The sequence below is a fragment of the Callospermophilus lateralis genome, chromosome 15 (assembly GCF_048772815.1).
Source record: "Callospermophilus lateralis isolate mCalLat2 chromosome 15, mCalLat2.hap1, whole genome shotgun sequence".
Classification (NCBI taxonomy): Eukaryota; Metazoa; Chordata; class Mammalia; order Rodentia; family Sciuridae; genus Callospermophilus; species Callospermophilus lateralis.
Genome location: NC_135319.1, coordinates 59,658,448 through 59,802,626, shown reverse-complemented (window position 1 = coordinate 59,802,626; position 144,179 = coordinate 59,658,448). Strand labels below are relative to the sequence as shown.

The following is a 144,179-nucleotide window of genomic DNA, read 5'->3' as shown; positions in this document are numbered from 1 at the left end:
CCATTTATTTACCTTGCAAATGCCATGATTTTATTTTCTTTTATTGCTGAGTAATACTCCATTGTGTATATATGCCACATTTTCTTTATCCATTCATCTATTGAAGGACATCTAGGTTGGTTTCACAGTTTAGCTATTGTGAATTGTGCTGCAATAAACATTGATGTGGCTGTGTCCCTGTAGTATGCTGTTTTTAAGTCCTTTGGGTATAGACCTAGGAGTGGGATAGCTGGATCAAAAGATGGTTTCATTCCTAGTTTTCCAAGGAATCTCCATACTGCTTTCCATATTGATGGCAAACAATTTGCAGTCCCACCAGCAGTGTATGAGTGTACCTTTCCCCCCACATCCTCACCAATACTTATTGTTGTTTGTATTCTTAATAGCTGCCATTCTGACTGGAGCAAGATGAAATCTTAGAGTAGTTTTGATTTGCATTTCTCTAATTGCTTGAGATGCTGAACATTTTTTCATATATTTGTTGATTGATTGTATATCATCTTCTGAGAAGTGTCTGTTCTAAGAACACATTAATTCTTAAATGTTAAACCCTTTGATTTGATATTACCTTTCAACTATAACACAAATAATTTCTTTAAAACCCTTTACTTTTTGTGGGCTGAGGTTGTGACTCAGCAGTAGAGCACTCGCCTAGCATGTGTGAGGCCCTGGGTTGGATCCTCAGCACCACATATAAATAAGTAAAATAATGTATTTTGTCCAACTACAACTAAAAAATAAATATTTTAAAAAAATAAAACCCTTTACTTTAAAAAAATTTAATACTTATTTTTTAAGTTTTAGGTGGACACAATATCTTTATTTTACATTTATGTGGTGCTGAGGTTCGAACCCAGTGCCTCGTGCATGCTATGCAACCACTCTACCACTGACCCACAACTGCAGCCCCAAACCCTTCACTTTTTGAAAGACATTTATAACTGATTCATAACATCTAAAAATAATCAAAAGTGAAAATGCTAACCGCTGGTTAAACAGCTAGACACCATAGTATGTTAATAAACTATGATAATATAATTTTATTAGTAGTAATATTTGTTAAGTTGTTATAAGAAACAGTAAAATGATAGGTAAAAATATAGGACTCAGAATGGTAGGAAAACAGTGTAATGGTGTAAATACTGGTTGGTTTAGAATATTGACTTCCATTTTATTTTATTTAAAGCTTAAAACATCTTTCAGTTTAACTTTTGTTTTTTTTGGATGATTAAATAAAGAAAAGAAAAAAATTTGTTAAAATTTGCAAGTTTTTTTTTTTTAACCACCACCTGCATTAGCTTGATGATAAAATAGTGAGACATCCAAATAAGATATTCCAAAAGATTTCACCCTTGCATTTGTTAACAAGGTGGATGCTTTCATGCACTTAGGTTCCAATACACTATTATAAATGATGAATTTCTTTAGGAAAAAGAAAACCTTGCATGATTATTTTTTAAAGTGGAAGCAAAATGCAAGATATGTATTTCACATCACAGGGCCGCTTCTGTCATACCGTGTGTGTGTGTGTGTGTGTGTGTGTGTGTGTGTGTGTGTGTGTGTTGGAAAATCCAGTGTGAGAGAAGTCTGGTTGGGAGGGGCATAGCAGGGGAGGCCTCTTCTGTTCCATTGATAACATGTTCATTCATAGGGAACAGGCTAAAACAGACTACGCAGTCATTCCCTCTACCCTAAGGCTCTGCCACCTCTCTCAGAACTCGGTAAGTTGAAAGTGCAGTAAAGTGCAGGTTTCAGAGAACTAATCTGAAACCATTTTGTTGATAATTTATTGAAGGGTGGAAAACGGAGGGGTAAAGGAGGAAATTATCAGTAATCATTTTGCTATCGTATTTGTATGGGGAAGAAAAATCTCAATGTATACATAGTTTCAAACAGTAAGCTGTTTCTTTCCAGGAAAGCTTTTCAGAGGGGGCCCCTCGCAACTAAGGGAACCAATTTCTAGGAAGTCTGGGGAGGGAAGTTCACAGGTGCATGTGCCTGGGCATAGGGCTGCACAGGGCTCAGTCGGTAGTGGTTTCTGCCTCCATCCGCAGATCCGGGGATGCTCCTCGCCTCGCCTCGCCTCCACTGAAGTACTCAGGGGTCCCAGAAGAGTACAGTGCGGACACCGCGGGCCATGAGTCTTCCGAGACTACAACCGTCTCTCTCGCTGCTGCTGCTGCTGCTGCTGCTGCTGGGCTGTTGCCTCCACGCTGCTGCCCGGAGGGACAAGGGGGCAGCTGGCAGCGTGGTGAAAACGTCCTCTGGCTCTATGGGTGGCTCTTCTGGTCGTTTCATGAGCCCGGAGCAGCACGTGTGCAGCTGGCAGCTCTTGCTGCCTACCCCAGGGGCCACCGCCGGCAGCGAATTGGCGCTGCACTGCCAGGGCCCGGACGGGGCGCGCCACCAGTGTGCCTACCGAGGAGAGCCAGAGCGCTGCGCCGCCTACGGGGCTCGCCGCTCCCACTACTGGAAGCAGGTGCTGGGCGGGCTACGCAAGAAACGGCGGCCCTGCCAAGACCCTGCGCCGCTCCAGCCGCGCTTGTGCGCTGGCAAGAAGGGCCACGGCGCCGAGCTGCGCCTGGTGCCCGGCGCCTACCTCCCCGCCCGCCCCACCGCCGCGGGCTTCCCCCGGGAACCCAGGCTAAGGGTCAGGAGCCGGGGGCTGCCCCGGAAGCCTGCGCCCGACCCTGCGGCGGCGGCTCCACCTCCCCCGAACTCGCTGCCCAAGGAAAAGCCCTCCGAGAGGAAGACCAGAGCAGGCAAGAGGAAGGGAACCTCGGGCCCCTTGGAGGAGCGACCCAAGGGGACCGGGACCGGCTCCGAAGGGCTGGAGGAGAACGCACAGCTCACGGAGACCTATTGCGCTGAGAAGTGGCACTCCCTCTGCAACTTCTTTGTGAATTTCTGGAACGGCTGAGGCTGGGGGTCTGGGGAGGGACGTGGGGACAGGTGTGAGGGAAGAGCATGTCAGCGCGGTTGGGGCAGGGAAGCGAAGAGCATCTTAGACCAAGGGGTACCAGGATAGAGTGTGAAGGAGTCCGGATTCTTCAATGGGGCAGGGGAGGGCTGGGAGCTTGGGGTGAGAGTGTAGCGGGGTATGGAGAATCTCTGAAGCAGCAGAAAGATTCTTTGTTGTTGTTTTGTTTTTGCTTTTGAAAAATTAAACAATTTTGAAGCGTCTCGATTTTGATTAAAAGCAGAAGAAATAGTGGAAACAGAAATAGGTGTACATTTAAATATGCAAAAACTGTAGACTGGGGAGAGGTATTCAGGGATAGGCTGGGAATAAGAGGCAGATTAGTGATTAAAGTGATGAGACTTCCTCACGAGAAGCAGAATACAATGTACCTTAACAATTTATGAAAAAATGTAACCATGACCAATAGATAATGTACACCAAGCAGAATTGTTCATTGTCTTCTTATCTAATAGCTGACGAGATGACAGAATTTTTTTCCTTTTCTGAATTGTTACAACCTTTAGTGTAGCTTAGCATCACAGACCATTTCTATGGAGACAGGTCAAAACTGTCTCCAAGAAAAGATTTTCAGGATGATTACCTTTTAAACTGATTACCTTTTAAACTAATGTTCTGAAACTTTCCCATTAACCTTCAAAATTCAGAAATGTAGAAGTTGAAAGCTCTAGAAGGTCTTTTTAAAGAAAACAAATAAGTTTGTTTATTTTGATCATCCTTTTAAAAACAGTTAAAATGTGAAGATCTCATTTTGACCATTCTCTCTTTCATGTAATTAACTGCTAATGTATTTCAGTTTTAATGTGATATAATGATTGACTTTGCACTTTTTAGGTGCACAATAAAACTGTCTGATTAGATTTAAAGAACCAGCAAGGCAATGGAAATTCTGCTGCATTTGACTACTTCCAAGCACACCTTGAATTAAGTTCTCAAACACATCTTGAATCGATCGTGTTTAAGATTACTTCTCATTTTCCCTCCTTCCCTCTTTATTCCTATTTGGATTAGTTGTCAACATTTAAAAATTATATAATTTCATATTAAAATCTAGATTTCTGGTTGTCTTGAAAAATGATCTGGCAACACTGGATTTACCTTCTCACAGGGAAACTATTGATTGACAATTGGCTCTTTTCAGATATATTTTCTAGAATTCTCCATTGTTCCTTCATCTTATGAATCAACTTTATTAATTTATATTACCAGCCTGAGATCACTGGACATTTAAATCACCCCTCAATATGAAGTTTTTACCTTTTGCTGACCTGTTCTTTTCACCCCTCCCCTTTTAAAATAGTGCAACAATTGCATCCTGATGTTTTCCCTCTCTTACCTGCCTCCAGGAAATGTGAAATATTTTATACTTATTCTATATATTCTTGTATTCACACATTTTTTAAAACATTCAGATTCAACATACTTTCAGGCCAAGCTTATGAGTTCACACTCTAACATTGACCTTTAGATAAAATTCATTATGGCCAAAAAAGGGAAACTTGGGGACCTGGAGACTACTCCCCCAAAATATGGACCAACATACACTTTCTCTAAAAAGTTAGCACAAAGCAAGTGTCCTCAGAAATGGGTATTGAAAATGAAGCCGCATTGCCTAGAACCATGGCTAGAATTGGGATGTACCTCTCCTAGCTAATTCCTCTGGGACCTTTGACAGTCTGATGACCTTTTCTCTAAGAAAACTCTGTATGCCCAAGAACACAGATGCTATTCCCTGTGCTCCTTTGCTCTTTAAGAAGAGATGTGCTATGACTCTGTCATGGGAACAAAGAAGGACTAACAGGAGCCAGCTGCTTGCAGTGGGAGGAAAATTGACAGATCTTACCATCAGCTTCCTGAATAACCATGGCTAAGTCCTAGAGTCTTCAAGACTATATATTTAGGGGATTGGATTGGGTTAAATCTGAGGTTCCTGAAGTACACTGTTACCATTCTAGAATTCCTACACATAGTTTTGCATAGAGATAACAACATAGGAATATCATATTCCTTCATGCTATAGCCCAAGAAGATCATGGACATTATCAGAGGAAGGCAGATGAATGGCCAGGGAAATACAGAAGGCTTCCACATCTGGAGCACCTAAAAACATTTGGAAGAGTATACTAGAAGGACAATCCTGCAGTTGGGAGACCTCAGGATCAAAATCTCTAAAATAACAAGGAGATAAACATGAGGAACGTGGGTATTTTCCACTAAAGGTGCCATTAGAAATAAAGGGATACTCGCCAGTGTACACCCAGGCTTACTGTCGGTACTGGGAAAAAACATCAGGATCGTAAGTAGCAAGGGACTGCAGCATGGTCTGTGGGAGGTAGAGAACTTATCACAGACATTGGATCACTTTGTTTTGGTTCTATTTTCCAAGTTACTTAGTGCAGGGGGAACTGGAATTACATTTATGTATTCCAACTCTAGTTTGCCTTTCTGAACACCTTTTTTTTTTTTTTTCTTTTTCTTTTTGGTGGTATTGGGCATCAAACACAGCCCTCACACATGCTAGGCAAGCTCTCCACTACTGAGCTTCATTCCTAGCCCGAACTTATCTTGATTAGGCAAAGTCTTTTCAACCTTCAAGTTTCCTTAAGTTCACTCTTTTTTTTAATTAAGCAATTTATTTTAATTAGGTATATATGACAGCAGAATGCATTTTGACTCATTTTACACAATTGCAGCAAAACTTTTCATTTCAGTGGTTGTACACAATGTAGCGTCACACCATATGTGCAGTCATACATGTACCTAGGGTAATGATGTCTACCTCAAAAATATGGAATGCTTCACGATTTGCATGTCATCCTTGCGCAGGGGCATGCTAATCTTCTCTGTGTCAGTCCAATTTTAGTATATGTGTTGCTGAAGTGAGCATAAGTTTCATTCTTTTGGTTTGTCCTATACACCACCAACATATTCAGTCGACCAAAACATTTTATCCAATGACTCATCTTATGACTTTAATTAAAGATGAGTGCCTTGGGAAACTACATTAGAGCCTAAGGTAAAATGAAAACCGGTAATAATGATCCTATCTTTATTTGAAAATTCAATATTTTGTTCAATATGGATTGTTTTGCATTGATTTTGATTTTTTAAAATGTTATATTAATATTGCATTTATCTTTATTACTGTGTTTTGTGGGGTTTTTTCCCCTTAGCATTTTGCACCCAAGGCTAGAGCCTTATCTTACTTCCCTCCTTCTAGTGCTAGTCCTGGGAGGCAGCTCCTGTGAGGTGGGCAAACATCAGTACTGGAGTCAGACAGAACTGGTTTGAATAGTTCTGCCTGCCACTTACTCTAGGTTACTTTAAGAAAGTTGTTAATCTGTCTGTTTTACTCTCTTCTCTTGTTAAATGAGAATAGTAGTTAACTTGCAGCATTATCATGAAGAATAAACTGTTTTATATTAATTATTGCCCAGTACCACAAATGCTTGGTCCATAAAATGTACCCAACCAATATTAAATCTTCTTTTCTTAGAGAATGGTAAGTTTAAAAATCAATTAATTAGATGATAAATAAAGGGGTTAAGGATGTAGCTCAGTGGTAGAGTGTGTGCTTAGCATGCATGAAGTTCTGTGTTCAATCCCCAGTACCACAATGCACATATACACATACACACAAAATGAGTAGTGTTTAGTATCAAGGAAGGGAGGCAGGCATATCCTGATATAGTACCTACCTTCTATAAGTTTGAATTTAAGATTATACCATAAAACCATTAGAAAACAACAAAAACAGAAATTAGGTTTCTACATGTAAGAGATTAGGGAAATGAAAGATAAATGTAGGTTTGATTATCTGGGAAGGCTGTTCAGGAATTATTTTATTGTGCACATATGCTAGTTTATCTGTAAGATGCATACATTGAATTTATGGATTAAAGGATATATGCTCTTAGGTTTTTGAAAGATATTGCTATATTGCCCCCACCCATAACATTGTACAATTGAAACTCCCATGAAGACATTTTCATTAAACATTTTTTTTAAAAATACACAAGTATAAAGAGTAAAATATAAAAATCCTTCCATATCTTCTTTGGTCTCCATACAGCCTCCATTCCACAGAAGTCACCAATAACTATTGCAACCTGGTATAAGTTTTTTTTTTTTTTAATAAAACCTTTGTATATAATAGATATTCAGATCACTTCTCTGTGGTCTATAGCTGAGGTTCTTAGGAGCTATTCAAATCTTCATCCTGTGTTCTATTTAATTGTATAAATGTATTTATGTTTATAAATATATTGGTTTATTCTTTTTGCATAAAGTCATAATTAATTTTTCACATGATAATGTAGTTTGCAACAGTTGGCTCTTATTGTTTTCATTTGTACATAATATTAAGATAAGAAATAATATTAAGATAAGAAATAATCACAAAATCAAAATTGCCTGTGCACTTCCACAAGGTTTGATTCTATTCTTATACTTCCTTAAATTATAATTATATTAGTTTCTAGGGTTGCTGAAACAACCACAAACTGGGTGGCTTAAACCACATAAATTTTTTGTCTCATAATTCTGAAAACTACAAGTTTGAGATCAAGGTGCCTGCAAGGGTTGATTCCTTCTGACAGCTGTGATAAATCTATTAGGCGTTGTTTGGCTTCTATCTTTTCCCTGTGTCTGTCTTCAAATTCCCCTCCCCCCTTTTAAGTTAAGACATGGGGTCACACTATGTTGCTCAGGCTGGTCCAGACTCCTGGGTCCAAATGATTCTCTAACCTCTTGAGTAGAGCAGTAACTTTCCCCCCTCCCCCTCCCTCCCCCTTTTTTTAGAAATAAAGACCCAAGTCCTGTTGGATTAAAGGTCCATCCTACTCCAGAATGACCTCATATTAAATAAGCACATCTGCTACAACCCTATTTCCAAATAGGGTCACATCCTGAGATACTGGGGATTAAGACTCAAATTAAATTTTCAGGGGAAACAATTCAACCCATAACAATAACAACTTCTCTGACTCCGCCTTTTGCCACAAAGAATCAGTTCTTTACTATTATACATAAGCACATTTCCCTTTCTTATGGATATTGTTTCCATTGATTTTTTTTCTTTCAATTTTACTTAACTGGTAAGGCATCTCCTCTATGAAACTAATCCAATTTGACTGTAAATTCATTTAGCAGACATGGGAAATGTCACAATGTGCTTGATATGCTGACTGTCTGCCATAAATTTCTAACCCAGAAAGCAAATCTGTATGGGAATATTATTAGGCTTATAAAATGCTAACTTTCCACCACATCGCATTGCCTGAGCATATTGTTACCTGAAAGATGTGTCTTAATTTTCCACATTCTGCTGACTGAAAGAAAATTCTAGTGGTAAACCTCCCATCTTGATATTCAACACAAAGTTCAAGGCAAAAACAAGAAACCTTGAAAAGGTCATGCTGGAAGCAAAAGGCAATCAGATTAACCTCAAAGAAAATACACAATGGAAGCTCGAGGGGAGAATCAATTTCCTTGCCCCCTTTCCAGCTTTTAGAGGCTCCATACCTTCCTTAGACCACAGTCTTCTTCCATCTTCAAAGTCAGCAATCATCTCATTTCAACTTCTATTTCCATTACCACTTGCCTCCCTCTTTTTTACTTAAAAAAATCTTTGTAAGCATATAAAGTTCAGTTAGTTAGCAATCTTAACAATTCATTTGTAACTTCAAAATTATTACCATGATTTTGCAATCATTTGTGGACATGGGCATGCATGAATGGTGAAAAATTTTAGTAATCCAACATGCTTGTTTTCAGCTGAGGTCCAACAAGACATCACACTGCCTTCTTATTTCAGTTCTTTTAAAAATATATTTTTTTAAATACCAGGGATTGAATCCAGGAGCATTCAACCACTGAGCCACATTCACACCCTGTTTTTTATATCTTATTTTGAAATAGGTCTTGCTAAGTTGCTTAGGGCCTCACTAGGTTGGTGAAGCTGGCTTTGAACTCATGATCCTCTAGCCTCAGCCTCTGGAGCCAACTGCAATTACAGGCATGTACCATCACACTCATCTTGGTTCAGTTCTTACACTGTAAATATATATCTTTTACATGATATTATTCATATCACTTTTTTTTTCCATTTTTGTGCCCTTTGTTAGTTCTTTTGCAGTTTAAAATAGCCCCCAAGTGGGTTGGGGTTGTGGTTCAGTGGTAGAGCACTTGCCTACCATGTGTGGGGCATTGGGTTCAATCCTCAGCACCAGATAAAATAAATAAAATAAAGGTATTGTGTCCATCTACAACTAAAAAGAAATTAAGAGAAAAAAATAGCCCCCAAACATAGTGCTGAAGTGCTGTCTAGTTTTCCTAAATTTGAGAAGGCTCTGATGTGCTGAACATCTGTTAATAAGCTTTTTTCAGGTACTTGGAAACTGTTTATAGTGCTATTTTTCAGGAGTTACAATGCTAATGAATCAACCATATATATCAAATAAGTGTTTTTAAGCAGAAACATAAATTATGCATCTTGTGGTTGATGAAAATGTTTTGACTAGAGGCTTACAGAAACCTAATCGTGTATATTCCCTAGGAGCAATGGTTCAGTATTTGCTAATTAAGTGTTCACACCAACTCTATAGAAGGTCACTATCACAAATAATGAAAACAAACTGTATTTCTTATTTAAGCTCCTGTATTCTGAGATTTCCCTTTACCATAACTAATGCAAGATTTTAGCAGTTTCTATTAGTCAAAAACAAATGCTGATCTGGGTGTGGTGATGTTCACCTGTAATCCAAGTTACTTGGGAGGCTGAGAAGTTCAGGGCCAGCCTCAGAAATTTAGCAAAGCCCTCAGCAACTTAGCAAGACCATGTTCAAAATAAAAATAACTGGGGGTATGCCTTAATGATAAAGTACTCCTGGGTTTAATCCCCAGTACCAAAAAAAAAAAAAAAAAAAAACAAAACAAAACAAAAAACCCAAATACTGTGTTTAAGAATACTTAGGTATACATCATATCATCATTGTCCCTGTATGAAATATACAACACAATAAGGGATATCTGAAGAATTTATTGAAGGAACTGTTTATAAAAGTGTAGAGTAAGGGGACTGTCCTTCCAAAAACCTCAAAGAGTGACCTTGTATTGAAACAGGGTATTTGTAGATGTAATCAGTTAAAATGAGATTATACTAGATTAAGGTGGTTCTCAATCCATTTTGATTGGTGTCCTTACAAGAAGAGGAGAAGAGAGAAATGCAGAGGAAGGAAGGTCAAGTGAAGAAGGAGGCAGAGACTGAAATTATGGACATACAAGCCAAGAATTGCCAGTAACCACCAGAAACTAGAAGAGGCCAGAAGAAATTTGTCCCTAGGGTCCTCATTCCAAATGAGCATGGCCTTGCTGGCACCTTGATTTGACTCCAAACCTCCAGAACTGTGAGAGAATAATTTTGGGTTAGTTTAAGCCAATGCTGATGTGATAATTTGTTAGGGCAGCTCTAGGAAACAAATATTCTATTTCTAAGAATAGCAATAATTGGAAGCTATTTTCATCCCAAAGTTCAAAGGGGCGAGGGAGGAGTGATTTCCAGAGCAGAGAAAGAGGGAATGAGATGGGGATGGGAGGAGAGTGAGCTGTAGCTGTAGGACAAGGTTGGTCAATAAGAACTATATAGTCAATAAGAACTATATAGTCTTAGTTACATAAATGCAACTGCTGTCAACTCCTGGCCTACTGGAATGAACCCAAGAAAATAAAAAAATACTTTGACTTCTCTCTCCAGTACACTTCAACCTTCTGTCTCTACTTTTCATGGACTGAACATGATCAGAAGCCAGAGACAAGGGGATCTGGAGGATGCAATGCTTAGTGGTCCAAAGCATTTGTGGAAAGGGAAGGGTGGAGAGATCTGAAGAGATAAAGACTATCTTATACACCATTGTATCTCACATTTACATCTGAAATCAGAATACATCTTATAATAGGTAACATGTCATCATTTAGTTGGCGGTATCTTTTTACTTTGTTAATGTCACATTAAAATGGCATGGATTACAATTTATTGAGCTTTAAATTCAATGAAATACAATAATTAAGGCCCAACCTGTGGGTAGCAGAATGCTAGATATTGACAGAGATATAAACTTATTAAACAGCATTCCATGTCTCCTGTTCAGGAAAGGAAACAGGTATAATAAGTGCAGATTAACAGTATAGACAAACTGACAAATGAATATTTTACCACTGATTGTGCACATGCTCAATTGGTCTGTTGAGGACTTCACTGGAGGTCATGCTCACGGCCCATACAATGAATATAAAGACACCCAAAACTAGTTTCAATGATGTTCAGTTCTGGTCAGACTACAGCATTATGTCCCATCCTAAAACAAAGAGATAAAGAAACTTTGAAGAGGATCCATAGGAAAGCAAAAAAAATGAGAACATCTTTGGGGAAAGATATAGTGGGACCTTTAAGACACATATGACAAAAATGTAAATTAGGGGTGATGGTTGTAAGGAATAAAGGAGGAGGGTACAGAAGTAGGTGGGAAGAAGCTCTGACTCATGTGCAGGTTGAGTGGGAGGAAGGAGAATTGGGTAAGAAGAGTCTCAGCTTTGTGCAGTTCTGTGAACATCTTAGCCATGCCTGTGGGGAGTCCCAGCACACAGATTGTCCATTGAAGGAGCCCCACATTGGACAGGAATGGCCTGGTTCTAGCTCCCCTGTAGGCATAGTCATTGATGGGAATGTCTCAATGAGCGCACACTCTTAGTGATAACACTGGTGGATTCTGAAGTTGCTTTTGTTGGAAATGGTCACCTAACCACACTCTTCATAGAAGGTACTTTCTTAAAGGGAGTAGGCATTCCCATGGCTGCTAAAAAAAAAGTTTAGAAAGAGAATAATGTTTCAGTTTGACAGAGGCATGATTGGGGTATTTTTCCCCTCTCTATAAAAATATGTTATGGCTAAAAGGTACTCAGAATGTATGCAATGGAGACCAACATACATGGGTTCGAATCTTGGTGTTACCATGAACAGTTGTGTAACCTTAGACAATTTTTTTTTCATCTCTCAGTGTTGGTTTTCCCATTTGTAAAATAAGAAGGATAGTAATAGCACTTTCCCATAAGGTTGTGGAGAGCATTAAATTAAATGGTCATGTATAGTACAGTGCTTGACACATTGCAAACATATAATAATATATTGTTTGGGATTCTATTTCTTTATGTATCCCAGTGCAAGCATCTAGAGGGAACTTTCAGTTGAAGGGCACTTAAACAAAATGGTGATCAGCCACTCTTCACCTCAGCTTGGAACAGCATTAAAAGAAATAGGGATGGGAAGGGATGAGGGTGTAGCTCAAGGTAGAACTTGTGCTTAGCATGTGAGAGGCTCTGGGTTCAATCTTCAGTGTGCAAACATACACCAAAAAAAAAAAAAAGAAAGAAAGAAAAGGAAGGAAGAAGTGAGCAAGAAACGTGTAGGTGTAGCAGAGAGAATTATGTGATGATAAGAGCAATATGTAGTACTCATATCCTTAATGTGGAGGCATAGGAGGTTGGAAGATCTCCTTCAATATGGAGGACTTGAAAGGAAATGAAAATGTTTCTGTCCAGGAGTTCATATGTGGTCTTGGAGTCTGGGATACCACAGCTGACCTCCCAGCTTCACAGCTTTCTTATAACTTCAAAGAAAGATTTTCTTTAGTTCCTGACCACAGCTTACAGCTGCAGGGCTTTGATGAACTTACTCAAGTTTTGTCCCTCCCATGACCTTTGGCTCATCACATTCAAACTTGTCCCCATTTCAAATTGTAAAAGCAGCCATAAAAGCAGACCAAGATCCTCCTCTCCTGTTTAAAGAAAGAAGCCTACTTTATCCATATTAAAATTATTGGGAACTGAGCTCAGTAGTAGCATGGGTGGTGCCCTGAGTTTGATCCCCAGCACAGAAAAAAAAAAAAAAAAAAAGTATTTTTTTTTATCAATATCATCAAACATAGTGGAAGATACCATTAATAACAGCAACCCATGGTAAAATACTGAAGAGTGAACTCAATGAGAAATATGGGAAAACTGTATGAAGAACATAGAAATACTTCTGAGGGCAGAAAAGAAAGACTAAAATAAGTGAAAACATATGGATTCATTAATATTATTAATTAAAAAGTTTTGACATTTAAAAAAATGTCAATTCTCCCTAGATTTATTTATATATGTATAAATAAATATATAAATGTATATGCATATACATGTATATATATATACATATATAAATTATATATTAAAATTGTATATATTACAATGAAAGTATCAATAGGATTTTGGAAAATCCTAGGCAAACTGATTCTAAAGTTCCCTTGGAAAACCAAAAGTGAATTTGGGAGGTACAAGGAGGCAAGATTGCATGTTTCAGAGAGAGAGAGAGAAAGAGAGAGAAACAAAAGAAAGATGCTTTCATTAAGGAGTACAACTTGAAATGGCTTAATACAGAGTCTCCCAAAAGAATGTTGGCAGCACAGTGCAAAACAATGTTTGTATGTTGAGGGGGGGGCGGGCGTTTCTAGGTAACCACAGGGACTTGCCTTGAAAGGCCTGAAGCTTCCAACCAGCACTTCACTTGACAGTTGCTGCCTTTGAGCTGGGTAGTCATGTGATGGTGGTGGGGGCTGAAGATCCTAAACCTTTGATCCATATGTTCTTTTGTTCCTGGGCACAATGATTTCAATGAGAACAATTTTCCAAATGGAGATAGAGATAGGGTCCTTCTGCATTGATTTTTAAAGATGTTGGGAGGGAATTAAATGGAAGACAGTTAGTATGGAATGCCAGAAGGGTGAAATGTCAAAGTTTATGCTTAACCAAATACTGTATGAATATTCCTTGGTAGTGCCATGGGATGAAATACAAGCATTTAGAGTCAGCTATTTAATCTCCTGTCTTCTTATCCCTTTCTATTATTGCCCAAAGCTCAGGAATGTACTCAATTAAACATCAACAACAAAAGCAAAGAAAATACCCTCCCCCACTCAAAGACACACACACACAGCACAGAGGCTTGGAGCATTTTGAAAACATGTCAGCAGCAGATGTTCCTAGAGGAAAGATGATGTTTAGTACAGTTCAGGCTTTAATTTCTTACCTCACATCACAGTCTCAACCACATGGGTATGCTAGTATCCAACCAATTTTTTTTTTTTTTTTGAAACAGGGTCTCCTAAGCTGCTGAGGAACTTGCAATCCTCCTGCCTCAGCCTCCTGAGTTGGTAGAATTCCTTAGATGGGTTTGGATGTTCTTGCAAAGCCCTATTAAGATCTGTAACACAAACCCTCAGGAAAATTGGAGGATAAAACCACTTTGTGGAACTGTGGCTGGCTGGCTGGCACCTACACAGATACATTTTTTTAGTGAAGCACCCCGAATGAATGATCTCTGTGTATGATTAGGGCGTAAGGCAGGGTACATATCAAAAGCAGGAGAGCTAAAGTTATTTGCTAACAGAACAATTAGCCTCATGGGACCCTCTGGTAGGATATAAGAGGAGAGGGGGGCCAGCAGGAGCATTTAGGCTGCAGCCTCAAACTTTGGCTGCTAGTCAATGGTAAATTTGTTTAAAAGAGCAGAGGGGAGCCAGAAAGGTGGTGCAGGCCTGTAATCCCAGTGGTTTCCAGGTTGAGGCAGGAGGATAGGGAATTCAAAGCCAGCCTCAGCAAAAGTTGAGGCATTAATCAACTCGGTGAGACTCTGTCTCTAAATAAAATACAAAAAAAAAAAAAAGGGCCGGGAATATGGCTTAGTGGTGCCCCTGAGTTTAATCCCTGCTACAAAAAAACAGAGAGAGAGAGAGCAGAGGAATCCTCCTCTTTTATTGCTGTGGCGGGGGGGGGGGGGGGGGGGGGGGGGGGGGGATGGGGGTGGGTCACATCTCCAGCCCTATTTGTATTTTATTAAGAGACAGGGTCTCACTGAGTTGCTTAGTGCCTTGTTTTTGCTGAGGCTGGCTTTGAACTTTCAATCCTCCTGTCTCAGCCTCCAGAGTTGCTGGGATTACAGGCCTGTGCCACCACAGCCAGTAGGAGGCTTCCTCTTTTAATGGCTGTGTAGTTTCCTTTGCCATTAAAATAATAATAATAATAACACTACTATTGTTTAATACTTAACTGATCCTGAATTTTGATCTTGCTTAGAAAATAATTTAGCTGGTAACTAGTGTATTATTTTGTTACTGTAGTCTTATAAAGTTCAATACAGCATAAAAATGCTTTGATTAATTACTATATTGTTTATCTGGAAGTTTGCTGTTATGTCCTAATTGAAATTCATAGACTTCTTGGCTAAATATTGTTAAATATTGGAAATGAGGGAAGTTTCCAAGTATCTGAATATGTAGAGGTTCCTGAAGAGGGTTGTACCTGGAAAGGGCATAGAAGCTCTGTGCCTCTTCCTAATACCTCACCCTGTGCACTTTCTCACCTGCATCCTTTACAATACACCGGTAAATGCTAGTTATACATAGTATTGTACTCTTTTGCAATGCTGGTGAGCAGAAGCTGCAATTTCCAGTCAATCATGTGATCACAAGGAGAAACAATGAATTCTCTACATGTATTTCATTTCCAGTATTTTTTTTTTTTTTTTTTGGATACAGGAATATCTGTCCCATGAACCTTGCAATGGATGAGGAAAGAAATCTTTTCTCCTCTCTACCACTTTTTTTTTTTCCTTAGCCAGAAATGTTCCTAATTTTTCAAAGAGAAAAGGAAACAGATGTGGAATTTCTTCTAAAATCATTGGCTTCAGGAGGCTAGAAAAAAGTGGGGGCTACTCCCTTCACAGCAGGGTTATGCTCTAAAAAGGTGAATCAATGAGAAGATTCATATAAAGAAAACGTTTATAATGATAAATAAATAAATCCACCATCTACTGATATTAGTTTGAAAATGCATGAGTCTTGAGAAAGTACATGTACATACACAAAGAGAAAAAATTATCACTTATTACCTCCTTTAATCATTTTGTTACAAAAGAAGATTCTTTTGTTTTGTTTTAGGTGTAATCAAGCCTCATCTCATAAGACCTGTCTTGTATATCCTGTGGACCTTCAAAAAAAATTGTTCTAGAGCTGGGGATGTAGCTCAGTGGTAGAGCGCTTGCTCAGCATGAATGAGGCCCTTGGTTCAATCCCCAGCACTTAAAAAAAAAAAAAAATTATAAAAGAAATTGTTCTTGGGGCTGGGGTCTTGGCTCAGTGGTAGAGTGCTCATCTAGCATGCATGAGGCACTGGGTTCGATCCTCAGCACCACATAAAAATAAGATAAAGATATTGTGCCCACCTAAAACTAAAAAATAAATATTAAAAAAAAAGAAAAAGAAAAAGAAATTGTTCTTTGAGAAATGAAAAATTTTTTGATCTAATTCTTCCCTTGTCTACTCTACTTGGTTCAAAATACCATAAGAAAAAAAAATTATGTTGGGGCTGGGGATGTGGCTCAAGCGGTAGCGCGCTCGCCTGGCATGCGTGCGGCCAGGGTTCGATCCTCAGCACCACATACAAACAAAGATGTTGTGTCCGCCGAAAACTAAAAAATAAATATTAAAAAATTCTCTCTCTCTCTTTAAAACAAAAAAATTATGTTGCTATTATAAACCAGCATATACACAAATTTATCCAGAGTTATAGGCTAATAAGTCTAGAATTAACCATGCAGTCAGAAAATAGGTAGACATACACAGAGACTAACAAATAAATGACAGTCTTAAATAAATAAATATTGAACATGAGAGCTCAAGTCTAAGGGTGAGAGTGTCCTTACTGAGCTCTATGACCTTAATGTTGGTACCAGCTCAGTTTTTCTTTTTCCAAGTAAATTAATAATTTCATTTCCAATTCTTCATTCCACATAGTGATGGTTTATTTGATTATTTCTTAACTGTCTTACATATTTGGCTGTTTTAGTTTTAACTTTTGAAGTCATGTTTATTAAATAAAGAAATTTCTCATTATTTCTGTAAATAATATGCTATCAGTGCCATGAAAAATGTCACAATGTATGACTAAGTATTGAACATCTATTGTTAATTTAGGACTACTACCTTAATGTTTTATATTAGCCTTTAGTTGTCATTGTGAATCTATCAATTGCTGCTTATTCAGCCTTTTTTTAAGTTCCAATAATTATATATACTATTTTTGTTTTTGCTTTTGAATGAGCAAGTGACAGTCATATACTTGTATCAGTGTACTTAAATGTTTCCTTTCACACGGTTCTTCACTGGCTAAAGGTAATCATGAATTTGGTTGTGAGATGTTAAATTAGCTACAGGGTATTTTATCTTTGTGGCTTAGCAAAGATAAAATAGCATATTTTAGCAAATTCCTCATTTGAAGGAATTTGATATAAAGTAAAATATTACAACTTAAACCAGGTTCATTCAAAGGAAAATTGGATAATCATTCTTTTGAGTCAAATTGTGTTTTGCTAGAAACTCTCTCCTGCTGCCAGAAGGATGAAATAGCCATTTTCTAGGATGCTTATCTAAAAACTTCAGTAAAGTTCTGAAGTTCTCTTCTTCCCATCCAGTTTGTCAATTTCATGGATATAATTTTTTCCACTTCCTAATAGACAGTTCAGAGTAGCATTTGAACTTTCTGAGTTGTGGTTTAATAGGGATAATTCTTTCTTAACCTCATTGATTTGTGTTATCATTATATCTCCATTTTAGAATGAGAAGGTGCAGCCAGTGCATAACTGTAATCTCAGCTACTTGGAAGACTGAGGAAAGAGGATTCCAAGTTTGAGGCCACCCTGGGGAAGTTGGTGAGACCCTGTCTTAAAATAAAATAAAATAAATGGGGATTGAACTCTGGCGTTCGTACACTGAGCTAAATTTAGCCCCCATTACTGCAAATAAATAAATAAATAAATAAATAAATATAAATAATAATACAATAATAATAATAATTTGGAGGTGCAAAACATTTCATTCACTTGTTCAAGCTGAAGATTTGATAAGAATAATTTTTTTTTAATTTTTTTTGTTATTATTTATTTATTTAGTTAGTTAGTTTTCGGTGGACACAACATCTTTGTTTGTATGTGGTGCTGAGGATGGAACCCGGGTCGCATGCATGCCAGGCGAGCGCGCTACCGCTTGAGCCACATCCCCAGCCCCCAAGAATAAATTTTTAATCCAAATTTAATTAAGCAACTAAATCATCAGTGGTAAAAAATACTTCAAATTTCCTGTTTGTACATTTTAAGATAATCATAACTGGGTGTTTTGTTTGGGTTTGTTTTGGTTTTGGTACTAGGGATTGAACCCAGGAGTGCTTAAGCACTGAGTTACATCCCTAACCTTTTAATTTTTTTTTTCAATTAATTAATTAATTAAATTTCCTTTTTATTTTTTATTTTGAGACAGGGTCTAAGTTGCTTAGGGGCTTTGATAAGTTGATGAAGCTGGCTTTAAACTCGTGATCCTTCTGGCTCAGCCTCCTTAGTGACTAGGATTATAGGCATACACCAGCCAAGATAATCATAGTTTATGGTTTGGAGTTTTAAAAAATTTAAATAAGTCACTTTAATAACTTTTTTTTCCTTCTTTTCCTTTCAGCTTTTTTTCAATTCCGAGTTTCATTTTGATACTTTCTGTAAGGGTAAAATTTCTAAACTGCTTCTAAACTGCAAGGCCTGAGTTAAAGTGTAAAAGACCGGGCATTGTAAAGCTTCAAGGCCTGGGTTAAAGAGTAAAAGACTAGGTATTGTTAAATTCCTCTGCTACCCCCAATACCTGTAATCCCTGTAGCTGTTAGGACAATACCCAAACTGCCCAGTAAATATTTCCATAGACTCCCTGTTTGCCTAATAACTTGGGACTCTGTGAAACCTGGCACGTAGGCATTGCAGGACCTAAACCAATCAGTTTGAATGTGTACCCCACTTAGGGGTGACCAATCACCCCTGCCCAATCTGTTCCCGCCAATGAATGTACTAATCATGTCTCAGAGTTGTTGTTCAATTTTCCGGTGCCTCATGATGATTTGTTCTGATGTATGCAAAGCCCCCACCCTCCCCAAAAAGTGTACTTAAGCATTGCTTGACCTCTGCTCGGGGCTCTGGGCTGCTCTCCCTTCTTGAGCAAGCCTGCCTGGAGCCTCAGCGCACTGAATCGGAACCTCAATAAACTCCCTCTTGCTTATTGTATAAAGTCAGTCTCTTGGTGGTCTCTTCCTCTGACGCTTCACCGGACCCTTACACTTTCCATTACAGTCTTTAAGAAAAAAAATTTTTTTATATAGTTATAGATGGACAGCATGCCTTTACTTTATTTATTTGGTACTAAGGATCCAACCAGTGCCTCACATATGCTAGGCAAGTGCTCTACCACTGAGCTACACCCCAGCCCCTCCATTACAGTCTTAACTAGTACTCATTCTCTCAGTGAATTACAGGGTAAAAAAATAAAATGTGAGACTGGACATGTAGGTCAGTGGTAGAGTGCTTATCTACCATAATTGAGGCCCTAGGTTTGGTTTTCAGCAATTAAAAAAATTAAAAATAAAATGTAATAACATCTGATAGGTACAAAAATTGATTATCTTTATTAAAAATATGTGAAATTTTAGTAATGAGAAAATCCAGTCATTTAAATTATTTCATAAAGGTTGTTTTCTCCTAAAATAGTAAAATTATCTACTTACTAAACTCAAAGAAAGGCTACGGGTGTATCTTACTGGTAGAGTACTTGTGAAAGGCCCTGGGTTTAGTAGCCAGCACTGTAAAAACAAAACAAAAAGTCTTTTAAATCAAAAGGAAAATATAAAACAAAAAATTTCAAAACTTTAAATCAAAATTATGTAAATAAAGCTAAAAACTTATTTTTTTTGAAATTTTATTAAGCATAAAATTATTATTAATGCTTTCATTCAATGTCTATTTCTATTTGTTGATGGAAAACACTTCTTTAGTGTTTCATGTACATAATGTTTAGACCCATAAATTTAAGAGTTATATAAATTGTTTACTAATCAAAAAAAGTTAGGCGGCACTTACATTATGAACACTGTTTTTTTAAAAAAATATTTTTTACTTGTCAATGAACTTTCTTTTATTTATTTATATGCAGTGCTGAGAATCAAACCCAGTGCCTCACACATGCCAGGCAAGTGCTCTACCACTGAGCCATGACTCCAGCCAATAAACACTGTTCTTATCCATGAATACTTTTGTAAACATAAATTGGAACATAAAAGAGAAGAAGAAAATTATCATGTAGTGCTACTGGGAAATATATAATAATAAAAAGTCACAGTGCAAGAATCTATTGCATTTCTGCTGAGAGGAAGCATTGACATGTTAATTCATCTCTTCTCACAGGGTTTCTTTGACAAACTCTTCCTCATACTCTGAGGAGACTCAGTCTCCAAGATTAGGAGCATTCATGGTTACCTTGTGTTTGGAGGACACAGGCCAAGAAATATGGAGAAGCATTTCCCTGAGGTCTAAACAGTACTGCCACAAAAGTGGATATGTAAGGTTATAGGCCAGCTGTGCTAGAACCAAGCCCTCTCAAGTGACAGAGTTACCCTTATGCTCTTTTTTTTAAAAAAAATTTTAAATAATTAATTATTTCTCAGAGTTCTGGAAGATGAAAGGTCTAATATTGAGGTGCTAGCAGATTCAGTGTCTGATAAAGGCACTAATTCTGTCTTCACTTGACAGAAGGGGAAAGGCAACTCTCTTCAACCTCTTTCCTTTTCACATTTTTTTTTTTGTGTGTGTGTGCTATACAGTTGTACATAATGATGGGATCTGTTCTCACATATTCATACATACACAGAATATAACAATATAATTTGGCCAATATCCCTCCCCAGCATTTTCTCCTCCCTTTCCTCTACTGATCACCTTTTGAGTTTCATGAGATCCCCATTCCTTACCTTTATTTTCCTTTTTCCTCTCTAGCTTGTACATATGAGAGAAAACATATGATCCTTGACCTTCTGAGTTTGACTGATTTTGCTTAACATAATGTTCTCATGTTCCACCCATTTTTCTGGAAATGACATAATGTCATTTTTCTTTATGGCGGAATAAAACTCCATTGTGTGTACATATCACATATTTTTTATTCATTCATCTGCTGATCAACACCTAGGCTGATTCCATAGTTTTGCTATTGTAAATTCTGCTTTAAACATGGACATGCATGTATCACTACATTATGATGACTAATTCTTTAGGGGAAATACTGAAGAGTGGTATAGCTGAGTCATATGGTGGTTTCTTGCCTTGTCTTTCAAGAAATCCCCATACTGATTTCCGTGGTGGTTGTACTAATTTGCAATTCCAAAAACAGTGTAAAAGTGTTCCTTTTTCTCCACATTCTCTCAAGAATTATTGTTTGTGTTCTCTATGACTGCCATTCTGACTGGTATGAGATTTGCATTTCACTAATGAGTAATGATATTGAACATTTTTTCATATATTTGATGGCCATTTGTATTTCTTCTTTTGAAATGTGTCTGTCAAGTTCATTTATCAATTTATTGGGGTTTTTTTGGTTTTCAGTTTTTTTGTGTGTGTTTTCTTTATATATTCTAGATACTAATCTTCTGTCAGCAGATGAGCTAGCAAAGATTTTCTCCCATTCTGCAGGGTTTCTCTTCACATTCTTAATTGTTTCCTCTGCCATGCAGAAGCTTTCAATTTGATGATATCTCATTTATTAACTCTTGACAATTTCCCCTGAGCTCTAGGGGTCCTATTGTGAAAGTCATTGCCTGTGCCTATATATTGGAGTGTTGATCCTATGTTTTCTTCTTGGAATTGCATAGTTTCTTGCTAATTCCTAGATTTTTCATCCATGTTTGAGTTGATTTTTGTGCAGGGGGAGAGATAAAGGTCTAGTTTCATTCTTCTATATATGAATAACCAATTTTCCCAGAACCATTTGTTAAAAAGGCTGTCTTTTCTCCAGTGTATGTTTTTGGCACCTTTGTGAAGAATCAGTTGACTGTAGATGTGTAGGTTTGTCTCTGTGTCTTCAATTTTGTACCACTGGTCTATGTGTCTGTTTTTATGTAAGTACCATGCAGTTTGTGTTACTACAGTTTTATAGTATCATTTGAAGTCAGATATTGTGACGACTCCAGTGTTGCTTCTTTGACATAGAATTGGCTATTTTGGGTCCTTTATTCTTTCAAATAAATTTTAGGACTTTTTTTTTCTAGTTCTGTGAAGAATGTCATTGGTATTTTGATGGGGATTGCATTAAATCTGTGTGTTACTTTCGTATTATATAATACTTTGGTATTATTTTAATTATTTGGTAATATTTTTAACAATATTAATTCTGCCTATCCATAAACATGAGAAATCTTTCCATCTTCCTATGTTCTCAATATTCTATAATTTTTATTGTAGAGGTCTTTCACCTCTTGGTAAGGGTTTTTTTTTTTTTTTTTTTTTTTTTTTTTTTAGGATATTGTGAATGAGATTGCTTCCTGATTTCTTTCTTAGCAGATTCATTATTGATATATAGGAAAGTAGGTTGATTTTGTAACTTGCTATTTTGCTGAGTTTGTTTATTAGCTCTAGCAATCTTTTGGTGGATATCTCTGGATCTTTTAAGTATAGGGTCATATCATCTGCAAACAGTGATAATTTGACTTCTTTCTTTTCCATTTTTATCTCCTTCTCTTACCTAATTGCTCTGGCTAGAATTCTTAGCACTATATTAAATAGGAGTGGTGAGAATGGATATCTTTGTCCTGTTCCAAATTTTAAAGAAAATGCTTTCAGTTTTCTTTCTCATTTACTATAATGTTGGCTTTGGGTTCATGTATAATGTTTATGATTTTGAGATAGTTTCCTTCTATTCCTAGCTTCTTCAGTGTTTTTTATCATAAATGGGTGCTGGATTTTGTCAAAGGCCTTCTCTGCATCTATTGAGATAGCTAAGTGATTTTTTTTTGTTGTTGTTGTTCTGAGTTCTATTTAAGTGATGAATTACATTTATTGATTTTGTATTTTAAACCATCCTTGCATCTCTGGGATAAAACCAAATCCAGGTGTTCTTTTATTTGTTTAATTATTTTTGAACTGAGGATTGTACCCAGAAGCACTAAATTGTATCTCCAGCTCTTTTTTATTTTTAACTTTGAGACAGGGTCTAAGTTGCTTAGGGACTTCCTAAATTGCTAAGGCTGTCCTTCAACTTGTGATCCTCCTGCCTCAGCCTTCCAAGTTGCTGGGATTACAGGTATGCACCACCATGCCTGGCTTAATATATATATATGAAATGTGTTTGTGCTATGCAGAGCCCTCTCCAGAGCAGGCTCAAGCAGAGAACCTCCTGACCTGGCCCTAAGTGTAGTATTGCTCCTCTTAGGAGTTTATGCTACCTGCCTGAGCTTCAGAGATGCACAATACTCAGTGACTATCCTGTTCAGTGTAAACTCTGCCTTGTATTGCAGCCTCTTCCCAAGCACCAAACCATGTATAAAGCTGGAGAGGCTGGAACTGGTACTGACTTAAGATTGAGAGGACGGTGTTCTACCTACATGCCTAAGAATGACATCTTCAATGCCACTGCTGTTCTCCATCTCATATAAAATCTAGTGTCCAAAATTGTTTCCTCCAAATTCTTGCTTCTCCAGAATGGTGTCATACATACTTTTAAAAAAATCTTTATTATAGAAAACTCATCAATAATGACTCACATAATTTGTATTTGTTGTTTTTTTTTTTTTTTAATTTGCAAAGCATTTTCTTGTATATCTCTTTATCTACCTTGTGAGATGGCATTTAAAAGGTGAGAAAATCAGGTTCAGAGATATTCAATAATTTCTCCAAGGACACAGAATAGAACTAGAAACTAGGTCTTCCCAATACCGCATACCTGTCTTATCATCAGGGCATGGACTTGGAACACATTCTACCAACCCCTCAGTCCTTCATCCTCTAGGAACAAATATTTGTGTTCAGAGTGACTTTCTATCAGTTCTACATCCACAGGCTTTGAATGCATCAGTCTTCACCCTTTACTAGAGGGGAACCACTATTTGTGATCTTGTTAGGTGGATATAACCCCATTTTATGTAGTATCTAGCATATAGCTAGTGCTTGGTACACATTTATTACAGATAAGCATGAAGAGAAAGGCAATAGAAGTATAAGAAAAGAATTCTGAGATCCTCACATGGCAAAAGAAGAGCCATAGGACTTAAGGAAACTTTAAAATGTTTTTAATGATCACTTAAAAAGAGAAAAGAGAGTGGTCCTATTTATTTATTTTTTTCCTGTGGTACTAGGGATTGAACCCAGGACTTTGTCCATGTGAGGCAAGCATTCTACCAACTAAGCCTAGTCTCCAGCCCTTAACTTGGTTTTTGATCAGAGCTTTTGTAAAACAGCAAAAAAATCATTGGGATCTAAAGGAAAACAAAGCAGGCTGGGGATATAGCTTACTGGTAGAGCTCCTGCCTAGTATGCATGAGGCCCTGAGGTTCCAGAACTGCAAAAAATAAATAAATAATGGGAGGTAAGGAAAAAACAAAAAGACTAATACAATGGTCTTTAGGAGATATTTGGCTCTGGGGGAGAAGGTCTGGGAAAGAAAACATTGTTGCTTCAGTGTTGGGTCAGTCCCCAAGCTAGGGAAGTATAGCTATCTGCACAGGAAACCCAGGATATGTACCAGAAGCTCAGCAATAAAGGATTTCACTCAAAAGCCTGGTTTACAAATGTGCCAACTAGCCCTCCAGTGAAGACAGACCTAAAATAACCTCAGCCACCAAATTCAAATGCCTGACCAAAAATATTAATAAATATTGAGTGGTGAGGGATGTAGGTCCTGCAGAGGGTTTGAGGCCATGGGTATAATCCCCAGCACAGTTAAAAAAAAAGAATAAAAGAAGGGCTGGGATTGTGGCGCAGCAGTAGAGTGCTCGCCTAGCATGTGCAAGGCCCTGGGTTTGATCCACATAAAAATACATAAATAAAATAAAGGTATTGTGTCCAACTGTAACTAAAAAAAAAGTTAATTAAAAAATTTAACAAAAGGAAAAGAAAATTACCCTAAAAAGCAAGTAACAAAATTAAATGTAATGCATGGGGCTGGGTTTGTGGCTCAGTGGTAGAGTGCTTGCCTAGCATACATGGGGGCACTGGATTTGATCCTCAGCACCACATAAATGTAAAATAAAGATATTGTGTCCACCTAAAACTTATATATATATATATATATATATATATATATATATATATATATGAAATTTCACCAATGAGTGAGCATTTAAAAAAATAAATGTAATGCATGAATCCTTATTGTACTCTGGATACTGAAAGTTTAGTTAAAAGACATATTTTGAGCTGAGTGCAGTGGCACACACTTGTAATCCAGGTGAATGGGAGGTTGAGGCAGGAGGATCTCAAGTTGAAAGTCAGCCTCAGCAACATAGAGACCCTATCTCAAAATTTTAAAAAAGGGCTGGGGAAGTGGCTCTGTAGTAAAGTGCCCCTGGGTTCAATCTCTGGTTCAAAAAAAAAAAAAAAAAGAAAAAGACACATTTTGGTAACAACTGTGAGGAGTTAAATATAACTTATATTTTAGGTTGAATCAATGATATTTAAGGTATTAATATTTATCAATGATATTGTAGTTATATGAGAAACTCCCTATACACCTAGATGATAAAGTGAACAGGAAAAAATGATAACACATGATCAATCTAGGTAAAGGATAGATAAACCAGATGTATACTGTATTATTGCACAATATTTTGAACTTTTCTGTAGAATTAAATATTCTTGAATTTAAAGTTTGGAGGAAAACTCATTGGAGACCCAACATATCTCCAATTTAGGAATATGATAAGGTAATAAAGAAATTATTACCTTATACAATTACAGTGGCTCTGAAGTCCGGTCGCACACACACACACACACACACACACACACACTCCCTGTGCATTCCCTGTGCAGTTTTAAGCGCTTGCTTAGGCACTGCCTTTCCTCTTCTGGGTACTGTGCAGTGACTTCCAGCAAGGGAAGCCAGGCATTGTACCAGTTTCCCAGACCTTATGATTACCTTAATGTCTTTTCTAAATTTTTTGAATTGTGGTGAGAGTATGTGGTTGTGGGGAACAGAATCGAGGTGATTAAGTGGTGAGATTTAAAAAGACAGCAACACCCAGAGAGCCACAGGTACATGCAGAGGAACATGAACGTGGCAAGTCGCAGCGCGCGGTTCACGAAAGGGTGCTGGGTACACAGCGTGACGCTCGTGGAGGCCCCGGGAGGGATGCTCCGGGCGCCTGGCTGCGCACCGCGGGCGCACACAGGGTTAACCGCGGGCGAGGGGCCGCACGTCCTCCGCCCGCCCACATTCCGCTGCTGAATGGAGACGGTGGTCTGATGCCGGTGGGGTGATTTCGCCGCTCAGCGTCCGACCTTCCCACTGGCCAGGCCGGCGCCCCTCCCGGGCGGTCCCCAGGCTCCTCAGTCACGTTACCTTCGCCGCCATTCACGCGGCCCGGCGGGGTTACAAAGCGCGACATTAGAAGTCTGCGGATGTCGCGGGAACTAGAAATGCTGGGCCAGGAACGTGGGGACAATTACAGTGGCTCTGAAGTCCGGTCGCCCAGCCTTGCCATCTGACCGCTTCCGCGATGTTACAGGAGACTGCTTGTGAAGCTATCTCTTTGTTTGCATTTTGGAAATGTGTGTGCCGGTCCCTGAACTCCATATTAATCAAGCAAAAAGGAAACCCTTTTAAGAATTTACCTTTTAATTTTATGAAGTATGAACTTTTTTTTTCCTGTTTGTTTTTAAAAGGAAAACCAGGTTTTAAGTCTATGGAAACTTAAATGAAATATATGTCTTCACAAATAATCCTGACCCACGTATAATCATTGAACTTATTTTGACAAACTGCATTTGGAATCTTGCTTGTATTAATAACTACAGCTGGCAAACATATCTTAAAACATGTAAAACATAAAATGGTGTAAATGCTTTCTTTCAAAAGGTAATCCAATGATTATTAAAATTACAGAAAGTATGACCAAGTGAGCAAAAACAAAACGACATTTATTTTAACCATAGAAAGTCGACTGGTGGGGCTGGGGTTGTGGCTCAGCGGGTGCCTAGCACGTAAGAGGCGCTGAGTTCTGGGTTCCATGGGCACCACATAAAAATAATCAAATAAAATAAAGGTACAACTATAATTATTATTTTTTTTAATTTTTTTTTGAGAGAGAGAGAATTTTAATATTTATTTTTTAGTTTTCGGGGGACACAACATCTTTGTTTATATGTGGTGCTGAGGATCCAACCAGGGCCACAGCAAGCCAGGCAAGCCTGCTACCGCTTGAGCCACATCCCCAGCCCTACAACTATAATTAAAAAAAAAAAAAAAAGAAAAAAAGAAAGTTAACTGAGTAAAATGATATGTCCAAATAGAAATTTTTAAAAAATATTTATTTATGTATCTTTAGTTTTAAGTGGACACATTAGTTTGTTTTTATGTGGTGCCGAGGATTAAACCCAGTGCCTCATTCATGCTAGGCAACCGCTCTATCACTGAGCCACCACCCCAACCCCTCCAAATAGAAAATTATTTCACTCCTTCAATTAGTACTCAGAGAGCCCATGGTGGTGTAGGAATTCAATGATGCCTGGGGACATGGTCTTGCCTTTAGGGATCTCTGAGTACTCCTGAGGAGTGCAGAATAAAGAGGCCAAAGGATAAATTACAGGTGCTGCAGGAGACACACCCCACAGAGTCAAGGTCATGGGTGCTTGGAGCTGGTGAAAGAGGAAAAAGCCACCTGCAGATATCCTGAAGATACATTAGACATTAAGCCAGAGGTTCTCCAACTTTGCTGGACATCAAAATCACTTCAGGAACTGTTAAAACTCCTCATGGCCCAGGCCACACAGCAATTAAATCAGAATGCCAGAGGATGAGAGTCTGGTATCCATATTTTAAAAAAAGATTCCAAGTGATTCCAATGTACAGCAAAATTTGGGGGAATTATTACTAAAGCAGAGAAAGGAAACGTGATGTTTTTAAATTTTTCTGAAGAAAAGTATCTGGCCAGTAGGTATGTAGTAGGTGCTAGTAATTATTCATTTATTCCTCCTTTTCCTCTGCACTGTCTTGCTTTTTAGTAACCACTCAGGACATTATTATTGGAGTTAGAGCAAAAACTAATTTTAAAATAGCTGGGTACGGTGGCACATGTATGTAATCTCAGCTACTTAGGAGGCTGAGGCAGGAGGATGAAGTTCAGGGTGCCTCAGGAATGTAACAAGGCCCTATTTCAACATTTAAAATAAATAAATAAATGCCTGGGGATATAGTTCAGCGGCAGAGCACTTACTGAGCATGTGTGAGACCCTGGGTTTAATCCTAGGGGCTCAGGGTTTAGCTGAGTGGCAGAATATTTGCATGGTATGCTTGAGGCCCTAGGTTGGATCCCCAGCACTGCCAAACCAAACAACAACAAAAAACAACCAGATTCTATAGTTTGGATGTTGAATTCCTCCAAAAGCCCATGCATGGTCTCCAGCTGGTGTTATTGGGAAGTGGTGGAACTTTTAAGAGGTAGGGCTTAAGGAGAGGTTTTAAGGTCACTGAGGGTATGCCTGAATGGGGGAAGATTCTTTTTTTCTCTTTTGCTTCTCAGTCATGAGGTTAGTGATTGTGCTTTGCCACATCCTCCTGCCACGATGTGCTACAACAACACCAACCCACCATGGACTGAGACCTCTGAAACTGTAAGCTGAAATGAACCTTTTCTCTTTATATCATTTCAGGTATTTGTTATAGGACTGGAAAGCAGACTAGCATACTAGGCCTTCCTAAAGAATGCCCTTTAGCACTAATTAGAGTCTAAATTTTACAATGGTGAATTCTCACCTAAGGAGAACGTAAAATGCAACATTTTGACAGTTGGAAGAAAAAGTCACTCCTCTCAATTCATCTGCTCCATCTTCAGGTGTGTGCTATAATCATAACTATATAGGCCACGGTCCAAATAGCTTTGTTTCTATTCTTAAGTGATTTCTCCCTCTTTACTAAAAAAGCCCAAAGCTTGCCAAAATTTTGGGTGTGTTAATCATGATAAATTAAGAATAGCCAAAGGAAGAGGCCACAGAAGAAAGACTATTCCTTCCTGTTACTTGAGACAAGCCATTGGGGCTGGAAGCTAACTAAGGCTCTCTCCACTCATCAGTTGCTTTGTATCCCTGCAGCTCTCAGAAGAGAATGATTGGCCACCACTTTCTTGCCAAGCATTCTTGGGGGTTCTGCTTTGTAACTGCTCCGGCATGAAATGGCCTCTTGCAATTTATCTCCTGTTTTGAATGGTAGTTCCATCAGTTAAAAGGGAGACAGGGAACAAAACAAAACTCTTTTAATCCAGACTGAGTCAGACTGCATTTTCATTAGATCACAGACCACAGGGTTTGAACTCCCTTTTTAGGGGAAAGATGGTGGGGGCCTCTAGTGTCTGACATTCTAAGAGACCTAGGAAGCTCTGACTAAAGAACATGCCATTAATACCATGCATCTTATCCGATCATAATGGAATGAAATTGAAAATTAACGATAAAAGAAGTAAGGAAAAATCATGCATCACTTGGAGAATGAACAATAGGTTACTGAATGATCAATGGGTTATAGAAGACATCAAGGAGGAAATTAAAAAATTCTTAGAGATAAATGAAAACACAGACACAACATATCGGAATCTATGGGACACATTGAAAGCAGTTCTAAGAGGAAAATTTATTGCTTGGAGTTCATTCCTTAAAAAAAGAAAAAACCAACAAATAAATGATCTAATACTTCAACTCAAAATCCTAGAAAAAGAAGAGCAAAACAACAGCAAAAGAAGTAGAAGACAAGAAATAATTAAAATCAGAGCTGAAATTAATGAAATCGAAACGAAAGAAACAATTGAAAAAATTGACAAAACTAAAAGTTGGTTCTTTGAAAAAATAAATAAAATCGACAGACCCTTAGCCACGCTAACAAAGAGAAGAAGAGAGAGAACTCAAATTACCAGCATACAGGATGAAAAAGGCAATATCACAACAGACACTTCAGAAATACAGAAGATTATCAGAAATTATTTTGAATCCTTATACTCCAATAAAATAGAAGATAGTGAAGGCATCGATAAATTTCTTAAGTCATATGATTTGCCCAGATTGAGTCAGGAGGATATTGACAACCTAAACAGACCAATATCAATTGAGGAAATAGAAGATACCATCAAAAGACTACCAACTAAGAAAAGCCCAGGACCGGATGGGTATACAGCAGAGTTTTTCAAAACCTTTAAAGAGGAACTAATACCAATACTTTTCAAGCTATTTCAGGAAATAGAAAAAGAGGGAGAACTTCCAAATTCATTCTATGAGGCCAACATCACCCTGATTCCTAAACCAGACAAAGACACTTCAAAGAAAGAAAACTACAGACCAATATCTCTAATGAACCTAGATGCAAAAATCCTCAATAAACTTCTGGCGAACCGGATACAAAAACATATCAAAAAAATTGTGCACCATGATCAGGTAGGATTTATCCCTGGGATGCAAGGTTGGTTCAATATACGGAAATCAATAAATGTTATTCACCACATCAACAGGCTTAAAAATAAGAACCATATGGTCATCTCGATAGATGTGGAAAAAGCATTCGACAAAGTACAGCATCCCTTTATGTTCAAAACTCTAGAAAAACTAGGGATAACAGGAACATACCTCAACATTGTAAAAGCAATCTATGCTAAGCCTCAGGCTAGCATCATTCTGAATGGAGAAAAACTGAAGGCATTCCCTCTAAAATCTGGAACAAGACAGGGATGCCCTCTCTCACCACTTCTGTTCAACATAGTTCTCGAATCACTGGCCAGAGCAATTAGACAGACGAAAGAAATTAAAGGCATAAAAATAGGAAAAGAAGAACTCAAATTATCACTATTTGCAGATGACATGATTCTATACCTAGCAGACCCAAAAGGGTCTACAAAGAAACTATTAGAGCTAATAAATGAATTCAGCAAAGTGGCAGGCTATAAAATCAACACGCATAAATCAAAGGCATTCCTGTATATCAGCGACAAATCCTCTGAAATGGAAATGAGGACAACCACCCCATTCACAATATCCTCAAAGAAAATAAAATACTTGGGAATCAACTTAACAAAAGAGGTGAAAGACTTATACAATGAAAACTACAGAACCCTAAAGAGAGAAATAGAAGAAGATCTTAGAAGATGGAAAAATATACCCTGTTCATGGATAGGTAGAAGTAACATCATCAAAATGGCGATATTACCAAAAGTTCTCTATAGGTTTAATGCAATGCCAATCAAAATCCCAACGGCATTTCTTGTAGAAATAGAGAAAGCAATCATGAAATTCATATGGAAAAATAAAAGACCCAGAATAGCAAAAACAATTCTAAGCAGGAAATGTGAATCAGGCGGTATAGCTATACCAGACTTCAAACTATACTACAGAGCAATAGTAACAAAAACAGCATGGTACTGGTACCAAAACAGGCAGGTGGACCAATGGTACAGAATAGAGGACACAGAAACCAATCCACAAAACTACAACTATCTTATATTTGATAAAGGGGCTAAAAGCATGCAATGGAAGAAGGATAGCATCTTCAACAAATGGTGTTGGGAAAACTGGAAATCCATATGCAACAAAATGAAACTGAATCCCTTTCTCTCGCCATGCACAAAAGTTAACTCAAAGTGGATCAAGGAACTTGATATCAAATCAGAGACATGGCGTCTGATAGAAGAAAAAGTTGGCTATGATCTACATACTGTGGGGTCGGGCTCCAAATTCCTCAATAGGACACCCATAGCACAACAGTTAATAACTAGAATCAATAAATGGGGCTTCTTACTCAAACTAAAAAGTTTTTTCTCAGCAAAAGAAACAATAAGAGAGGTAAATAGGGAGCCTACGTCCTGGGAACAAATCTTTACTCCTCACACTTCAGACAGAGCCCTAATATCCAGAATATACAAAGAACTAAAAAAATTAAACAATGAGATAACGAATAACCCAATCAACAAATGGGCCAAGGACCTGAACAGAAATTTCTCAGAGGAGGACATACAATCAATCAACAAGTATATGAAAAAATGCTCACCATCTCTAGCAGTCAGAGAAATGCAAATCAAAACCACCCTAAGATACCATCTCACTCCAGTAAGATTGGCAGCCATTAGGAAGTCAAACAGCAACAAGTGCTGGCGAGGATGTGGGGAAAAGGGTACTCTTGTACATTGCTGGTGGGACTGCAAATTGGTGCGGCCAATTTGGAAAGCAGTATGGAGATTTCTTGGAAAGCTCGGAATGGAACCACCATTTGATCCAGCTATTCCCCTTCTCGGTCTATTCCCTAAAGACCTAAAAAGAGCACACTATAGGGACACTGCTACATCCATGTTCATAGCAGCACAATTCACAATAGCAAGACTGTGGAACCAACCTAGATGCCCTTCAATAGACGAATGGATTAAAAAAAATGTGGCATTTATACACAATGGAGTATTACTCTGCATTAAGAAATGACAAAATCATAGAATTTGGAGGGAAATGGATGGCATTAGAGCAGAATATGCTAAGTGAAGCTAGCCAATCCCTTAAAAACAAATGCCAAATGTCTTCTTTGATATAAGGAGAGTAACTAAGAACAGAGTAGGGAAGAAGAGCATGAGATGAAGATTAACATTAAACAGGGATGAGAGGTGGGAGGGAAAGGGAGAGAGAAGGGAAATTGCATGTAAATGGAAGGAGACCCTCAGGGGTATACAAAATTACATACAAGAGGAAGTGAGGGGAAAGGAGGGAAAATATAAGGGGGAGAAATGAATTACAGTAGAGGGGGTAGAGAGAGAAGAGGGGAGGGGAGGGGGGAGGGGGGATAGTAGAGGATAGGAAAGGCAGCAGAATACAGCAGACTCCAGAATGGCAATATGTAAATCAATGGTTGTGCAACTGAAGTGATTCTGCAATCTGTATATGGGGTAAAAATGGGAGCTCATATCCCACTTGAATCAAAGTGTGAAATATGATATATCAAGAACTATGTAATGTTTTGAACAACCTACAATAAAAATTAATTAAAAAAAAAAAAAAAAAAAAAGAACATGCCATATCACTCAGGGCTGAGGATGTACCTCAGTGGTACAGAGCTTGCCTGAGTTCAATCTCCAGTACCACCAAAAGAGAAAAAAAAAAAAAAAAAATCTACACTTAAATTCCTATTAAACACACTTTCCATCCTTGTCAATGGGCTTTACTTGTGACTCACCTCATTTTAGGCCAGCTTCTGCTTTTCAATGCTTTGTGCTTATCTCAACTTGTTAGTTTCAAAGGCACAGCTACTTTATTGCCTCTGCTAGGGGACTAATGAAAAAGGTTTCCTTTCAGACCCATTCTTGGCCCTGGCCAGGATTTGGGAAAGCCTTTGTGACATGAATCTAAGTCACAAAACTGCCCTTGTAAATCTCATGGGGTCACAGTTGAAGATTGTGCTTCAAGGGAAGACCAATGAGACCAAATAAATGCCTTGTATTTGCCTTCCTGCTTTCTTACAAAGAGATGCAAAAGTTCCTAGAGGTTAATAAAACTGCATCATAGTAGTAGAGTGCTTGCCTACTATGCACAAAGCCCTATGTTGGATCCCCAGCTCTGGAAATAACAACAACAATAATAAAGCTAATTAATATAGGAATTTAACTCCCCGAGGCTCCCCATGAGTGGACTTTATTTGACAAAAAGAGTGTTTTGTTCTGATTCACAGTTCCTGCAAGCTCTTGGATCTAACGTTTCCTTTCCTTGAACCAAGCTGACCTTGTTTCTGCTGGGGAGGACAGATGTCTACCTGCTGCCTCCTTCCCCTAACACTCTCCTAGTGATTCTTCCAGAATGTTAGATGCTCTCTCTTTAAGCAATTCTTTGGTTTCAGATAGTGACATGCACAGAAGTCATCTGAAGGGGCTGGGGATATAGCTCAGTGGAAGAGCACTTGCTTAGCATGTGTGAGGTGCTAGGTTCCATCCCCATCACTTTAAGAAAAAAATAAAACCTTCTGATAATTGTCAATTTAAGACACCAGTAGTCCTAAGAAGGTGGAGCACTGGTTGGGCCAACTTGAGTGGACTAGGATCCTGGCATGAGAAGAGCAGGATATAGGCATTACTTGGGAGATTTTGTTTCTTTCCAGTTGGATGAACTTGTACAAGTCACTCAACTTCTCAGGGCCTCAAAAACTTCTTATGAAATCCAAGGGAGTATAACAGGTGCAAATCCTTTAACAAAATCCTTATGCTGAACCCCAATGTGTAAAATGAATGAAAGCTGAATGGGGTAGGAGACCTGCAGGTGCCTGATATGACAGATTCCAGGAATCCACAAAGACTTAGCAAATTACAGAATGAATATGTGAGGTTTTATTTAAAATTTTTCTTTTCCCTCTCCTCCTCCTCCTCTTCCTCCTCCTCCTTCGCCTCCTCCTTCTTCCTCTTCTTTTCTCTCTCTCTCTCTCTCTCTCTCTCTCTCTTTCCTTGCAGTGCTGGGAACCAAACCCAGGGACTTGTGCATGCTAGGCACACACCAAATTCCTTAATTTTATTTTTTTGGTGGTACTCTGATTGGATCCAGGGGCACTTTATTACAGAGCTCCTTCCCCACTCTTTTTTATTTATTTTTTTTGAGACAGGGTAATTGCTAAGTTGTCCAGGCTGGCCTTACATTTGTAATCCTTCTTCAGCCTCCTGAGTTGCTGGGATTATAGGTGTGCACCACATACCTGGCTAAAAATTCTCCTTTAGACTGAGGCAACATTATATTGACAAGGAAGTGTCTTGGGCTATATAGTCAAGAGAAAAAAAGCAAAGGTCTTATATGACAGAAAGGAAGATTTACAAAACCCTTGGGGAAAAGGGAGCTCAGGAATATGACCTGTCGCAATCTCCTTTATCTACCCCAATCCCCCTGCCTGTTGAAAGTAAGCCTGCCAAAAGTAACTGACCAACTCTTCCCATGACATGGCCCTGCTAAACCCCATAAAACTCAGACTCTTGTTGTAGCCAGCTGCCATTTTCCTCTTAAAATTGTGCCTCTCCCTTGCTTAATAAAGCATCACCGATCCATTGAGGTCTGTCTCCTTTTCTTTCTTTTTCTTTTTTCTTTTTTTTATTCTCTCTTATTTGCTTTCATTACATACTACTATTTGTGTTTAAAAGAAAGAAAAAATGATTATATATGATTAAGCATAGATTTTTCTGAGAAAATACATAGGAAACTGATAATGATTATTGCTTCTATGAGGGAAATGAGTAGTAGGGGAGGGAAAAGGAGGGAAACTTGCTTTCTACCCTATATCCTTTATACCTCTGAATTTTGTGCTATGTGCGTTTTTCTTTTTAAAATTGTGCTTTGAGGGATGGTAGTTTAACTTAGTAATAGAGCACTTGCGTAGTATGTGTAAGGCCCTGGGTTCAATCCCCAGTGCCAAAAAGAAATATATGTCTATACACATCACATACCTTCATAATACCTATTCAAAATTAATATATAACAAATATATAAAAATTACACTTTGGCTTCTCCTTCCTTTAGACCAAGCACTGCCATTATAATTTTGCTTCAGGGCAAGAACAAAACACTATTCGCCCTTCTGCCTCCCTTCATCATTTCAGTGACTTGCAGAAAATCCAATTCAACATCTCTTCTCTTTGGCTTCTTAGTGTTCGGAACTGTTCCATGTCAGCTTTTTGTCCTTCTCCCCACCGCCCCGCCACTTACTAATTCTCATCAATCTTCGCTGGGACACCCCTCTGAACACTGCTGAAGCTACCAGAGCTCTGATTTATAGCACAACTTCGTGCTTAGAATGATAGGATCGCAGAAACACAGCTGTGAACATGGGTGTCTCAACAGCTCCTTGGGCTATGCCAACTCCCTTCTATTCCAAGTTCTTGACTGGCCCCACCTCTCACTTTCCTCCCACAGTTCCTAGGTTCTTTGGGGGTGGGGGTGGAGGTATAATTGCTTTCATAAGGAATCTGTTTTCTCATATCCAAGGCCAACTGAGCCTGCCCCTGCCTCTTGCTAAAATCCCAGCATAACCTGGTTGCTTATGTAAAGGTTCATCTTTACCTGCTTCCTTTGTTACCTCCGAAGAATTTGGCTCAAACCAGTTCTCAGAACCTCCAATTCCCCAAAGACTGAGTGGTGGGTCTAAACAGGTTGTCACTCAGGTCTTAAATCAATGAACTTTAAGAAGGGCATCAATACAAATGTCCCCTGCTTGGGCTGGATGCTGGGAATAGTCACAACCAAGATTGACATGGCCCCTCCTTGTCTTGGTGGAGCAAGCAGACTTGTTGGGAAGGTGATTTTTATTGGTAATTAAATATGGAAGAGCTCAATTCCTGTTGTTAATTAGAATTTCCTGAGATATTCTAAATCCATGTTTGACCAATTGAATTAGAATCTTTAGGACCAAGGCCCAAGAATTAGTATCTTTTAAATTCCCCAGGTGATTCTAACCACAGCCAGCATTGAGAATCCCTTTCCCAATACAACAGATTTATAAACAACCTTCTATTTAATAATATAATCTAAATGATTTTTCAATGGTAGTCCTTAATTAAATCACAAAAATGAAATTTTCCATAGGTACAAGGTTAGGTACTAGGGTTTGAGAGTATTGAAAACCCATTTCAAACCATAAACAACAATTTAACCCTGAAAATAAAGGTAAGAAAAACAAATACATATGCTAAGAAATACCCAATGGCTCCTGGTTGGAGTACAGTATTACAACTTGCCATAGATTTATCTAAGCTGATATATGAGATAGGATGGAGAATCAGGAAGTTATTTTCTAACTTTTTTAAACATTAGGTTTTGGCTTCACTCCATTCTTCAGTGGTTTCATGAAATTTCAACTATATATATAACTTTCTGCCACTCTAGTCATCTCTTGCCTCTACACTCAGTGTTACTGTCACCAGGCTCAAGTATGTGATGTGATGATGTGATTATTCTGTCAGTGGACCTCACAGTACAAAAAAGATGGCAGTAACATGGCATAAGGCTTGGGATACAATATTAAAAGAAAAAGATTCAGAATAAATATGATCTGGCTTAGTTGAAAACAACATGTTGGGAGTATAGCTCAGTGGTAGAGGGAATATGCAAGGCTCTGGATCCCCAACACCAAACCAAACCAAACACCAGATCACCTGTCTATATGCATAGAAAACAGCTTGGAAAGACATAAAAATGTTACTGGTAAATAATTTGTAAGTAATAAGATATATGGATAATTTTTAAATTTTGCTGTATTTACAGCATTTTCCAAAGTTTCTACCTTGAATATGCCTAACTGTTAAAATCAGAACAATCAGTTACTAGTTTGATTTCAATGGTTGTTTTACGACCAATCCCCAGTACTCCTTGGGGCCGTTGGAGGAGTTCATCCTACCCCAGAAAAGAGGCTGGTTCTTTCTCTCTCTGGGAATCCAGCCCTGAAAAGGGATGCATTTGCCTCTTCAGTTCAGTCCTTTTGATTGGGAGATGCGGCCATTAGAAGATGTTAAATGCCATATAACATAATCTGGAATTGCATGGTGACCATTTGTATAGCCAGCTGGGAGAGGGGTGTGTGGCATCACCTCTTACTTGCCCTCTCCAAACCCCACCCAGGAGGGCTGGGAAGATACAAAGATGGTGTGGTATGTCAGGGTGGTATGCAAATGCAGGCCTCTAATCCTATCAGGAATGCTTAGGGTGTTAATTTGACTATCTTTCACAGCTCATAAATCTACTTGGGGGCAAAGCCAAGCTGCCAGACACCATCAAGCCAAACTCCTTCAGAGACTGGCAGTTTGAGTAAAGCAGCTGGGATCATGCCTCAATAAAGTCCAATAAAGAGCTTTGTATGTGGAGGACTGAAGAGCAGCTTCTCACATTTGGATACAATAGAACAAAACAGTGGGAAATGTGAATGTCTGATTATTCAGACTGGTGGTCTCCCCTGTGCCCTGCCTGCCTACTGAGCCATGGATGCTCCTTCATTCACAATTCTTTGCACGCAGATGGATCTATCTTGCTCCCAAACAATTGCCTGCACAGACTCCTGTTGGATTAGTTTGTTTAATCCCTGTGTATAAATACAAATAGACTATATTCACTTCCACTGGAATCTGCTAGCCTTTTTATATTAAAAATCTATTAAACTCGAGTCAGGTCATTTCTGCCTAGATTCATTCTCATTTTATTCAGTGGTCAAAACAGAAATATTCTTTTTCTTTTTGGAACAGAACATCCTCTCCCACTACCTCCCTCCCCTCACGAATTAACATCATTCACAAATACGTGGGGGTTGAAACAGCCAACAGAAATCAGTTTCAACCTCTGGGTTACAGCTTCATCCAGAATCCATCTGTTCCGGGAACTGGTCAGTTTAAAAAATCAGCAGATTCAGGATTCTAAGTAAAAACATCCTTTGTGTCATCTGTTTCAAGGGGGAAGAAACACAGGCACAGACTTCCATCTACTTCCTCCTTGGGCCAAACCTTTTGGAAGGCAGGTTGATTTGAAGAATGTAAAGCTCCTCCAACAAATCTGCAGTCTGGTAGGGGTGGGGAGAGAGTGGGGGTTGCAGCAGAGACACAGCAGTTATTACCCATAATCTCAGACAGCAAGTACCAGAAACATTGCAGATACCTACCCATTTTGTATCCTTATGGGGCACAAGCAACGAATGACAAGCCCACAGATCACTGAGGATTACTTCCAACCCTTCGGGACTGATTTACTCAATACCAGGAGCATAGTGACTTGGGTCTTGAGTAAATTTCTTTATTTTTAAAATTTTTTTTTAAGAGAGAGAGAGAGAGAGAGAGAATTTTTTAATATTTATATTTTTTAATATTTATTTTTTAGTTTTCGCTGGACACAACATCTTTGTTTGTATGTGGTGCTGAGGATTGAACCCGGGCTGCACACATGCCAGGCGAGCTCGCTACCCCTTGAGCTACATCCCCAGCCCCAGTAAATTTCTTTAAATCTTGAGCCCTGGTGCCCTCATCTGGAAGACAGATTTAATATCGTCCTTGTGAACTATCTGACTCTTAGTATACTGTTTGCTACATGGTAATTGGATTGCTACATGGTGACTGATCCACTGGTAGTGGATTTGAGAAACAATTGTGATTATTGATATTACTCATGGTAAATTTTAAAAATAAATGATTATTGACGTTGTTATTGCTGACTTGGTAAGTGACTGTTGTACCATTATTAGCTATTGCTTTCTCCATATAATGGTGAGTAGACGACAAAAAGAGCTGAATGGGGATCATTAACATAAGTCCATTCATTCACTTAGTGTTTATTCCATATCATCTATATGCCAGGCACTGTTCTAAGCACTGAAGCTACATCAGTGGAATACATCTTTTTTTTTTTTTTTGTACCTGGGATTGAACTCAGAAGATGTGACCACTGAGCCATATCCCCAGCTCTATTTTTTGTATTTTATTTAGAGACAGGGTCTCACTGAGTTGCTTAGCGCCTCACCATTGCTGAGGCTGGCTTTGAACTTGCCTTCCTCCTGTCTCAGCCTTCCGAGCTGCTGGGATGACAGGCGTGAGCCACCATGCCTGGCTGAAAACATCTTTCTGAAGTTCACATTTTAGTGTGTGTAGGAGACTGATGATAAATATAATAAATACATAAATTCTATAGGATTATTGGTTTTGGTGCTGCTGAAGATTGAACCCTGGGCTTTGTACACTCTAGGCAAGTGTACCACAGAGCTACACCTCTAGCCTCTTTATTGAATTTATGATGTAATTAGAGTTATAGAAAAAGAGAGTGCAGGGTAAGGATAGGGAGTGATTTTTGGGGAGGAAATGATACAATGGGATTTAAAACAAGGGGTCCAGCCAGGTGAGGTGGAACACACCTGTAATCCCAGAAACTTGGAGGTAGAGGCAGGAGGACCCCAAGTTCAAGACCAGTCTCAGCAATTTAGTGAGACCCATAGCAATTGAGTGAAACCCTGTCTTAAAAATAAAAAGGATTGAGCTGGGGTTGTGGTTCAGTGGTGGAGCATTTGCCTAACATGTGTGAGGCACTGGGTTCGAATCTCAGCACCACATACAAACAAACAAACAAATAAATAAATAAATAAAAGTCCACCAACAACTAAAAAATATTAAAAAAAAAAAAAAAAGGATTGAGGATGTAGAAATGGTGTTATCCCCAGCAACCCCTCTACAATACAATACAATACAATACAATACGGGGATCCAGAAAACATTCCAACAACTGTGAAGGCGGTGGGGCTTAAGTCACAGGAAATGCTGAGGAAAAAGCACTCTAGGTACAGAAAGAGCAATTGCAAAGACATCTGGGGAGAATGTCTGTGTTCTGGAGAAGGCTGGAGAAGCCACAGCAGAGTGATCCATTGGTAGAATGGGAAATGGTGTCACTGGATACAGAGGTAGACCATACAGGATCAAGCCTACATTTTAAGACTTTAGCTTTTTACTTTAAGCAAATGGGAGACACTGCAGCGTTCTTTTTTTTTTTTTTTTTTTTAAGAGTGAAAGAGGGGGGGGGGAGAGAGAGAGAGAGAGAGAGAGAGAGAGAGAGAGAGAGAGAGAATTTTTCAATATTTATTTTGTAGTTTTCGGCGGACACAACATCTTCATTTGTATGTGGTGCTGAGGATCGAACCTGGGCCGCACGCAGGCGAGCGTGCTACCGCTTCAGCCACATCCCCAGCCCACTGCAGCATTCTGAGCCAATTAAGTGGCATGGGTGAACAAGATCACTTTGGAACTTTAGTTGAAAACAGACTGTGGGAGCTGGGGAGATGGGAGTGGTGGAGGACAAGGGTAGAGAAACCAGTGGACTGTATGTGAGATGTTAGGGAAAAACAGTATGACAACTTTGTTTTAAACAACTGGAAGGTCAGAGAGCCATCAAGAAGGGGAAGACTGAAAGTACAGCAGGTTTGGGGGAGATTTGTTTGAATTTTGGTCCCATTTCTTAAGACTTACAGCTTAAAACTGTGTGTGTGTGTGTGTGTGTGTGTGTGTATTTTAATTTTATTTTTTTCTGGTGGTGATGAGGATTGAACCCAGGGGCCTTGTGCATGCAAGGCAAGCACTCTACCAACTGAGCTATATCCCCAGCCCCAAGCCCTTAGATATTAATTAATTCATGGAATGAACTCAAGGGTGCTCAACAGCTGAGCTCCATCACCAGCCTATTTTATTTTTTATGAGGGTCTGCCATTGGGCTACCCCTCAGCCTACATTTTGCTTCTAGAAATTGTTTCCCAATAATGCAGAATAAGTATTCTTTCCCCCTTGGCCTTCCTACTACATATAAGAAGCAGTTGTAGCTGTATACCCAGCAGTGAGGCTGTGATGGTTAAGACATCAGCACACTTCTATTGCCTCTGGTAATTAGCTGCTGCCCCAAGCCCAAGGGTGTTAGAGGTTCCGGTTGCCCAAACCAAATGAAGAATTAACACCTGGCAGAAGAGGGCACCTTGAATCTGTTCTGACTGGATAGTGCCTGGGTAGTAAATATTTTGAATATCACTCTTATTATTTCTTACATACATAATAGTGGAGTGCATTACATTCATATTTTTTTTTGCATTGCAATTCTTAATACACCTTTATACCACAATTTATCAAATCTCTGTTTGTATAGAAGGTATGTTGACACCAAATTCACATCTTCATACATGAATTTTGTATAAGGATGACCGTCTCCTTCCACTATCTTTGCTATTCCCCTTCTCCCTCCCTTTCCCTCCCACCCCTATTCCCTATCTAGAGGTAATTTTCCATCCATGCTCTCCCTCCCTACCCCACTTTGAGTCACCCTGCTTATATTAGAGAAAACATCAGGCATTTGTTTTTTTGGGATTGGCTAACTTCACTTAGCATAATCTTCTCTAATGCCATCCATTTCCCTGCAAATGCCATGATCTTATTCTTTTTTAGTGCAGAGTAATATTCCATTGTGTATAAATGCCATATATTTTTTTTATCCATTCATCCACTGAAGGACATCTAGGTTGGCTCCACAGTTTAGCTATTGTGAATTGTGCTGCTATAAACATTGACGTGGCTGTGTCCCTGTAGTATGCTGTTTTTAGGTCCTTTGGGTATAGTCCGAGAAGAGGAATAGCTGGGTCAAATGGTGGTTCCATTCCCAGCTTACCAAGCAATCTCCATACTTTTTTCCATATTGGCTGCACTAATTTTCAGTCCCACCAGCAGTGTATGAGTGTACCTTTTTCCCCCGCATCCTTGCCAGCACCTGTTGTTGTTTGTCTTCATAATGGCTGCCATTCTTACTGGGGTGAGATGGTATCTTTCTCTGATTGCTAGAGAGGATGACCATTTTTTTTTTTTTTTTTGTATATTTGTTGATTGATTGTATATCCTCTTTTTAAAATTTTAATGTTTATTTTTTAGTTTTTTCGGTGGACACAACATCTTTGTATGTGGTGCTGAGGATTGAACCCCGGCCGCACGCATGCCAGGCGGGCACGCTACCACCTGAGCCAATCCCCAGCCCAATTGTATATCCTCTTCTGAGAATCTGTTCAGGTCCTTGGCCCATTTATTGATTTGATTATTTGTTTTTTTTTTTTGGAACTTATCTTGTTGAGCTCTTTATATACCCTAGAGATTAGAGCTCTATCTGATGTGTGAGGGGTAAAAATTTATTCCCAGGATGTAGGCTCTCTATTCACCTCACAGATTATTTCTTTTGCTAAGAAACTTTTTAGTTTGAATCCATCCCATTTGTTGATTCTTGGTTTTAATTCTTGCACTATAGGAGTCTTATTAAGGAAGTTGGGGCCTAATCCCACATGATGAAGATTAGGGCCTACTTTTTCTCCTATTAGATGCAGAGTCTCTGGTCTAATTCCTAGGTCCTTAATCCATTTTGAGTTAACTTTTGTGCATGGTGAGAGATAGGGATTCAGTTTCATTTTGTTGCATATGGATTTCCAGTTTTCCCAGCACCCTTTGTTGAAGATACTATCCTTTCTCCAGTACATGCTTTTGGCATATAAGATACTTGTAATTTTGTGGGTTAGCCTCTGTGTCCTCTATTGTGTACCACTGGTCTATCAACCTGATTTGGTACCAGGGATTGAACCCAGGGGCGCTTAACCATAGAACCACATCCCCAGCCCTTTTTATGTTTTATTTTGAGACAGGTCTCACTAAATTGCTGAGGCTGGCTTTGAACTCATAATCTTCCTGCCTCAGCTTACTGAGTTGCTGGGGTTATAGGTATGCACCATTGAACACAAGTATTTAAAAAAAAAATAATGAAAAACTGTGGGAACACCAAAAATATTCATAAGATGGGTGAGTATAAAGTTAATTAAAAAATGATTTATGTTTGGCCTTCTTAAGATTTCATTAGAACAAAAGGACTACTGGTTAAAAGTTTTAAAATTCCTGACAACTGGGAAAACTGAAGCCTAGTCCTGAGTGTTCAGTGAAATGTTAAGTATGATAAATAGTTAACTGCCAAGTACAGTAGCCTTCCTACTTACAAATAAGAAGCAGTTGTAAGGGTTGGAGATGTAACTCTATGACAGAGTGTTTACCTTATCAAGCAGGAAGTCCTAGGTTCAATCTCCAGTACCACAAAAACAAATTTAAAAAGAGGCTTAACACTTCCATCATTTCCCAATTCTATTATGCTCATTAGTGGTTTCTCTTCCTGCTGTTGTTGTTTTTTTAAGGTTCTACTAGATTTTGTTTGCAGGTATTTTAAAGAATTGTGCATTTACAGCCATTCTTTTAGTATTACCCTATTGCTGTACTTTAAAAATTGGAGGCTTGTGGCTCAGGAGGCTGAGGCAGGAGGATCGCAAGTTCAAAGCCAGCCTCAGCAAAAGCAAGGTGCTAAATAACTCAGTGAGAGCCTATCTCTAAATAAAATAGGAAAGAAGGCTGGGGCTGTGCTCAATGGTTGAGTGCTCTGAGTTCAATCCCCAGTACCCTCACCCTGCCAAAATTGGAAGTCGTTTTTTTTCCACTCTAGAACAGTTGAACATTGAAACTATCTGCTCATTACTTAATGGGCTGTCAGAATTTACTTATATAACTCTTCCAGGAATTGTTTGAGACCATTTTTTGATAGCATCTCTGTTTCTTCCTTGGCATCTGGTTTATTTTGCTCTTCTCTGGAGTTAGTTCTGATAATTTATGCTTTACTAAAATACTACCCTAGAATTTATCTAAGGTACATTTCCAAATTTATTGGTACAGAGCAGAGCAAAATCCTTCAAAGTTCTTTAAAATTTTCTCTATACTTGTGGTTACAGAGATAGGGTCTTGCTAGATTTCCTAAACTGGTGCTGAACCTGTGATCCTCCTGCCCCAGCCTCTCAAGCCATTGGGATTACAGGAGTGTGCCACAAAGCCCAACCCATTTTAATATTTTACATTGTAAAGTTATTTTTCTTGATTATCTATTTTATTTCCTTAAAATGCCATTTTTGTGTTCATTGTTTCTACTTGTTTTTCTTTTTTCCCTTGTGGTGCTGGGGATTAAACACAGAGGTGCTTTACCACTGAGCTACATCCCTTTTAATTTTTTGAGACAAGGTCTTATTTAGTCATCCAGGCTGTCCTTAAATTTGCAGTACTCCTGCCTCAGTCTCTCAAGTAGCTGGAATTACAGGTGTTTGCCACCATACCTGGTCTAATGGTTCCTATTCCTTCTTTTACCCTGGCCCACCATCACTTAAAAACATTACTATTCTGGGACTGGAGTTGTAGCTCAGCAGTGGAGCGCTTATCTAGCACATACGAGGTGCTGGACTCAATCCTCAGCACCACATATAAATAAAATGAATGTATTGTGTCCACCTACAACAACAAAATATTTTTAAAAATTATTATTCCATAGTTATTATGCTACTTTGTGGGATGCCAATCTTCCAATATTGTGTCTATTGACGTGTTCCAAATGAACTGCTGTGAATTTTGGATGACAGTGTCTGTGGGGCTTGTTTTTACTCTAGGAAGACATGCAGCTTGGGTTTGGGTATGTTTTCCTTGTCCAACCAGGTTGTCAGGTTCTCAGCAACTAGGGATTTATATTTGGCCCTCTTAAGATTTCATTAGAACAAAGGGACTAGTGGTTAAAAGTTTTAAAATTCCTGACAACTGGGAAAACTGAAGCCTAGTCCTGAGTGTTCAGTGAAATGTTAAGTATGATAAATAGTTAATTGCCAAGTACAAAGCTTAGTGGTATATATGAATGATCATTTAGTTCTTGAAATAACCCTGAGGTAATAAGCACAATCAAACTTATAAAGATTATGTAATTTATTTGAGATCAAGATTGCACAGTTGGCAAGGAGTAGGAATTCAAATTCAGATCCATCTAACCAACCAATCACTTGATCACTATTTGTTCACTCGCTCAACAAAAAATTTATTGAGGTACTATATGCCAGGCTGCTAGGTGTTAGTTCCATTGATATACAAAACAGATAGCGTTGTGAAACCTTTCAAATGATTTGCGAAGAATTTTTTTCTTAATTTCTTATCTGCTACAGACCAATATTTTTGTAAATATTAAATAAATATATTGCAGGAACATCAAGTTGTTTAAAAAGTTTATTTCCTCCCCGCTTTTTTTGTGATGTTGAGGATCAAACTCAGAGCTTTCATTGTGTACTACACTGAGCTACACCCCAGCCCTGTCCTTACTTTTTATATTCGTCTCTCTCCAAGGGCAGGTAATAAAGAGTTTGCAGACCCATACCCATCGGCAGACCACACTTTTGTATAGCAATGTTCAACATTATTATGTTGGCTATTTTGGGAGCTGGGTATATCTGTGTCATGGGGAGGATGACTGTGAGTGGATGACGAAGTGAATGAGTGACAAAGACATTTCTAATAATGGTGTCTTATACTGTGAACAAAAAAACTTCTTAAGTAGAGTATAATTATTTTAGGCCACAGCCTGCCTGTTCTAGGAAGCATAATGTGGTGTAGTGGGACTCAGAAGACAGAAAAAGGCCATGTTACAATCTAACTTTATAGAAATCTGACAATTCTCCTAGTTGCTTAGTACTATTTCTCCTACTTGCTTCCTCTGTCACTCTAGTCCTCTAATAGGACAGGACAGTAGGTAAAGGCACAGTCAGGAGTACTAATCATAAGAGCTTTGGGAAATTTATTTGCATGTTTTCTTGCTTCATTAACCTGCAAACAATTGGATCACATCATACATTGGCATGCATGCTTAGGAAATAGTAAACATTTCAATATTATCTTAAATGAAGCAGGAAGATAAAAGATAAAGCTGCTGAAATGTATTTCAAAGCCAGACTTAAGAATTATTTGCACCATCATTCTCTTATTATGGACAGCAAAGAATTGATCACACACACGGTCACTTAGCATATTGAAATATAAAATACATAACACTATTATACTTTCTTTTAAGAGAAAAAAATACCACTAACTTTGAGATTTAGAAGCTTACCAGTAATGTTTTTATATGGCATAGAAAACAAAAATATATTCCTTTTTATAAGTTAAAAAGACTGATTTCCAGGAATAAGTTTTAAGGTTTAACTGAAAGTTGTGTTGGATGGTCTAAATGTCTAAAAGCATCTTACAGCTAATTTTTTTTTCTTTTTTCCGGGTGGTCTTCCGCATTAAACTCAGGGTCTTGCACATGCTAGGCAAGTGCTCTACCAATGAGCTATACCCCAGCCCATAGCTATTTTAATCTTAATGTCTCTGAGTACACATGGCCACAACATTCAATATTTAAGACTTTAAACTGTACTGTTCATCACTATTACTTAGAACTACACATTGCCTTCTATTTGTGGTTGTTATAATCTCAATCCATTTTCTCAAAGACCATTCAACACGTTTATACTACACCAGTAATTAACATGCTACCCAGTAAAACAAGTGAACAGTTTATTAAGAATTAAATGAGGGGGTATGGAATGTGATACAGTACAAGACACTCAAGATGGGTATAATATTACTACTCACACAAAAAAATTAAATCTCACTTAAAAAAAATCACAAGAAAAAAGAGAAAGCAATTCCATCATTTAAAAAGTAAGATATTTCATGCAAAGCACTAAAAAATTCCCCCCAAATCCCAATCTCCCAATAAACAAAAAGCTACCTGAAAATATTGCCATGCTAACATATTAACCACAATATAATCATTCATGGAAAAACACACTAAGAAATCAATGGATTAGATGAAATAACACAGTTCACAATATTGTAAACTTATAGACCACAATGGTTTACATGACACACAAATCCAAAATTACTCAAAGGGTGAGTGATATGGGCTAAATGTTGATAACAAGATATGTAAATATAAATCCATTAATTCATCTCATTATTCTCTAATTATAAAACCTAGAGGCCTAGAGAACCTGAAAAATGTGTATAAAATTTGGCATACTCCATTTGTATTCTCAGAAATGACTTTAGGATCATATTTGCAATTAGTAGAGAGCTGTATAAAAGCATTTCAAGGTCAAGATTTGACTTCTTAACTAATAATCACAATTTATATCATAGAGACAACTCCACAAATGCATTTACTCTGACTCTAATTCAGAACAAGAAACATGACTTTCTAGCACTTTATATACAGGTTACTGCAAAGGCCAGTTAATTTAGAGACTGAATAAAATGTAAAACAAAGGTGAATTGACACAGAGAGTGAAGTGGAACGTCCTCATTGATAAGGACTTAGGTGGATAAAAATCTTTCCTTGACTTCTGAGGGAGTTAGAACAGGTAAAATAGAATGCCAAACCATTATGCATGTTTCTATACCAGGATGCCCAAGTATGCTTTGTAGAAAAGATAGTTTCACTTCTGAAAATAGGAATGGCATTTTATGGAACAGCAGTTCCCTCCACAGCTGCCAAACTGGACACAAGTTTGGTCACCACGTGGTGCACAAATGAAAGCATATTTCCAATTAAGCACTGTGTTATGTAGAGGCAACCCAGGATCAGAAAGTACCTGTCTCAATGCACTTGCCCATTCAGGGGCCAAGGAAAGACAGAGACATTTACATTCATGGTTCTGGGTTCAGTTTACCCATGATGTATAGATTGGCTATAAATATAACAATAAGATTAAAAAAAAAGAGCATAAACAAACAACACTTAGGATAAAAAAATTACCCACTCCTATTTGCTATCCTCCTCCCTTTAGATTTAAGGTAATTAGAACCAATCAGGCAATTATCCAGGATTACTTTTTTCCAACTCTGAAATTTAATTTCCTATTTACATTCCATGAAAAGAATACCATAATTGTTCAAAAGTTAGGATTTAACCTCTCTACAAAAACAGAAGCATTTGCTCTAATTGTCACAGAATGACACTGGAAAAATTTCCTAAGTAAAACCTAGAGTTTGAGGCCAGAAAAGAAGCTTCTTTAATAACCAGGACCTATCATAGTTAAGAGCTCTTTGGAATGTGTGTCTAATACATACAAAGGCATCACAAATTAAATCCCCAGAGTATTCATAATGTTCTTAAATGCGAAAGATTTCTAATGAGAGAGAAATGCTTTCATCAGTAAATTAAATCTGATAAATTAATTTTTGCCAACTAAGTTTCTACTAACAACTCAACATAGCCTCTGGAATCAAACATAAAGATCACTCAATCAGTATAATGCAAGATGAAGTACAGATGAGCAATACATATGAAAAATTTTGTAAACCGCTGTAGTTCTAAAACAGTAGATTTATATTACAAAGCAATGTAAATAAATATTGGGCTAGTACAAAAGCTCTTATTTACAGTTTTACAAATGAAATTGTATTCAGTGTAAATGCTGTGTTTTAAAGAACACAGTACTGTATTAGTAAAATGAGTTCTGTTGAGGGCATTACAGTTTCTGTTAGAATCAATGCATAACGTATAAAAGGTTCAAGTTAACTGTTTATAATTCGGTACAGACAAACCCAGTTTAAACTGGAATGGCATCTGTTAAAGTGCTGAAAAACAGGAAATATTTAGAAAACACTGTACATTATTAAAGCTTTATCAAGTCAGAATGTTAAACTTCTTTCACATTTTTTATCCTTTTGCCATAGGCCTGGAAGCAAGATGAATTTTTCCAGCAAAGGAGAAAAACTTAGAGGCCACCAGCTGCTTCGGTGATTTTAGGTTTAGGTGAATTAGTTTCCTTCCTCAAACAACTATTTTATCCATCGACCATACCTTCAGGCCTCACAATCTGGTAGGTAATTAAATATTCAGGATAAGCCTAGAAGAGAAAGATTAATTCAAATATAGATAAACAAAACTTTTTGAAAGATAAAGAGAACTTCCTTAAGGATTCCTAATCTTTAGGGAGGAGGTCCTAAATTATCCTTACAGATCAGAATCATCTAGGGCCCTTTCTCAAAAAACATCCTAACCTTAACTCCAGTTAATCATTCCTTAAATTCTCAATCAACAGGTCTAAGTTAATATTAACTACATGCTTGTTTTTATTAACTGAAGTGATTCCAATACCTATCCCCTACTGAGAATGCTGTTCTAGTACAAGTTTTCACTCAGAGCAGGAAAAAAATTATATACTTCTGAGCTACAGATAGATTTTTTCTTTTTTTTTTTTGTGGGTCTGGGGATTGAATCCAGGGCCTTGTGCATACAAGGTAATCAATTAAGCTATATCTCCAGCCCTAGATTTAACTTATTGAAAGCAGAATTTTGGTTAGAAAGAAAAAATACAGTAGTTAGTTCTTATCTGCAACTTCTCAAGCCTGTAATTATTCCCAAATAAAAATTTCAAAAGAATCTAGTTCTCAAAGAAGTATGTTTTGTCAATATAAGAGATGGTAAGATTAAGAGATTAGTAAAAAATTGAAAAGTCACACTTTTGAAGATGAACAAATAAAATGGAATTACCTGTTCTCCTCTATAAATGACATATTCAGCTAATGCTAGGCCATTTACACTGGGCCGACCAGTGACTGAGTGATGACCTGGAGGAGAATGTGCCATCTTCATTGCACTGAACTGCAGAAAAGACTTTCCCAAGGTTACCCGACAAAAGAGCAGCTGCCTATAACATAAAAAGGAAAAGATCAGTCTGGAGACAAAATTCATACACCAACATAACAATTTTTTTTTGTATGTGTGTCTATACTAAAAAAAATACATATAAACACAACTGTTTGCTTTGCTCTGCTATGGATAGAACTCAGGTCCTTGAGACAGGTAGGCAAGAGTTTTACCACTGAGCTACATCCCAACTGCTAAATACCTGTTTTTATCATTTTATTTTCAAAAGAATTTTGTAAAATTATCTTCTATTACTCTTTTTCCTTTTTTTTTTTTTGGTACTGGGTATTGAACCCAGAGGCACCTGAACACTGAACTACATCCCCAGCCCATTTAAGTTTTTATTTTGAGACAGAAATTCACTAAGTTGGTTAGGGCTTCATTAAGTTGCTGCTTCAGCCTCCTGAGATGCTGGGATTACAGGTGTGTGCCACTGTCCCAACTTCTACTGCTCTTACTAGTGAAAGAAATCTGTCCATTTAGTTAATTCTTATTTTAACTACAAGACTGAAAAATGGAGTAACTACCATTTTATCTTTATTCCAGTAAAAACACAAATTTTTTATTTTGAGACACGGTCCTGCTAAGTTGCAGGCACGTGCCACTGTGCCCAGCTTGTGTACTGCTTTTCTTACTCAACTTATAGTTTTTTTTGAGTTTTGGCCACAAATCTAGTTTATTATACACTTTATTGCTTTTGGGATACATTTATTTCCAGACAATCAAACATTTTAAATGGTGATGTACTTACTACAACATTGCTTACTACTAGTAATCAGAACTATTTAGCCTCCAGACTATATATAACAAGTAAAAACTGCATTCAGCTTATAGGATCCTGGGAAATTACAAGTTTCCTAAACAGTCCAATTTATGATCTAAAATAGAAGGGGTGGGAGGTCATGAACATGAATGCCTCTGTACATTTAGGGGGAAAATAACAACAAGAATAAAACAAATATACTACCACTAGCTTGTTTCTCTCCAGGACTGCAGCTTTTCACCTTGGTGTAATTTTACATTACTGGGGTTTGAATCAAGGGCACCCTACCACCGAGTGACATCCCCATCCCTTATTATTTTTTAATTTTGAAATATGGTCTTGCTAAATTACCCAGGCTGGCCTCAAATCTGTGACTGTCCTGCCTCAGCCTCCCAAATGGCTGGGATTACAAAGTGTGTATGGTGAAATTCAAGTGAGTTTTAATTATATCTTTTCCAGTAGCAATATTATTAACTGGGGATCCAGGATCATATTATAGTAGAAAGGAGACTCCTCAAGCATTACAAAAAATTATTGAACTTTCCAAGTAATGCCATCTAACATGTGAATATTAGATTATTATTTGCAGTGCTGGGAATCAAACCAAGGGCCTGTGCATGCTAGGCAAGAGCTCTACCACTAAGCTACATCCTAGCCCCCACTACTAAATTTTTAGAGTCCAAAGTCTGTAATAAAAAATAAATATATAGGACTGGGGTTGTAGCTCAGTGGTAGAGTGTGCCTGGCACATGTGAGGCACTGGGTTTGATCCTTAGCACCATATAAAAATAAATTTTTTAAAATGTGCACATAGGTGTGTGTGTGTGTGTGTGTGTGTATATATATATATATATATATAGTCTCTTTCATACCCAAAGTTCTTTTTATTTTTTAGTACTGGGATTGAATCCAGGTCCTTGAACATACTAAATAAGTACTCTACCACTAAGTTACATCCCCAACCCTTTTTAACAATCTTATTTTGAGACAGGGTCTAAGTTGCTTAGACTAGTCCCAAACTTGTGATCTTCCTGTCTCAGTCTCCCAATATTATTTTCTACTCAGTATTCTTTTAAGCATCAGGTGTTCTAATGAGTAAATGAGTTAAACGGGTCAACTGCTTAGAATCATGCTTGGCCTGTACAGGTCATTTAGTAATATCAATTATTATAATTGGTGAGAGGGCCAAAACAATGTAAAATACGTCTCGTGTAGATACATAAAGTTGTCAGACATAATGCCTTGTCCCCTAAACTTTCCAAATATGTAATCAGTTCTTATCTGATTCTTATCAAAATAAATGACAACAAGTGAGTCTCTTACCTGTGGCAAATGTAACAAGATCTATCTTTATGAACTGGACACCCAGTACCTCCTCCAATTCCATATACATACTGATTGCTTTTGGAAGAGTTTTCAGCAAAATAAATCCCAGCTCCAAACATACCACCTATATACGCATGCCTTTCATCAAAGCCTTTATGGATAATTGCATTCACAAAGGGAGACCCTGAAATACATATAAATTGGTAACAACAATTTGAAAATTTATCTTAGAAAAAGCTAAGGCCTCTTAGAAGTTTCTAATTAATTAATTAATTAATTAATTATTATTTTTTGGTGCCAGGGCCTTACACATACTAGCCAAGTGCTCTGCCTCTAAGCCATACATACACATAGCCCTAGAAAGTAGATCCTTAAACATGTAACGACACAGTACTAGCACAATAAAGCTAAAACAAAAAGGAGTAAAAAGTTAACTGTCAGCTGTTTCAATCAAACCAGTGATTAATCAAAATCAGTGTCCCTTGTTTGTCAAGGGACAAAGAAACACACTGAATTTCACATAACAGAAATATAGATAAATTACTCAGAATAGGTTGTGTACATTTTTTTATAGGTGATTTCCAGGCTTTTATTTTAGAATAAAGAAATCCTAATGTCAATTAATGTTTTCAATAGGGTGGATGGTTAAGATGCCAAAGGACAGATTTACTAGAAAAACAGATTACCTGAAATATCAATGCAAGAGTTATTAGATTCCAGTTCCCAAATTAAATAAAGCCTGGAATGCAAATCCAGAATGAAGTCTCATAATTCATCTAGTATAGCAAGCTGAATGCAAAAAGTTTTACAATGTTGCCTACTATCTGCATTTTTTCTAGATATCAAAAGTGGCCTAAGGAATCTGTGTCATATTCTCTTCTTTACACCTCTTGTCCTCTGTGTTGCATTATCTGCTACACAAGATTTATATTCATCTATAAACACAGCACTTTTTCCTTTGATGTCAAGAAAAGGGCTGCAGCCAGAGGAAGTTGTAGGAACCAGGCCAGGGAGTGGAGGGAGGATGGGGGTGGGAAAACCTAAACTAACAGAGGTAAGTGATTAATCAAAATCAATATCCCTTTTTATCAAGGGACAGTAAAATATGTTAAATTCCACTTGACAGAAATACAGACAAATTAACTCAGAGAGGATGCAGCACACGTTATTTACAGGTGATTCCAGGCTTTATTTTAATTCCATCAAGTAGTTAAAAGCATAAAATATATTCCCAGTGTGATATTAGGCAAAACTCATTACATAAAGGGGGAAAAAATTAAAAAAACACCCATGAATAGTTGACATTCCTATTTCTGTTTTTCCATCATGTAATCTTATTTATAAACAATCCATTATAAAATATACCAATTCAAAACAATTTGATATAAATGTAAGCATAAAAGTTAGAGAAATATTGGGTGTATTTATAAAAATGACAGGAAGAATATAGATGCCCCCAAAATTGTTTTAAAAATGCATCTATTTTGTATCTGACAAAACCTATACTAATGTAGAGGAGCACTGTAGTAGGGTTGGGGGTAAAGTAATCTTACCATGAAATAGCATTCTTTCATTTGCATGATTGTGGTTTTCTTCAGAAACTTCTTTTCTCCGGTGAGTGTATCGTTCCCACAGTTTCTTATTACAAACTTTCTGAATCTATAAAAAATAAACCAGAAAAATAAAATCTTTAGGTCTTATTAACTACCTACTTCTTCATCTTTTTGTTTTTTAATATTTATTCTTAAGTTTTTTTTTTTTTTAGGTGGATACAACATCTTTATTTTACATTTATGTGGTGCTGAGGATCGAACCCAGTGCCTTGTGCATGCTAGGCGAGCACTCTACCTCTGAGCCACAACCCCAAGCCCCTACTTCTTCATCTTAACCAAAAGTTGGGCCACATATTAAGCCAAAAGGGAGGCACAACTTCTTTCTAAAATGTAATATATATATATATTAGTCAACTAAAATTATTATGTCTTAACCATAAAGCTGGGAGTATACTTATACATTGCTGGTGGGACTGCAAAATGGTGAGGCCAATATGGAAAGCAGTATGGAGATTCCTGGGAAAGCTGGGAATGGAACCACCATTTGACCCAGCTATTGCCCTTCTCGGACTATTCCCTGAAGACCTCAAAAGAGCGTACTACAGGGATACTGCCACATCGATGTTCATAGCAGCACAATTCACAATAGCTAGACTGTGGAACCAACCCCGATGCCCCTCAATAGATGAATGGATAAAAAAAATGTGGCATTTATACACAATGGAGTACTACGCAGCACTAAGAAATGACAAAATCATGGAATTTGCAGGGAAATGGATGGCACTAGAGCAGATTATGCTAAGTGAAGCTAGCCAATCCCTAAAAAACAAATGCCAAATGTCTTCTTTGATATCATGAGAGCAACCAAGAACAGAGCAGGGAGGAAGAGCAGGAGGAAAAGATTAACATTAAGCAGAGTCATGAAGTGGGAGGAAAAGGGAGAGAAAAGGGAAATTGCTTGGAAATGGAAGGAGACCCTCATTGTTATACAAAATTACATATAAGAGTTTGTGAGGTGAATGGGAAAAAATAAGGAGAGAAATGAATTACAGTAGATGGGGTAGAGAGAGAAGATGGGAGGGGAGGGGAGGGGGGATAGTAGAGGATAGAAAAGGTAGCAGAATACAACAGTTACTATTATGGTATTATGTAAAAATGTGGATGTATAACCGATGTGATTCTGCAATCTTTGTAATGTTTTGAATAACCAATAAAAAAAAAAATAAAGCTGGGAGTATAGCTTTATTTTAAAAATCAACAACTTCAAAGAGAAAAAGGCTACATACACATGGCCATATATGAAGGGATCAAGAATACTGTTAACTGATTAAAATATTCCAATTTTGGGTTGGGGCTGTGGCTCAGTGGTGGAGCACTTACCTCATGCATATGAGGCACTGGGTTCAATCCTAAGCATCACAATAAACAAACAAACAAACAAATAAATAAAAGGTATTGTGTCCATCTACAACTAAAGCATAAAATATTTAAAAAAACTTCAATTTTAAAATTACCTAAATTTCAAATTATTGCTAAAATAAAAAATAATTACCAAATATTTTTAAAAATTTTTTTTTGTTGTTGTCAATGGACCTTTATTTATTTACATGTGGTGCTTAGAATTGAACCCAGTGCTTCACACATGCTAGGGAAGCATTGTACCACTGAGCCACAACCCCAGCCCCCAAAATTGTTTTAAAAACGCATCTAAATCAAACATGCTGAATTCTGTAATGTATTAGGAAGAGAACAGTGATCTTTTTTCCCCCTACTGTATGTGGCTCAAAGTGCCCACTAAGTCTGTTTTTAGTAAAAAAAATATTTGAAATAGTCACACAAAAAACATTCTTAAAATGCATATACACACTCCTATTCCTCCTTTTATCTTCCAATTTAAAAAAAATTTTTGTCTGGAAAAGATTTAAAGATGAATGCAGATCTCAATAGGAGTATTTGTTGGTCAAAACTCACAATCCTAGTGTTGTTGTTTTAGCTGTTTTAAAGATGATACAACCCCCTTGTGGTCCCTAGAGCATACCCGGGAGCTGATGAGTTCTAGTTTGGCTCAACACAATTCAAAATATTGCCACAGCCATAATCAAGGCTGGCAAAGCCAGATCTCATTTATGTATAAAAAAGGAATAAAAATAAACCATTTTATCACCGAAAAAAATTTAAGTATTTTACTAAAATACCTTTATAAGAGGAGGAAAACATCTCTCTCAAATCCCAATATAGTACTTTAGAAATCAAATATGCTTAACAAAACCTCCACACATAACTATGATCCCTTACTTCCATAATGTGTTCTAAATCATCTGATTTCTGATAGTATGACCACAACAAACTAAAAACATTCAATATACATTCCCTATCTCAAAAATACCAATCTAATATTATAATAGTATATTAGTTGATAAAATTCACTGAATTTTAGACTTATGTATTAGGAATACATTTGCCAGATATTCTAGCCTTAAGTCCAATTTTTACAATTACTGTTAAAAATATATCAATGTAGTTAATACAAAATTATGATGCATCTCAAGTGGTGTATGCAGTTTTTGATTGCTATAACTAAAGGAAAGTACAACAACACTGGAAAAGGTCCTGAGAAGAGTAATTGGAATCAATTAAGAGAGTCTTATTGTCTTAACTGATTTCAATTACTTAACTGATTTCAATTAACATGGCTACATACCACCATAACAACAGCAGTCTAGTATTACTATGAAAGTAATACTAGACTTTCTTATAATAAAATACATTAATAGTACTCCATATATTTAAAGTCCTTTTAAAAAAGTTTGGATCTGGAATGAACCCCAGTGTTTCTCTTCTTTGCTTCCTGGCTGCCATGAGCTGAGCAGCTTTCCTCTGCCACATCCTTTTGCCATGGTATTCTGCCTTTCCTCAGATCCAGAGCAATGGAACCAGCCAACTATAAATTGAAACTTCTAAAACTGTAAAGCAACATAAATCTTTCCTCCTTTAAATTGTTATTGTTGGGTATTTCGGTCACAGTGATAAAAAGCTATCGAATATAGTCTTGAACCTACTGGATTTATCATTATCCTAACTTAACTCCTTAACTTCATTATGTTCAAAAAGAAATGAATTATTATTGGGCTATTAAAAATAGTAGAAGGACTTTGAGGATCTTTACTTTCCAAGAATATAGTCTTCCCCATAATAATCCCCGATGCCATGTCAAAGAACTATTAGGCTAGACAGATCATTATATTCATACCAGTTACTTCATGTTTAAGGTTTTGGAAACTATGGTCCCAGGAAACTTTATTTTCACTAATTTTTTACCTTGAGAATATTGTATCTGTTGAAGATGCCACCCGCATGACCACCATCTCTGTGTTCTCGAACTGTACTTTGCATCTGATGGAAAAATAAATGTGTTAGCCTTTTTTTTTTTTTTTTTTTAGAGAGAGAGAGAGAGAGACAGAGACAGACAGACAACATCTTTGTATGTGGTGCTGAGGATCGAACCCAGGCCGCACGCATGCCAGGCGGGCACGCTACTGCTTGAGCCACATCCCCAGCCCATGTGTTAGCCTTTGTGTCTTTTTTGATTTGGGAAACATGCAACTTGATTCATCTGATTTTACTTTTGAGAATACAAGATAGGAAGTAACTATTAATCAATCATCCTAAAAACCATATTTACAGGTGAAAATTATGTAAAATTAAAAAAAAAAAAAGAAAATGCAAGGTGAATTAAACATATAAAAGCATACAAAAAGCAAAATGTTTTGCTCTGATGTTATCCTAATAAAGCACAATATGTATTTCACTGACAGTTGAAGTTTCTTGAGTTTTAGAATTAAATATCTTTAAACTTTGTATCTTTGTGCTCAATTCATACACATAGAGCATGTGTTACTCAAAGTGTATGGAGGACAATGTTCAAAGATTTCAGTAGATTCTAAAGATCTTTGGAAGGAACACTAGAATAAAATTTTCCTGGATAAACAGTATCCACAGGTTCTGGGCTTTGTCTGAGTCTCTAGGCTTTGTAATTGTTCTAATTAAAGGACAGAATGTTAGCATTTTCTTTCAAATGAAAGCAAACTCTTCTCCAACAGAATTTTGTGTCAGTATCAACTGTAGTGCTGAATCAAGTAACTGGAATTGAACTTTATGGTGGGAATGTGCCTTAAATCTTAAATGCTTATTTTCAGTTTTCCAGATGGCAAAAAGAGGAATGATTTTCAAAACCATACTGTATGTCCAAATAGGTCTGGAAACCTCCAGGCAATTTATCAAACAGAACTAACAATATATGTGACTGAGCTACTTTTCCATTTATTTAAGGAATATGAACATACCTCTTCCTCCACAGACTGAAACTCTTTATCATCAGGAGACAGATCTATGAGAATTGTTCCACTACCAGAGTTGTTCAAAGTTAAATATGGGTTAAGACCTATGAAATGAAATTTGAAAAAAAAAAAAAAAAATGCCAGTAAAACAACACCAACCAAAAATTAGCACCTGAATAATTTGATGCTTACTATTAATTTTTTTTTTTTGTAGCTGTAGATGGACAGCATGCCTTTATTTGTGTATTTTTAAAATGTGGTGCTGAGGATTGAACCCAGTGCCTCCCACATGGAAGACAAACGCTCTGCCACTGAGCTACAGCCCCAGCCTTTACTATTGATTTTTATAAATTTTTTTTAGACAAGGTCTGGAGCTAAGGTTGACCTCAAACTTGTGATCCCCTTTCCTTAGCTTCCTGAATAGCCAGGGTTATAGGCATATACTGTAGCACCCAGCTTACTACCATTTTTAACAACTTTTTAATTTTGGAATATATACTTGATAGGACGGCTGTATCCTTTACCCATCTTTCCCATTGGTTTTATACCACTTCATGTAACCATAGTAAAGTGTCAGACTGCACTTGGATTTCACTAGTTTTTCTACCAATGTCCTATTTTTTTCTTCCAGGATACCACACTACCACACTGCATTCAGATTACTAATTTTTGATCAGATAAGTTGTTAAGAGTTTTGTGGGAATACTTTAGAAAATCCTTTTCTTCTTTGTCTGAACACATTTCCCCCCCCCATTACTTCCTTTACCAACAGTGCAGCAGTTATATGGCCAGAACTTCAACTATAGGATGCTTCTGGCCTCAGCATAAATTCCCTCCAGTTTAACAATGAAACTAAAATGTGGTTTTTAACACCTAAAACAATACCTTTTAATAACCAGATCTGATACATAGGAAGTATTAATACCTGTTGAGTGAATGCAACATGCCTTTTCCTTAATTACTAACATAAATGAGAAATAAAAATATCATCCAACTTTGTTTCATTTAATTTCCTTAGCTGTAACATTATTTTCCAGTATTTTTATTTCAAGCGCTTTGAATTTTAGTTTTGTGAGAGACTTACTATATTATTTCATAGGCTAGCTTACTATCTAGTCATTATCTGTTATATTGGCATTATACATAGATACTTAAGTTTCAGGTTGTTTAGAGTCACAAAATTTAAGAGCTAGAGTAACTTCACAAATCATCTCATTTTAACTTCAATTTTCAGGAACTAAAGAAATCCTCAAATTTCTGAATGGCCTACTAATTAATTAGGCTCACAAAGTTTAGCAGCTGAGAAAGTTTAAACAGATTCTTACAAACTTTTATATTATCACTTAGTATACCAAAGGCTGCCTTTATGTAAACTAATAACCTGGTAACAACAATTATGAAAATGAAATACCTTGTTGCCCAGAGATAAGTCTTTCAACTCCTTTAATTAGTTTGTGTCTATGTCCATAAGCATTGATTCCAATCTCCTTTAGCTCCTTGTGTCCCATGTCAACCAATACATCCAAAGTGATCTTACAAAAGAGAATGAAACTATTTATAGAGTGCTTATTCATTTGTTGGACATTCATCTTATATTGGTATTTTCATAATAAATTAGATTCATGCATTTGCTTCAAATTATTTTAGATAGCTCTGATACGAAAATAAATCCTTCACTAAGCTGAAATTAACTAAAAAGCTGGATCAAAAATGTTGAGTCATGAATGTACCTTCAAATTAACCACACTGAGGTATATAATTTCTTCTCTATGATACTGTGTCATGAATTGAGGATCCTGGGCATGCTAAGGAAATGCTCTACCACTGAGCTACAACTTGGGCCCCCATTTCATCTCTTCTACTATATTTTTCCATCACTCCTTAACATCCAACCTGTTTACAAAATGGCTTCAATGGTTTCCCCAGAGTTTGGACTATGTTAAAGCAGTACTTATGTATCATTGTTCAAACTAACCCTTTTACCTAAAATATATTATTCTCACTTGATGAAACTAAAGTCATTCAATCCTATTTTATCTGTATACCTTCTAAGAAACTATCCCTGAATAGTCCAGAGTTCATGGTAATTTTTTCCTTCTTTGAATTTCTTAAATCTAAGCCACACCAAACCTTAAACTTTTCATATGGTCTTCTAGTTCCAAAACTAGATTGAAAGCTTCTTTGGATACAAGCCTACAGTAACTATATTTTCTGAAAAACAACAACAACAAAAATCAGTCACTGTATCCTGGCAGAATACTTTAATTCGAGAACTGATTAAGATAAACCTGTCATTCAAGAAAGCTATTTTATTACTACATGAGAATCAGTTTTTATGGTCTGATAGGAAAAATGGAAAATTAGAAGAGGAACTGATTTCCAGTCCTACAAAAAATGTTCTTGGGACCAGGAGTGTAGCTCAATAGTAGCATGTGTTTAGCCTGCACAAGGCCCTAGCTTCAATCCCTAGCAACAAACAAACAACAAAAGCAAACTCCAAAACCAAAACCCAATGAAACCATTCTCTCCCCAATAGCTTACAAGGCTCAAGGGATTTCAAGTACATCCTAATTTTTTCTTAAGTTTTCAAAAACACTAAACTAAGCAATACAATTCATCTACTTACCTGTTCTCTCTCAAATATATCCATTAGGTGCTCAAGTCCAAGATTCCTTACAAATTGAGTTATGCTAAAATCTACTCCTGGAACTGGGGAAGGGGGAAAGCAGAACAAAATTTCACATCACAATAATGTACAGCATTATAACAATAAAGGTTTTTGATGTTCCTATTTACTTGGAGTAAGTAAGTATGAAGCAAAATATAGTCCCTTAGGATAGAATACTGTATGTAACATTAAAAATTGCTAAGATAGACCTATAAAATTTCAACATCATAACAGTTAATCTATGAGACCTTTTGTTGGGTAGAGGCTCAGATCCTGGCAGATGGAAGATTCAAGACATTTTTATCTGGAGGCAACAACAGCCCCTAACCTTTAGTTCCAGCCCCATTTTGCCCCAGCCAGTTCCATTTAGCCCCCTGAGCCATTTCTATAGGCCTTTTTTATATGCAGGCCAGACAAAGGTGGCACACTGCCAACAGGTTGCATAAGTAGGCATGTTCACAAGAAATGTTTCTGACCTTGAGTACATACGCTGAATCAGTATGTTCATGCCTTAACTATATACTTTAAACACAGCTGGCTGGAAGCCTCCACGTGAGAGTCTAACTCTAGCCATTTTGGGCCTGCCCCAAAACTTCTCAGATAGAAACAAAAAACAAAGCATAAAACAAAACAAAAGTCTCACTTTTTGTTTAAAACTTTAATTTTATTTATTTATTTAAAAAATTTTTTTTTTAGAACCAGGAATTGAACTCAGGGTGCTCAACTACTGAGCCACATGCCCAGCCCTATTTTGTATTTTATTTAGAGACAGGATCTCACTGAGTTGCTTAGCACCTTGCTGTTGCTGAGGCTGGCTTTGAACTCGAGATCCTCCTACCTCAGCCTCCTGAGCCACTGAGATTACAGGCATGCACCATTAAACTTCATTTTTAATTGTATCTTTAAAATCAACAGGCTATAAGTTTACTTCACAAAAAGTAAACTTTTACTTTCAGGCTATAAGTTCCTTTACAAAAAGTTTATAAAAACAAGTTCAACATTCTTACACAGGATAAGCTGAATTTTGACATCTAAAAAATTTATACTTAAACAGTAGGTGGCAGCAATAATACTCATTAACTTTCAATGTGAAAGGCAAAACTTTCATTATGAATTCTATTAATAATGTAAAGAAAACCACAAAGGGCAAAATTTATAGTCTGTGTTGATTTGATATTAACAATTGTATTTAAGGCTAAAAAGTACTTTCAAGCATTCCAAATGAGAAATATGGGGCTAATGATACCAGTTAAGTTATTTTTATACAATGTCTCACCTTCCTTTCTCTCCAAACTGGAAGCACCCTCTGTTCCACTTGAACTAACTACTGATGACAGTTCAGAAAAACTCCCAGATAAGTTGTCAAGACTGCTGGCTGCAGAAAGGCTCGATGGGCTGGATGGACCTGAAGATAGAGCATCTGCAGTGGCTCCTGGGCTTCTCATGCCATTGAGCACTTGAGGTTTATAACATGAAGGTAGAGCGGAAGGAGGCATGGCTGCTGTAAGGAGAGCACTGACATCATCTGCCTAGGGTACATTTAAAAGAGATAAAATCTGTCACAGGCTAAAACTTGCCTAACAGAATGCAGTTTAAAACTATTAAATGGGGCAAACAATGAAAAAAATTATAACTCTGACATCTTGATTAAAAGGCAATGATATTAATTACAAAAATATCTATTTTAAAAGGTTTTTACAACCTTATTACAATTACTCTGAAATAAGAAATTCACACTACATATGAAAGTTCACCAAAGAATTATGTTTGCTTTTCTTAGAAAACATTCAGTGATATCTCTGTTCCTCAAAATTAAAAGATGTTTTTGTTTTGGAAACAAAGATAATCAATCTTAATCAAATCTGCCAGAATGGGGGGAAAAAAGCCCTAATCTGACCAGTACATTAATTTGTTTCATTAGTGACATATAATCATTCTTTCACAGTGATCAATTCAGATACTAAGAAAAAAAACATTTAGCATGAAGTACTTTTTTCTTTTTTAAACATTTATTTTTTTAGTTGTAGGTGGACACAATACCTTTATTTTATTTTTCTTTTTATGTTGTGCTGAGGATTGAACCCAGTGCCTCATGCATGCTAGGCAAATGCTCTTCCTCTGAGCCACAATTCCAGCCCCAAAGTACTTGTTTTCACGGTCATTTTTACTGCCTATTCCTATCCTCATCATCTTCCCTTTCAATCTGTGCATTCTTGTGAAACTCACTGCTTGTATATAACATTTGTTTGTAATAGCAGTATCATTTATTGTGTGCTTTTTCTGTACCAAATACTGTTCTAAGGACTTTAAATATATTATTACCTTATGTAATTCTCATACTGATCAGATATACTCTATCTCTTATAGTTGATGTATCTAAGGCTTAGAAGCTAGATAACTTGTATGACTGTACAACTCTAAGTGATAAAGCTGGAATTCTAGTCCAGGTCTGTTTGACTCTAAAGACTGTGAATATTCTCTACAGCATTCTATTTCAGTCACTATCACTTAATACTATCTGGTAAATGAAGACATGGGTTTACTTCTAAAGTAGCTTGGAACTGAAAAGATGATTTCCTAGAGAAACAATGTTGCAAAAGCAGTTGGTTGTCAGCCTGCTGAGAAAAATCTACTTAAACCTCAAATGAAGCTGAACTAAATCATCTTCTCATTGTATTGAAACAACAAAATCTCTTTCAGTAGAAAACAGTTTTAAGAAAAGACTCTTCTTCCTTTCCATCTCAAAAGAGTTTCTTCTTCCTTTTCCTTTACTGCTCTGGTTAATGTACTGAGTGGGAGAGACAAGAGACCCATGGTTTGTACTATCTTGTACTGTATGCACAGTAACAGCATTTATGGAGGGCCTGGGATTTTTTTTTTTTTTTGGTACTGGGAATTGAACCCAGGGCATTCAACCACTGAGCCACATTCCTAGCCCTTTCTGTATTTTATTTAGAGATAGGTCTTGTTAAATTGCTTGGAGCTTTGCTAAGTTGCTTAGAGCTTTGCTAAATTGCTCAGGTTGGCTTTGAACTCGAGATCCTCCTACCTCAGCCTCTCAAGTTGCTCAGAGTATAGGAGTGTGCCACAGTGCCCTGGCCTGGAATTGTTTTGTTTCTCCACTAATGTAAACAGTTTTAGTGCTCTTTTCCCCATCTCCAAAGTATATAATAGTAAGGTACTATATAACTGATATCATACCAAAGAGATCCTGAAGAGTAGGCTAAAAACCATTTTTTGCCACATTCACTATGAAGACTTTTTTTTTTTTTTAAAACATATATCAAGTGAATTTTAAAAGGTCAGGCAAGCATTGAGATTTTTCCAAGAGCCCATTACTTACTGAAACTAAATCTAAAGGTGTTTGTCCTTCCTGATTTTTAAGAGTAGGATCAGCTCCGTGGGCCAGCAACAAAGCACAAAGCTGTGTTCGTCCCTTTTGGGCTGCTTCATGCAAAGGTGTAAAAGCCCATTTGTCCGTGGCATTGACACATGCATTATACTTTATTAGTAAAGCTGCCACATCTACATGCTGTAAAAGAAAATACTTCTGTTACAGTCTAAAACATTATCACATTTTAGTTCTTAAGAAGAAACTAGTTCTGTACCTACTCCCATATTTTCAAACTAACTTTAGAAATGAAAAGTAAAGCTGTGTCTCTCCAGTATCATAACTTACGGGTAGTTGTTTAAAAATTATAGTAGATATTTCAGTAACTTGAGAGACTAGAAAATAGTTAAGAATTCTACAGAGTTGGAAGCAACTTTAATGACTTTTGACTTAATCATGTGTTATAACTGCTGAATATCAATCTATAAACACATTCTTTAATTATTCAAACTTTATTACTGACATTGGTTAATAATGAAAACATCCTTGATGTTTTAAGATAGGAGAATACATCTCAATCTACAGATTCCTGTGAAACATTGTGAGTTTTCTGGGCACCAAAAAATAAATAAGGGGCTGGGGATGTGGCTCAAGCGGTAGCACGCTCGCCTGGCATGCGTGTGGCCCGGGTTCGATCCTCAGCACCACATACAAAAAAAGATGTTGTGCCCGCCGATAACTAAAAAATAAATATTAAAAAAAAAAATTCTCTCTCTCTCTCTCTGCCTCTCTCTACCTCTCTCTCTCTTTAAAAAAAAAAAATAAATAAAAAATAAATAAATAAAACAAAACCACCATCTCTCCGAAACTAAGAGACAGGTGAAAAGGAAGGTAATAAAACAAGTGACAACAAATTGAAAACTAAAATTTGGAACTTATTTAACTTCATAGTTACTTCCTTGAAAATAAGCAATTCAAACAAAATTTCATATGAACTGCAATACTGACTTTCACATTGAAAATTCCATAGGATTTTTTTTTTTTTTAAAGACAACATAACTTACCCCATAAGATGCTGCATTATGTAAAGGAATAAGTCCTCCTTTGTCTTGAGCATTCACATCAGCTCCATGTTGTAACAAATACTCTGCAACTTCTAAATTATTATAACCAGCTAATTTAGAAAAGAAGTTACATTACTTTTACTTATAAATTAAAAAAAGCCCAACATAAACTCACACAGCTATAAATATTTATACAGCACAGACATCACTGGAAAAAAAAAGATTTTTATATAAATCTGAAATTCTTGAGTCCACAAAAATTTATCTTTTTGAAAAAATTTCCCACTGGCCTCAAAAACTGGAAGCTTTTGGTGATAACATTCATTTGTTTTAGAGACTCTCAGAATTATACTGATTGATTTGCTTATATTTTGCCATTTAAAACCTGCCTTTCTGTTTACTACAACTTCCTAACCTCAGGTCCGTGGTTTCAAAAGGCTGCAAGTCATAGACATCCAATCATAAATAGTCATGTTAGGAATACAAGTAGCTGTAAGGCAGGAGGAAGCACACCGGAGTGGGCCTCAGGGTAGTACTCTTCTTCCCTAGAGGGTTGTAAAGACATGTTTTTTTTTTTTTTTTTTGGGGGGGGGGTTACCAGGGATTGAACTCAGGGGCACTCGACCACTGAACCACATCCCCAGCCCGATTTTGTATGTTATTTAAAAAAGACAGGGTCTCACTGAGTTGTTTAGCATCTCATTTTTTGCTGAGGCTGGCTTTGAACTCACTATTCTTCTGTCTCAGCCCTCCTAAGCCACTGGGATTATAGGTGTGTCCAACTGCACCCAGCAAGACATGCTTTTTATACAGAAAACTTAGGGGTACATATTTCCAAAAGACATGAAGTATAAACTCCTAGCTATTACTTGTGAGCTAGCTCAGTAAATATTTTTGTGGGAAAGCATATTTTATTTTGACACATAGAAAACAAATCTGGAATTTAACTTTGCCAATATAAAAACAGATAGCACTTGACTTGAAAATTGTTCAAAATGTTTTATTCATATTTTTATTGTAGTTTTTATCCTTTTGAAGGAGGACCTAAAGCGCAGAATTTAAAAAGATCAAGAAAAACAAAAACATAAAATTCCCTTAAATTTAGCATTACACTGATTAACAGTCCTTCTAGATTTCAATTTAATATTATACCTTCTAGGTATACTACTTAACACTGCATTAAGTAGGCCAAAATATTTTGTGTACATAACCTGTTTGTGACTTACAAAGACAACATGGATTTTAACAGTAATGTTAAATGTTCTAGATAAGCCACAATAAAGATATAAAATCTCATATAAATATAAACAGCAAAATTTCTAACCAGAGGTCAGGTCATAGCTTCTCTTGCAAACTTCTAATAGTGGAAGTGGTAAGGCTTTCTTACCCTATTAGCATTTATGGCTTATAATTCCAAAATGCACCAAAAGACACATGGATAAAGAAATTAATTTTCTTGGACACCGTAGTCAAATTTACATGAAGTTGATAATTTAAAGGTGGAAATAAGGGCTAAGGATATAGCTCAGTTGGTAGAGTGCTTGCCTTGAATGCACAAGGCCCTGAATTCAATCCCCAGCACCATGAGGAAAAAAAAAAAGGTAAAAATAAAACAAAACAAAAAATTATTATTTTAACTTTTTCTCCAAAGTATTGGGGACTGAACCCAGGGTGCTTTACACTGAGCTATATCGCCAAACCTTTTAATTTTTAATTCTGAGGCAGGGTCTCACTAAGCTGGCCTCAAACTTGTGATCTGCCTACCTCAGCTTCCCAAGTAGTCAGGATTACAGATATGCATCACTGTGGACAAAATTATGTTTGTTTTTTCTTTACAGTGCTAGCAACTGAATCCAGGGCCTTGTACATGCTAATTAAGTGCTCTAACACTGAACCCCTGGCTTCCTGAAAACTATCTTTGAAATGTTAGCAACACATTAAGTTATACTGTAAGACTGAAATAAACTACATATTTTTCTCTTATACCAAGCAGCAGTAATAACTGCACTACTTAATTTTTTTCTTTTGTTTAAACCACGTTTAGACAACTGTGTGCATGATGAAACTTTACTGAGATATTAGCTGTAGCTAGCCCAGTGATTTTCAAGGCCTTATCTTTGTCATCTGCCATAAAGCTGAAAAAGCTGCCCTGATACTACATCACTGTTCAACTGGACTAAAAAACAATGGTAGTCTATGCCAATTTTATGAGTGAAAACTTAGAACAAATGTTATGGACTGAACTGTGTTCCCCCAAATTCTTTTGGGGTTATAGATCTAACCCCAGTAACTAGAATATGACTGTATTTGGAGACTGGGTTTTTAAAGAGGTAATTAAATTAAAATGAAGCTGTTAGGGTAGGCCCTAATCTGATCTGACTAATATTCTGATAAGACCTGCTGACATCTAAATCTTGGACTTTAAGCTTCTATACCTGTGAGAAAACAAATTTCTGTTGTTTAAAGTCATCTAGTCTTTGGTATTTGGTTACGAAAGTTCTTTTTCTTGCATCTTCAGGGCTTTCTATTTTTTATTTTGAGATAGGGTTTTACTAAGTTGCTGGAGCTGGCCTTTAGTGAGTTTCCTGCCCAAGCCTTCTGAGTAACTGGGATTAGAGGTGTGTGCCACCACGGTTGGCTGGATTATGGCAGTTTCTTGCAAAGTAAAACAAGGAATAACTTTAGTAAGGTTTATATTACTTTTGAAACTTTTTAAAGATTTTTTTTCTTATATCTGTTCTTAGCAGTTATCATCAGAACGAAAAGCTTTAGTATCCCATGAGGAAGGCTGACTCAAGCAGGCATATATTTCAAAACTCACTCATCAAAATTGATTCAAACAATATAGTGAACTAGAGTGAAAGATGCCAAAGTACATGGTGACTGGCATAGCCTGTTTGAATTGTTCTTATTGATGCAACATACTAGTACTGAAATGAACTGGAATTTAGCTAATAGCTTGAAGAATGGTTGCCCTGTACATGAAAGAGTATATAATGGTGGCATTAAAAGACATTTGATCTGAATCTTTCAAATTTAGTTACAGGAAATATTTACTCAGGTAAAACCAATTTCAAAATATATGAAATCTCTAGCCAAAATATATGAAACTTCATTCCCTTACCTGCTAAATGTAAGGGTGTAGAATGTCGGCCTTGGGTATCACGGCAATTTACATTATCAGGAGAAGATAACTTCTTGACTCTGGCCAAACAACCTTTCTTGGCAGCATCAAGCAGAGCTGCATCTCCTCGAAGTAGATCTTGGATATCTGTATCTCCATCTTTAACAAGATCCAAAGGAGTATTCCCATCCCTGTTTTTCTTTGTAGGGTCTGCACCATGCTAGGCATGTGAAAAATAGGAAGGGAGAAGAAACTGGCTTAAGTGTGCCCTTTATCAACGAGAAAATAGTCAAATGTAACCATACCAAAGAACATCAATTTATACTGAGACTCTACCTTAAAAATTAAAACGACTATTAAAACTTAACCCAAGGAAAGATGGTGGAATGAGACAGACATCATTACCCTAGGTACATGGATGACTGCACAAAGGGTGTGACTCTACATCGTGTACAACTAGAGAAACAAAAAATTGTGATCCATTTGTATACAATGAATTGAAATGCATTCTGCTGTCATGTATACTAACTAGAATAAAAAAAACTGACCTATACCAGAAAATTATAATAAGAACAAAGAGGCAGTTAAGTACTATTGGGTTTTTATAATGTTTAAAATTAGAGTTTTAATCATGTTATTAAACATTACATTCTATAGTCATGCTTCATTTAATGATGGGGCATGTTCTGAAGAAAGCATCCTCAGGAGATGTTTTATTGTGCAAACATCAGAGTGTATTTAACACAAACCTAGATGATACTGGCTGCTACATACTTAGATTATATGGTATAGTTTATTGCTCCTAAGCTATAAGCTATATATTACAGGCAAATGTAACACAATGGTGAGTATCTGTGTATCTAAACACAGAAAATGCATGTTAACCTCAATTATATTGGCTTAGGAATGAACTTCCTCAATAAGACTCTTAAAGTGCAAGAAGTAAAACAAGAATCAACAAATGGGATGGTATCAAATTAAAAAGCTTCTTCACAGCAAAGGAAACAATCAAGAACGGATAGAGAGAGCCTTTAGAATGGGAGAAAATCTTTGCCACTTGCATCTAAGAGCATTAATCTCTAGGATATATTAAAAAAACCAAACAACTCCATCAATAAATGGGCTAGGAACTGAACAGGCACTTCATAGAAGAAATACAAATGGACAACAAATATATGAAAAAATGTTCAACATCTCTAGCAATTAGAGAAAAGCAAATTAAAACCACAACCAGTGTATTCCATGTCATGTTCAACAATGTGAATGGGATCCTAATTAGAATAAATTATACTCCAAGTATACATAATATACCAAAGGACACTCTACTGTAATGTGTATCTAAACAGAACAAATAAAAAATGTAAAAAATTTTCAGCTACATTATAATTGTATAGGAGCATGCTCATAAATGCAATCCATTCGAAATGTCAATATGCAGCTCATAACTTTATTTTTACTTTACACAAACAATTAAACAAAGCATGAATCTATCCTCTTGGCTTTTGCTGTAAAAGATCTATTGGTATCTGTATTAAACCAATGCCATCAATTTTATGCTAAATAAGCTAGGCTTATAAACTATTCAATTCATCAAGTATTTTGATTAAATTATTAGGAAAAAATAATAATCAGAGATCATGTCATACACAAAAATTCATGTGTGGCAAATATACTTAGTAAAATTTAAAATTGTTTCTTAGTGTTTTTTTTTTTCTTTCTGGAATCTAGTTACAGATAGATAATTTTGTTTTCTACTTTTACTAGTTTATACTAGAGTTATTTGGGGTGTGGGGGGAGGTCCAAAACTGTTAACATATTCTAGATAATTTACACTGTCCACAGTAAGTAGTTAAATATACCTGGAGCAGAAGTTTGCAAATTTCATATTTTCCTTTTGCTGCGGCTTCATGTAAAGGTGTGAATTTCCATAAATCAGCTACATTAACTACTGCTCCATGCTTAACAAGAAGTTCTGCAACTTCATAATGTCCATAAGAACATGCATTGTGCAAAGGTACAAGGCCCCTGAAATGAAAAGTTAAATGAGAATAATGCTAGAGAAGGATGATTTAATTTCAATAATTATATGTAAAAGATGAAAGAAATTTCTTGAACTAAGAGACTATACTGATTATATTTAGTAGAACATTAAGAACTGTATATTTTTAATGAATAATGATCTTAAGATAAACTGGAAAAATTCAAATATCCTCAACACTGAAACACTACATTAAAAATCAATACTTTAGGGCTGGGATGATCGATTGCTCAGTGGTAGAGTGCTCCCTTAGCACAGGTGAGGCACTGGGTTCGATCCTTGGCACCTCATAAATAAAAATAAAGGCATTGGTCCACCTACAACAACAACAACAACAACAACAACAACAACAACAAATCAGTACTAGAGGGCTAGGATTATGGCTCAGTGGTCAAGCACTTGCTTACCATGTATAAAGCCCTGAGTTCAATCAAAACCAAAACCAGACAAAAATGAGTCTTACAATAATAAAGATTAATAAAGATTTTTAAAAAATGTTAACTGAAATTAAAAGCTATATTTAAATCAATGTAAGGAAAATAGACTACCTCCTAGGAAAAAAAAAAAAAGCTACCAACCATCAAAAAATATTTTCACTGAGCGTAGTAGTGCACAACTAAGCAACTCAGGAAGCTGAGGCAGTTCAAAGCCAGTCTCCACAATTTAGCAAGACCCTGTCTCAAAATTAAAAAAAGAGCTGGGGATGTGGTCAGTGGTTAAGTGCCCCAAGGTTCAATTGCAGGTACCAAAAAAGGGTCATATTTTCCTAAAAGGCCAGATAAAGGCAAGGAAAAGAGAGACCTTAGTAACTGTTGGTACTCACCCTTTATCTTTAGCATGCACATCAGCTCCATGCTGTAGAAGATATTCCACCACAGACACCCTGTTATACCCTGCTGCAAAATGGAGTGGTGTAGACTGACGTCCTTCAATATCTCTGCAGTTGACACTCTGAACAGTACACAGTTTCTGTAGGATTGAACACAGCATACATACACGTTCTCATTTCTTGTTTCAATCCATATTGTAGGAAATTTCATGTTTGGCTTCTTTTTTTTTTTTTTTTTTTAAATATTTTTTTTTAGATGTTGATGGACCTTTATTTTATTCATTTATTTATATATGGTGCTGAGAATCGAACCCAGGGCCTTGCGCATGCTAGGCAAGTGCTCTGCCACCGAGCTAAATCCCCAACCCCAGGAAATCTATTCTTATTTCATCTTGTTGTTTACTGAGAATATCCCTTTGGTCCTCTCATTTATGTCTGTATCTCCTATTTTTTCTACAGTAAGTAGGTCAATTTTATCTTTATTACTACTCCTTACATAAAGATAATCTAAGTATAACTTCCATTTTGTGGCAATTACACGTACAGGTACACTGGATCACAGCAGCACCAGCATTGTCAAGGTTCTTATTAAAAATTCAGCATCTCAGACTCCTACGTACCAAGTTAGAATCTGCATTTTAATAAGATTCCTAGGTGATATGTATACACATTAAAGTTTGGAAAGTAATGTTCTAGACCAGTAGACCTCAAATTTCCATGTGCATTGGGTCCCACCTTTAGATTTTCTGATTCAGTGTGTCTTTGGCGGGACTTGAAAATTTGCATTTTTAACAAGTTTCTAAGTGACACTGGTGGTCAAGGAACTATTCTTATAGAATAAATTAATAAAATGCTACTGGTTAATCTTGAGAAAATTATAGTTACTCAAATAATTTTCTGTTTTTCGGTTCAAATGAGGAAGCAGAATGGAGAAACCCTCACTTAAATATTTTTTTGAAATTTTTTTAGTTGTAGATGGATATAACACCTTTATTTTGTTGATTTTTATGTGGGGCTGAAGATTGAACCCAGTACTTCACACATGCTAGGCAAGCGCTCTACCACTGAGACATAACCCCAGCCCTCATTTAATATTTTGCATGAAGAACATGGAAGTTTAAGGAAGGAAAGCAACATAGATAATGAATCGCAGTGCTCAAAGAGTAAAACAAAAAAGAACAAAACAAAATCCAAAAAAGTCACTATTAGTAAAAACTCTTTCCTCCTTTAACTATCCTACCTTGAAAAGCAGGAATATATAAGCTCAATAAACCAAGGAGTCAGTCAGTGGGTTTACCTCAAGGGGCTTTATCATTGGACTAGCAAAGCTCATTATGTTTACTGAACAAGAACTTCATAGATATATAAATTCTATTCAAAAGACGGTGTTTCAAAGGTTATAAAGTTGGACATCAGGAACAAATATTTTTAATGCATATCAGGTGTTAGGTGTGGTATTATCACAGGCTTCTCTACTTCTCAGTTTAACTATGTCCATTCTGGGGACAGGCTTTTTTGTGTGTGTGTGGTGCTAGGGATTGAACCCAGGGCCTTGTGCATGTGACGCATGCACTCTAACAACTGTGCTATTTCTCCAGCCCCTGAGACAGGCTTTCTAATAGTAGTCCAATTAAATATATAGTCTGATGGATCAGCACTAAACAAGTAGAACTGAGGGCACAATAAAATGTTCATTGGATAATACATACATGTTCTTGTTCCAGAGATTCATACAGAGCCACCTTAGAAAAAAGAAAGGCTGGTGGAGATAAATGTCTATCAAGTGATTTTAGAAGGAGATGGGAGGGAAGACAGCCTAATACCTATCACTAGGAGAGCTGGCCTTCCTTAATCCAGTGGTGTTACTTTATTCTCTAAATTAAATTCCTGCCTCTACCTTATGTCTTCTTCATTTCTCTATTCCTTTAGACCCTTTACGTCTTTAAAATGCTTCATATTGTGCTTACTAAAGAGTTTTACGTTTCTTAGTATGTATAGTGAAAAGGCATTTAAAATTTATCAGTCTCCCTTCCCTCACATGGGAGGGGGGAATCAGCTAGTTGTCCTTTAACTATTTGGTTTAACTTAATTTTCTGACCACGTCTTTTACAAAAAAAACAAAAATCCTGATTATTTATGATGTCTATATTATGTATAAAGATAAATCCAAAAGAAAGGATCAATTTACAGAAAGCTCTTCATTTATAAAACCAGTGGAGGGGCTGGGGTGGTGGCTTATTGGTAGAATGCTTGCCTAGCATGCATGTGGCACTGGGTTCGATCCTCAGCACCACATAAAAACAAACTAATATATCTATCTAAAACTAAAAATACATAAATAATTTTTTTAGAAAGACGAGTGGAAAAATTACTTTAAGTTCTAGAAAGAGATCAATATTCATATTTATTAGAAAATCTAAATTAGATTTTATCTAGTGGGTCTGTTTAGTACTGGAATTACCCTACAGAAATAGTAAAAATTATTCCAAATAGCTAAATTTGCCATGAATTAAGTCAACAAATACAGCTTTTTATAAAACTTATTACCCACTAGTGCCCCTTTAATTTGGATCAGTAGTTTTGGAAAAGTCTCTAAAAGGAAAATACAAGGTTTTTCTCTCCCTTACTAGCTTAGAAAATAAAAATAACATTTTTACATTTACTGAAGAATTATTTAGTTCATGAAAAAATGTTGAATCAAATTCTTATATTAGTTGAATTGTGATCTATCAATATATTAGGCTTTTGAGTTATTTACCTGGATGTACAATTTCTGCAGGCAGGGAAATATCTGGTATATTTACACACACACACACACACACATATATTTGTATGTGTATATATATATGTATTAACATACAAATATATGTAGACATGGTAAAAGTCAAAACAGAATCTGAGGAAAGGTTATTCGGGAAGATTTGTATTACACGAAACATATTAAATATGTTAAACATATTAAATATATCTAACATAAGGTGTTCTTACGAGCATACTAGAAGGCTTAAACAGACAACAAATAATTTAAAATCTGTGAACTCTAACATTTATTGACATGTATGTGAAACTAAAAAGTCCTTTTCTTTCATTACTCAGTGTTTTTTATCTGTAGAGAACTAGATATTTTTGTCCTTTAAAAGCAAGGTACATATAAATAAACCAAGCTCTTCATTATAATAGTACAGACTTCATTAAATGATGTCAAAATAAAAATGCATGGTTAACAAATACATAAAGATTATATCTTACTTTTACAGTTTCTACATCTCCAGCCTTTGCAGCTTCCAGCAACTGTCTGTCTGCCTCTGAATTCCCTAATGGGATACCCTCTAAAAAAGAGAGAGGGAAAAAGTGATTAATTTCTTCAAGTCAGGCATCTTATCAAAAGGTAAAGTCCTTTTACAGTCTGCTAGACTAGGTAGGAAATCTCCATGGCAGTGGGGGAAAAATATTAAGACTGTGTATAATTACAAAATATGATTTAAGCAACAAAAAGGAACATAAAATAAATGATAAGCTAGCCTGCTCTATAATCAAGCCATATGGAATGTTACAAAAGTATTACATCAGGAGAGCAAAAGCCAGAAATCTAATAGTGGTTCTTCCATTTACTAGTTATCTGAACTGGGGCAAATCAGTGTTCTGAGGCTCACATATTTTTAATTCTAAAGAAGAAAGTTGAACTAAAAAACAAAGTTATTTCCAGGTCTGAAATTCTGTTCTACAGCTCATTTAACATTTCAAAAAAAAGAACATCTACTGTTACCTTAGCACAAAATAAACTGAACACAGACTCAAGATTTATGTATCAAAAATTAAACCTTAAAAGAACTAGAGTAAAACATAGGTCAGTATCTTCATATCTTGAACCAAAAAAGCTTCTTAGAGCAAAACTGATTTGGAAAAATAATTGGCAGGCAACAGAGCATTAACCAAATTACAGAACAAAATGGCAAAAAAAAAAAAAAAAATCACATTTCAACAAACAGTTGAAGAAATACTATATCTAACATAAGGTGTTCTTATGAGCATACTAGAAGGCTTAAATAGACAACAAGTAATTCACATACAAAAAATAGAGAAATGATCAATAAAGATAAAATTATGTTCAAACTTGGTCTTTATCAAATACAAATTTAAAAAGATCCTATTGTTTTCTTACCCACTTAGTATACAAAGTGGAAATATGGAGCTACACTAACAGTATTTCTATAGTTTGCACTAAAAAAAAGCATCCTTAGAAGGCAATTTGAAAATTATATACCATTCTTTGATTGAAAAATTTCCCTTTAATAATTTATTTTCAGAAGCTAGTTTGAAAATTAAGAGAAGCTATAAATAACAACAGAACTTAGCATAAAATTGGCAAGACTAAATTTTATCATTAGGTAACTGAATAGGGCTAGTGTTATTATCCTTAAACAGATGTGTAAAACATAGAAAAAAGGTAATCCAGAGAGCCACTGTAGTCAGTTTAGTTTTGGCAGATCCTATGAGGCTACATCAATCTGCCTTCACTTTTTCAAGCAGTGTTTCTCAAAATGTGATTCCCTGACAACAGGCATAAAGATCATCAAAATGACTGTTAAGAAAAGAATGCTTGATTATGCTAAGTGAAGCTAGCCAATCCCTAAAAAACAAATGCCAAATGTCTTCTTTGATATAATGAGAGCAACTAAGAACAGAGGAGGGAGGAAGAGCAGGAGGAAAAGATTAACATTAAACAGTCATGAGGTGGGAGGGAAAGGGAGAGAAAAGGGAAATTGCATGGAAATGGAAGGAGACCCTCATTGTTATACAAAATTACATATAAGAGGTTGTGAGGGGAATGGGAAAAAAATAAGGAGAGAAATGAATTACAGTAGATGGGGTAGGGAAGGGGGGATAGTAGAGGATAGGAAAGGTAGCAGAATACAACAGTTACTATTATGGCATTATGTAAAAATGTGGATGTGTAACCGATGTGATTCTGCAATCTTTGTAATGTTTTGAATAACCAATAAAAAATAAATAAATAAAATAAAATAACTAAAGTGGCCATGAGAAGAAAATGCTTACAAAAGAGAACAGTGAGAGAAAGGGAAAAATAAACATACACTGAGAACCTGTAAAAAAAAAAAAAAAAAAAAGAAAAGAATGCTTGCTTCATTACCTGAGCTTTGAGATCTCAAAGCCACTCTATTAGATTCTAAGAGAAAGTAGAGATGTAAATAAGGATACTTTAATTTTTTTTTTGTACTGGGGATAGAACCCAGGGGGGGTGCTTTACCTCCAAGCTACACTCCTAGCCCTTTTTATTTCTGAGATAAGACCTAAGTTGCTAATGCTGACCTTGAACTTGGAATCCTCCCATCTTATCTCTAGAGTCACTAGGATTAGAGGCAGGCAAGTGCTACCTTGCCTGAAGCAGATACTTCAAATATTATGTGACTGGATTTCTACACTAAAATATTTAACCTGTAATGTGTTCAGACACCTGCTCTAAATGTTAAATTTTAAGAATATGAGTACCTTTAATAGTTAAATAATACTTTTTTTGTGTGTGTGTGTGGTACTGGGGATTGAAGCTAGGGCTGCTCTACTACTAAGCTATATATCCCTAGTCTTTTTTGAGACAGGGACTAAATTGACCAAGCTGGCCTTGAACATGTGACACTCCTGACCCATTTTCCCAAATTGCTGGAATTATAGGTATGTGCCATGCACCTATCTAAATAAGTTTTAATAAGCCACATAGTGTGTTACCTTGTACAAAGTATATATGACTTAAATCTGCTGGATCTAACAAGGACCCTAAAAAGGAATGAAGAATAAATGTCAGTACTTAGGGTATTATGTATTACCAGCTTGTGGTCCTATTAGATCCATCTTTTCAGATTTTCCTTTCTCTAAAAAGAAATGGCAACTATTATATCTTATTCTTAAAAATTTTCTTGATAAAAACTTGAGAGCCATCTATTTTCGCAGAATAAACGTTGTAATGAAATCATAATTGTGACTTCATGACATTGGGTAGTTGAGTACTTGTAAAGAGTACTATTAAGAAGAAATAGCCAAAAATTCTCAAAAATTTTCTTTTCATTACCAGCTCCTACATTAAACACCATAATGTTAAACAATTTAAAGGTTAATTAAAAAAATTAATGTCACAGAAGCATTTAATACCTTGAAGCAGCTGCTGCACATTTTCATTTCCCATCTGCAAGGCAGTAAATCCCTGAAGGGATATGATGTTAGGATCACACCCATAGCTCAGGAGTAGGCGGCAAGTTTGTAGATGGCCACAATGTGCAGCTCTGTGCAGAGATGTCTGACCAAGATTATCGAGAGCATTAACCTTAATAATGCAGAAAAAGTTGAAATTAGCCTGCAGTGCACAATTTAAAACCACTTAACCATGTATTTAACACTTGCTACCTATTTAAAAGTTTTGAATGTTTCTTTTTGACACTGGGGATTGAACCCAGGGGTGCTAACCACTGAGCCACATCTCCAATCCTTTTTATTTTGAGACAGGGTCTCATTAAATTACTTAGGGCCTTGATAAACTGCTGAGGCTGATTTTGAACTGTGATCCTCTTGCCTCGGCCTCCTGAGTCGCTGGGATTACAGGTGTGTGCCACTGCACCTAGCTCAGTTCTTCTTTTATGAAATCAAAGCAAGTATTTTTTGCTTAAATCTAGAACAAAAATATACCAACTTATGAAGGCTGGCTGACATCAGAAGAAAAACCCAATTTTAGGCTAAAATGTTGAGTGACAGTTGAATTTATTAACAAATTATTTATAGGTGCACTGTATTTAAAGTTAGATATTGCTTAAGAAAGCTGAATCTCTATTTATGGATCTTGGAGTTCTAGAAATGTAGAGGTTAACCCCAAGATGGACAACAGTGAGGAGCAAAGCTAGAGTTAAATTAGTATTAAAAATATTTACTTCTATTGGCTTAATCCTCTACCCAATTTATCATGTAAAACATAATCTGTATAGATAAACACATGGTATATCCACACAATGTATTATTTCTTAGCAATACAATGGAACAACTATTGACAGGAAGATGAAATCTCTAAAACATTACACTGGGTGGAAAAAGCCTTACACAAAAAAATACATATTGTATGATTCCATGTATATGAAGGCCTAGAGCAGCCAAATCTAATCTGTCAGAAAAAGTAAAAATGGATGATACTGTTAGAGGTGGAGATGGCCTAGGATGGAGCATTATCTTTGCCAGAGGATGTTTATTATCTTGACAAGAGTTTTGGTTACACAGATGTATGCATTAATCAAAATTCAGCAAATGCATGTTTAAAATTTATAAGTTTTTGCTGAATGTAAATTTTGTATCTTAAGAAAAATTATAAACAAATGCTGAACTCTAGTTGATGAATATGTGGATTTAGAGATGTGTATACTAATATACAAATCACTTTGACATGTATTCAAAATAAGATATATTAAAGGATGTATAATAAAACAATATAGTAAAACATTAGTGACAGACACTAGATGATGGATATACAATTACTTATAATTACTTATATATATCTTTGAAATTTTTCACAAGAAAAAAATAAGACTATAAGACTCCCCCTATCTCATTTCTACCTTCATATTCCCACCATGCAAACAATTCTTTGAAATACAACTGAGAAATTAAGTTACTTAGTAATCAATTCTGTGTCCATCGGTGTTTTGAGATACTGGCCAATTCATATTCATGGAATCAGAATATTTTAAGAGGAATATAACACCAACTTCTCAATGAACATGAAACTATAAATAACCAGTTTTAATGTTTATAGAATCTGAAAAATCTATTTTAAAATGCTCAGGGCAATTATTTATTAACATTTCCAAACTCAATGAAAAGTGAAAAACATCCACTAGCCAAAATTTTATTTGAGTACTACTTTGTATTAGGATTAGGATGACCAACTTGTCCTGATTTGCCTGGGATTTTCTCACTTTTAGTACTGAAAGTTTTGTTTCTGGAAATCCCTAAGTCCTGAATAAAACTGGGTGGTTGGTCACCCTAGTCAAGATTGTTTCACTGAGTTTCAGAACTTAAAAAGAAATATACCACATGTATGAAAAACGGCAATCAATGAAAAGTTACAGAACAGAGACAAATGAGGTATGCCAAGCAGTCAAGCGGAAATAAACTTTTATTCAATAATTTACAATAGAAAAGATCAAGATTATACATTATCGAGAATTCCCCCAAATCAAAGAGATTAGGACACTGAGAGACAACATGAAAAGAAAGTGGGAAATTCTAAGTTGTTCCTTGAGTGAAGGAAGGACAGATAAGAAGACTAGTCTGTAAAACACATTAGGAAAGGGCTATAGGGCCACCCAAGCAAAAAGGGGTATGTTTCTTTCTTCTCCTTTCATTCAAAGCAGCTCCATCCTTTCTGTTAGTAAATATCTATTAAAGATTTTGTTTGAAGAAGGAAAGCATCTATGGCTAAAAGTTGAAAAATTGCTGAATTAGGTGACCATCTCTGTCATCTCTTCCAATATGAGATGTGTATCTTTTACGAAGTAGAATTTTTTGAATTTTCTAGATAAGAAATAATGATTTCTAGCCTTGATAGAAGAACAAATATTCAATGTTTAAAATGATTTGTGTACAAGTGCTAACTAAAGAATAGTAATTTATCACCATGGGTAGGTATAATGCTTTTATCCAAATTACTTAGTTTCCTCCTATAAAAAGTCTTTGACTTAGTTACATAAATAAAAGAAGGTGGAAAGACCATCACTGGAGTAAAGAGCAGGAGTTAGCTTTGTGACCAAGGAACAAAAGATTCGGTAAGAAAAGACGACTGTTCAGAATCAGTATTACTTTAGCTGGGGATATTCTGGAGAGTGTACTGTTAGATAAAGACCTTAAAGATAACTGTGATAAAACTGTAATAATGGGGTGTGGACAAAAGGAATGGAGAAAGAAGGTCATAAATAAATATGTGAATAAATACATAAACTTTCTGTCGAAAAAAACTGGATACAGAAAAAATTACCTGAGGGACTTTACTATTATTATTTTTTTAGGGAGGCATTGGGGATTGAACCCAGAACCTTGCCCATGCTAGGCAAGAACTCTACTATGGAACTATATCCCCAGCCCTTTTAAAAATTTTATTTTGAGAGAGGGTCTCGTTAAGTTTCTCAGGCTGGTCTCAAACTTGCAATCCTACCTCAGCCTACCAAATAGGTGGGATTACAGGCATGTGCCACTGTGCCCAACTGCAGGACTATTTAGGTGTAGATTAAAAAACAAAACAGTTAATTTGTTAATAGGGAGTAGGCATTTCATCTGTTGAACAGAATATAAACTGTTGGGTGACCAAGATTACCAAAAAGGAAGTATACCTTTGCTTCATGTTTCACCACTACTTCGACAACATCATTATGAGCTTTTTCAGATGCCACGTGCAGAGGAGTCAAGAATCTTAAAAGACAAAAAGTCAGCCAAACAATGAGTATATCTTCCAAAGAGTAAAATGTCAATAATATTTAATTATTTAAAGTATACTTACTCTTTAGTCTTTTCATTGATGTTTGCTCCTTTTCTTAGCAACAGTTCACATATTTGCTTTCTTTTGGGATATGGAGATGCAGCAGCACAATGCTAAATAATTCAAATTGCAGCATTAATCAAGGACTATATATAACTGATTTTTATTTAAGAACACTTGTGTTTCCAATCAAGAATAATCAAATTATTTAACTTGTTTTACTTCTGACCAACTTTATTCTCCAAAGAATTTGTAGTGGATAGTAACAACAATTACCAAATTATGACAAGGTCTGAAACCCTATGTACTAAATGCTGCCTGTTATTAAATATTCTGTTCAAAATTTTTCATCTCTTTGAAAAAGCCACTATGGATGTGAAGAAACACAATGTGACCGATACCTATTCTGAAGGTGTTTATGTTATTGTTTAAAAGGTTAAGAAAATAACCTAAAGATCGGGGATTCTTTACAATGAAGAAAGAATACTCTTCCACTTTGAATTCTGCTTGGTTAATAGCTAATAAGGTGTTTCTCTCAACTAGCTGCTGTAGCAGAACAAGAAGCTTGGATTACCTGTTTGATACAATCGGTTTTAGAACTCCATTTGGAGTTCGAAGGTGCAGCATCTGTATCTATGATATATTAAGGAAGAAAGGAGGCAGAAGGTAGGGATTTACCAGTCAGAAATCTAGTAAGTATCTTACGGTCATGGCCTATATGTTTGCAACCTCAACCTACAGGATAATATTCATGGACAACAAGTATTCAATAATGTCTGAATGATGAATGATTAAATAAATGTATATAATATTAAAACTGAAATCTGAAACTCCCTAGAATAAAAGTTCTGGTTAATTTATAAGCAAAGCTGCTCTACACAACTGAACACACAGTACACATGAAATTTGTTCTCTGATTGTAATCTGTTAATCATAAGTCAGATCTTCATGATGGCTAAAGATTCATTCTTTGATACTGTTGTGTTCACTAAAATCACTCCTTTGCCCTTAAGAAAATAAAACCCAACTTGTGAACATAGCTCTTTTGGCACCTTAAGGATAATAACTCCCAGAAGATCTTTCAGAAGAGCACAAAAAATGGAAATAGTTTATTTCCAAGAATACTTTATCACATCCACCTCAAAATACACCTCTACTCCTCTGCACCATCCTGGCGCAGGGCCTGCAATCTCTGGAAACGAAGAAGAAACTGTTTCTGTACCTCAACTACCCATTGACCCTTAACTTCTAGTTGTTTGAAGGTTAACAAGTTGTTTAATAGCATGGTATCTGGGGGGAAACAATGTTTAGTACAATGGCTCCTCCTTATTCATGCTTTTGCTTTCCATTGTTTCAGGTCAGCCTCAGTCTGAAAATATTACATGGAAAATTACATAAACCATTTGATTTTTTGAGACAGGGTCTTACTAAATTGTTTAGGGCCTTGTTAACTTGTTAAGGCTGCCCTTGAACTTGTGATCCTCCTGTCACAGCTCTTCCAAGTTGTTGGGATTACAAGTATGTGCCACTGTACTCATTTTCATTAGTTTTAGAAGCAGTTTTCAGAAGTGTGATGACGTTTTGCATCATTATGCTCAAGATGAGAGCCATTTCTTTTTCTAGTGAATGTAAACAACTGCCTATGTCACTTGTTCATTATCACTTAGGAGCCATTTTGGTTATCATCAGATCAAGTGTTGAGGTATCACAGTGTTTGTGTTCAAATAACCCTTAATTTACTTAATAATGGCTTCCAGTGCAAGAATAATGATACCAGCAATTTTGATATGTTCAAGAGAAGTTGTTAAAGTGCTTCTTTTATTGAAACATCTTAATATAAAGGAAAGAAAAATAATTGCATTCTGAGGTTTCTAATGGCTACAGTGAAGTTATTGATGTTAATCTCTTACTCTGCCTAAATTATAAATTAAACTGTACCATAGGTATAGAGGAATAAAAAACAAAAACAAACAAACAAAAAAACAGTACACACAGGGTTCACTATTGTCCGTGGTTTCTTGTATCCATGAGAGTCTTAGAAGATATTCCTCTCAAATAAAGGGGTATAACTGTATTAGCTTTTCATACTAGACATTTTCCCATGATGTTAGTCTTTCCAAGTTTCTCTGTACCATTTTAATGCTGTTGTGGCTTTAATTTTTATTAGCATTTCTTACAATCTGCAGCTTTGTTATTTTTTTTACTTGGATGATTTAAAAGAAGTAACAAAAAGATACAAAATATTTATAAATAGGCTTTTACATAAATTTCACATAGCTTACATTAAGGCAAAAGGAAAAGAAATTTATCATAAAAGATTATTAAGTACACCTATTGTTGAGTTAAATCTATTAAACACATTAATTTATCTTCTCTCACCTAAACATATTATGTAATTCATATAAGAACTTTTTCCTTTTATTTTTGGTGCTAGGGATTGAACTCAGGGGTGCTTAACCACTAAGCCACATCCCTAGTCCTGTATTATATTTTTTTAGGGACAGGGTCTTGCTGAGTTGCTTAGGGCCTCTCTAAGTTGCTGACGCTGGGTCTGAATTCACAATCTCCTGCTCAGCATCTGGAGTTGCTGGCTGTGCCACCACACCGAGCTTACAATTTTTCCTTTTTAAGGTGGCCACTGATTATACTATTCCCACTTCTATCTTTCATCACTTACCCATACTTTTCTGATTGCCTTTCCTCATATTTCCCTACTCACATCTACTCTGTTATGATTTCAGAGTTACTCTTAGTTCTATCAGGGAAGTAGCCTCTAAGACACTTTACTCACACTTTAGGACTAATTTTGAGAAAATAATCCAATATTGAAGGAAATACACCAAATGGTTTTTATTTGAATGGTGGTATAATTTTTTTTCATTATTTTCAGTGAAAATTTTCTATTAGAATAAGCCTTTATAATTTTTATAACTTTTCCAAATGGCAAATGGGATGTAACACACACCAATATATGAATAAAACTTTTTTTTCTGGATATTTTCTCAAACTTATAATAGTATTGCCTTTTGGAGGGTGTGTGTTGAGGCTATTTATACTGTTTGACTCTTTTCTTTATATATGTGTGGGCATTAATTTAATTTTTTTTAATTACAGATTTTAAAAATAATGTCATTGCTAAATCAGAACATTATGAGTTTGGCATGTTTTTAGTTACTGTCTTTTAAAAACTTAACTCTGAAAAATTACCAATGCTGTTTCATGTGTCTGAGGATGCTTGAAATTCACCATTTCCAGAGAGAGATGTTTTTTGATTCGTGTAACATCAGCTTCACGTGCAGCTTGCAGCAATGAGTGGCCTTTAAATTCATCTAGATGAAGAAGCATTCAGATCTTCATGAGCATCATCAAATTAATAGAACTTACTCAGTAAAAGACATTTAGCATGATTCTTGATGTTATTTTGAAAATAATCTTCCCAAATAGCCTATAGTGGTATCCTAGTTCTTCTCTGTTATGGCTCAATTCATCCTCAAGTATACACACATATTTAGGTTATGGCAGATTCAGGATCTGCTCAAATACATAATTGCTCTAGAGCTATCTAGAGTACTGTAATATATTCCCAGACCACAGTGTTGTGAGAATTTTTCAAAAAATTTTCAAAACTTTCCTCAATAAATAACCCCTAAACTAACATAAAGATAGTTTTGTTTAGATCTATTAGGTAATTGGGTGCTAGACAAATTGTCTATTGCTAAGTGTCACCTATGATGATCAAACAAAAGAGGGTATTTTTCTTTTACTCATCAGACTTGTGAAATCACCCTTATCCTTTATTATTCCAGAAAAATATAACTAATTCAAGTTGCCTATTTGTATGCAGTAATACTGTAGAAGTACTACATAATATATGTAGTAATACTGAATATAGTGGTATTTCTTTCTGCATCTATTTCAGCTAAAAACAGAAAACCACAGAACTCAGCCCAGGTATTAAAGATTATTAAATGCTAAGACCTGGGAACTGTGTTTACAAGATGGCAATCTGATAAATAATACTAACTTTATTAACAGATTAACTAGAAAGTCATATCAAAGATGTGACTGGAATTCATGCTTTCATTTCAAAAAAATATCATCTATAAGACTAAAACATAAAAAGTATAACTTGACTTCAAAAACCCTATACAAATATATTTTCTTTTCATAGTACCTAGAATATGCTGAAGCTCCCTAAACAACTGCACTTATATCTAAGGATAATATTTCATTCTGAAAATTTTATAGGAAAGAAAAGTATTCAGGTCAATGATACCATAATATCCTAGCTGGACATTCATAATTTTTATACTCACATGATAATCTTTCTTTTAACTGTGGTGTAGGAGCCAAGTCAATAGCACTTTTGTTGTGACAATTGAGTAGTGTTGGATCTGCACCGTAACTTAGGAGAAGAGAACACACTTCAACCCTATTCTTAGAAGCTGCCTCATGAAGAGGAGTGAACTGCCACAAGTCCATTGCATTCACACAGGCACCATGCTGGGAGGAAAAAGTGTACATTTAATGTTCAATTTTAAGAGAATTTAGAATTATTAGTACTGTGCAATTAACATCATGTAACTTAAAATGGTTATGTTTCTAAAGTCCACTTTTTAAGCCAATTAATTCAAAACGAAAATGTTTTTCTCAATGGAGGAATAGTGGCTGATTGTTAGGCATGTCCACAAGGGGTCTGCTTAACTCGAATGAAGCTTTAGACTTAATCTATATCTTCTCCAAGAACCACCCCCATCCCCTTTTGAGGTATAATTTACATATAGTGAAATGCACAACTCCTAAGTGTGAATTTTAGTGAGTTTTGACAGATATATCTATACACAATACAATAATCTGAATCAAGATATAGGACACTCAGAATGCTTCCTCATGCTCTTTTTTATAGGCAATTTCTGCCTCATCCTACTTGTAGTACCATGTTAATGTGTTTCTAAATTTCATAAAAAGGAAAAAATACAGTGTATATTTCTGTGTCTAACTTTATTCACGTTTTAAAAAAATTTTAAAAATTATTTTTTTTGTATCAATAGTTTATTTTCACTACTGAGGAACATTTCATTATAGAAGCAGCTGTCAAAATGGGTCTAATGTTTAACTTTACCAAAAACTGAAACCATTTTCTAAAGTGGCTATACTATTTTACATTGCTAACAGCAATGTTCTGAATTCCAGTTGTTCCATATCCTTGCTAACACTTCATTGGTCAAACTTGACAATATTTTAGTCATTTCCAAGTCTTGGAGTTGGATGGACTGTATAAGTTATACTACTATGACCCATCAAACACAAAATCTCTTCCAGAGCATTCCTGACAGTGAACCAGATACTGCTTTTTATATGTTCAGTGATGGGGAGCCAATTCTTGGCTAACATGGCTTTTTATAGGTATTACAGAATTTCCATTAGGAAGTTCACTTCTACTTTAATATATGCACTTCAAAATTTGCTCCATTTGTCTTTTTTGGGCATCAAAGATCAATACTCTTTTGTTGTAATTTTGTAATATTCTTAGGTTTTTCTTTTCCAGTCTACATACCTCAAAGTTCCTTCACTCATCCTTCATATCAGATGGTTTCTAAACTCATCCTTGTAGCCTTCAACTAAACATACTTTAGTTTAAGAAATTCATTTTAAAAAATATTGTGAGCCTAAAATAACAACAGATTCGCAAAGTGGTTTGACTGTGCAAAATACAGTACGTTCATGAATACATTTGTTCTTTTTTAAAATATTTATTTTTTAGGTGTAGATGGACACAATGCCTTTTATTTTTATGTGGTACTGAGGATCAAACCCGGGTCCCACCTGTGCTAAGTGAGCGCTCTACCACTGAGCCACAATCCCAGCCCCTGTTCTTTTTTAATATTTATTTTTTAGTTGGACACAATATCATCTTTATTTATTTTTATGTGGTGCCGAGATTCGAACCCAGGGACTCACACATGCTAGGTGAGTGCTCTACCGTTGAGCCACAATCCCAGCCCAATACATCTGTTCTTAACACTGTACTTGTACTATTGGCATAAAATTATAATAGGCTTTTAGGGAGTTACATTAATTTATACTTATATTCAATCAGTGGGCAACATAAAAGCTCTAGAGGTTTTTTTTTTTTGGTACTGGGGATTGAACCCAGGGCACTTAACCACTGAGCCACATTTCCAGCCCTTTTTATTTTGTATTTTGAGACAGGGCCTCACTAAATTGCTGAATCTGGCTTTGAACTTTCGATCCTCCTATCTCAGCCTCCTGAGCCACTGGGATTACAGGTGTGTGCCACCATGCCTGGCTAAGCTATAGAAACAAACATTAAAGTATATTCTCCTCGCAATTATTCTTCTTGTATACTTAGATTTATAAACCTGTCTCCTTACTGATCCTATTAAATCTATTAAATTTCATTTTGCTGGCTTCAACCCAAGGTACTTATCCTTCCCAGCTTATCCTACCAAGCCAACAATAAAAATGTGGATCACAATGAAGGCAAAGATAGAACCTCTGGCAGCCATTAAAGGTTCTAACGTTCCCACTAGTCATCACTTTCTGCACAGTTGTTTAATTATGAATTCACCTAACAAAAATTTCCCCTCATTATAACCAGATCCACCTATTTGCTTCCTTGTATTGAGAGGCTTTTTAGAATGAAAAAGTTAAGAGAACTCCTTGTATTCTTGTGTCTGCTGGTATCATACTTCATTGACTTAGAGATCATGTCTTGGTCTTGGAAAGCAGTCACTGAATGTCTGCTGTTACATGACAGATTCTATTAGCCAGACTCTTTTGCTATGGCTGTCAACTTGGTGTTGCCTGGGACCTCCCATGTATTCCCAATTCCTATCTACTTCCTTTCTCCTGAGTTTCCTGAACTTTATTACGGTATACTAAACTTACCTCACCTAACATCCTTCTAAGGATGTTTTCCACTCCATCCCACACTTTTTTCCCCACAGTATTGAGGACTGAATCCAAGACCTCATACCAGAGCACATGCTAGGCAAGTGCTCTACCACTGTACCCTAGTCCCAGTTTCTCAATCTTATTTACTCTTTTATGTGCTGGGGGTTAAAGCCAGGGACTTGAACATGCTATAAAAGTACTCTACCACTGGGCTATACTTTGAATACTTTCAATCTGTTTCACTCTTTATTCATAGTAATGTTCCAAATATGCTATTGAATTCAAGACTCACTTCTACAAGAAGCAAAAGCATTAGTGCTACAAATGCCCGATACTATAGGTATTTAAAGAGGTTTGCTTAAATGCTACACATTGTTTCTGTGGGAAAAATGTATTCCATGGTGGCATATGCCCAAAAAAGAAGCACGGAGGACAAGTGCCCTCTTTTCCTTCCCATGACGGCTGCTGAGAGGGTGAGGAAAAGTATTTGAGGGATAGTAACATCCTTGGATTCATTCTCAAGGATGACACATGTCTTTTACTCCCATTCAGTATGGATCAAAATAAGTTTCTTGCTAGTAAAGCTTACCAAGTAAGCCTGCATCAATCTAAAATACAAATTAGCAAATCTTGCAAATATATTTGGTTTAAATAATATGAGCCACTAAAACTTGCTTTCTTTAGTTACAAATTACAGAATCATTTAATCTGCTATTCCCATGATGGCAGTACTATTTTATATTAGAAGTGTATGGTATCTCAAAAATATGAGAGCAGTTAGATGATAATCTGTTAATCACCTGTATTTTATGATTATACATATAGCTTCTTTTCATTTTCTTTTTCTGGTACTGGGGATTGAACTCAGGGGCACCCGGCCACTAAACCACATCCACTGAGCTCGACCACTGAGTTGCTTAGCACCTCACTTTTGCTGAGGCTGGCTTTGAACTCATGATCCTCCTGCCTCCGCCACCTGAGCTGCTGGGATTACAGGCATGTGCCACTGTGCCTGGCATATGGCTTCTCTTTCTACTAAGAATTTAGAACACAGGAACAAACCCAGATACACTACGTACTTTAAAAAATTTTATAGGAGAAAATAATCAGAAAGGTATAAGAGAACTAACCTTGACCAGAAGTTCAGTTACTTCATAATGACCATAAGAACAGGCATTGTGTAACGGCACCAGATCACTACAATGAAAGGGGGAGGGGGGAAGCCTATATTATTACACATTCCCTAGGTGTAGAGAAATTTACAAATTAAAATGTTCAAACTTAAATTATTCTAAATTTATACTTGTTTTAAGTAGAAAATGGCTTATGTGAACTTCTAATAAAAATCTACAATTTTGGTAACATCCATTTGAATCCTAAGTCCTAAAAATTCTAACTCCCAATTCTTTTTCAAACCTCTTTTTCTTTTTTCTTCCACTAATTTTATTTAGGTCTATTGTTATTTGTCTCCTGAACTACTTAAATAATCCCACTCCAGTTTATCCTGCAAGCTATAGCAAGATTTTTCTTTTTCTTGGGACTGAAAACTGAACCCAGGGATGGGCCATCAGGAAGGTACATCACACAGCCTACCCTCCTACCCCGCTTTTTTAATAATTTTAAGCCAGGGTCTTACTGAATAGATCAGGTTGGCCTTGAAATTGTCATCCTGCTGCCTTAGCCTCCCAAGTGACCAAAATTATAGGCATGAGTCACCATGCCTGCTTGCAGCCAGATTTTTCTTATGTGGCTAATCTTGTTTTAACATCCTTAGTGGTTCCTTGCTGCTTTTAAGAGATAGTAGTAACTTCTTAACAAGACTCCTTCTCTGGCCTTTTCCTTTTACTAAAGGTATGCTGAACTTACAGTGCCCTTTGTCTCTATACATACTGCGTCCTGGGTATAGGATAAATTTCTCTCCCTTCTTTGGATCAATCACTGTTACACATCTTTTCTAGACTCAGCCCAAACAATGGCTCTTCTGTGAAATATTTTTAAAATCCTATAAGGAGAACTGCTACTCTCCTCAACAAACTGAAAACCAATTCATTCATGATGAGAATGGAAGAACATGATATATGGAAAGGTATAGTGGAACATCAAATCCTATTTTTAAGCTTCTCCTTCTCCTTGGGGAATTAGTCACTAATTAACTGCCATAGCCACTATCATGATGATCTATGGTAAGTGATGGCCATCTGCAATTTAGTCTCTTTAGTTCTATACATCTCTCTTTAAAGGTTAATGGCTTTCTGCCATACCATTTTTCTAAAAAAATATTTATTTATTTATTTATTTTTAGTTTTCGGCAGACACAACATCTTTGTTTGTATGTGGTGCTGAGGATTGAACCCGGGTGGCACGCATGCCAGGCAAGAGCGCTACCACTTGAGCCACATCCACAGCCCCCATTTTTAAATATATGGTTCTTTACTTGCCTAAACTTCAATTTTATTCCCAAATATGTAGTAGACATTTCCATTTGAATTCCCATCATTTTCACATAAAACCAAAAATTGTAAAAATGAACTTGTTTTCCCCCAGTTTTCACTGTTGTATTTCATTATGTGTACTTTTGGGTCTCATTCCACTTCAGGATGTAAAACAGATTTCCTTTTATTCCACATTCTCTCATGTCTAGACTTTGTGCCATCTTGTCCATTCTTACACTGTAATATCTATTGCATCTATGCCTTTATTTTCATTTTTCTCTACCATCATTAAAGATCTTCATTATGTCCAAACTCTTATAATGCTCACTTTTCTAACTGCTCCTTTTGCTCCAGTTTCTTCCTTCTTCAATTAACCTCACACATTGCTCCAGAATACGCCTCCTAAAAAATCCCCTTGTTTCAGATCATAGATTGCTTATGATGAAAGAATAAAGTTTGAATTCTTCAGGATAGGACATCAACTTCTCTAAAATCTGGTTCTTACCTGTTTCTCCAATCCTAAATTTTTATTTGTTCCTCATATGAATCATCTAGTTCAGTCAAGTTGATCTATTCATTGTTTCTTTTTTTTCAGTGCCACAGGTTGAATCCAGGGCCTTGTGCATGCTAGTTAGGTGCTGTGTCACTGAGCAATATCCCTGGTCACTGTTTCTTTCTTCTCTTTTAATGTATGTATTTATTTATTTATTTTAAGTTATTAACAGACCTTATTTTGTTTGTTTATATGCAATGCTGAGAATTGAACCCAGTACCTCACAGACACTAGGCAACTGCTCCACCACTGAGCCACAACCCCAGCCTGCCGGTTATAGTTTCTTAAATGTACTATATCATCTGGGTTAGTACCTAAACTTACATTGATTCTCTTACAGAATGATGTTCCCCACTTTGCTTTCTTATTTAAGACTTGGCTTTAAAGTCAAGGTCAAGTACCACAGCCTTCTGAAGGATTTCCCAACCACTTCATCCCTCACTGATAGACCCTCTCCTGGAAAACCCTCTCAATCACCTGGCACTTGGTACAGATCTCTTTATCAGTTATCTTTCATGATCCATAAAGTACTGTATATAAGGCTTAAGGTTTTATAATTCTCTATCCTCAGAGTAACCTGTAAATTGTAAAAACTCAATAAATGATAATGTTGTTTAGTCAAAAACATGTTTTTTATAAGACTTCAGAGTGTACTGTAAACAAAGTCCTTATTTTTGCTCAAATGCTTACCCTTTATCTTTAGCATGAACATCAGCTCCATGTTGCAATAACAGTTGTACAATCTTTACTCTATTGTATCCTGCTGCCAAATGCAATGGTGTTGACTGAAATATTAATCAAATAAATTAATAAAATCACATAATGAATGAATAAAATATATAAAAAGGTAAAATCCCAAATATAAAACCAGAAAATCAAATTACAACTTGTGTAACATCAATTTAATTTTTTAATAAAATATAACATATATATGGAGGGCACCATATTAAAGTTTGATGTTCACTACTGCATATGGGAAGCAAACAACTTAAAATGTTTATTATTAATAAAGTTCCACTAAGTTTGCTTTTTTTTCTTTTTTAAATCCCAGTAATAGGGACTGAACTCAGGGTCAATCTACTTCTACTAAGGTACATGCCCAGCCCTTTCCATTCTTATTTTCAGACAGGATCTTGCCAAGTGGCTTAGGGTGGATTTGAACTTGTGATCCTCCTGTTTCAAGACTCCCGAATACCTGGATTACAGATGTATGCCACTGTGCAGGGTCATTTACTAAAATTGAGAATTAATCTGAATTACTATTTTAAAAAAATCAGTACTTTACTCAATTTAATTTACCCATCACCAGGAGATAAGCACAAACTTAATTACAAAAGGAAGTACCTTTCTGCCATCACTTGCATGACAGTTGACATTTAATGGTGTAAGAAGAGCCATCATTTTTTCCTCATTGCCACTCCTAGAACACAAAAAAAGTATTAGCTATTTATGTGTGTGTTTTCTTGTATGGTGTTGGGGATCGAACCCAGGGCCTTTTGAATGCTAAGCAAGCACCATATCACTGACCTACATTCCCAGCCCAGCAATTTATATTCTTTATCAAATCATATCTAGAGGCATGTATTAGGGCCATTAAGACAAAACTCATTCTCATCCCCACTACCATATATTTTTTTTATTGGTTCACTATAGTTACACATATTGATGGGATTTGTTGTCACATATTCATACATGCATACAATACACAATATAATGATACAATTTGAGCAATACCACTCCTTAGCACTTCCCCTGTCCCTCTCTACATTCTACCCTTTGGTCCCTCTACTGATTTCCCTTTATCATTCTCTTTTAACGTATACTTTTATAAACAAATTTTTAATCGTAAAAATTCATGGTGCATATTCAATAACATCAGTACATACCTGGCACTTTCCAAAAGTTCATCTTTTTTATATTCTCCTGTGAATTAGGGGGGGAAATGAGAAGAAATTAAAAAAAAAAAAATCAATGACAGTTTTATGCAAAAAGATGCCTATTCTATTTAAAACAGATAAATTTGAAAACAAATTTTAATAAATGGAAAGGGGTTAATAAACAGAATATCATGCAGTTTAATACTTACATGAGGACATGAAATATCATTGTTATGAAAGTTTAAAAAAAAGATTCCATGTTATGTAATAAAGTATGACTACACCTACAAAAAATTAATATACACAGAGAAACAGAAGCCCAGAAGGAAATATTAACAAAGTTTTATCTGGGCTGGTAGATTGTCGGTGAACTTTTTTCTTTTCTTCTTTTCCCCTAAAATAAGGATGTTATTTTTTTAACATAATTGACAAATGTATCCAAAACATTCAAAACCAAAATAAGGGGTTTGGGAGTGTAGCTCAGTGGTAGAGTACAAGCTTAGCAGGCGTGAGGCCCTGGGTTCAAGCCCCAGCACCAAAAGGAAGATAAAACAACAACAATCAAAACAAAACAAAACAAACCTAATATAACAACATTACAAATATTACAAAAAAAATCTACTGCATCACTAATTGAACATAAATATTAAATCGTTACGAATCCAAAGAGTTTTTCAACATTGATTGTTTCTATTTGATGATATTTTACATATATAAAAATGATTAATTATAAACTATGCTGAAAACATTTATAAAATAATACAAATAAAAGTATAAAATCAACAAAATTTAAATTAATATAAAGACTTGCTGAAACAACATTCAAATTATTGCTTACAATGTGAATTGTGTACTGATTACTAAGGCAAGGCTTCTTTATGTCCCAAAGTTTTTTGAAGATGGATTTCAATGACATGAATATGTTAGAGCAGAGTACAATAATTAGTACTCTTAGTACTAAAATGGAGTATGCACAGACTATTGTTATGAAGATAATTAGTAAAAGATAATGATTAGTGCTTTTTTGAAAGGATATGTAAAAAATGATTAAAGTACACTCCCTCCTCCCTAAGTAATAGTTTATAAAGGGGTAGATACATTTGAAACATTCAGGGATATTTAAAAAGTATCCTGAATACCCAATGGCAAACACACTTAAGATAACAATGACAAATTTTAAAATGAATTTGAAAAGAAAAAAAAAGCTTTATCTTTTTTAGAGAGAAATCAAATGTCAACTTTCTAGATGAAGAAAAGAATAGCAACTGAACTGACAACTGTTTAAAAATCCTTGTTGAGATCATTAACTGCAGGAGGCAGATGGGTCTACCTAGTAAGTTTGTTCTTTATAGTCTTCCTGGACTAACCAAAGACAGTACATAGACTTACCAGTAAGCACTGCTTTTGCAGATGGGTCTGCTAAATCCAATGCTGTCCTTCCATCTGTATTTCGGATGGTTGGCTCAGCTCCATGTTGTAAGAGCACTGAAAAATAGCAACACTGCTTTAAGAAATGGTAACTATAATTAACTTGATTTTTTTTAAAAAAATGTAATAGTAGTCCACTTTACATTTTGAATATAGTCCTTGCTGCTCTGCCACTGCAACTTATTATTAAATATTTGAGTTTTTTTGTAGATGAACAGGATATCTTTATTTATTTTTTTATGTGGTGCTGAGAATCAAACCCAGTGCCTTACTTGTGCTAGGCAAGTGCTCTACCACTGAGCCATAACCCCAGCTGGACTGATTTAATAAATAAAAACTTGATTTTAATAAATAATTTTCTTTTTTTTTTGAAGTAAATCAATTTCTTAAGAGTTCTGTTCCATAAGTTTCAAAGAAGTTTAAAAATCTTTCATATTATAACATGGTAAATGTTATATTTTAAATTTAAGAATATATAAAATAGTCTAGTATTTAATATGTTAAAGACACACTAAGTAAGTTTCCCTTCAGTTTAATGGGAGATTTTCCTTGACTATTTATATAGATGGTAATGAGTTGACTAACGACAGGTAAGTACATAAGGGGAAAAAAGGGCAAGTTTGCTTGAAAGCTTTTCTCATTCCAATGGAGACTATTCTATCATGACATAAATGAAATGTCTAAAGCTATAGATAGCCCATAAATAAGATGTGTAGGATTAAAAAAAAAAAAAATCACATGGGTAAATTTTTTTTGGTTCATATCTAAAATACTTTGTACATTGTAAATTCTTTTAAAAAGCCATCAATAAACTTCAAAGAGGGGCTGGGGCTGTAGCTCAGTGGTAGAGCACCTGCCTCTCATGTGTGAGGCACTGGATTCAATCCTTAGCACCATATAAAAATAAATACATTAAAAAGAAAAAAAACTCCTCAAAGATATAATCTAAGGCTCATAAGAAGAGAAGCCCTTATGCTATGATTCATATTGTTATTTGTTATAGGAAGATATTCCAAGACATTCTATAAATAAAGAGCTAAGAGAAAACAGACAAAACAAACAAAAAAGCTCAGCTTAGCCCCTGTTCTTTAATAGGTTAATTTCCATTTCATTCTAGTCTTTAATAGTGCCATTCAATAGAAATAAAATGTGAGTTAGAATGTAAGCCACAAATGTCATTTAAATTCTTCTAGTAGTTACATTAAAAATAAATTTAAATTAATTTTAACCTAATATATTAAATATTCAATATTTATATTCATATTATAATCAATATAAAATTACTAATGAGATATTTTACATTCTTTTATTTTTTTGGTACTAAGTTTTTGAAATAGTGTGTATATTTTCCTTTATAGCACACTCAATTAAGACTAGCCTCCATTCTAAGTCCTTAGCCTACTACACTGGAGAGTACAGATCCACAACCACATCTGGAAAACTCCATGTTACTGTATTAAAATTATTTATATGCCTGAGACTCCAAGGCACTAGGGATGAATTATGGGGTACAAAGAGTAGACTGAGCAAAAGGCAAGAATAATTTAACACACAGAAAAGGAGAACTGGACAAAGGTAAGTAAGTCCCTCATTTTGCATCTTAATAAATGACCCATTTCAAACTAATGACTTTGGTATAGTAAATGGGGATTTTGGAGGAGGAAGGCCAGTTTAATTCCAGCACAGAGCCCCTGGACTTTTCCTGGTGCTCAGACCTGCCTTTCTTTGTGTTAAAAGAGTTCTAAATGTTCCTGTTTTGAATCAGGAAAAACAATGGAGCTAAGGTCACAATGAATCCCAAATCCCTGATTAATAAAAAATCTCAAAAACAGCCTTCTCATGTATCATTTTTGTCAGGGATCAATCTGTCAGGCAAATCCTGTCTCACTTGTTAGGTTCAAATATTCTAAATAATATTTTTTCCACCAAATGCTTCTTACTTAATCTGTCATTTTTAATCTCCTGGAGTGACCTGAGGTCATTCTCTCATTTCTTACCTGGGTTATTTTCCAGTTTCTTAACTAGTTTCCCTGATGCTGGCATTCTACCCAGCTCCCTACCAGATTACTGTTTCTAAAATATACTACTTTCGTGAAATTGTTCACCTCAATTATTTTCAATATTGCACACTACTTACTTAGCAACAGCGAGCTCCATAACCTAAAATTCAAAGCTCTTTATAAAGAAATCCCTAACCTGTGTCCCACTAGAAAGACTAGAAAGATTCTAGGAAACTGGGCTCTGAGACTTGATTCCAGTCTAGTCATAGCCCTAATCACTTTTCTTTTAACAGTCAATTTCACTTCCACTGTATCTTTAGCTGGTTGTGTATTTTATCTCCCAAAAGAATGCATGTTTTCACAGAACAGGAACTTTGTAAACTATTTTGCAAAAAAATTTAAGGTAAGTATTATACACAAAAAGGCAATTCAGTAAACAGTGGTTAGATTAAAAATCACAAACTGTTTAGAATAAATAAATTAAAAAAATCATGAAGTGTTCTTATTTATATTTAGTATGGCAGAATTTGATGATAGTAACCAATAATTCAATATAAACTCTTAAACAGTTAGAATTTCTGGGAAATTCTGAAAAGTAAATAGTCTTACCAATACAAACATCAATCTTTCCTTTAATTGCAGCTTCATGGAGAGGAGTATAATTCCAATTATCTCGAGCGTTTGGGTCTGCACCATGTTGCAAAAGGAGATTGACTACTTCAGCATGACCAAAAGAACATGCATTATGGAGAGGAATAAGCCCACCATCATCACGTGCTTGGACATTTGCACCATTCTGAAGCAAATATTCAACTACATCTTTCCGTCCAAAACCTAGAAGAAAACAAATTATTTTAATAAATTAGACTCAGTGAGTCCAAGTCATGCTAAAATGTTTCAGAATGGAAAATAATAGATTCAATAATCCAAGGATTAATTATTGAAAAATTGATCTAAAATATGTTAGTAACTATTCTTAATGATAAATCTAAAGGGTAGCACTGCTAAGTAGCCTGTGGTACAGCAGTAGTGCCTTAGTTGGTGCTACTATCATCTTCAGAGAAAGATTACAAAATAACTGACCAAAAGCTAAATAGCTTTATAAGGATTCAAATTGTAAATAAAGAGTTCTGCATATTTAGTGTACACATATTTTCACATGTTCAAAGTATATAACTTAAGTATATAAACCAATACTTTATGAAATACTGACAAAACTCTTACTAGAATTCTTTCCCACATCTGTCTCATAAAATGTTTCTGTGGGAGACTATGAGATAGCAGTAAGACAAGATCCGCTTATAGGTTATATTTGTCTTTGCAGTGAGAAAAGGTGACACTAAAAAAAAAGAATCAAATCAGATGTTTTCAAAAGAGCCCTTAACCTGCCAGTTGCACAACATAAGCAACTTCTTCCCAGATAGGAGTCCTCCTTTAGCTACTTAATGTTCCATAGTTTTGCTCAAAAGCCAGCCCCCCCAACCAAATAAAAGAAGAGCATGGTAACTCAATTTTCATATATTAATACTTAATATCCTTTTAGTATTAATCATGAAATAAAAAGGATCCCAGGCAGAAGTTAAAGCAGAGAGAGGTTTGTCTATGGACTGAGGGAGAGGAAAAGAATATTCTTAAATCCTCAACTCTGAATGTAATCCTAAAATGACTAGAATGGGAATGGATGAAAAAACAATGGTATAGACTTCTTGGGTTGACAGGACATTGGTTGCAACTGAGGAGTTAAAGATGGTTAAAAAGATTAACTTTGTTTTAATCTTGTTAGGCTCTGTGCCCACAAAGATGAGTATCCTAGTATCCTTGTCCCTCCTTTTAAAAAGCTCACAATTGGGGCTGGGGTTGTGGCTCAGTGGTAGAGAGCTCGCCTAGCATGTGTGAGGCACTGGGTTTGATTCTCAGGACCGCATGTAAATAAATAAAATAAAGGTCCATTGACAACTAAAAGAGAGAGAGGAAAAAAAAAAAAAAAGCTCACAATTTAAGGGCAAGACATTACAGGTTAAACAGGAAAAAAAAAAAAAAAAAGTACCTGGGAAAAGAGGTATGAAGGAGTAAATCCTTCATAACAGCCATGGCACAGAATGCTAAAATAGGCACCTGCCAATCAGAAAGAACCTTTTGTCATGCTAAGGAGGTGTATGGACTCTGTTCCATGGACTGGTGTTCTTCAGACAGAAGATTTCAATGAAATCTTATTTATAATTTCAATGCATGTTTATGTTATCTTTATTGTTAAATAGCTAATGCTGGTACTCAGCTGGTACTCACGAAGTTCAAATTAACGAAATGAATATCCTTCTTTTTCAGACATAAAAGAAAATATCTAAATATCCCTGTATCTTTGAGCCATCTCTTAGGAACTGTTGGAAAAACATTCCCACAACACATTAGTATTTACAAAGGCTTGTTCAGAGTAGTCCACTTTGTTAAGTTGGCTTTTTTGCCTCCTTTCTTTTTAAAAGAAAGATAACCTTGGTGAGGATAAATGGATAAAATGCGAAGAGAAAGAAGTAGTAAGGTCTGGTCCTTAAGATTTTAGATAGCCACTGCCATAGTCTATGTGATAGATGATAAGGGTCAAAACTGAGACTGATTTGTTGTCTCATTCACACTGTTCATGTAAACAGAATAGGTATATTCACATGATTGGTAAAAGGGGATACTATACTATGAAGCCTTCTTCTCAACTCCTATTCCAAACCTCCTAGTTCCCTTCATTCTGATTTTCTTTTGCTTATATTTCCAAAATTATTTTATATATGTATAAGCAAACACCTACTAATTGTTAAAAAGATACTGTTTGTTCCTTTCTTTTAAAGAAAAATGTAGTAATATCCTAGAAATCACTACTAGTAGTACATATTCTTTATTGGAAGAATCAAAAGCTAACTAGTTCCATTCTCATGCATAATTAGTTCCATTCTCATGCATAATCCAGTCTTTCATCATTTCATTCAATGTTGCTAAGAGTATCTAAAGAGAGAGAAGAGAAAATTGGTAGAACACAGTGATTTATTTGATGAAAGGAAAGAAGCTGCAGATGACTATCAAATTCATAAAATACAGAATAAAACAGGAAGTTTTGTGGGATAATATTTGGTTTTGGAAATGCTTAAATTTGAAGCATGTGTAGGACAAATGTCTAGTAAGTAGTAAGTTCTGTGGATGCGAATTTGGAGAAACTGGTCTGAGCCTGGAGACACTTTTTGGTCATGATCATACAGACAGTATTTGAATCATGCATAAATATTAATGAAGTTGACTAGAGAACACCACCTCTCCCTGTCTCTAACTAAATCATTCTTATGTTCAATGTTTTAACATGTTCCAATCCCTTTCATTTTATAAAAAGTATTCTCCCTAAAGTCACTTTACCATTTCTCTGCTCCTTCACATAACCCAATCTATATTATTCCCCTCTCTATTTCCCCAAATTTGATTGGCTTTGCTTCTTCCTTATAACTTCTTTCAATAAGGTCACTTATAATCTCCACATTGCCAAATCCAAGGGACACACCTGCCGTTACTTGACTAGACATCTTTGCTGAGATGGTAGCAGTTGATCAAAAGCTTAAAAAAGATGAGGGAGTTAGCCTTACTGGCCAACAGTAATAAAGCCAGAGTGGCTAGAGAGAGAAAGAGATAGCATAGGAGATGAGGTTAGAAGTGATGAGGACCAGATAAGGACAACAGATTAAGAGGCTTGAAGATCACTGCAAGAATTTCATTTTTTAAACTGAGGAAAATGGAGAGTCACCATTTTATCAGTTCTGAGCTGATAAATTACATGACATAACTTACATTACTCTGACTACTCTTGGAATAGATTGTAGAAGGTTATGGGTAAAAGCATGTGAGAGCTTACAGTGGATTAGACCATAATCTTGTGGTACTTGTCAGAATAGTGGAAAGTTTAAGACTCTGGATACTCTGGAGGTAGAGCCAGCAGTTTCCTAATGGATTAGATATGGGGTGAGAGAGAGAGAACAAGAGCCACTGAATATGAGTGAGGAGTTTTGGATGACCCCAAGGTTTTTGGCTTTAGTGGTGTATGGCTGCCATCAATCGAGAAAGGGGAAAGCTGCAGAAGACACACTTCTTTGTGGCAAAGGATGAGGAGTTCAAGTATTGGACATGTCATATCTCCCCCCCATCCCAGTGGGGGTTGGGTGGGGGGGTTGCTGCTTTCTCTACCCAATTTCTAAATGCTGGAATTCCTCAAGACTCAGTTATCTTTTTATATAATCTTATCTACTCCTATGATTTTAAAAAACTATCTAAATATACAGCCTTCAAATTTAAATCTCTGGTCTAGATTTTTCGCCTAAGTTTCAGTATGTTTACTTGACATACCTTCTTCTTGATAATTCAAATGCATCTCAAACTCCACATGTTCCGCAGCTTTCTGTCCATTTCCATGGACACTGTCTGAATCCAGCCAGTATCACCTCCATCCTGAACTATTCCAACTGTGTCCTAAGTAGGCCTCTCATTTCCACTTATGTCCCTAGTGATCTTTCAAAAACAGACATCATAATACATCTCTCTTTAAAATAACTCATGATCTCCAAATGGTTGCTCTTAGAATAAAATTCAAACCCTTTATTGTGGCCTACAGGGTTACTTGCATAAAATAGTTTTTATCACTTTTCTAACTGAATTTCATACCACTCTTCTCTTTCCCAACTATGATCCAGCTTTCTTTTAGTTTATCAAGTGTGCTAGGGACTTGGTAAAGGCCACCTTTCTGCTTGGAATGTTCTTCCCTTGAACATATTATGCCTCACTTCTACTTATTGTCTAATCTGTTTAATGTCACTCTCTTAACGAGGTCATCTCTGACCATCCTATCTAAAGCATTCCATTCTGCCCGCCCACATTATTTTCTATATTAACACTGTTTATTAGTCTGTCTCCCCATCTCTTTGACTGCAAGCTCCATAAAAGCAGGGATTTTGGTCTCTGCTGTTCACAGTAGTATCACAATTTGTAACTATTTCTTACCTATCCCTTACTTCCATAAAAGGTAAGAGTCATGTATCTTCTAGATCATCACTACTTCCCTGGTATGTAGTATATAATATCTGTTGACATTTGCTATATTAATAAATCAGGCTTTCAGAACGGAGAGTAAAGTAAAACTAAGAATAGCACTGTAGAAGTACAGTCAGTTATCATTAGTCCTGACTTCAGTCTTCCTTTATCACTATCTGGGCACTGTTGATCACACTGTCCTCCCCAATTAGGTCATCCAACTACCAATTAGTTGTTAACTAGTTGTCAACAATATGCCAACATGGTTCCTTACTGATTAAGATGTCTAAAGCAGGCTGGAGACTGAGAGAGGTCAGTGTTTCCAAAGTCCCATCATAAGGACTATGTTAGGTGGCAATAGTTTGCTATTGTAGAAGATGATTTTTGAATATTTAAAGCCACACTTTGGCACTAAAGGAAAAAACTTGGAGGGAGCTAGAAGGCAGCTCTTACAAATAAAAAATCTTTCACTGTTGGGATATTGGTGAAACCTTAAAGAGTTAAGATGCTTCCCATACTCTCAGGTAATCCCTTGATGAAATCTTTATTCTTATGGTCTTAAAAACAGTGATTCTTGAGTGGGGGAAATAGCTTTATAGGATATATTCTGATCATGTTTTCACTGGTCAGGTAAAATGTGAACAGTTGTATCCTAAGAGTCAATGCCAATCTCTATATCCTAAGAGTCTCTTTACAAAGGAATCAGAAACCTAAAGTTGGTAGTCATGAATGTTCAGGACACATTATAGTTTATTTTATAATTATGGAACAACATTCATTGTCAAACACTGCTCTGTTTAAAAATCCTGAGGAAATCATACATCAAGTATGAATCTACTATAAAGTTCTGACAGAGAAGTGAAGGTCTATTTAGAAAGTTTATTTGATCAATAACTGTGTCACTTAATTACAGGTATTGTGTTCATTTCAGTTTTCTCAGGGACAAGGCCAATGTCTAGCAAACAGTGGGGCTTGATAAATATTTGTTTAATCTAAGCCTCATATTTTGTTGGGAATAGCAAACAAAGAACCCTCTCAGGGAATAGAGTTGATGACTTTGGACCACTAAAACAACCAATTTATTCATTTTCTATCTTGTCAAAGTTTCTTTATTATTCAGATGTCATTAATTTCAACACTTCCAGGAACTGTCTTTGTCTTGCCAATCATGACCACTGTTAACAGTACCATATTTTGCAGCATATACTGGAAATATGCTTTCATCTAATTGGCTTCCAAAAAGCACAGAGGTAGAAGTCACTACAAAAAAAACCAACCTAGACTCCGAGGAAGTTTCATTTAGTACCACTCTCATCCCAGTTTTTAGTCCAAAGGTGGCACAGGCCACTGAAGATACAAATGGTCCAATATAAGATGATGATGTCTTACTAATCTAAACATAGGTCAACATCACATAGTTTTATCAGAGAAAAAGTTCAGAAACAAAAAGGAACAACAAATGCCATGACACAGAAAATTTCAGAGTTCTGGGAGATGGGGAAAGTATAATTAAGAGCCTCAGTTTTGTCTTATATAGCAGGGGCTACTCAACAGATTTTTCAAAGGAATGTCATTTTACATTTCTCAATTGCTAATTACTTTAGTTTACAAAAATCCAGAAAAGCTATTTCCCACATGTATTCTGCATAATGAGGAATATAAGGGAGAGGGCTTTGCCCATCTCAACTTGGAACAGATATAGTATCTGGCCAGACAAGAAGAAACTTAGAAAAGAATAATGTCATGTCATTAGGATGATGAAATTCTGACAATCTACATTGGAGAACACTGAAGAGTATGCCAAACTAATTATTGAAGTCAACTATCTACTCTAGATTCAAGGAGAGTTGAATAAAATGGCTTAGCTCAAGATCTTTTAAAATATTTTTTAGCTGCCAATGGACCTTTATTTAATTTATTATATGTGGTACTGAGAATCAAACCCAGTGCCTCACACACACTAGGCAAGCACTCTACCACTGAACCACTACCCCAGCCACTTAGCTCAAGATCTTGTTAAGATAGCTGGAGATTTAGTGTGTCAAGAATTCTGAATTCTTTTTTTTTTTCAGTTTTTAATTTTTTTAAATATTTGAAACGGAATTGTTCTGAATTCTTTAAAAAAAAAAAAAAAAAAACAAAACCAACCAACCAACCAACAATAAAACACCAAATGGCATTTATAGCCTAATAAGAGATATCACAAATTTGAAAATCCATTAAGACACAGTGATAATTTTTTTTATGTTAACATCAAACATAATGGTGAGGACTGAAACTGATATTTTCAGGGAAGCTCATTTGCAGGCATCAAATCTCACTATATAATATGGTAGTTACTCATAAATTAATTGGTTTTGTAAATCTTTTGGAACCAATAGTCAATCTTGCTTTAGGGCTAAAATAATATATTTTATCTCATTGCTTTGTGATAAAATACATTAAGATTGATTGACTATATAGTACTAAAAATTTAATAATGGTTTAGATATAGATAATTGTGTTGTCATAAGAATGAAATAAGATGATATGCAGCACTTGCACACTGTCTAGTAAGTAGGCCATGCTCAATACATGCAAAGCAATTGTTGCCATTCTTGAAAATACCATTGTTTTAAATTAAAAATTTTGATTGGCACATGATATTTGTACATATTTAGATACAAAGTGATTTTTGGGGCTCTATTTAGATATACACCACAGGAAGAGTGTATTTTGACATATTATACATGCTCGGAGTATAACTTATTCTAATTAGGATACCATTCTTGTACAAGAGGTGGAGCTTCACTGGTCATGTAGAGACTCTGAATTCTTTTTTTTTTTTTTTGATACCAGGAATTGAACCCAGGGGTGCTTACTCACAGAGCCATATCTCCAGCCCTTTTTAATATTTTATTAGAGACAGGGTCTCCCTGAGTTGCTTAGGGCCTCGCTAAGTTGCTGAGACTGGGATGAACTCGAGATCCTCCTGCCTCAGCCTCCTGAGCTGCTGGGATTACAGGTGTGTGTCAACGCATTCAGCAAGAATTCTGAATTCTTGAACAGACTGATCATACTTGATACTGGGGTTTTCTGTTCATGATTTAATTATTTCTCACATTAAAAAAATTCTGAAAATAATAATCTATAATTAAAGACACAGGCAGAGAAGATACACCATGTTCATCTCCCATAAATATGATGGTGGCCTATAGTCAAAAAGGAAATGGTATTGAAGGAGTTTCAGAGGTTTTTGACAGGATCATTTGTGGGAAGGATACAAATAGCAACCCTAAAAATTTCATTTATCTTTAGCACCTTACTTGTCAAAATCTTGAAGGAACCATTCTACTTTTTTGGTTACCAGTATGATAATGACCTGTTAAGTCAAACTGCCCACTTAATGTAGAAATCCCTTCTATAACATCTCTGAAAGATGACAATCTAGCTACTGCTTGGATACTTCCAGCCAGTTCCACAGCTGAGATGGTTAGTCTGTCTGAATCCTTGTAACATTTATCCTACTGTCCTTAGTTTTGATTGCTGTAGGCACACTAGTCATATACACTCATACATGACTGACTCTTCCACATATGTGAAGATAATAACATAGTCTAGTTTTTCATCTCTCGAATAAGTACCCCTAGTTTTGTGATCTGTTGCTTGCATATGTTCCAGAAACTCTAATTCTACTTTCCTTCTCTGAAAAAAAATTCCCTTTAGTAATCAATCTATATACCTGCATATAATAATTCAAGTCCAGTCTAAATGGATATGGAACAATAATATTACTACCAATCAAATATTAACCAGCGGGGACTTCATGATGTGAGTTTATTTTCAACTTGTAATTCTCCCAATTACACATATAATCTTTGTGCCATATAAATACTTGAATTTCTTGAACCTAATAAACATTTTTCACTACTGAATGTTATTTCTGTGTATGCGCCAAAGAATATTTAAGATTCTTAAGCCATGGAGTTCTACGCCCTCACTCTGAGTTCTAAGATTCTAAGGAAGGCTATATTTCTTTTACTACAATGGGCACTAAGTGTCTTTTTTCCAAAGTTTCTGTCACTTCCTATTTTTCAGAAGTAAGTTAGAGAAGCAGTCTTTCTTACTGAAGTTTGTTTTCTTGGGGCTTACAATGTCAAGAATTTCAGATATTCTTCCTTTTAGTAGAATTAGAGCTAATGCCACCCTACCACCAACTTGCCTCTACAAGTTCTATGATGTGTCACAAAAAAATCATTCATATCCTGCGTGTGGTTAGGGGTCAGGCAGAGGGTGGATGAAAAAGGATGTTATTTCCAGAATAACTTTTCTCATTTTTAAGAAATGACTTCTTAAATCATAGTTACCTATAGATATGTAATCTAGTTCATTAGTAAAAAAACACACAATAATAGAAGAAAAATTTCTGTTTATGTTAATTACCTTTTCCATTAACAATTTAATTCCCTTAGGGTTGGAACTGATTTTGTCTTTTCATTCAAAGAAAGATTTTCTTTGATTTTTTTCTAAACTCTTCTGCATTTTCTGAGGTCTGCACACATCTCATTCCTTCTCTTCCTTGGGAAGCAAACCAAAGACAAAACATGCCCCCACACCAATAAAATCTCCAAACTTTAATTGGCTAAAAAGATTTTTAAAAAGAATGACCCTCCTCCCATATTCCTTTACAATGTGTGGAGACAAGTAATTGCTTGGTTAGGCAGTAACACAGTACCAACACCTATGTTGAACACCCAACAGAATGCTTCCATATACATTAACATGACTGATATATCACGTTACAAAACAACCTGTGAAATGTATTCTCCAAGTATTAAGAGAAAAATGAAGCTGAGTATACTTAAAGAAAATAAGTGCCTCTCTTTAATATAATTTTTTTAGATTAAGTTTACAAAGCCATCTTTAAAAAAAAACATTTCTTAACCTTTCAGTTTAAATGCAGGACTTAGAAAACTTTAGCTAAAATGTTATACTTCAATTCTTTTTTTTTTTTTTTTTTTCCAGAGTAGAAATTAGAAGTTTATTAAAGGACAGCAGAAAAGATTTCTCCCGGAAGAAGAAGGGGACCTAAGAGGTGGAATCCGTGGAAGTGCGGTTGTTTCCCCTTTTTATAGTTCTTTCAGTGATGGAATGTAGGTTGGAAGGCCCGAGGGGTGGGAAACAGGTGGGCCAAAGAAGTAATCTGGGCAGGAAGGACTTCATTAACATTTCTTTGGGATGGATTTTGGGCCTAGGGCTTTTCTTGGGACTTCATTAACATTTCAAGAGTTGCTCAACTTTTCCGGAAATTCATTCTCAACATGGCCTCCATTTTAGATTTCACTCGATATTAGACCCAATTTACCTAACTACACTAACTACCTAATTTTAAATCTGGCTTCATTCCCCCCTCTAATTTTGGGAACTCCTTACTGCTGAAAGGAAAGGGGGCGAAGATCGTTCAGGCTTCTTCAGGCTGAAAGGGGATGATGTTGGGCAAGCAGTTTGGAGTCCCCTTTAAAAATCGGGTCTATCGAGTGGTCCATGATAGAAGTCCGATTGAGAAGTAATAGGCTGGAGGGCCATTTGAGTGATGGGTGGTCTATAAGAGAAACAAGAATTCATTAGTACTGGAACCAGATTGATGCAGCAATAAATGCCACAGCACAGGAATATGCCAATAAGTATGATGCCAAAGACAGAGACTAACAATGTTTTCTACCAGTAAGTAACAGAGAAACAGGAGCTAAGATATTGTTCCCATGACAAAGTTGGTGAGGACATGGCTTCTATCTGAGCATGTAAATCTTTAAGGATATTTGTCACATTGGCAGAATTGTCAGGGATGTAAACACAACATTTAACTTTTAGGGTTATAGATGTCCTTTTTCTTAAGATACAGTTTAATAATTTAATGTCATCTGATCTTGCAAAATCTTTTTTCTAGTATGACCTCTGTATCTAATAGAGAAACCTTTAATCTTGTTACTCAGGGCTGGATAATCATATTAGCAAACACCAAGCCTACCTGTGTAGGTTAGAAATAGCTGTAGGCCTTAAACTAAAAACTTCGTTGGCAGTTCCTTTTGATAGTTATCAGGCATTTCTGTCTGAGAATCCTTCTTTGTAGCCTCCCAAAATAAGTAAGACTGGAAGCTAACATAAAGTGGTTATACTTCAATTCTTAATCTTATAACCTAAACCTGAGAATATGAGTAGACTGTGAGCAGTGGACCAGTTCCTCAAATATTAAGTTTTCCATTTCAATCTGAACATAAAATCTATGTAAAAGATACTTTGAAATGTTGGGAGAGAACCGAAGGTGGGACGGTGGAGGAGAAACAAGGTCAGTGAAAAGATAATACCATAGCATTACACCTCTAAATATTACTATTTTCAGATTATGAACTCACTAATACACCAAATTCTTGAAAGGTAGCAACTAAGATCTTCCTTGGCTATTTTTATCTCACAGATCAAGTGAACATAATCTAAGTAATACTACCCTTTGGATTATGTATCAGTTGGTTGTAATAGTTTGCCAAATCAGTTGGTTAAATGTTGACTACATGGTCAAACAGGACAATTAAAATTAACTGAAGGAAGGCAGTAATGACCACCCAAATCTAAAGCAAAATGGCTAAAGAGGTGAGATACAACTTCAGTATTCTTGCTTTTATTTCCATTGCCCACAAGTTTTTTCTAGTTCTCACAACTATGGGTCCACCCAAGCTTTTTTCTCTTAAAAAGGCTCTGCAGTGAGAAACAGAACAAAGGTGCAATTGATCAAGAAAGCATGTTTCCTGATAGTATTTACATTTTAAAATGGGAACAGGTTAAAGCAAACAAATCTCCAATTGGTAAAAACCGTACAAGCAATGTCTAAGAACAAGGAAATCTTTCTCAAGCTCCTCTACTCATCATTCCTGCCTCCAAAGAACAAGGATACTTTAAAATGTATCTCCCAGCTTTAAAAAAAAGAATGTTTTAAAACAATCATGATATACATCAAGTAAAATACAAGGATTATCGAAGTATGAGGATTTCTCCCATTTTCAACCACTTGAAGTTAGAAATACTCACAACCTTTCCTGAAAGTGAAAAAAGCATACAGGCTTTATGGAATTAAGGTGACTGTCCTATTCCCATTTCTGGCTCTTTCAAATACTTCAATTAAATTTAACATTCTAGTGTCATAAAATGAATCTAATAAACAGTAAGAGGAAGTAATTCAAATGCTCCAAATCTCAGAATGTGACAAAGTTAGCCCCAAGCTAAAGAACCTACACCATCTTTTCACTGTATTGCAGGGACTACCCACACCCAACCTAAATCAGATCTCAGTTCTTCCAATTTGCTTTTTTCAGTACTAGTCTGTGTGGAAACTTGCTAATGATTGGCTACTCTGATAAACCAATTAACGCTGTGTCAATAGCGAATTAACCAACTTATAAATTACATCCTAGCACTTTACAAAGGTCTCTAGACTTTAACTCAACGTACTGATAAGAGTTAACAGTAGAGCCTGCAATAATGATAAATGTTTGAGAGTATTATTTCTTTCAAGTCAGAAGGTCCATTTACTATGTTCCCCATTCTTTCTTGTGTGTTAAGGGCCTTTCAGGGTAGCAAGACCGGAAGTTGTACAGGTATTGTTGATACTGTAAAAGAAAATAAAGCCCCAAACCCCCAAACCAACCCCCCCACACCAAAAACCCACTTCCAGGGAGTACTGCACGCTAACCCACCCCTAATCTCCTTAATCCCCAATTAGATGGGAGTGAGATTGCCAAGACCAGCGTACTGAGCGAAAGGTCGGGGGCAGAGGAGCACGGCGTGGTTTCCGGCCTGCAAGCCCGAGGTGCACAGGTGGGCTCGGGAGCTAGGGGAGGCAGTGCTGGCTTGGGTTACCTGCAGCGAAATGGAGCGGGGTGGACTTCCTGCCCGCCGTGTCACGGCTGTTCACCTTCTCGGGCGTCACCAGCCTCTTGACTCGCTCCACGTCCCCGTTGCGGCACGCTTCGAAAAGCTCACGGGCGGCCGGCTCCACGGCCTCGGGTATAGCGCTCGCGCAGGCCGCACCGCCGCCGGCGCAGCGGCGGCCCGACATGATCCTGGCGGCCGCCGCTAGCAGCAGCGCTAGCAACGGCAGCAGGAGCCCCGGACCCGCGAGCAGGAGGGCGAGGCCCCCTGGAGGAGACGCGCTCAGGGCCTGGGCCGCTTGGCTCCCTGCTGTCACCGGAGTCGGCGCAGTCCCATGGCCGCGCCGCCGCGCGCCCCTAGCATCGGTCGGTGTCCTCCGGCTGCCCCGCGGCAGCGGAAGCAGCAAGAACCAGCCGTCCGAGTTCTGAAGCGACGCGGCGGCGGAAGCTGGCAAGGCCCCTCCTGAGAGCTCGGTGGAGCCCTGGGAGCTCACGTGACGTCGTTCCGCGCGTGCGCATTTGCGGGGATGCCGGCCGGGCAGCTCTGGGCGAGTGGGGCCGCGCGGAGGGGTTTGTGGGAAATATGAGGCGAGAGTCCTAGGTGGCGGCTGGAGAAGGGGCTTCGTCCCACCGCCATCTTTACAGTGGTTCGGCCGAAACCGAGCGCCTCTGCCTATTGCCTTTAAAAAAAAGAGAGGGCACAGATTTCCCGAGATGAATTTTCTTCCTGTTAATATACTGAAAAAGAGCCCTTGGAAGTTTCTCTCCGTTCTTGCATATTCTTTTGGGAGTGTTAGGGTGGAAATTTTCTGTATTTTAAGCTTCCTTTTCTCCTGTAAGATTTCTTTACCGTATTTCTCTCCTGAAGCCCCCGCAACTGCTTTTGTTTCTTGTAAGCCACTTTTCAGAAGTGAACCAAGTTTGGAAGAACTGCCCCAAGATAAAGGAAATCAAGAAAGTGATGAAAGTTATTCCAATTCTAAAGTAACAATTGAGAGGAACGGCTCTGATGAATTACTTTTTCATAGCAAGTTATGTGCTTAGTGCTGACTGGAAGACCTGTCTATAAGTCAGTATTGTACAGGGCACAGCAGTGGTGCCAATACGCTGGGCGTGCACATCTCCAGAAAAGGTTTCTGAATTGTGATTTTTTTTTTCTGTGACCAGGGAATACAAGGAAAACACCTAATTTATTTTCATGCTCAATGTAGAGGCATAGTTGTGAAAGATTTTCCTTACCTCAAGAAAAAAAAAAAAAGTAGATTGGTTTTGACTGCGTAACTATTCATGTTGACCTTTGGCATGCTGACAAGCTTTTCTCCCCTATCGTATTAACCTGTTTTTCAGGAAATCCAGTTTTTGTTTGGGAGTGTTGACTCACTGCTGAGCTAGAAGAGAATGTCCACTTTTTACAAAAGCATTTTTATAAATATGAGCGTTGTTATAAATATGTAAGTTATGTAATTGTATGTACTTAAAATGCTTAATATAAATCAAAATTTGTTTCATTTGAACTCACCAAAGTACTAGAACATTGTCAATATGATTGTTTCTTGTTTTTCTTCCTCATTTCACCAACTTGCCAAATATATTCCCAATTTTTATTACTGTTTCTTGTTCAGTAATTTCCACTTATGTATTTGCTTCTGATGTACGTGTCCCTTAACAACACGTTGTTTAGTTTTACTTTTTTTTGAAACAGGGTCAGGCTATATTGCCCAGTTGTTTTCCATCTTGTGGTCTTCCTGCCTAAACCTCTAGAGTAGTTGGGATTATAGGCTGAGCCACTGTGCTTGGTCACTTTTATTTGTTTTTTTTTTTTTTTTTTTTGAGCTTTATAAAAATATCGTTTTTTTTGTAATTTCTTTTCACTTAACAGTTTGTGAGACTCATGCATTCTTTTCATTGCTTTATAGAGTTGCATTAAATCAATATACCTCAATTTTTCAATTTTGCTGGACATTTGGTTTGTTTCCAATTTTTTTGTTATTATGAACATTCTTATCCACTCTTCTAGTACACCTATGCAAGAATTTAGTATGGGAGGCTTTCAGATATTATGCACTACTCATAGTATAAGAAATGCATTTGATGTCTTCAACCAGGAAACACACTCGCCTATATCCAATGAAAGTTTCTTAAAATAATAAAATTCTATTTGCCTGTCCTATGTGTTAAAAAAATGCTAATTGAGACTCTTAAAATGCATCACAGAGCTCACTAGTAAGTGTGACCCAAGTTTTGAAAAACACTGAAAGAAAGTATTACAGGAAATATAAATGTTCACTTTCCAAGGTAACATTGTTTTTCAAAGGAATTGTTAATAATGTCTATACCCACCTGCAGCATATAGGAGTTTTCATTTTTTATCACCCACCCTTGGTATTGGCAGAATAATTTTCCATCTTGGTAAATGTAAATGATATTTCAGAGAGATAGTAGTTGACTTTTTTTGAAATAGCAAATAATCATTAAAGAAATGCAATTCAAAACCACAGTGAGCTATAACCTCATACCCATTAGGATGTAAGTTACTATTAAAAAAAAATACAAGAGAGAAGTGTTGGTGAGAATGTGGAGAAATTAGAATATTTTGCACAATTTGTGGAATCAAAAAATTGTCATCTGTTATAGAAAATAATAGGGTAGTTCCTCAAACAAATTAAACATAGAGATATCAATCCACTTCTTAGTTTCTATATCTCTAAAAGAATTGAAGGCAGGATCTCAAGGAAATATTTGCACATCCTTGTTCATAAGAGCATTGCAAGAGCTGAGGGGTTCAAACAACCCAAATGTCCATGAATGGAGGATGAATAAGCAAAGCACACAAATACACACACATATATAAATATTATTGAGCCCTCAAAATGATGGAAATTTTGTCATATGCTATGACATGAGTGAATCTTTTTTATGGGAGTGGTGGTACCAAGAGATTGAGCCCAGAGGGGTTTAATGACTGAACCACATTCCCACCCCTTTTTATTTTTAAATATTTTAATTAATTATTTTCATGTGGTGCTGAGGCTCCAACCCAGTGCCTCTCTCGTGCTAGGAAAGTGTTCTACCACTGAGATACAGCCCCAGCCCACCTCTTTATTTTTATTTTGAGACAGGGTCTCACTAAATTGCTAAGGCTGGCCTTGAACTTGCAGTTCTTCTACCTCTGCCTCCTGAGTTACTGGGATTACAGGTATGGGCCAGTGCACCTGGAAACATGAGTGAATCTTAAGGATACAATGCTAGGTGAAATAAGACAGTCACATACGATTCCATGTATGTGACTGTCTTATTTGTATGTGATTCCATGTATGTGACTTGAATTAAATGTACTAGTTTGCTGAGGACTGCTATGAGCAAATGCCACAAAATGGATGGTTTAAAGAATTGACACTTATTACTGTATGGAGGCAAGAAGGTTCAAAATCAAGGTGTTAATTTCTCCTTGAGGCCTCTCTCCTTCTCACATGTCCTTTCCTCCACATGCACAACTCTGTTGTCTCTTTTGTGCCCAAAATTCCTCACCTCATAAGGAATCCGGTCAGATTGGATTAGAACCCATACCAAATGACCCCATATAACCTTGATTATTTCTTTAAAGGCTCATTCTCTAAATATAGTCACATTCTGAGCTACTGGGGATTAGAGTCTCAACAGAAGAATTGGGGGCTGGGACACAATTCAACTCATTATGTAAAGTATCTAAAGTAGTAAAATTCACAGAAACAGAGAGTAGAATGGTGGTTATTAAAGGCAGGTGAGAAAGGGAAATGGAAGATTGTTTAATGCTTATAGAATTTTGGTCTTATAAGATGAAAAATTTCTGGAAAAATGTTGTATAACAATACTTAAGATTACTGAACTATTCACTTAAAAATTGTTAAAATAAGCCAGGTGGCGTGGCCCATGCCTGTAGTCCCAGCAGATTGGGAGGCTGAGGCAGAAAGATTGTGGGTTCCAAGCCAGCGTCAGCAATTTAGCAAGGCCTTAAGCAACTCAGGGAGACCTTGTCTCTAAATAAAATATAAAAAAGGGCGGTGGATGTGGCTTGGTGGTTTAGTGCCCCTGGGTTCAATTCCCAGTACAAGAAAAATAAATAAATTAAAAGGTTAAGATGGCAAAAAAAGCTAATAAAATTGAGTATCTTAGTTTGTGATGCTATAACAAAGTATTCAAGACTGGGTTTTGTTTATAAATAACTATAATAAATAAAAAAACATTTATTTATTATAGTTCTGTAAGCTAGAAAGTCTAAGATGAAGGTGCTAGCAGCCTAGTGTACTGTGAGGACTGCTCTCTGCTTCTAAGATGTGTCTTGTTCCTGCAGCCTGTGGGGAGTAACACTGTGTGCTCTCATGGCAGGAGGGATGGAAAGCAAGAGAGCACTCCTTTCAAACTTAAGCCATTTTTTCAGGGTACTAATTCTATTCATAAGGGTAGAGCCCTCAGGTCTTAATCACCTCTCAATGGCCAAACCTTTTAATATTATTGCAGTGAAGATTAAATTCAACTTGAATCTTAGAGGAGTTTGTCTTTTGTCCATTTTTATCATGTTGTTTATCTTTTGCTATCATTTTATAAGCATTCTTCATAAATTTTGGATACTAATCCTGTCAGTTATATGTGTTGAGAATATCTTCTCCCAGTTTGTAGTTTGTTTTTGACTTTCTCAATGAGAAGATGTCTCAATTTCAAAGTAGTTGAATTTATAAAGATTTTCTTTATTTTTTTTTAATTTTAATATTTATTTTCTAGTTTTTCGGCAGACACAACATCTTGTTTGTATGTGGTGCTGAGGATCAAACCCAGGCTGCACGCATGCCAGGCGAGCGCGCTACCTCTTGAGCCACATCCCCAGCCCCAAATTTATAAAGATTTTCATCTAGAGTTTGTTTCTTAAGAATTTTCCTTTACCACATGGCTGTAAAGATATTCTTTATTTTCTTCTACAAGTTAAAAATTTTTACCTTTACATTTAAGTTATTAGTATTCATAGACTTGATTTTTGGGATTTATTATAGGATAACAAATTTTTCTAGTACCACTTATTAAGTGCTCCCTACTTTAAGAAGAGAACTACAGTGCCACATCAAGCTTCCTCATATTCACGAATTAGTTTGGGATTCTCTTTCATTCCACTGATTGATTTATTATCCTTCTTCCAATACCATACTCTTAATATTTAATAGCAGTCATTGGTCAATAGTAGCTATAAAATCCTCTGAAGCATTCATTATAAATATCTCCTATGTGGAGACATAGGCTAATTTTTTATTAGACCTTAATTCTGCTTCCTTTGAGGAATTTTGTTCATGGTTCTTGATTTTACCTTCTTGGATATTCTTCCTTATCCATTTTTCTTCATGGCCATACATGAAGAGGTTGTTGAGGAATATACCCTTCATGGGGACTGCACAGTTTTCTCAGCCTGCTTGCAGCTATGCAAATTTTAGAACCCAAAGTTTATTTTAAAACTAGAATAGTTGAATGATTTTTCAGTCCAGATTCTATGGTTGAACCTGTTAGTTTTTGTTTTTGGCAAAACAATTCCTTCTAAACTTAATTGGTTTCAGATTAATTTGCTTCTAGTTAATTTCATATACCTGTAATGGCACTTAAATTATTTTGCAGATACAATTCTCAAACTTGATTATTTCCTGCTTCCTGAATGCCATCGAGTTTTTCTTTCTTAATGATAGTTACTTTAAGGCCATTGGGCTTGGGAAGGAGGCCATTCCTTTAATTTATTCTTTTCCATTTGTCTCAATATCATCATCATTATCATGATCATTTTGCTTTACTGGAGATTGAATATAGGGATGCTCTACTGCTGAGCCCTTATTATTTATTTATTTTTTAAATGTTGAGACAGAGTCTTGATAAGTCGCCCAGGCTGGCCTTGAACTTGCAATCCTCCTGCCTCAGGCTTCCTAGTGAGGATTATGGGCATCTAATACCTACTTGGGTTTGAGTGTGAATTTGAGTGTGTTTTAATTTATCTCTTCTAGACTTATGGTGCCAATCTTTTTCTTTTTTATTTTATTTTTTTAAATTATGCATTCTAATTATACACAACAGTTGAAATTGTTGTTAGATATTCATAGATGCACAACCCATCTCAATCTTTTTTTAAAAATTTTTCTTTAAGAGAGAGAATTTTTAATATTTATTTCTTAGTTTTCGGCGGACATAACATCTTTCTTTGTATGTGGTGCTGAGGATCGAACCCGGGCCGCACGCATGCTAGGCGAGCACGCTACCACTTGAGCCACATCCCCAGCCCTCAATCTTTTTTAATATATATTTTTTAGTTGTTGATAGAAATTTTTTATTTATTTATTTATATGTGATGCTGAGAATGGAACCCAGTGCCTCACACATGCTAGGCTCCCCTGCCATTGAGCTACAACCCCAGGCCCCATCTCAATCTTAATGGCTCTTTGTTGCATAAAGTTTTTCTCAATTTCCTTCTTTTTTTTTTTTTTTTTGTCCTTTAATGCCCACAATTATGGATTCTTTTTATTCCCTTTAATTTTTGTTTGAAATCAGCCAATTTTATTTGATATCATCCTATTTTCTAATATCTTGCTAAATCCAACCAGTAACCAAAATTAACTTTTTGTTTTCCTAGTGTCTTCCCCTACAGAATATATAACTGTTAAAAAGAATTTGAACTTATGTAATGAGGGAGCTCGTAAAACAGCCTCTATAAGGATGTTGTCCTTTCATTTAATGCTAGAGTTTGATTTCTGTATGGCAGGTAGTTGAGAAAGGAAGAATATTAAGAGGTAGACTAGGATAGAAACCTGTATGAGCCCAGCTCTCACTACCTTCAAACTTGGTGATGTTGGTGTCTAGCAGGAGGAAAACTTTGTCAAGGAGACAGAGAAGCTGAAAGAGGAATCAGAGGAAATTGGAGTAATTACAGACCCAACTGTTGTTCCCACACCAATGAGGTGATCCAAAAGAAAGTTATCAATGTACATGAGCTGTAACAATGCCTGTTCTGACACTGGAACACAAAAATTATTGCTACTGCTTTGTTCTTCACGTCAAATATTCTGCAAAATAAGTCTCCTGTGGTCCACCCTAACCTAAATGATTAGAGAAGGGAATTTGGGGAGATGTAGTTTTACCTAGTGAAATTGACACAATACAAAGCCACATAGGTGTGTGTCTTCCCTCAAACTGTTTTATTGATTAGTTCATTTCCAATATCAATCCCAGCAGTTATTTTTCTTCCTCCTGTAGAAATGTATAAGTTGACTCTAAAATCTATATGGAAATGTAAAGGATCAAGAACAGTCAGGATAAAGGACAAAGCTGGGGGTGAGGTCTTAGACTACTAGATATCATGACTTCTTACATTACTGTTAATAATGAAGGCCATGAACCCAAGGATAGATAATATACCAAAGAAATAGAATAAAAAATCCAGAATAAAACTGACAGTATGTGCAATTATCTGATTTATGACAAAGAAGAAGCAATAGTACAGTAGTGAAATAATAGTCTTTTCAAAAATTGATACTGGAACAATTTCATACCCATATGAAATGATAAATTTTTGCCTGTGCTTCACACGATAGACCAAAAGCAATTGAAGCTAGATTAAGTCTGATAAAACTCCAAGAAAAAAGTACAAAGGAAATATATTTATAAGTTTGGAATAAGTGAAGATTTTTTTAACAATATGCTAACCATCAATAGTTGATGAATTTTTTTATCAAAGATTCTATTAAAAGTATAAAAAGTCAAGCCCTAGAGTAGGATAAGATAGTTACAATATATTTATATCCGACCACTGACTGGATGACCTTCAGATTTTATAAAGAACTCATATGAATTAACATAAAATGAGAAAATATTATAGAAAATGAACAAAGATTAGAACATTATCAACCAATAAATGTATAAACAACTCTATCAGTCTTCAGGGAAATGTACTTTAGAACCACATGAGATATCATTATATATCCATTGAAATGGCTACAATTTAAAGGAGTGACAATGCCAAGTGCTGAAGAGACATTGGAGTAATAGAACCCTTATGTACTGCTAGTGGGAGTGTGGGTTGGTACAACAACTGTAGAAAATTAGCAGTATCTATTAAAGCTGAATATATGCAAATCCCATGACCTAGCATTTCCAATTCTAGGCATAAGTCAATACACATATTGACTTACAGTACATATAAAAACTTATAGGCTGGGGATGTGGTAGAGCACATGCTTAGCATATGAAGTCCTGGGTTCAATCCTTAACACCACAAACAAAACAAAACAAAACAAAAACTTCATAAAACACTCATAATAGCTCCAAACTGGAAACTAGCCAAGTATCCAGAAATAGGATGAATACATTGTGAAAACAACATGGAAAATTGTAACAAACATAGTGGAAAGCAGAAGAAGTGAGTTGATTCAGATAAGCTTCAAAAACAGGCGAAAGTCACCTATGATACTAGAAGTCAGGAAAATGGTCACCATTTGAGGACATTTCTAGGAAGAAGCATAAATAAGCTTCTGGGTAGCTGTTAGAGTCCTAGTTCTTATTCTTGTTATTTGGATAACCAAACAAATAGCAAAAACAAACAAACACACAAAACAAAAAAACAACTTAAGATGAAATCTACAATTCTGTGAAAATATTTACATTAATCTCATCCCTTTGAAAAGTAATCAAGCTATATGCTTATAATTTGCATACTTTTCTTTAGTTTTGTTACATTTAAATAAAATCTTTACTGAACAACCATGAATTAATCCTCTCCAAACATGCTGCTGATTTTTTCTTCTAGTCAAATAATAAGGCATCAAGTACTAATCAAATAACAAAGTGTGGGATAGAAGTAAACAAATTTCACTGATCATCAGTTGAAATTCTAACATATAATAAATTCCATCTTTATCACTGAAGATGCCAAACAAATGCCCACTACAACTAGCAATAGTCAATCTCTTCCTTTAAATATAGAACACTTAATTTTATAATGAACATTTAATCTGAAAGCATTAGCAATTACACAAATAATTTTTATATACGTCTGGCTTTCTATCTGTCTTCTGGGTGAAACTCATTATTTTCATAAGAAAATCTTCAACATGAAATTTTTTCTTCTACTTAAAAATCTCATTACATTTTCAACATACTGACTTTTTCCTCTGTAGGAGTGAGAAAATAACATCATAGTTGCTTTGTATGAGTAGGTCTTCGAAATGGCTGCACATACATGTATCTTTAAACTTGCAAATCATCACAAGCTGGAATAGCTTTTACAGTTCTTGGTAAAGACAGCCATCTAGTGGAAATAGTTCTACTAATTTTAAAAGACTAGCAAATAAAGTGAATATGAACCCATGGCTCAACTGCAAACTGCCATGTTTAAGGCTTAAGAAGTATTTTTTTTAAAAAGCATTGAGTATTCTGATGCTCCTTACCTTATATTCAGGCCTGCAAGTGGGGAAAGGGATCTTGGGCTAGGGAGATAAACCAGTGCTTTGGTTCAGGGAATAGAGTGTCATCAGAATAGAAGCAGAATAAAAGCAGTACTGTATTCAAGTATGCACTGCTTTGGGCTGCTTTGACTGCTCCCTAAGATAACAGGAAAAATATAATTTTGTAGTATAGCAGAATATTTTTTAATGTGAGCTGAACAACCAGCACCTGGCTATGGTGTAGGAAGTGTAGTTGGCAGCTACCAGCTCAGTAAGAATTATAGGATAAGTTTTCCCTTAAATTGATATTTTAAAAAACTAAAGTCTACTGATATACCAAAAGTACTCAACAGCCCTGGATCTGAGAAGTAATGGTATAAAGCCAGGAGTTTGAATTAGGAATGTGAATACTTGAGTCAGATATGCTTTTGGTGTTTATCACCTGTATGACTTTGCTCATTTTACTTATCCAGATTACAGTTTTCTTATGGATAAAAATAACATAGTAATAACATGGTCACCTGTGACTTTTGTCTGGGAAGAGAACAACTCTTTCTTTTTAGTTCCTTGGATACTAGTTGTGAATTAGTGACACCCAAAAACACATAGTGAAACTCTCATTTATCATGTCTTACTGTCCATCCATGTTTAACTTATGAGGTCCATAGGTCACTTAATGAATTTTTATAGCATATGCAATCCTACAGTTAGAGGTTTAAAATTTATTAGCATTTTCAAAAATAAAGAACATTGAAATGATTAACAATAACCTTTGATAGGTTTGATGATGGATGCCTAGAGCTCTAGGTCAGATTTTATATTTTCTTTTCTTACTCTTTGTTTTCTTCTAAATTAGAAAATGTTAATTCACAATTATGAGCATCAGAGATGGGAAGAAATGTTTGCAGACTTTGTGAAGACTTTGGGGTTGAATATAGATCCTGAAATTTTGGGGAGACATTTCCAGAGATATATTTTGGAGAAGAACATATGTAATTCTCCAGTTAGTGATATAGATACTAATACTTCAAATTTTGGTTGTTTGCACCTCTAAGAAAAATTTCTTGACATTTCTGTTGCAGTGTGTGTTTGTAGTTTAAAAATATGCCCAATAATATACCATCTATTTATTTCTTTGAAGAGTAAAAAAACTCCCAAATATTTGTAGAGTGAAATGATTGTCTATTGAATCATTTTTATTACAATTTAGTTTTCTCATGAAATCCCAACACTTTAACCTCAGGATTATCAGCATATTTTTACCTTAAAATAAGTTCTGGCTAGTCAAGATACTAGGTATGGTACTCAGATATGCAGCTTATGGAAGTCTTTAAAAAGATCTTTACCAACATTATCAGAATCGAGAGCAAAAATTTATTCTGTCTTGATTTTAAAAGCTCATGTGATTACTTGTTTTATTTAGCATAAAAAACTTTGACCTTTTTAAAATTTGTTCTCATCCCAAGCTTAGTGTTCTAATTAGCCATACCTTGATCATTGTAACAGTTGTCTGTTTCCTACAACACCGAGTGAATACCAGAAGGTATATGTCAATTTTAGTCTGTGCTCTGTAACCATAGCCACCTGTGTGTTGGTGTTTCATTTGCATGGCAACATATACTGGTACTGTCCATACCCAGCGTTCTGTTACTACTAAATCCACTCACTATACATTTTCCATTTCACAAAATATTTGCTAACCATAGTTTCTTCTTCTGCAGCATGGATTCTCAGTTATAAATGCATAAAATCATCAAGTACATTCTGTTATCTATATTATCCATATGTACGCTATGAAATGATTCTTAAAGTTAGTGGTTTTGAGCAACTAAAGAGCTACTTTCTAGCATGGATATATGATAGTAACTACCTTCTAAAGCTATATTCCGGATATTCAGAATTAAGTGTTATAAATTCTGCTAATAGCCCATTATTATTTCTATGAGAAAAACATCAATTTTATTGATTATGGCTAATATTCCTAAACTTCTTACCAGTACTATAACTTATACTGGTTTTTATTATGAGGAATAAAATTTTGAGTGGTGCCTTTAAAATTTGGCCCCCCTTTTGCCCCTGGCAACCAAAGTATCTCAGTTTAAGACTGGAAAACAGAATTTTGTGCATATTAGTTACTGGAGAGTTCATGATGCTTTACTTACCGTAATGTTTCAATGATATGAGCTGTTTGAAACATTTTGGTAATAGATAATGCTCTAGCGACCATGAGCAAATGGATCATCAGTTCTCAAAAATCCTATGTTCCAGGTATTGATCATTATACTTAGTGGTACTTTTCTTTTGCAGATTTCATGTGAAGCCAAGTATACTCAGAGTACTCTGTACCAATTCTAGTTCTGTTCTCCCACTGTATACTTGTAATAGAATTCTTAATGATGATATTTCTATTATCTTTGATACTAATTTTTATAGTACAATTAATCACTTTTGAGTTTGATATATATTTTTGAACCAGAGAATATAACCCAACTTAATAGTAAAAAACTGCAAATTTTATAAATATGAAAATTAATGCAAAATGATATAAAAAGTTGTTTTAGATAAAAAGTCTTTTCATTGTTTTTTCCTCTGAAACTGACAAATTGCCTTTGAATACCAGTTTGAAATCACTGCCATCAATTTTGGCAATTTAAACAGCATTGATTTTGTATAAGAAGAATGTAAGTGGCATTGGGTTTTAAAGACAACAAGAAGATGCTGTGAACAGGAATTTTCGACACTGAGAGGTTAAGTATATATATCTCAGTGATTCTACCTATGGCTATCCCTGTATGAACACAACCCAAATCAAGGTAGAAAACATTTTCATTATCCTAGATAGTTATATCATATGTTACATCATGCTCCTTCTCAATTAGCCTTTCTGCCTCCCTCCAAGGCCTATTCTTTTTTTTTTTTTCCTTTGTTGTTTTTGTTGTATTACTCACTAGGCAAGCCCTCTACCACTCAATTATATCTCCAGCCCTTCTAAAGTTTTGTGACAGGGTCTTGCAAAGTAGTCAAGGCTGGCAGTGGCCTTGCAATCTTCCTGCTTTAGCCTCCTGAATAGCTGGGATTACAAGTGTGAGCCACTGGCTCGGCCTATTCATGAGTTTCATAAAAACATATGGTATGTACTCTTTTAAGGCTTCTTGTTGTCAGCCTAATGTTTATGAGATATATCTATATTGCCTTGAGGATCCATATTTCATTCTTCTAAATTTCTGAAGGGCATTCATATAGATATGTATAATCTATATGTATGCTACAAAGTGATTCATAATGTTAGTGTTTTTGAGCAACTAAAGAGCTACTTTATAGCATGGATATGTGATAGGAACTACCTATAATATATCATATATATATATATATATATATATATATATGATATATGATAGTAACTCATATATATGTATGTATACACTTAACATCTCAAGTAGCCTTTCCGCTAATTATATATATACATATAGACATATATATGTATATGTCATAATTTATTTGTCCTTTCCCTGTTAATGGGTATATGGTTATTTCCAGTTTTTTTGCTATTATGAATAAAACTCATATGAGTAATTGTGTAAAATCTTTGTGTGTTCCTATATTTTCATTTCTCTTGGATAGATACTTAAAAGTAGGATTGCCAGGCCATAGGGTGTGGATATAATTAATGTTATTATAAACTATATATCAAAGGAGTTGTACCAGTATATATTCCCATCAGCAATGTATGATTTCAGTTGATCTGCATCTTCTTCAATACTTGATATTGTCTTGATTTTAGCCATTCTTGTGAATATGTAATGGCATATAATTAAATTAGCTAAAATTTATTACTTTTTAAAAAATGCTGCATTTTTTGTTTTTGTTTATGCATTAGTTTTAAAATTATAAGACATCTTGTTTATAGAAATGTAATGTTTTTGATCTATTATTGACTTATTCCTAGAAAGAGCCTAATTGTTGTTCAAAATTATTATGGTTTAGGACATATACATATATTCTTTAGATTTAAAATGTACATCCTCAAGGATAATGTTACTTTAATGGAATCAACACTTGTGCATTTCAAGTTATTTAAAGCATAGTTGTTTTTAATAGCACATGATCTCTCGTATTTTCAGTTACTTTTATAAGATCATGAATTTGGACAGAATTTTATTCATTTATTTATTTAGGAATAATAAATTAAGAAGATAGTCAACTTCATCTTTATCTAAAAATTTGATTTTATTTTTACTATGGACAAATTGTATAAGTGAAAAACATAAGGTAGTGTTTTTTTTTAGGGGGTAACTTTTGTTTTCTAAAAATTAATTCCAAAAACTTTTATTTTAAATTACAAAATTTTGGTTTGCTAACTTTGCACTAGTGATGGCTTTTGATGTAGTAGCCTTTGCTTTAAATCCCCCCTTCAGATGATAGTTTTATTAAAATAGATCTGTAGGATTCTTCCCAAAGATGATTTTACTATTATGAGGTGAAATTTCAAAAAGAAGTAACATTTGAAATCTTTAAATTTCTGTCCTTAAAATAAAACTAAGCAAAAATTAAGAATGTGATCTCTAAGCCTATTTCTCTAACTGGTTTGGTTCCATATCTAGAATCTCCAGGTCTCTTTATGGCTGATCAGCTTTTTCATATTGAAATACTGTGTACATACACCACCATTCCTCATAGCTTTGGCTGTTCACGTGGAAGCTCACGTAAGAATATTAATTTCCGCATTATTTATGGTGGCCAATGTTTGGATGTTCTCTTAAGTGCCCCACACTAGGAGACTGGCTGGGTAAAATGTGGAAATTGCATACCATGGGAATAAGGCAAGAACTAGTAGCAACTATGTAGATTTACATATGGCATATAGATGAACTTAAAAGCAGAATAAAACAAAAGATAGATGCACACTACTACTTAAGAAAATTAAAACTACCTTTATCAAATTTTTTCATGCTAACCATGTATTTTGTAAGAACATAAACAAAAAGATATTCATTCATTGGCATAGTTGCCTACAGGGAGATTAAGGAGAGGAGCAGGGGATGGTGATTAATGGGAGAATAAATAAATAAAACATGGGCAAGACCCTGCACAGACCAATGATGATAATGAGACTTTAAGTGAAAAATATGATCAACCCAACCCTGTGCAGCTAGGGCATCCACCCCTCCTCCCACAAAAGATCTAAGATAAAAATTTCTGCACTCTTTCATCATGTATTTTCTCTCCATGTATATCTAATCTCTTCAGAAAAAGTTGTTCCAAGTGAGTTTGGGCATTCCTGACTTATACAATCTCACTTTTGAATTTGCCTTCAAAAAAGGAATTGTGAAAGACAGATTTTATATTTTTCCCAAATCACAATAAGAAGCAAAGAATTCCTCCAAGCCCCAAGTCAGAAAAGAATAAAAAGTAAAATGAAATATATCGCATAGTACTATTTATATAAATTAAAATTACCTGCACACAAAAGATATATTTTGCTAGAACATCTAACAACAAAAAGATTTTTGTCTAACTCATTGCTATCAAGCAGTGGAAGAGATCGTCATACATCCATATTGATACATGACAGTAAGAGTGGAAGTTTAAAGATGGGGCATGTGGGAAAAGACTTTGAAGGAAATTCAGTATGTTCTGAGCATTAAATTTGATACTTTATGTGTAGTCTCTCAACAACTCCTGAGGTCGGTTATGATCTTTGTTTTACCAATAAGAAAACTGAGAATTAAAAAACTCAATTATATTCTTAAGTGACAGCTCTTGAACGATAGAATTGGTACTCAAATCTTGATGAGTTCTCAAAGGAAGGCTAAAAAATATCTTGGTTATGCTTGAACTTGTTAGACCTAGTCCTCAAACTGGACAACCAAGACTTAAATAATATAAATGTTGGTGGAAGTTGTTTATTATTTCTGTAGCTCAATATTTCATATTGTATCTTCTTGATATGTTAAAGAAAAATCAAGCCCAGAATATGAAAATAACTTACCCTGTAATTAAGAGCATTTATTTTTTCAGTTTTCCCACATATGTGGTACTTTTCCATGGCCTTTAAAAACATATTTGTTACTCTTTAACTGTGTTAAAAAAAATGTGGTCTGGTTTGTACATAACATACTGCAATCAAATTGAGATCTTACTTTGCAGCTAGTTACTCATTAAATGGAACATATGATTATCAGAGAGTTGACATTGATTAAAGTTGAAGCTGGAGCCCTGAATTGCCTATTAAACTTCTACCACTGATTCCAATAGGAAGGAATTTGTAGTAGTTTATTTTTGTTACCTTATTATAATGTGATATTGACAGCATGCAATCTTCCAAAACAGATTTCCCAAGGAAAGATAGTTTCTCCTTAAAAACATTTTGTGTAACTAGATTCAGATGTATACAGAAATAAATTATCTATTGAGTCAAATTATATTTATATTCAGTTTTTATATCTTGAACTTAAAATATCAATTATAGATTACCAATTATTTAGTTTATAATTTTTTTTTCTTTTACTCAGGCAGAGGGCAGGAAAACTGAGGCCTGGGTACAGGAAAGGGAAAAAATAGGAAATATAGTGAATACCAGTGACAAAAAGATTTCTCTTTTAATTGAGTAGAAGGGAAATAAAATAGACAAAAGAGAAAAAGAATTGGAATGACTTGTCATTGGGTACAGGCAGAATGAAGTATAAATTTGGCTCTAAATTTTGTTAGAATAGTTTTTAAAGAATGAGGTGTTTTGGTGCCTAAGTGGGTGCAAACTGAGAAACAATCAGAAATTTGGCTTTTAATTTTGGATGATATATTTCTAAGGGTATAAGCCCATCCTGGAAAAAGCTTACTCTACATGTTCCCTGCTAAGAACATCAACTAATGACTACAAAAAAGGAAATAGGCCCTGTCCAAATTAGAAGAAAAATATGGTCTTCCTTATACCTCTTGAAGTGACACTATTTAAAACTGGGGTGCCCAAGTTCCTATTCTTTCCCTATGGCATGTTGGAGATGGCTCATGGAGAGTGTCTTTGGTTATGATTTCCAGATAAGAGAGCAGGATAGTCCACTAACACTGAAAGGGGAAGGAATCAGCTACCAATTTTTGTCACTGAGGCAGGTACCAGACTGTTTTAAACAGGAAAGGGTGAGAAATATGTTGGCAATCAATTTGGTACAGCATAAATGCTGTTGTTTGCCAATCTATATTCTGATTTAAAATTCATACTTTTGATTTGGTAATGGTGCTGGGCATTTTGGAAGGGATGGTATTGGATGAGGAAATTGATATCTGATCAGTTGAGTACCCTTTATTGTTCTTCCTTAGGAAAGACTTTGCAAGGAGCAATTGGTTAAAATTGATGGATTCCTGCAGCAGTTCCCAAAGAAGAATTTGGCTGTTTTTTTTTTTTAATATTTGTTTTTTAGTAGTTGGACACAATACCTTTATTTCACTTATTTTATTTTTATGTCGTGCTGAGGATCAAACCTAGGGTCTCGCATCTGCGAGGTGAGCGCTCTATCGCTGAACCACAACCCCAACCCCAAGAGAGAATTTGGCTCTTAATTTATTGATGTTGATAGTGGTGTCCTACTTTATAGCTTAAGCTAGAATTTCTCCTTGGCTCAATAGATTGCTGATAATTCTTGGAAAATAAAGGTTTTATTTTTAAACGTTCATCTGCACATTGGTTACATAAATTGGCAGGTCAGTGATTCTATAATCTTTCCATTTAACAAGTATTCATTGCATTCTTACTGTGTTAGTTAGTGTGTGAGAGATTTTAAAAAGTACAATGCATTCTGGAGGATTTCTTTGTAAGAAACTTTGATTCTTATTAGAGAGATAATTATAATTCACATAAAATATTATAATACAAATACACATGTATATTTAAGTGAAAATTTGAGTAAAAAATTGTACAAATTTAATTAAGGGAAGAGCTTGTTCTGGTCTGGAAAGTTTTCTTGGAGAAGATTGGACTTTAATTTGGACTCAAGGGACAAGGAAGGATTTAGATAAGAGGAAAATAATGTATTCTAAGTGGTCAAGACTCAATTTAATGTTTAGAAAAAAATTATGATGTACATACACCATATATAATTGAAAATAAAGTAATTCTAAAATTGTAAATCATAAAATGTGTATGTCTGATGAAATTATTTATTCCAGATTTTCTAGTTGGAAAATTCTGGATCAGTCCATCATTATTGAGTTGTAGTGTTTTCAATATCTACTTACTTTGTCTATTGAATCATTCACCACTGGGAGTGGAAAGATCAGCAGCTTAGATGTAACATAGAGTAAGAGGACAATAAGGAGAGTGTTTTTAATTTTACTTAAGCTGGAGGGTTTAGATTAGAAAATAATGGGAGATAAATTTAATGGGTTGGTGTGATTGGTTTCGGAATCTTTGGTGACTAGACAAACATTATGTGGTAGATGATGAGAAGCTATTAATGGTTTTACAGTGTGGTAGTAGACATATAAAAGAAGCATTTTAGTTTATGGTTCTTCTATATTAACAAAAGGGCCAGGGCTGGGATAGTAGCTCAGCGGCAGAGCGCTTACCTCACATGTGTGAAGCCCTGAGTTTGATCCTCAGCACCACATAAAAATAAATAAATAAAAAATAAAGATATTGTGTCCATTTACAATTTTTTTTTAAAAAGAAAGATTAGAGGAAGTTGAGGTTAGATGATGAGTGAGGAAGATGTTGAGTATTTTTTCCCCTATTTCTTATAACTTGCTTTACTTTCAGGATTATTTCATTCATAAATTACCTGGGTTTGTTTATTCCTTCCTCCTCTCTTGATTTTATTTCTCCTTACCTTCCATTTGTTATCTAGAATGTTCTATATAAAGAAAAAAAATCACATTTTTCTCCTCAAACATTCATAAATAAAATAATTAAATTAGTTAGATTTTGTTTGCAAATAAAGGAAAACTTAACCAATAATAGCTTCAACTATAAGAACATGTATTGGGCTGAGGTTGTGTCTCAGAAGTAGAGTGTTTGCCTAGCATGCGTGAGGCACTGGGTTCGATCCTCAGCACCACATAAAAATAAAATATATCTGTCCACCTATAACTAAAAAATAAATGTTAAAAAAATTTTAAAAAAGAACATGTATTGATATTTAATAAGAACTCTGGAAAAGGGCAGTTTCAGGCATAACTGATGACTCAATGATATTAGCAAGGACTTAGGGCCTATCTTTCCACTTTGCTATCCTTATTGGGTTGACCTTCAGTTTTTATATATACCACTTGGTAACTGCAAGGTAGTAGCCTCATCTCCTTAAATTTATGTTCCAAGAAGGAAGGGATAGATATGAACAATTTGATACTTCCAAGTCTCTGCCTTTTTATTTGAGAAGGAGATGTTTTAGTAAAATTACCTTTCTAGTTTAAGCTATAAAGTAGGACACATTATTTTACAAAATGAGATCAAATAACTATTATTTAACTATCTATGGAAACATAGAATAACATTACCTATGACTAACTGAAGCCAGTCTGTCCTTAGTTGACAAGTAGAATTTTAGTCATAAAAGTGGAATAGGAGGCTTAAGTGTTGATTGGACAATGAATAAAATTTGCCTTAACTATCAACTTAGAAAAAGTAGAGGAAATGGTAGGGAATGGTAATATGGTATATTTAACTCAGGTCTACAGGAATTTTATTAATTTAACAACTACAGTTACATGTCAAGCATTTTTTTAAGATGCTGGGATGTGTGTTTTGTATTTGCACTTCGGGGATAATAAGTAAATAGTTATGCATATTTAATACAAAGTCAAGTCGCAATGTGTGCAATCAAGTAAAAGAAAGTAAATGGTAGCGTGGGATGGGCAGCATTCTATTTTAGAGAAAGTTTTCAGGGAGGGCTACTTTGATAAGGTGACAATTGAGTAGGCGAGGGGAAATGTATCTGGAAGAAGAGTACTCCAGGGGAGGGAATAAGACATGGAAAGGTCCTCATAAGGGATGTGCTTGGCATGGCTGAGTGAGAGCAAGAAGGCCAACAATACTGAAGCAGGGTGAACGAGAAAAGAGTGGTAGGTACTGATGTTGATGAGGTAGCCAGAGGCCAGATCATTGTAAGACCTTTTAGATTGTGATAAGGAGTTCATATTTCATACATTAAAAGACATTGGAAGATTTGAACAAAGGGCATAATATGATAATGTTTGCATTTTAGAAAAGATTGCTTCATCTATTTTTTGAAAAATAGATTGTAGGGAGGCAAAGATGGAGGCAGAGAAACCAAATAGGAAACTACTATGGTGGCTCAGGTAATATATAATGCTGGCTGAGACCAAGGTAGAAATGGCACAGTGGTGAGAAGTATTAGGATTGGGGATATGTTAAGAAAGTGGAGCAAAAAGAATTTACTAATGGATGAAAAAAAAGAGTCAAGAATAACTCTAAGTTTTTGACTTAAGCAATTGGGAGAATGGAAATGTCATTAATTGAAATTAACACCAGGGGAAGAGCAGTTTGAGAGGAAAAAATAAAAATCTAGACTTTGGTTTTGTATTTTAAAATTTTGAAGTGCAAACTAGATATGTGGTAATGCCTATGATTTTCTTTTGTACCATCTACTCTTACCAGTAATGCATTATGCACATCTAATATTTAATCTTTTCAGTCCCAGTGGCTTGGACAATAAAAACATGGAGAAAGGAAGAGAAATATCCAAGAAGTGACATAATGAAAACTAGAAGAGAAGGAAAGATTGGAAGGCTGGAAATAGAACTTGAAGGGTAGTGGGGATGGAGGTGGGAGAAAGACAGAGGTGAGAATTTCCATCTCTGACAGCTCCCAGGTATTCTGATGCTAATGTTGCTGACTTGCAGGCCATATTTTGAGTAGCATTGTCATAGTATCATTCAGAAATATTTTCAGCTGCAAGAATCATAGTTCATACAGATAAGGGTTTGTTTTTCTTATATAACAAAAAGATCAGAAGGTAGGCAGTACAGGGTAGACATCATCAAATTTCCAGGCATTTTATCTATTTGTCTTCTGCGTATTGGTGTGTTGCCTCATGGTTTCAAGATGGCAACTACCATTGCAGACATTTAGTTCATGGTCTAAGCAGAAAGATAAGGGAAATGTGGTGCTAGTTACTTCTGCCTCCTTTATCATGAAATACTTTCCCAGAGTCTTATTTATCCCAAACTATTCTTTTAGCCACCCCTAATTGGAAGAGAAACTGGCTTCGAGCTTATTTAGCTTTTCCAGTATAGTAGAAGAAACCAAGAAAGAAAAGGTAGAGATGGATGCCAACTGAGCCAAACTATGGTGCCTACAACGTAGTTATAAAAAACAACACATGCCATATACCATTGGTGATTGAGTTGGTATCAGCATGTTTAGTCATTTTTACCTGTTGTACTCTGTTCTCAGGGTATATCTTTACTGGAATAGTGTCTGTGAAGGTCTCCCTGGTTTTTGCTTGCTGATTTAAACACTATGCCAACTTTGCAGTTGCTGAGTGTGCATTTGCCTAATCAATTGATTTCTGCATACTTCCAAGGTTGCTCTTCTGAAAAAGCCAATTTTGACTGTGTGGAAAACTGGGCACTTGTCTTATGCAATGATTGCATTTCCCCCTGAAATTTTAACACAGATAGTGCTGGCATTGTTCTGGAAGCCAATTTAGAGAATCTGGTTTTCTTATTTATTTCTATTTCATCAGTGAGAGATGAAGTTAAAATGGTAATATTTTCAGCAGTATAGTGTGATTTTGGAACCTGTAGAGGGTCATTTTAGAATTTCCTATTACTATTATGATTGTCATAGCAAAGTGTTGATTTGATTCAGTAGAAGCAGGTCTATTCTCATCTTGCTAGGGAGAGAACTGTTTAAGTAGGGTTTTAATTAATTATCCAACATAAATTGATTCTAACCATGTGAGTTGAAACATTTGGCTAAATGAAGAGAATACCTAGAGTTTGAAAACTACATAGATTAATTTTCTTCTTTTAAAAATTAACAGTTATTAAGCATTTGCAAATTCATTGATTCAGCATATACATTGGCCATTTACTATCTGACAGATTTTGTGCTATGTTCTAGAGAAAGGGCAGTGAACAAGACAGACACAGGACATGAGGTCACATTCTGGCAGAGATGCGGTTAACTAAATGGATAATTACAATGAAAAATGTTGGGGAGATATTGAGATTTCTTGAAGGAAATGATGTCCAAACTAAGACCCCAAAGATGAGTAGAGAGGAGTTAGGCAAAAGGGTTCCTCCTTTTGCTATAAGGAAGGAATAGCATGTGTGAAGGTTGAAAAGTGACATGGAATATTGGCTCATCTAGGAACTTGTAGTTTAGTGAAACTGATTGTCAAATATGAGTTATAGGTACAGAACTAAGTGCAGAACTAAGAGGCAAGTGCTAAAATCTACCAGTGTTGGCGGGTAGTGAGGGTGATTGTATTATAGAAAGATTGAAGCTTGAGCCGAATCTTCACATATTCACTAACACAAGCATGAAAAAAATTGAGAATCAAAAATGAAAACACAAGACTGTGTGCCAGGGTAGAGTGTTGGGTATAAAAGTGATGAGTCAAACCAATATTCCCTGGTATCTGTTCTCATGCATTGTATAATCTCATCTTGCTGGGCACAGTGGTGCATGCCTATAACCCCAGGATCAGAAGCCTGGGCAGAAGGATCACAAGTTTGAGGCCAGCCTCACAATGTAAGGAGGTCCTAAGCAGTGTAGTGAGACCCTGTCTCAAAATAAAAAATAAAAAGGGCTCCTGAGTCCTGAACTCAGTGCTCCTGAGTTCAATCTCTCTCTCTCTCTCTCCATATATATATGGCACCTTAGTGGAAAAACACATTAGAAATAACCTTTTAAATTGGTGTACAATACAAACCAACCAATATAAATTCTATGAAGGCAAAGTACAAGATTGTGTGCTACAGAGATCTTATTTAAATTGGGGATTATGGTGGTCAGGAAAGCCACTTTGAGGGAGTGATGTTTAAACTGTGGCCAGAGGATAAATAAGAGTTAGATGGGCAAAGACTCATGGAGAGTGGTTTGGAAGAGAGAAAAGCACATACAGACCCTATGAGGTGGAAAGAATTTGTTATGTTTGAAGACTTGAAAGTAGCATTGTGGCTGGAGGAAAATGGGAGATCAAAGAGATGAGATGAAGCTGAAGAGATACAAGAATCCAGATCATGTAGATGTGAGGATTCTGGATTTTCATTAAGAAGCCACTGAAGAGAGTTGATTAGATTTACACTTTGAGAATATGTTTCTGACTAGTGTGCTGTGGATTGGGGAGGGGAATAGTGGAAGTGGAATGATCAAGGCAAAAGATTATAACAAAAGATAAAAAGGGGAACAAAGGTGACTAGGACAGGGCTAAATCCTTACAACAGTGTGGGTTGAGATATATTTTGAATGCGGGATCAGGACGAATTGGTGATGGATTATATCTGGGAATTAAGGAAGTATGAAATATCAATGATGACTTTCAAGTTTCTGGTTTGGGCAACTGGTTTAATGGAAGTGTTATTTACTAAGATGCAGAAGAATGGCATCATTGTTTTCTGGTTTTCAAATTGTAAATCTTCCATATCTTTTGTCGTATCTGTCCTTAAAATAGTTCTTTTTTTTTTTTGCTATTGTAAATGGTATTATTTTTAAATTCTGATTCCCCATTGCTAGTATATGTAAAACTACATTTCTGTATATTGATCTTGCATTCTATATTCACTTATTAGTTCTAATAGCTTCTTCTGTAGATTCTATCAGATTGTTACAGATATACCATCTGTGAATGAAGGCAGTTTTATATCTTTCTTTCCAGTCAACATGGTTTTTATTTCCTTTTCTTGCCTATTACACTGGTTGGAATCTTTAGTTCAATGGTAAATAAAAGTGGCAAAAGCAGATTCTTATCTTGTTTCTGTTCTTAGGTGGCAAACATTTAGGCTTTTTTTTTTTTTTTACCTTTAAGTTTGATATTAGTTGCAGGTTTCATGCTTATTTTTTATTGTGTTGAGGAAATTCCCTTTTATTCCTAGTTTGCTGAGAATTTCAGCAGGAATGGATGTTGGGTTGTGTCAAATTCTTTGTATATATCTACTGAGATGATCATATAGTTTTTATGTTTTTAGTTTGGTAACATGGAGAATTATGTTAATTGAATTACAAATTAAGATAATTCTAAAAATATACTACTGGATAATTTTTAGTAATTTTTTTAGAATTTAAATTCCTTAAATGTGAGTTAAATATATTTTTCCGATTAAAATTTTTTTATTTTTTTTATTTGGGGGATGGAGTTGTGGCTCAGCGGTAAAGTGCTTGCCTAGCATGTGTGAGGCCCTTGGTTCAATCCTCAGCACCACATAAGAATAAACAAATAAAATAAAGGTATTGTGTTTAATTACAATGAAAAAATAAATATTAAAAAAGAAAAGGAAATAGTGTTCAAGTTTTTTTTTTATTTGTAGATGGACACAACATCTTTATTTATTTATTTTTATGTGGTGCTGAGGATCGAACCCAGTGCCTCACATGTACGAGGCAAGCGCTCTACCACTGAGCTATAGCCCCAGCCCCCTTTTCCCCATTTGTAAAGGTTTTATTATCAAGGTTATGCCAAATGGTAAAGTGAACAAGAAAATATTTCTTCTTTTTCTATACTCTTTAGCATAGGAATTACATATTCCTCTTTAAGACATGCAAGAACCAATCTGAAACCAATGGGACTATAACCTAATATCTTTGGGGGAATATTTTTTGGCACGTTTAAAAGTTCTTTGGTATTATTCTATCACATCTACCACCTTTGCATTAAAGATTTCATTTTGTGTGTGTGTATATCTCTACATATCTATACATATATATAATTTCTTTTCTATCTCTTTCCTTCCTCCAATCTTCCCTTTCTTCCTTCTCTTCCTTTTCTTTTTTTCCCCTCTAATATTGGGAATTAAATCCAGAGCCTTGCACATGCTAAGCAAGTGTTCTACCACTGAGCTGCATCCCCATCCCTTTTAATTTTATTTTGAGACAGGGTCTTGCTATGTTATTGAGGCTGGTCTGAAACTCGTGATCTGATTCTTCTTTCTCAGGCTCTCAAGTAACTGGGATTAAAGGTGTGCGCCACCATGCCTGGCTCAGAAAGTTTTTATTAATAGAGACTTAAAACCTTTATATTTCTTTGTGTTCCCTTTGACATTTCCTGTGCTGTATGTTTGTGCTTTTTTTCTTCTTACCTTATTGGTTTTTTAAAATTTATGTATGACAGTAGAATGCATTACAATTCTTATTACACATATGGAGCACAATTTTTTTCATATGTCTGGTTGTATACAAAATATATTCACATCAATTCGTGTCTTCATACATGTCCTTTGGATAATGATAACCATCACATTCCACCATCATTTATAACCCCATACCCCTTCTCTTCCCTTCCAACCCCTCTGTCCTATCTAGAGTTCTCTGTTTCTCCCATCATCCCTCTTCCTATCCCACTATAAATAAGCCTCCTTATATAAAAAAAAAAATTGGCATTTGTTTTTTTGGGATTGGCTAACTTCACTTAGCATTATCTTTACCTGCAAATGCCATGATTTTATTCTCTTTTATTGCTGAGTAATATTCCATTGTGTATAAATGCCACATTTTTAATCCATTCATCTATCGAAGGGCATCTAGGTTGGTTCCACAGTTTATCTATTGTGAATTGTGCCACTATAAACATTGATGTGGCTGTGCCCTGTAGTATGCTATTTTTAAGTCCTTTGGAGTTTAGACTAAGGAGAGGGATAGCAGAGTCAAATGGTGGTTCCATTTCCAATTTTCCAAGCAATCTCCTTACTGCTTTTCATATTGGTTGCACCAATTTGCAGTCCCACCAGTGGTATATGAGTGTACCTTTTTCCCCACATCCTTGCCAACACTTATTGTTGTCTTCATAATAGCTGCCATTGTGATGGGAGTAAGATGAAATCTTAGAGTGGCTTTGATTTGCATTTCTCTAATTGCTAGTGATGATGAACATTTTTTTCATATATTTGTTGATTGATTATATATCCTCTTCTGAGAAGTGTCTGTTCAGGTCCTTGGCCCATTTGTTGATTGGGTTATTTTTTTTATTTTTATTTTTTTTGTGCTTAGTTTTTTGGGTTCTTTATATACCTAGAGATTAGTGCCCTATCTGATATGTGAGGGGTAAAGATTTGCTCCCAAGATGTAGGCACTCTCTATTCACCTCACAGATTGTTTCTTTTGCTAAGAAGAAACTTTTTTAGTTTGAGTCCATCCCATTTATTGATTCTTGATTTTAATTCTTGTGCCACAAGAGTCTTATTAAGGAAGTTGGGGCCTAATCCCACATGATGGAGATTATGGCCTACTTTTTCTTCTATTAGACGCAGGGTCTCTGGTTTTATTCCTAAGTCCTTGATCCATTTTGAGTTGAGTTTTGTGCATGGTGAGAGAGGGGGGTTTAATTTCATTTTGTTGCATATGGATTTCCAGTTTTCCCAGCACCATTTGTTGAAGACTATCTTTTCTCCAATGCCGCAGTCTGGCTGAGCACAAAATCACGAGCCACTCACAGCTTTGTAGATTCAAACAGCAATTCTTTATTCCCAAACTCACACCGACACTCTACAAAACATGTTCTGGGGAAATCCACGTTCTCTGCCCAAATACTCTCTGAATCCCGTGAGAACTCAATGGGAACTACAGGAGCGGGCACGCCTGAGGCAGCAGGATACCCCCTATTCCCAGCAGGGTACACCTTAAACCTGGAACCACCCTAAATCCAAGGAGAGCCCTAAACCCTGATCCGCCCTGGTCCTTGAGCAAGGTCACCTTACATGCAATGTCACTGCAAAATGTCCAAGGCAAGTCCATTTTACCACGAGTCCTTCCTCTAAGCAACATGGGGTACGCTGGCAAGGAAATTGTCATACCTACTTGGATAATGGCTCTCAGCACTCCAAGATATATAAGATAATTGTAATTTTGTGGGTTAGTCTCTGTGTCCTCTATTCTGTACTATTGGTCTACCAGTCTGTTTTGGTGCCAATACCATGCTGTTTTTATTACTATTGCTCTGTAGTATAGTTTGAGGTCTGGTATAGTGATGCCACCTGCTTCACTCTTCCTGCTAAGGATTGATTTAGCTATTATGGGTCTTTTATTTTTTCAGATGAATTTCATGACTGTTTTTTCTATTTCTATGAGGAATGTCATTGGGATTTTGATTGGAATTGCATCAAATCTGTATAGTGCTTTTGGAAATATGGTCATTTTGGTAATATTAATTTTGCCTATCCAAGAGCAAGGTAGATCTTTCCATATTCTAAGGTCTTATTTGACTTCTTTCTTTAGGGTTCTGTAATTTTCCTTATATAGATCTTTCACCTCTTTTGTTAAGTTGATTCCCAAGTATTTTTTTTGTTTTATTTTTTAAAGAGAGGGAGGGAGGGAGGGAGGGAGGGGGGGAGAGAGAGAGGGAGAATTTTTTAATATTTATTTTTTAGTTTTCAGTGGACACAACATCTTTATTTTATTTTTATGTATTCTGAGGATTGAACCCAGCGCCCCGCACATGCCAGGCAAGCGCTCTACCGCTTGAGCCACATCCCCAGTCCCTTTCATTTCCATTTCTGAGGATTTGTCATTGATATATAGAAATGCCTTTGATTTATGGGTGTTGATTCTGTATCCTGCTATTTTGCTGAATTCATTTACTAGTTCTAGAAGTTTTCTGGTTGAACTTTTAGGGTCTTCTAGGTATAGAATCATATCATCAGCAAATAGTTCCAATTTGAGGTCTTCTTTTCCTATGTGTATCCCTTTAATTTCTTTCATCTGTCTAATTACTCTGGCCATTGTTTCAAGAACTATGTTAAATAAAAATGGTGAAAGAGGGCATCCCTGTCTTGTTCCAGTTTTTAGAGAGAATGCCTTCAATTCTTCTCCATTTAGAATGATTTTGGCCTGGGGCTTAGCATAGATAGCCTTTATGATGTTGAGATATGTTCCTGTTATCCCTAGTTTTTCTAGTGTTTTGAACATGAAGGGGTGCTGTATTTTTTCAAATGCCTTTTCTGTGTCTATTGAGATGATCATACAATTCTTATCTTTAAGTTTATTGATGTGATGAATTACATTTATTTATTTCCGTATGGTTGAACTAATCTTGCATCCCTGGGATGAATTCCACTTGATCATGGTGAACAATCTTTTTGGTATGTTTTTGTATTAGATTTGCCAGAATTTTATTGAGAATTTTTGCATCTATGTTCATTAGAGATATTAGTCTGAAGTTTTCTTTTTTTTTTTTTTTTTTTGATGTGTCTTTGCCTGGTTTTGGAATCAGAGTGATATTGGCCTCATAGAATGAGTTTGGAAGTGCTCCCTCTTTTTTCTATTTCCTGTAATAAATTAAAGAGTATTGGTATTAGTTCTTCTTTAAAGGTCTTTTAGAACTCGGCTGTGTATTCTTCTGGTCCTGAGCTTTTCTTGGTTGGTAGACTTTTGATGGCATCTGCTATTTCATCACTTGGAATTGATCTGTTTAAATTGTGTATATCATCCTGATTCAATCTGGGAAAATTATATGACTTTAAAAATTTATTGATGCCTTCCTTTGATATTTTCTATTTTACTGGAGTACAAGTTTTCAAAATAATTTCTACTTATCTTCTGTATTTCTGTAGTGTCTGTTTGATATTTCCTTTTTCATCACGTTAGTGATTTGAGTTTTTTTTTCTCCTTCTCTTTGTTAGCATGGCTAAGGGTCTATCAATTTTATTTATTTTTTCAAAGAACAACCTTTTATTCTGTCAATTTTTTCAATTGTTTCAACTTCATTGATTTCAGCTCTGATTTTGATTATCCCTGTCTTCTGCTGCTTTTGGTGTTGATTTGTTCTTCTTTTTTTAGGGCTTTGAGATGTAATGTAAAGTCATTTATTTGTTGACTTTTTCTTCTTTTAAGGAATGAACTCCATGCAATGAGCTTTCCTCTTAGAACTGCTTTCATAGTGTCCCACAGATTTTAATATGTTGTATCTGTGTTCTCATTCACCTCTAAAAATTTTTTAATATCTCCTGCTTGATGTCTTCTGTAACCCATTGTTCACTCAGTAGCATATTATTTAGTCTCCAAGTGTTGGAGTGGATTTTATTTCTTATTTTATCATTGATTTCTAATTTTATTCCATTATGATCTTAGAATACAGGGTAGTATCTCTACTTTTTCATATTTGCTAAGAGTTGCTTTGTGGCATGATATATGGTCTATTTTTATAGAAGGATCCATGTGCTTCTGAGAAGAAAGTGTACTTGTTCATTGAATGATGAAATATTCTATATACGTCAGTTAAGTGAAAGTTATTGATTGTATTATTGAGTTCTGTAGTTTCTTTGTTCAGCTTTTGTTTGGATGATCTATGCAGTGGTGAAAGAGGTGTGTTAAAGTCACCCCAAATTATTGTTTTGTGGTCTATTTGATTCTTGACCTTGAGAAGAGTTTGTTTGATGAATGTAGGTGCTCCATTATTTGGGGGCGTACATATTTATAACTGTTAAGTCTTGTTGGTGTATGGTTCCCTTGAGCAGTATGTAGTGTCTTTTTATCCGTTTTGACTTTAGTTTGAAGTCTGCTTTATTTGATATGAGATGGAAACCCCTGCTTGCTTCCACAGTCCATGTGAGTATGATTTTTCCCAACCTTTCACCTTTAGTCTGTGGATGTCTTTTTCTATGACATGAGTCTCTTGGAGGCAACATATTGTTAGGTCTTTTTTTTCTTTTTGATCCAATCTGCTAGTCTATGTCTTTTCATTGGTGAATTTAGGCCATTAACATTCAGGGTTATTATTGAGACATGATTTGTATTCCCAGCCAATTTTGTTTATTTTTGGTATTTAACATGACTTGGTTTCTCCTCTGATTAGATTTTCCTTTAATTTAATCCCTCCCTCTGTTGATTTTCATCATTGTTTTTATTTCCTCTTCTTGGAATATTTTGCTGAGGATGTTCTGTAGTGTAGGCTTTCTAGTTGTAAATTCTTTTAACTTTTGTTTATTATGGAAAGCTTTTATTTCATTATCAAATCTAAAGCTTTGTTTTTCTGGATATAAGATTCTTGGTTGGCATCCATTTTCTTTCAGAGCTTGGTATATGTTGTTCCACGATCTCCTGGGCTTTGAGGGTCTTGGTTGAAAAAAATCTGCTAAGCTATGAATTGGTCTCCCCCTATATGTGATCTGATTCCTCTCTCTTGTGGCTTTTAAGATTCTATCCTTATTCTGTATGCTAGGCATTTTCATTGCCTTGGTGTAGATCTGTTGTAATTTTGTACACTTGGTGTCCTGTAAGCCTCTTGTATTTGGTTTTCTAATTCATTCTTCATGTTTGGGAAATTTTCCGATATTATCTCATTGTAGAGATTGTACATTCCTTTGGTTTGAAACTCTGTGCCTTCCCTATCCCAATAACTCTTAGATTTGGTCTTTTGATGCTGTCCCTTAAATCTTGGATGTTCTGTTCATGGTTTCTAACTATCTTCACTGTGTGATCAACTTTATTTTCCAGATTATATACTATGTCTTCATTATCTGACATTCTTTCTTCCAAGTGATCTAGTCTGTTGGTTATACTTTCTATTGAGTTTTTTACTTGATTTATTGTATCCTTCATTTCAAGGATTTCTGATTTTGTTTTTTCAGAGTCTCTATCTTTCTCTTGAAGTAATCTTTTGATGACTGTATTTGCTCTTTTATCTCGTTGGAGTGATCAATTTTTGCCTGTATTTGCTCATTTAGGTCATTTTTAAATTCACAGATAATTTTAATTATGAACCTTCTGAACTCCTTTCTGACATTTCATCAACTTCGCTGTCCATGGGTTCTGTTATTATAGTGTCCTGGTTTGTTTGGGGGGCACTTTCCTCCCTTGTTTTTTCATGTTGTCTATGTGTCTTCCTTTCTTGCAGTGTGGATCTGAGACATTGCAGTTTTTTTTCTAAATTCTTGTAGTACCTGTGAAGATTGTCTGTACTTCACTTTGATATTGAACTTCCAGACCCTGCTGGTGTCCCTCAGTGAATGCTACTGCATCCTGGATCTGCAAATTGGAGTGGGTAGATCTGGGCCACTGGGCTTGACCTCCCTCAGTAGTCTGTAGGTTGGAAGGGGCAGTTCTGTGCCAGAGGCTAGACTCTGGCAGGTGTGTGTCTGCCCCTCCGGCGGAGGAGTGGACTGGGCCTGCTGTGAGCCTGAGGCCAGCACAGGCCAGTGTAGGTGGATCTGGGTCACTGGGCTTGACCTCCCTTGGTAGTCTGCTGGTTGGAAGGGGCAGTCCTGCGCCAGAGGCTGGGCTCTGGCAGGTGTCTGCCCCATTGGGGCAGGGGTGAACCGGGCCTACTGAGAACCAGAGTCCTGCATGGGCTGATGTGGGCAGTCTGGGCTGGATCTCAGTTCCTGCCATAGTCCGCTGGTTGGAAGAGGTGCCCTTATTGGTTTTTTAAAATGAGCAATGTATTTAAATAATTAATAATTTGAATTAATTTCTCCTTTGAACTGCTGTATTTTATCTTCCCTTACATTTTTCTTAAATTGAGCTTGTGGCTTTTTTATGCTCCTGTTCTTAAATTTTGTGACTTGGGCAAATTAAGCTTACTAAAACACCACTATGTATATTATTATTATTATTTATTTAAAAAAATTTTGTACATAACACAATGCCTTTATTTATTTATTTATTTACTGCTGTAGATTGAACCCAGTGCCTCACACATGTAAGGCAAGCACTCTAGTGTTGAGCCAGAACCCCAGCTATTATTATTTTTTAATTAAAGCTTTTTGCTTATACATAGTAGTTGGCTTCATCCCAACAAACTCATACTCCACTGAGTATATTAAATGAGATCATGCATAGGAAGGATTATACAGTGCCTGGTACATAATAAATTCTTGTAAGTGTTAGCTTTACTATTTTTTTGAATTTCAATCTATCTTTTATATTTATATGTCCTTTATTATTGTATATGTACCTCCAAAGTAAAGACTCCCTCTTATTCACCCTTATACCCTCTAGTACTCAGCACAATGGTTTCATTATCATTTATTAGGTGAATGATTACTTCCCTACATACTACACCTCTGTGAGGAGCCAATCTTCCATCACGTAAAACTCCAACTCTCCCTTAATTATATCTCCATGAATGTTCAACTTCTGAATAAGTAAGAGTTGATGTTGGTTTAAACAAATTGTAGCATATTAACGATCTGTCATTTTTCTAAAATCCAGCAATTCAAATTTAGATTTGCTGTTTTCAAGACAGCTGCAACTGTTTATTTTCCATCTTCAACATATAATTTATGGTAAAATGCACAATTAGATACTTGGAAATGTGCAACATGGCTTATTTGATTATTGACATGAATAGATCTGACATATCATAATAATATAGCAAGAAAACAGCTTCTTGATGAAAGACACTATTTTGCTATGAATTATAAATATGAATTGCAATTCTTCCTATATGAAGATGATACCACTGGGTATGGTTTGATTTGATTCTTTTCTTTTCCTTCAGTACTGGGAATTGAACCCAGGGGCACTCTATCACTGAACTATATTTCCAGCCCTTTTTATTTTGAGATAGGGTCTCCTTAAGTTTCTGAGACTGTCCTTAAACTTGTGATCCTCCTGCCTCAGCCTCCTGGGTAGCAAGAATTATAGGCTGTTTTGATTCTTAAAATAATAGTTTTAGGTTTAGGGTAAAAAAAATCCATATTCAAAAATAATAAAGATAATTATAATAGAAAAAGTAGCTACTGCTGTGTACTATATGCCTCCTTTTTGATGGAGAATTAACTAGTATTTTATATTTATGACTTTTGTTCTGATAACAACCCAGCAAGGCATATATTTTTTTTTATTTAACAGGTGAAGAAACTGAGGTTTAGCAATTACCACAAATTTAGTGCTTAAAACAACAAAAATTGGGCTGGGGTTGTGGCTCAGCTAGAGAATGCTCGCCTAGAATGTGCGAGGCTTTTGGGTTCGATCCTCAACACCACATAAAAATAAATATTAAAATAAAGGTATTATGTACAACCAAAAAACAAAAACAAAAAATAAAACAACCAGCAACAAAAATTTATTCTTCTACTGTTGTGGGGACCAGAAGTCTGAAATCAAGGTGTTGGAAGAGCTGGTCCTTTTTGGAGGGTTCAGAGAAGCATCCATTACTTGACTCTTCTACCTTCTGGTGGCTATTTGATTCTTTAGCTAATTAATGGCCACATCATTCCAATCTCCGCCTCTGTGTATTGTCTTCTCTGTGTGGTGTCTACTCTCCCTGTGTATCTTTTAAGGGCGTTTGTGATGGCATTTGGGGTCAACATTAGGATTATACTGATTAGGATAATTATATTGATTAGGATAATCAGTATAGTTTCTGCATTTCAAGACATTTAATTGATCACATCTCCAAAAGTTTCTGTATAAGGGGACATTCACAGGTTCCAAGGGTTAAACCTGGACTTACCCTTTGGAACCATTATCTGACTACTTCTGTAGGAGTAAGTAGCTTAATCAAAATCTAGAACTAATAAGGATAATTGTGAGAGCTGGACACTGATTTATTTGACTTCAGAGTTTGAATGCAAAGAGGGCATTGGCAAGATAGCTGTCCTGATAGGAAGTGATAATGCTGAGTCAGACATAGAAAAGCAGAGTTGCCAGGATTTGCAGAGTAGGAAGGGAGGCCATGTGATTCCTCTCAACCTCAGTTTCTTTATTTAAAATAACTACCAGAATGAGGAAATTGTGTGCTTAGTGTAAATGACTGTGGCACAGGACGAAGGCCAGGTCCTCGAATCTTCTGAAGAAATCCACTGGGTTTTACACAAGAGATTTACTTGAAAGAACTGAGTAGCATGAGTTAGGCAGGGACCCTGCAACCAGTAGGACTGGGAATCACAATGCAAATGGAAGCATTTATGACTGGATGGCCAAACTGATCCTACCACATAGAGGATTTTCTTCCCGGCTCATAATTTTTTGTTTCCTGTAGTAATCAGTTGGTCTGAGCAGTTAGTGCTAAGGCCAGATGATTTCATAGGCCCGAAGAAAAATTCTGTTGGGACACTACGATCGTCTCCTAACATCTGGTTTGGATTTAGAATTAAGGCAGTGACTACAAAACAATTTTTTTTTTCTGCTCAATTTAAGAAGGACGTATGATCCTAAAGGTGTATTACAGCCTGGTTGTCATCTTGCTCTGTTCACAAGAGCTGATATTCTAAACACATACAAATTCAGATTCCTTTTAACATTTTAAAGTAATCAGGGTCACAACTTCCATAAAATGTAGTTTTAAAATAGCTCACATTGTTAAGAAAGTGAAAATATGTCAAATTGTATTAAGGACCATGTAGATGGAATTATTCAAAGGGAAATAACATAATTTGAAAAGTCACTGCTGTCAACTTTAGATAATGTCAGCTTTAAAAAATGGAATGTAAAAAAAAAACCTGCAAAAAGGCACATACACTGTGTATAAAATAATAGTGCCAAAAAACATCCAACTCCCCTTTCCTGACAAGAATGGAAAGGTCACGATTAAGTGGAAAGTCACTGTAGCTTTGATCAAGAAAAGCAGGGAGGAAAATTTTCTTCTTACCATTGCCAAGGATTAACCATTTTTGGGTTAATTATTACTTCTCAGGGTGATTTTAATACTCAAAACTAAGAAAATTTGATATTTAATTTATACCATCTGAAGGCTGTATCAAAGAACATATACAAGAACCAAAACTTGGTAACAATTTATAAACTTTTTTAATATTTATTTTTTAGTTGTAGTTGGACACAATATCTTTATTTCACTTATTATTTTTATGTGGTGGTGAGGACTGAACCCAGGGTAGGCGAGTGCTCTACCGCTGAGCCATAACCCCAGCCTGCCGCAGTCTCTGGCTGGGCACAAATCACGAGTCTCCACACAGCTTGTAGATTCAAACAGCAATTCTTTATTCCCGAACTCACACCGGCCGTCTACAAACACGTTCTGGGGAAATCCACGTCTCTGCCCAAATCCACTACTCCTGGGCTTCTGTCTCCCAAATATACTGTCTGACCCTAAGAACTCAAGAGGAACTCAGCAGCAGGATACGCCCTATTCTAAAGGGGGAACACCCTAATCTCCTATTATGCTAAACCGGGGACACCCTAAACACGGATCCGCCCTGGTCCTTGAGCAAGGTCACCTTTCAAGAGTCCTTCCACTAGACAGCATGGGAGTAGCTGGCAAGGAAATTGTCATACCTACTTGGCTGATGGCTCCCAGCACCAGCCCGTATTAACTTTTAATATTTAAATTTTTGGGTACTTGTTTAAAACCTTTGGATAATTCATAGACATATTGTTTCCAATATACACAGAAAAGGTAAAAAAATTACATAGTGAATACCTATATACCCACCATTTAGATTAGGGGTTGGCAAACTACAGCTTGTGAACCAATTCTAATTTCCTTGATCTATTTTTGTAAATAAAGTTTTATTGGAACACATTCATGGCCATTAGTTCCTGTCTGTGTCTGGCTGCTTTTGCACTACACCAAGGCAATAAATACTTTTGACAGAGACTGCAAAACCTAAAGTATTTGCTGTCTGAACTTTTACAGAGAAAGTTTATAAACCCTTGATTTATTACTTTTTATTTTTTAAAAATATTTATTTTTTAGTTGGACACATATCTTTATTTATTTATCTTTATGTGGTGCTGAGGCTCGAACCCAGGGCCTCTCATGTGCTAGGTGA

General features: G+C 36.0%; 2 protein-coding genes and 1 non-coding gene across 3 annotated transcripts; 1 reads left to right on the top strand and 2 right to left on the bottom strand.

The window, feature by feature from the left end:
- Positions 1-2,137: 2,137 nt before the first annotated feature.
- On the top strand, positions 2,138-2,920 carry Fgfbp3 (fibroblast growth factor binding protein 3). Its single transcript, XM_076835350.1, has one exon. The coding sequence runs from the start codon at positions 2,138-2,140 to the stop codon at positions 2,918-2,920; it is 783 nt and encodes a 260-aa protein (XP_076691465.1).
- Positions 2,921-5,762: 2,842 nt separating this feature from the next.
- On the bottom strand, positions 5,763-5,867 carry LOC143381700 (U6 spliceosomal RNA). Its single transcript, XR_013088870.1, has one exon. It is a non-coding gene; the product is annotated as a U6 spliceosomal RNA (small nuclear RNA).
- A 41,154-nt stretch (positions 5,868-47,021) lies between these two features.
- Tnks2 (tankyrase 2) lies at positions 47,022-109,349 on the bottom strand. The gene is made up of 27 exons (XM_076835290.1): positions 108,890-109,349; positions 96,557-96,781; positions 93,909-94,004; positions 92,529-92,565; positions 91,987-92,062; positions 91,333-91,427; positions 88,788-88,854; positions 85,056-85,242; positions 83,947-84,068; positions 80,761-80,852; positions 80,594-80,672; positions 77,379-77,550; positions 74,463-74,542; positions 71,208-71,353; positions 70,206-70,371; positions 68,347-68,566; positions 65,223-65,332; positions 64,171-64,359; positions 62,104-62,356; positions 60,786-60,868; positions 59,571-59,691; positions 58,166-58,263; positions 57,141-57,215; positions 53,823-53,928; positions 52,267-52,453; positions 50,025-50,181; positions 47,022-49,377 (listed from the first exon to the last, which is right to left on the bottom strand). Exons 1-27 carry the CDS (start codon positions 109,086-109,088, stop codon positions 49,315-49,317), a joined length of 3,501 nt encoding a protein of 1,166 aa, XP_076691405.1. The 5' UTR covers positions 109,089-109,349; the 3' UTR covers positions 47,022-49,314.
- Between the last annotated feature and the right edge of the window lie 34,830 nt (positions 109,350-144,179).

What these genes read in the sequence shown, in the direction of transcription:
- Fgfbp3 (XM_076835350.1), top strand. Translation starts at nt 2,138, where the DNA reads ATGAGTCTTCCGAGACTACAACCGTCTCTCTCGCTGCTGCTGCTGCTG.
- Tnks2 (XM_076835290.1), bottom strand. Translation starts at nt 109,088, where the DNA reads ATGTCGGGCCGCCGCTGCGCCGGCGGCGGTGCGGCCTGCGCGAGCGCT. An exon ending in AAAGATTGATGTTTGTATTG is followed by an intron (nt 94,005 to 96,556) that starts GTAAGACTATTT and finishes GCTATTTTTCAG; the next exon opens with TGCTCTTACAACATGGAGCT. An exon ending in TGTGCAGCAGCTGCTTCAAG is followed by an intron (nt 74,543 to 77,378) that starts GTATTAAATGCT and finishes TCTCTTTTTTAG; the next exon opens with AGGGTATCCCATTAGGGAAT.